The sequence below is a fragment of the Polypterus senegalus genome, chromosome 17 (genome assembly GCF_016835505.1).
Source record: "Polypterus senegalus isolate Bchr_013 chromosome 17, ASM1683550v1, whole genome shotgun sequence".
Lineage (NCBI taxonomy): Eukaryota > Metazoa > Chordata > Cladistia > Polypteriformes > Polypteridae > Polypterus > Polypterus senegalus.
Window position 1 is genome coordinate 59,728,358 of NC_053170.1, and position 121,896 is coordinate 59,850,253.

Consider the following 121,896-nt stretch of genomic DNA (forward strand, 5'->3'; position numbering starts at 1 on the left):
AATGTCATACATAAGTGGAGGCTGTCAGTTCTGCAATCCATATTTAAAGAGTTTGGAGCCAGAATGAGGAGCAGAACTAAAAAGTTAGTATTTTCTGAAGTTCTACATGTGCCACACACCAGTCCAGGTAAGACTGAGGAGATTAGATGGGTTAATATGTGGCTGAAATCTTGGTGCAGGATAGAAGGATGTAGGTTTATGTGGCAGTGGGACTCATTTTGTGGTAGATGGGACATGTTATTTTTCCGTAATTGGCGCCCCTTCAGTTCAAATGTAACCAATATGTTGGGGAGGCTTATGAGTAGGTTATTTAAGTATTGTTTAAACTAGTGAATGGGTGTTTTGTACAGTCCAGGTTTAAAACTGTACATAATGGAATAAATGATAGTATGTATATTTACTTTTAAACTAATGTAAATTGTAACCTAATGTTTAAATGGAAAATAAAATAACACGTTAAAAATATCCAGCTGTAAGTCTTGGAAGTTTCTGGAAATAAAACAAGTGAGTTGGAGTTGTATGTAGCTGAGCATAATTATGATGTTATAGAAATAACAGAAACCTGGCTAAATAACAAAGATGGGGATGTGTATGACATAGAGGGGTACACATTTTTAGGAAGGACAGACGGAACAGAAAAGGGGGGAGTGTTGCTGTTTATGTTAAGTCTTCTTCGCTTAGATGATGAGCTTCATCTTAATAAAGACATCTGGATAGATCTGGAAAACATTAGTGTTCTATAGTAATTTAGGTAGTAGATTTCAATATGCATCTTTTAATAAAATAAAAAAAAACATGTTTACAGGATGATATTATAGTCATTGGGGTCTTTAACTACCCGGATATTAATTCTTTTAGGGCGGATGTCGTAATTTGTCAACGGGAGGGATTGAGGACGCCCGTCAACAAAAATCAACATCCGGGGTAGAGTGCGATAATCAGCTGTAAAGGCGACAAAACTCACCGTTATGTTAAAGGTATTCCCTCTTTGCTTGGAGGAATGTTAGACTCATTGACTCGGCATCCAGTCCCTGTATGTGTGTGAGTTATAAAACAAACAAAGGCAACATGGCATCAACATTTCTCAAGGGAGTGAAGTGAGTGCAGAAAACAAAATACTCAGCAGTCAATGTTTTACATATTATTCTGCAAAGTTTTATTCATTTCTCTGATAACCAGAAGCAAATCCCAAGGGGTGAGCCAGGGTATAACCACATGTATAAAATTCAGCCCATGCTTGACATTGTGGAACCAACATATAAACAATTTTATCAGCCTGGCCGTGATTTATCCGTGAATGACAATAAAATACAAGTGACACCTTTTTTTTGCCAGTATATGCCAGACAGGCCCACAAAGTATGGTATAAAGGATTTTGTACTGGCAGAAGCAAACACTGGTTTCTGCCTGAAAGTAATAACATACACAGGAAACTATTCCTTTCATAGAGAGAACTGTCCCTTGACAAGTCAGGTTGTGATGGAGCAGGGATATGAACATTTGAGTTATGTTGTGTATATGGACAATTTCTATGTATCACCTGAATTGTTAATGGAGCTACAGAGCATGGGAATTGAAGTGTGTGGCACAGTGAGTGTGAAAAGGAGACGCATGCCTTCACAGCTGAAGCCAGACAGGCTGAAAATGAAAAGAGGTGACAATCCTGTTTGCATGCGGGCAGAAAACTCGCAAAAAATGGTGGCAGTGGCATGGCACGGCACGATGTCAAACGGGTGACTTGTCTCTCTACAGTACGCACCAATAACACATGATAAAGTTATTCGTCAAAGTGGAAATGCAGAAGGTAGAAAGCTGAATAAGCCAGTTGCACTGGAGGAATATAATTGTAAAATGGCCAGAGTTGATCGACTGGATCATATGCTGGGGTCATACGCTTATAGCTATAAATTTACCAAGTGGTACCACACTGTGTACCATCGCATGCATGAGATTGCACTCACAAATGGATATACAATGTTTAAGCAGGCAAACAGTGACAGCACCGTGGCTCTGACAGATTTCCGCAAGAAGGTGGTCGACAATTTTCTGTTAGAGTATGTTGCAGTGTCTTTTGCAAAGATAGGAAGGCTATCACAAAGAGCAGTGTCAGACAGGCTGACTGAGCACCACTTTCCTGCACCATACGAGGACAAAAAGTACAAACCTGACTGTGTTGTGTGCAGCAGCAGACAAATGAAAAGAAGAGGCACCAGTGCAACACATTTTGTAAGCAGTGCAATGTGGTAATGCATGCAATTACCTGCTTTTAATGTTATCATACTTTGCAGGATTTTGCTGCGTAACATGTATGTGAAATCATATAATATACAGGCTCATACAACATGCAAGACAGTAACATTTGTCAAAAATATATATTTTTTACCATACCATATTTATTTGTTGAGCGCTTAAAAACACAGCATTACAACTGACCGAAGCGCTGTACAGTTACAACAAGCAGGACTAAAAGCAAAATATTAAAAACAAACATTAAGAGAGAATTAAAACAGAGATACTAAAAACAGGTCAGGGGACCAAATAAAATTGATAAAATGGCAAAAGGCAAGTGGAAAATGAAACAGGTTCAGAATTAAAAGCCAATGTGAAGAAGTGCGTTTTTAGGCGAGATTTGAATGTGGCGACTGAAGCAGCTTGCCTAACCACTAAGGGCAGGGAGTTCCAGAGCCTGGGTGCACAGACGGAGAAAGCCCTTTCACCACGAACTTTAAAACGTGCCTTGGCAACGGTTAGGAGCAGCTGATCTGCGGATCTAAGAACACGAGGGGGATTGTGACAATGGAGCAAGACACTCAAATAGGCGGGGGCTAGACCATTTAATGCCTTATAGGTTAGGAGGAGAATCTTAAAATCGATTCTGAATCTAACCGGCAGCCAGTGTAGGGTTTTTAAAATCGGTGAAATGTGTTGGATTCTGCTACTTCCAGTTAGAAGCCTTGCAGCCGCATTTTGAGCCAGTTGGAGTCTAGAAAGAGTGGCTTTACTGATACCAAAAAGGCAGGAATTAGAGTAGTCAAGCCGGGGTGTAATGAATGCATGGATTACTGATTCCAGGAGGTGGTTAGACAGAATAGGCTTGAGGTTGGCGATTCGCCTTAGATGGAAAAAGCAGGATTTTACTGTGCTGTTGACTTGAGCATCCATTTTCAGGAACGTATCCATTTTGATTCCAAGATTGGAGACAGACTAAGTTACTGGAATGGGAAGAGAAACGAGGCCAAGGGGTGGAGCCTGTTTGCAGTCGGGATTAAAAACAATGACCTCGGTTTTTGAATCGTTCAGGTGAAGGAAGTTTACAGCCAGCCAGTCCTTAATGTCAGATAGGCAGTCGAGGAGAGGTTTGGTGGAGTCAGTTGACTTGAGGGAGAAATAAATTTGGCAGTCGTCAGCATATAGGTGATATGAAATTGCATGTTTTCTAAAAATTGCACCTAAAGCTAGATATAGATTGAAAAAAGTAGTGGATTTTTTGTTGATTTGATGTGTTAAACCATTGCTTTGTGTTATTTTTCTTTTAAACAAAGTGAATTTTTAGAAAAATATTCAGCCCTGGGAGAAAAGAAACAAAAAAAAAATTCATCCCTAAAAGAGTTAACTGGGTTGATTTTGCAAATAGCAAATTTAGCAATTTTAGATTCATCATTGACTGTTTTTTAACACAGTACATTAACGCACTAACACAATTGGTAAATTGGTCAGATCCAAGCAAATAATGACCAGTAAGCTTAACATTCATCACAGGTAAAATAATGAAAGGATTTAAGGAAAAGATTTATCAACATATGACAAAAATAGGAGTTTTCCTGAACAGTCAGCATTTGTTCAGAAGAGTGAGAATGTGTTTTAATAACATGCTGGAATTCTATGGTGAAGCAACAGAAGGAGACAATCAAAGTGGTGCATATAATATTATTTTTATTGACTCTTAGAAACATTTGATAAGGTACTACATTAGAGGTTGGGCATCAAACTAAAAGAAGTGGGAGTTCAGGGTGTAATGTGTAGATGGATGCAAAATTTGCTCAGACACAGTAAGCAGATATGGTAAGAGGAACCTTATCAGAATTGGGTGATGTTTAGAGTGGTGATGCTAGGACCATTGCTATTTTAATACATATAAATGATTTAGATAGGAATATAAATAACAAGCTAATCAAGTTTGTGGATAATACCAAGCTAGGTGTATTGGCAGATAATTTAGAATCCATTGAATCTTTACAGAGAGACTTGGACAATATACAAAATTTTGGAAGATTAGTGGCAGATGAAATTTAATGTAGTAAATGTAAAGTATTATATGTAGAAAGTAAAAATGGGAGGTCTGCAAATTAAAAGTTCGCCTAATGAGAGGGATTTAGGAGTTGTAGTGGAATTGTCACTATCAACTTCTAGACATTGCTCAGAAGCCATTAAGAAGGCTAACAGAATGTTAGGTTATATAGCATGATGTGTGGTGTACAAGTCCAATATGGTTATGCTCAAGATTTATAATGCACTGGTGAGGCCTCATCGGGAATACTGTGTGCAGTTTTTGTTCCCAGGCTATAAAAAAGACATAGCAGCTCTTGCAAAATGCCAGAGAAGAGTGACAAGGCCGATTCCAGGGCTACAGAGGGATGAGCTATGAATAAAGATTTTAAGAGCTACACATTTTCCATTTAAGCTAAAGGAGGCTAAAGGAAACATCATTGAAGTGTTCAAAATTATGAAGTGAATTAGTGTATGGGATTGAAACTGTTATTTTAAAATTAGTTCAATAAGAGCATGGGGACATGAAAACTTGTTAAGGGTAAATTTCGCACAAACCATTCCATCTAAACTAGTGTGGTGCTGAGGTATCACCCGTTGCAGCCATGTGGTGGGTGTGGTAATGCACTGTATCAGCGTTTGCCCCTAACCTCCAGTCTACTCCATTAGGATGTTTTTCTTCACTCAGAGAACAAAGAGATACATGAAATAAGTTACCAAGGAGTGTGGTAAATAGTAGATCTTTAGGGACCTTAAAAACTTAACTTGATGTTAACTTGGAAGAATTAAATAGATAGGACTAGTGAGCTGAAAGGCCTATTCTCGTCTAGGTTGTTCTAATTGTTCTAATGTATTTTTCTCCAGTTTCTACTTGGAGTATAAATCACATTACACTTTACAAATTGCATTGATTTTGTTAATTGTGTTACTCTCTGATTTGGATAAAAGCATAGTCCTCCTTATATGTCATACACAGCAGATAAAAAAATGGCCACAGGAACAACATCCAATCTTAAAAATATTTGCTCCAATAACCTCCTTCAGATGTAAAAAATGGGTTAGGTTTAGCATGTAGTATCTGAGGTTACACAAACCTGCTTACATGTCAGGTCAGGACATTCCTCTAAGCAGAGTTGAAGTAAGAACTCTGAGTAAGCCAGTCCAAAATTTTTAAGCCATTAAGTTGTAGATTTACCAGTGTGATTAAGATGATTGCTGTGTTACATTATTTCTACTTTATCTACTGAAAGTGTCATTATATTTTCTTCTAAAATATTCTGGTTTAAAGTTTGTGGCAGACTTAATTATTGTAAGATGTCCAAAACCTATGGCTGAACAGCAAACCCAAATTATTATTCTTCTTGAAATCCTCAGGTTATTTTTTTACTTCACTGAGACCAGGGTTGGCAAATGTTTTTCCCAAGTACTAGGAATAAAACTCAACTCACCTTTCCATCACAACACCATTAGTGAGATGTGTATGCTTGCTTCTCTGCTGCTAAGTCGCCAACATTTAGGGTTATTTTGGACACCGCAATCTACAGACTAGCATGCAGATGATCATCAGAAAGGCTGGATCTCAACCTTGACTTTGTAGTTCTCATCCACTATTATATGAATTACATGTGAGTCTTCCCTTTCCCTGTAGTCTGGAATTTAAGTCATTGATGTGTTCGGTGAGAAACGCCAACTTCCAAAGCCATTCTGAATTAGACATCTCTTTGACAGGCTTTCCTTTTCTGTTATGAATGTGCTGATTTCAGAGTGTAACTCAAAAAATCTCCTCAGCACTCTGCCTCTGCTCAGCCACTTCACTTCAGTATGATACGTTTGTTCCTGTACTGTGCATTGGTTGCCTCCAAAAAACTTAGAAATTGTTGGTGATTTAGGGCATGTCAACAAATTAAATTTACAGTAGATGTGATACCTGTCATTATGTCTTCAAACCAAGAGCTTTTCCTCAGAGCACTTGCTGATTGATAATGCGTTGTATAACAACTGGTTTCAGGATACCCATTGGCATTATTTTTTCTCCTCATTATGCCAATTGTATTTCCTGGTGTGTTCTTTCCACAATCGGTTGTAACACATTTTAAGTTCTCCTATTTGAAATTAAACTGCTCAAGTGTTTTAAACACACATAGGAATGTTTATTCTCCAATTACATTTCCTTTCAAACTATGAAGGGTGACTAGCTACTCAGTGATACAAAACGATTCATCTATACCCCGTAAAAATACCAGCAATTGTGCAGTAGCAACTACATCAGTACTGACGTCAAGGGGAATAGAATAATTAACGAATATTTGTACTTTGCTTTTGAGCTGCTGCAAGAGATTGTGTAGCATTTCTTCTACCTGTCTGGTAACTGTTTTGCTGAAAAACTCACCAACTGGAACAAGTTCCATTTCTCTGCACACATCTCCACAAACTATTGCATACTCAGCTTAATAAGTTCACCTTCAGTGAATGGTTTACGTGACGCAGCAAAAAGTTGCGATACTTGGTGGCCTTCTCTGACCGCCACCATTTGTTCTTCATGTCATCTTCTAAATAGGGTTTGCTGTTCTGAAAATGATTTTTTTAGTTGTTCAATTTTTTCCCTCCACCCAGCTTTGGCTCATCTCATAATGCCTTTTGATGTTGTATTGTTTAACTACTGCAGTAGTTTCTTGGCAAATCAGACAAATTACTTTTTCTGTCCTTGGAACACAAAAGTATTCTTCTGACCATTTGTCTTGAAATTTCTGACCCAGCCTATTAATCTTTTTTTCTATTACATGATAAAAATCTAGCTGTGTGCACTAGGTCTATAGTATCAATACAGATAAGCTATATTCGCTACATGAACAGTTCACCGTAAGGAGCCTTTTATGCGTAACTCATATATTACAGTGATAATGACCTCAAATAAATGCAGCAATGAAGGGAAAGAAATTGCAGTAGGTGACGTTGTGCTATTTAGGAGAAAGACGAGGAAGAAATTACATGAACGTGAGCCAATAAAAAAAATATATATATTTTTGGGCCACAGTTGGCCAGCCATAGTTTGCTGACCACTGCACTAGACAATTTAGCAGTCCTGTTAGTATTGGTTTCTTTTTTTAAAGAAAAACAATAGTACTTTGTTTTCTGTATTGATTATAGACAACTGAATAAAATAACTATTAAAAATAGTTATTCCCTCATTTCATCTCTTTTCAATCAAATCATAGCTTCAATGGTTTTTAGAAAGCTCGACTTCAGATGTGCCTATAATTTAACATGAATCAAGGAAGAGTATGAACACAGCATTCCTTACTACCAATGGACACTCTGAATATACGGTAATACCATGATGATTATTAGCAAATGCACCAGCAATTTTTCAATTTTTTGTAAATAGTATGGATGACTTGGGAATCTTTATATTGTTATATATAGATGACATCTTTAATTTTTTTAAGAAAGATGTTCAAGAGGTATTGCAAAGATTAAGTAATAGCAACTTTTATGCTAAATTGGAGCCATGAATTTTATTAATCATAAGTTACATTTTTGCAGTTTACTTGTTTGTGTGAAATTTACCCTTACCAAGTTTCCAACCATGTCCCCGTGTTCTTGATTAACTCATTTTGAGTTCATCACTATGTTGTGATGTGTGGTAAGTTGTCGAGGAGAACCTGTCAAAGGTATAAACCTCTACTCAAACATTTTCTGACCATAAATGTAAGCTTCCCTCAGAGTCCAGTATTGGGCAGAAGGTGTGTCTCGTAATAAAAGATAAACATGATGGCTCCATCCCTCAAACTTGCTTCATCTTTTACAGATTTATACACTGTAACTAAGAAACTCAGTCCAGTTACTAATAATTAGATTAGATAGGTAAACTTTATTAATTCCATTGGGACAATTCAAATGCATACAGCAGCAGAAACATAAAGAACAAGACTACAAACTCACAGGACACAATACAATCAATCAATCAATACATAAAAATAAACTTAATGACCACATCAAATGGAAGCATTGAATTGCCTGATAGCAGTGGGTAGACCACTAGAGGCACTATTTAGCATACCGTGGTGGAATGAGCCTGTAGCTAAAAGTTCTCCTAGAGAGCACCACCTGGAGGGGATGGAGGGTCTTTTTCATAATGGCATCCAATTTTACCATCATCCTATTTTCCACAAATGTTTCCAGTGTGTCCAGGTTTTGCACTGTGATATGGCAGGCTTTTTCAGGCATTGTACTTCTTTTGAGCTCAAGTTGCACCACACTGGCTACTGTGGACTGGTTGAATATTTCCAGTAACTTGCTGCAAACATGAAAAGATCTGAGTCTTATTTGCAAGGTCTGTTTGTTCTAGTTCTTCTTCTTCAGTACCACTGTGTTGTCAGACCAGTCCAGTTTGTTGTTTATGTGAACCCCCCAGGTACTTATTTATAATACCACATCTTTCTTTGAAAACTAACAGCATCAGATCGTGAGGGAGCGTGTATGTGACTGACAGAATAAAACAGATAAAAAAGCGAACTATTAAAAGCACTATAAAGTTACACTGGTTGTTATATATTCAAATCAAATGTATATTTTTATTATAAAATAGAAATACAAACATCACACTACTAAAAATAGTAATAGGAGGTCCTGAAAATCGAATCCACAACTCCTTTATTAGTAGACAGCGGTTCTTACCACTGCACCAACCAAGCAGACATACAGTATATACCTTTCACCCTAAGCCAGCTTCTTTTTCTCAGTTATATTCTTGAGTAAAAGCGTACTTGTTTTGTTATACTTGTAGTTTTTGTAAAAGTGTTTATTTGATATTTGGACTTCACACATTATACACTTCATGTCTACATTTTGTCAATTATTACTAAAAAATGGAAAACGTTTCTGTTTTAGCTATGTGTTCATCAATTCCTGCCTCGCCTTTCCTGTTATCAACAACAACAACAACATTTATTTATATAGCACATTTTCATACAAACAGTAGCTCAAAGTGCTTTTCAAGTTCCTACATTTACATAGATCGTTGTAGACACAGAATACACATGAAATGTATGTATTCCAAGTAATGATATATTATTTACCTTCTACAATTCCAGGCACCTCACACCCAGATAAACACACTTGAGGTCTGAGAATCTTCTGTGCAACTTGAGCTGTGTCACTGAGGGGATGGGATAGCAGGCTGCTTGTTGCTTGTGCTGATAGAAACATTTGCAACACAAAAGATACTAATGGGGAGATGCGAAGGAATTTAAGGTGGTCTTGGATTACAAGTTTTTTTGTAGGCTTTAGGGGATTCTAGTCTTAAGAGTACTAAAGAGAGACAGGAATCTTTTCCCTCAGTATAAAAGCTTATTCTGAAATGTTATTGGTTAAATCCTGCCAGGTTTTAGACAAGTTTTGCACATATCCTTTAAGTGAGAACTAGATTTTTTCCAATTTCAAATAGTATATAACATCAGTTACCCACTAACTTAAAAGAGGTAGGTTAAGATTCTTCCAGTCGAGCAAGGCAAGTCTACATGCTAGTAGTGAAGTAAAGGCAATTACAGTTTGTTTGTCCTTTATGCTCATTTGGGAGTACACCAAACACAGCTGTTAATGGATAAGGAGGGATTGTGACACTGAGGTTGTCTGATAGGCATTTAAAAATTTTCGTCCAGAATAATATTAATTTGGTACACGCCCAAACATTGTGGCCCAGTGAATCTGGGGCTCAATTGTAATGTTCGCAGGTGGATCTTCCCCTGGAAATATTTTGGACAATTTCAGAGGAGATAGATGTGCTCGATAAAAGATTTAAGTTAAATAATTGAATGTTTTGCACATATAGAGCTATAGAGGTCTGTGGAATGGTGAGGATGCAAGGAGTAGATTTGGCAAAGGTGGATGACTTTAAATAATTGGGATCAACAGTACAGTGTAATGGAGATTGTGGAAGATAGATACTTTATTAATCATAAGGGGAAATTCACATATTCTAGCAGAAGCATACTGATAAAAAACAATATTAAAGACTGATAAAAAAACAATATTAAATTAAAGACTGATAAAAATGCAAGTAAAACAGACAATAACTTTGTATAATGTTAACGTTTATCCCCCAGCCCCACCCCCACTAGGTGGAATTAGAGAGTCGCATAGTGTTGGGGGGACAATCTCCTCAGTCTGTCAGTGGAGCAGGACAGTGAAGAGAGGTGAAAAAGAGAGTGCAGACAGGGTGGAATGGGTGTAGAGGAGTTTCAGGAGTGATTTGTGACAGACAGATATCAGCAAGAGTGAAAGGTAAGGTCTACAGGATGGTAGTGAGACCGGCTATATTATATGGGTTGGAGATGGTTGCACTGACCAGAAAACAGGAGACAGAGCTGGAGGTATCAGAGTTAAAGATGCTAAGATTTGCATTGGGTGTGATAAGGATGGACAGGATTAGAAAAAAGTACATTAGAGGGTCAGCTCAAGTTGGACAAGGAGGCAAAGTCAGAAAGGCGAGATTGCGCTGGTTTGGACATGTGCAGAGGAGAGATGCTGAGTACATTGGGAGAAGGATGCTAAGTTTAGAGCTGCCAGGCAAGAGAAGAAAAAGGTCTAAGAGACGGTTTATGGATGTAGTGAGAGAGGACATGCAGGTGATTGGTGTGACAGAGCAAGATGCAGAGGACAGAAAGATATGGAAGAAGATGATCCGCTGTGTCGACCCCTAACGGGAGCAGCTGAAAGAAGAAGAAGTGAGTGCAGCCTCAGGTCATTGTAACAAGTTAACAACCAAAATAGATTTACAGACTTAACAAATTACTAGTTACACCAAACATACACATATAGATACACATTAATTTGAACACACTAATGTAATTGAATTATGGCAATATGTCCATAAACAAGTGTAATATGGAACTATAACAATTTTGCAAAATGTCTTGTAAGTAATATACAGAGATTCTTAATGCATTTCATGTTTCTTTATTCCCAGGGTATCAAAAGAAAATTATGCTTGCTGTAAAGAAGTTGAATGATATCCAAAAAATTATGAACCAGAGAGAACTGGAGAATAAAGCTTTGATGCACAAAATTCCAGGCGAGCTGGCAACTGTGACCATTGAAACAGAGAATGGAGGAGAGTGTTATTCTTCCCAAACTGCTAAAATGACAACATTTCAAGACATTGAACTTAGTCCAGAACTTCAGAGCACCATCTCTAGTAAATATAACAACCATCAGGATGGTTTAACAGTCAAGAGTCTGCTTTCTTTCTCCAGCAGCCAAGAAAGCATTGGAGGGCGTTCAAGAGGTTCAGGACACTCACAGGAGATCATAGTGGCACAAGCATCCCTACCTAAAGAACCCAGAAAAAGTTTAGATCATGCTGAGTGTTACATTGAGCATCCTAGGCCAGGAAACAGTGATGAAGATTACAGAAGGGGCGGGTATGTTGGTGTTGATGTTGATGGAATTAATGGAGGATTTGTAGACTGCCTTATGGATGAAAGAAACATTCCTGAAGGACAAGACCAATTCCAGTGTTGTGCACAAACTAAAACAATTAATTCAGACTTCCACTCATATCAAAATGACTCCAATGCTACCATAGAAGTAATTAAACTAATTTGTAAACCCCAACATATTCCAGACATTGCTAAACCTCAGACCCCCATATACCCAGAAAATTCAACCGCTACTAATAGTATCACTTTGTCAACAGTGCCAGTAGGCACATACAAGCCAGTTTTACAACAGATCGTCACAACCATGCCAGAGAAATATTCTACACAAAAAGAATCTAGGCATCTCTGTTCAGAATTGGAGATCACAAAGAAAGACCAAGATATTTTTGTCAAGAATGTACCAAGTGCTGTATCACTTCTTTCTAGCCAAGTGCCCAGTAAAAATGGAGAATTCAGGACAAAAAAGCGCTCCCAAAGTCTTACTCGATGTGCCATGTCTGATGAGGACCCAGAAGAAGATGGAAGATCACTGGAATCTTATGGTAGTCTTACCAGGCGCCCAGTTCGCAGGCAGCTGACAAGTACGCAGTGTGCAACTGAACATAATGTGACTCGCAGCCAATCTTTTGCTGTTCGAGCCCGCAAAAAGGGTCCGCCCCCTCCACCTCCTAAGAGACTCAGCTCAGTAACTAGTTTGCAATCCTCTAATTTCAAAATTAATTTAGATGCAGGTATAAATGAACTTTTGGAGCCTCAAGGAGTTTTCTCGAACATTACAGATCCAAATAGTGTTCGAGGCATAGCCACAATGTCGGAAGTGTCATGTGAAAGCCCAGCTAAGCTACAGACTCATAATGAAGTGTTCCCTTTAGAAAAACAAAAAGAAACATTCACTAAAATAGTTAATGAAGACTGCTCAACAATAGAAAATCTTGCACCTGTAGAAAAATCTGTTGGATACCATATTCTGAAAGATTGGTCCGAAAGACTTGAACAGATGGTATTCAGTGAGCCTAAAACTTGTGTATCTAACAGTATGGATCTAGGGAGAGATGAGGTTACACTAGTTACTGATGATGAATGTAAGACTAATACTAAAGGGTGCCTTGAAAGCTCGTCATCCTCTCAAAGCAGCTCCAGTGAATGCATTCCCTTTGCTGAAGAAGGAAATCTAACTATCAAACAAAGACCCAGGATACATAATCTTCTCACTGAGTCTTCCAGAGAAGTTGTCTCTAACATTTCCCTGTCAGAAGAAGGGATAAATGCAAAACATCTAGAAATACCACAGTTTAATCTTACTGAATCCGATACTGTTAAACGTAGACCCAAGCCAAGAGACGACAAGCAACAAAATACAAAAGGTACTTGTGGCATATCCTAATATAAGAATATGAAACAAAATACAAATGTTTGGATTGTTAAGTCTTTCAAACTTAAATTATTTTAGTTTAATTTTAAAATGTTGTAGCATATCCCTTACCCATTGTGTAGTAGAGGATAGTACATGATACTTTGAAATAAACAGTGTTGTGTGGTAAGCCAACAATGTTAAGGTGATTGTTCAGGAAGCCTGCTAACCCAAAATAAATTCACAGAAAACATGTGCATATGCTTACTGAGAACCTGAAAATATACAGTGGGGTACAACACACACAATTGTGAGGACGCTTACAAGTCCTAGAAACTATTGAAATCGTCAAAAAGAAAATTGTAATGTAGAGATGTCAGGTAATCGAAAGGAACTACTCTGGGTATCTGTCTCCTAGGAGGTTCTGTTTTGCCGACGTGCTCAACTCGCTTGTTAATTAGCAGCGGGAGCTATAGTAAAAGGGATACTGTTTTGCTGATGTGCTCGCCTCGCTTGTGTATTAGCGGCTAAGCGAGAGTCTCTTCGGAGGTTTTGTTTTGCCAACATGCTGGCCTCGCTTGTATATTAGCGGCAAAACGAGTTTCTGTTTTCTCGGAGGTGGAGCCCTTTCGCTTATGGGCCAGATAGATAGACAGACAGACAGACACACACACACTTCCAAGTGTAGACGTTTATATATAAGATGCTTGTCTGACTTGAAACATACAAGAAACTATATTGAAAATGAGTATATCATTATTATTATTTTCTGAACAGGAACATGGACAAGTTATATGTTTGCTCTTGAGTGTCTTGGTTGTTCGCTGTCACAACAGTTGGCAGCAGTAGGTCAGAGCAGCTTATGCCTTTTATCATTCAAATATTATGTACAATATCTCCATTTAAGCCTCTTTTTTCACTTTCATCATAAAGTCTGTCAATCTCTAGACTTCTAGACTAGCAGTTTCCCAGTCTTTTTCTGATTTAGGTCTGTATGTTTAGATTTCCAAAAGGCCTTGTTTTGAAGCTCATTTGTTGTTCCATATTCACAATTGTATATGTAAATGCTAACTAAATATTTGTGTGAAATTTAGGAAACAAATTGTGTTTGTTTGCATAATCAATTACAGAATATCTGTAACATAATAGTTTTAATTTTATTTCATGAACACTAGAGATCTACAGGGAGGATGAGAGTCTTTTTGTATTTTGAAGGCATCTTGTAACAAATTATTAGATAATTATTTAAATAATAAAATAATGCTTTTGCAGCAGGTTTACTACTCTTAGACTTGTTTGAATTATAGAAGCATTTCTTCTTTATACAAGTCTTTCCTTGCATGTGGATTATATGACCGTGCTGGAAGCTAAATACTAAATATTTCACTGAATTCTTAGACAGCACTTGGTTCAATTGGACCCTGACTATTTCCAGAATATCCTTTGAATATTCCAAGCCAGTCCAGCAGATTCTCCATCTGTCTGAGTCAGCCTAACACAAAGTTTTGATTGATTGACCATTTCTTTTTCACCAAATTACATATGGCCTTTTATCAGAATACAAAAATACAAGATTTAATTGTAGATTTTTGGCCCATTGTACCCTGATACCAAGTGAATTTATAAGCAAACTACTGTTGTAACATGTTGCTTGTTTAATATAATGACTAGAAAAGGAATCCAGTAACAATTCACCACACAGTTTCAAATCAGGCTGGTCTTTCTTCCAATTTGCATCTCTCCAACTATTGCTGTTATTGCTTAATGTAAGCATTCATTTCTCCCAGAACAATTACGGATTCAGGGGTAGTTCCTCTTTGATCACCAAATTTCTAAACAGGTTAAATATACAAGCTCCTATGATGGATGAGATCCATGGGAAATGCTGAAAACAGTGAGCATTGTGGGGGTGTCTAACACTATTTTATAGTTAACACTAAATAAACAATTTTAAACAAGTGGATATTGTAGTAATGGAGGACATTAACAAATGTTACATGGAAAAGCCTTACAGAGTGTAACACTGGAATTCATAGAGGTCATTTGTATTTTTTAACAAAGTATATTAAAACGTCAGTGATACCTGTGTAGATTTATTAAATATTAGTGGTATAGATAATCGAGCCACTAAAATTAGTTTTACAGTTTTTGCTTTAATTCTGCATTTAAATTTTATTCATTTATTAATTTTTGTGTTTAGTCATTTTTTAGTGAGTAGATATTTTTTCTTTGCCTGGAGAAATTGAGATTCCAATTTTGTATTCATTTTGCAGTTTGTTTTTTTTCCATATTGTTTATTTTTGTTGTCACATGATTGTGATTGTTGCAGATATTGAAGTCATTTACTTTTTTGATATAAATATTGTGGCACGTTCATTATCAATGTGTGCTGACTGCACAAGATGTAAGAAGCTTTCAATTGAAGATTGAATCAGGAGATGTCAAAATAAACAGCAAGCAAGGTATCAAAAGCAAAAAAAAATAATCAGGCAAACTAGATCAGGATGTGAAACTATGATCGTAACCATGATACAGTGCAGGAGATCAAAAATCAAAATATTGAAAAAGAAACATGTAACAAGAGCCAAGTTATTAAATATTAACCCTAGTCAAAAACCAGATCAATGGTTTTGACACCAGGGATTGGGTTAAAAAAATAAATGCAAGCAAGGGTCTTTTGGTGAATTTAATCGTGTGCAAATGGGAAGTGTTTTAAACTGCTCTTTTTAGCAATGACACAATGATGTAATTAATAAATAATAATTACATTTATATAGCGCCTTTGTAACTACTCAAAGTGCTTTACATAGAAAGTAGGGAGCCACTTTGATCACCACCGTTGTGTAGCATCTGCCTGGATGATGTTACAGCAGTCATTTTTGTTCCATTACACTCGCCTAACATTACAGGGCCAGAATGGGCAAGCCAAAGATTGTCAGTTTAGCCAGGACCTTGGGGTACACCCTGCACTTTTTAAAAGTTGTCCAGAGAGAGGTTCAGGGAGTCGGTATTTCAGTTTTATATCTCATCCAATGTACACACTATTTGTTTCATCACAGGGATCCCATCACTGCAATGCTGAATTAGGATCCATAAAGATCATGGGGTAAGCACCCCCTGCTGCTCTAACCAACACCTTCCTGCAGCAACCCAGACTATACCTGATTGGACTCCTACGCAAGTACTGGCGCTGGGCTTAGCTTAGCTTCAGATGGAATACCTGTTTTGAAGTTCAGATAGTATACCTGCTGGCCACATTACACACTTCCTCTTGACACTGGATAGAAACACCATGGCAACCAATCAAGAAAAATGCTAAACATGGTGGCACCTAGATAAAAAACATAATGTTGTCACAGGAGAGATGTTAACCTTAAATATTGTGTAAAGCGCCCCAGGCACAAAAACGATTGTGATTACAAAGTTCCTTGACCTTCAAAATCCCATTAAGCTTGCCAGGATTATTGTGATAAAGGTTCTCCAACAGAACATGGGCATATACATTGCCCTCCACTATTATTGGCACCCCTTGTAAAAATTAGTGAGAAGGGTTAGAAAAAAAAAACACTGCTGAAGAACTGTCATCTTACACTGAAAAAATGAGAAACATCTGACTTTTAATTGAAACAAGTTCATTCAAAGGAAAACAAAAACCCTCATCAAGAAATAGATATTTTAACAAAAACCCATGATTCCTGTTAACCGTATAATTGCTAAAGAACATAATACCACCAGTTATTCAAGCGAGATACTGACAGTGGAGAACTTTTTTAGCATGCTAGGAGTGAAATATGAAGAGTGTAATCATAGTCATAGGGGATAGTGAACTACAGAGGACGGTATTTGTAGAGTTTTAACCTAAATTTTCATGTGAGCCTATTTGAGAAATGCTTCTATTCTGAGTTAAATCAGTCTTTAGAAGAGAATTTAAAGATCTGAGTTGCAGCCCTGTTGCCAAGTTGATAATTTTATTTTATCTTAAAGTACTCCAGTCTTATTATTATTATTATTATCATTGTTACAGTTATTTTTGGATAATTATCTATGTTGTAGCCTATATTTTTTGATATTATAATGTTGGGATATTAGAATTTTCTTTTCTTATCAAACCATCTCCTTTATCTCCACACTAGCACACAAATTGTTTTTATTTTATTGTATTATATGTTGTAATGTAACCAACTTTTATAGAAATGGATATATTTGCTTTTGATTCTAATAGCAAATTCTGAGATTCTTAGATGTTTAACCTTTTATGTTGAGTGCCGTTTCAGCAAATAAGATGTTGTGTGCCGAGATATTTTTTTGTGCGCCAGAAACCCAAGTTAGTTTTCATAGAGATTTGTTGGACGAAATCTTATTGGTCATAATATGAACAAAATGAACACCACTGGTGTAGGCTTATGGGAGACAGCAGGGCCAAAAAATCTGTTTAAATATGAAATAGATACTTTTTTCAATGTAACTGAATGAAGGTCAAATATGTGGTTAGAATTTTAAAGTCATTAACTTTTTGGCTAGTATTTTTATTTTTTTTAATAGTAGTTGACTAATTCTATATTTTTGATCAATAACTTCAGCCATGTCAGTGACAGAACATAATCCTATTTTTATCATTAGATTAATAATTCCATTAGCAAAACTGGTGTATTGTAATATTCTGTGTTGTCCAGTTAATGAAGTTAAAGAATTTTTGATCAAGCCACCAGATATGGAGGTGATTAGAAGCTCCAGTCAGGTTCAGGAACACTAATGTACACCTGGTGTGTAGACTGCAAAGCTGGCAAATCAGATTGCTTAAATACACTGATCTACTGTATAAGCTTAATTGTGCATGAAAGGCATAAAAAAAAGCAGAAACAATTTAATTCGGCAGTGAAGTCATACTTTTGTGCATGCATTTAAATTGCTGAATTTTGGTTTGCATTATAAATATCTTTCAAAACTTGTGATAATGTAATTGCATTTACATGGAGACAGACAGTAAAAATAGAATAATTGATATCTTCTGGTTTAACAAGTTTCTATTTTTGCTATGTATGACAACTTTCTAACACAATTTATTCATATTACTGACACTATGCTTGGTAACTATTAAAAATACAGGTTGCTGTGTTTTTAATGATCTAATATTTGATATTTCCAAGCAGTTCGTGCCATTGCCAAAATGTAAACAACATTATAATGAAATTCAATAATTGTCATAACAGTGAAGTCCTTATTTATGTGATGATTAATTTTCCAATGAAACCCCTAGCGAATTTGTTTAAGGAGAAATTTGTATGTTAAGGGCTACCATATTACACCTTGTATTTATACTGAGGCACAGTTCAGTAAAAGCAATAATACACTAAATATCCTGTGTTTTTGGAGTAATGTCTTAAGCAAAATCAAGACTACTTCACTTTCTGCCTGCTTGCTAAAACTGATTAGTACAAATTGTTTAAAATTGGGGCAGCAGTGGTAGTGCTGCTGCCTTGCGACAAGAAGAACAGGGTTCACCTCCCAGGTGCCCCATGCATGGAGTTTCTTCATGTTTTCACCATGTTAGTGTGGGTTTCCTGCTGGTGCTTTAGTTTCGTCCCACAGTCCAAACTGCAAGTTATGTAAATTGTAGTTACTAATTTGGCCAATGTGTTTCTGTGAGTGTTTGTGTTCATCCTGCAATGGACAGGTGCCCTGTCCTGGCATTGCACCTGCCTTGCGCCCTTTGTTTGATGAAATAGGCAAAGTGTTGAAAAAGTGGTTTGGGAAATGGATGGATGTTTAAAACTGTGAAAGTCAAAAATATAGAAGAAATCATACACCAGGACAAGCCTCAATATATTGTATAACATGTATCTGTTTTCATTTTTTAACTTTAATCATGCACAGTATAATAGTATCTCAATTAACAATAATTCATTCTCTTTTTTATTTGTTTGTTTGTGTTTGATATCTGTTTAGTTGTACTTTACCATCATGTTTAACTGAATCTTTTCTTTTTTTTCTCTGCAGAAGAAAATCCCTTAATCTCATTTATAGACGTAGACTTCAGCAGAACTGCAAATGTGAGACAGATAAATGAAAACTTGAATCCTTTAGAGCAGACCTCTGGTTCTGTCCACGTTCAGCAAAGATTGGAACAGACTGCAACATCTCTTGAAGCAGCTCTTCAGGCTGTTGAAAGAAAGCTTAATTTTCAGAGTACAACATACAGGTTTGAAAATGTATTCTGTCTTCAGAATCTGTTTACTGTATAACTTATATGTATGTGGCATAATTAATTTTCTGTTTTGTATTATAGTGGATCCGACACAATAAAATCCACAAGAAACATCCTTGATGACATAGGTAATATGTTTGATGATCTTGCAGACCAGCTGGATGCCATGTTGGAATGACCAGAACTACGAACTGGGAAGCCACAGTTGAATTGTTTTATTCAAAAGGAGCAGACATTTGAAAATCTAAGGTTTCAAACAAACAGATATGATTTTCATTTGAAAAAATTGGACATTAAAAAAATCTCAGTGATCATCCACCTAGTTTTAGCAGTTGTACATTTAAAAAAATCAGAAAATTTCAAAGTAAAAAAAAGCCTACACTATTGGTCTTTTGTGAATAACATATTATTTTGCACCTTACTAGTATTTAGAAAGTTCAATGTATTGTACATTGCTTAAGTCATTTTATTATTTCACATCTTATTGTTTACCATAATCTGAGTTTTATGATGTGACATATATTTCATTTAAGACACTGGGAAGAACTGGGGCACACTTTCTATTGTCCAAAAATAAGGAATATGGCTTACATGGTTGAGATTTGTTCTGAAAATCTGAAGATTATAACTTCTAATTTATTCCTTAGCCATTATTTCATAAAATTCAAATACATTGTTTTGTGTCTGTGTTGATAAATTTAATGGACTGCTGTTACCATTGACTTCAACAGTATTCATTCTTATAGGTGTGGGTGAGCACCTACTAATGCCCCAGTTGTCTAGCCACTAAGCCTCTCCAATCATTTAAATTCTGAAAGAGCAAGTACTGACCTAGATACATGCCAGTACAGCCCCACTTAGTGGCTGTGGGTGAATGTGGATGTGTGTGCTTAGGTCAGCCCTATGATAGACTTACACACCACCCAGGATGATTTTTGCCTTGTGGCTTGTAATGTTGGAATTTACTGCCGCCCAGTGAGACCATGAATTTGCAGTACCAGCATATGAAACTCCACACCCAGATAAGTTGTGTTGAACATGATTTTCAGTTAAATTCAAACAATTTTATACAGCAATGAATTGTGGAAGTTCTTTTCAGCAGCCTTTATTTCATCTACTGTTAAATTTTTGTTTTTGTCACTTTTTCACTGTGCATAATGACATTTGTATTTGAAATATAAAGAAAAAATATATAATCAATTTAATTTAAAAAAAAAAAAACAGGTTTGCATACTTAAGTGTATGTTTTATGCAACTGACTGAACAAAAATATTTCTCAAAGAAAAGCACCTTATGAATAGAATGAGTTTTTTTTACTGTATGTCAAATTATTTGACAAAATTTAAAAGGAAAAACTCTGTTGGAATTTATTTTTTAACAGCATTACTGTACAAAATAAAGCAAACCTTGCACAAATCGTATGTTAATTGAATTGTTGTTAAATATGTTTCCATTGTAAGTTTTTAATCATAGATAATTATTAAACAAAAATATATATCTGGATTATTCAACACTTTATAGATAATAACACTTGTACACTGTTTTTTGAGCACCCTTTGTAAAAATTAGTAAGAAGACTTAGAAAAAAATCACTAATTGTTGAAGAACCATAATCTTAAACGGGAAAAAATGAGAAACATCTGACTTTTAATTGAAACAAGTTCATTCAAAGTAAAGCAAAGCCCTCAACAAGAAATAAGTATTTTTAACAAAAACAATTGTTGGCACCTCTGCATTTAATACTTTGTACAAACCTCCCTTTGCCAATATAACATTATGTAGTCTTCTCTTGTAACTTTTTATAAGATTGGAGAATACAGAGCATAGCATCTGAGACCATTCTTCTTTACATAATCTCTCCCAATCATCCAGGGTCCTAGGCCCTCTCTTGTTCAGCTCACTCCACGGGGTTTCAAGAGGGTTCAGGTCAGGGGACTGAGATGACCATGTCAGAACTTTGATTTTGTGGTCAGTTAACCATTTGGACATGTGTTTTGGATCATTATGCTGCTGGAAGATCCAGTTTTACTTTCCTGGCGGAGGCAGACAGATTTTTATTTAAAATATCCTGAGATTTCATGAAATCTATGATGCCATGTACCCTAACAATATTTCCAGGGTCTTTGGAAGATAAACAGACCAACAATATCACAGAACCTCCATCGTATTTCACAGCTGGGACAGGGTTCCTTTCATCAGGCCATAGAACATGGTTCCAGTCAAAGTTGTAGCAATGTTTTGCAAACTCCAGGCACTTAGGTTTGTAAATGACTGACAGAAAATACTTCTTTCTGGCATACCTCCAAATAATCTGTTGACATGGAGATTCTGTCTGGTGGTGGTTCTGGAGACTTGATAACCCCAGGATTTTACTTTTCCTTGCAATTCCGCAAAACAGTGATCCTTAGAGATATTATTGCCTCTCTTACCATCCTACTCACTGTACGTGGGGGTAAAACAAATTTGGGTCCTCTTCCAGGCAAGTTTGTCACAGTTCCTGTGACCTCTTTTTTTATTATTGCCTTAACTGTAGAAATGGGCATTTTCAGGCGAGTAGCTATTTTTTTATAATCATTCACTGAGTTATGAAGGGCAACACACTTTTCCCTCATTTGAATTGACTGTTCTCTTTTCTTTGTCATGATGATGGTTGGCTAAGGAAAATTGATTCTGTCTCCTAACATTTATATCCCGGTTAATCAGGAAGTCATTGATTTCAGCTGGAAAGTTCCTATATACTCCAATCAACTTAGCAATGTCCAATTTAAATGTGAAACATGCTTCAGTTACATTGTTTCACAGGGTGGCAACAATTGTGGCACATGTGTTTTTGTTAAAAAGTATTTATTTCTTGACTAGGGTTTTGTTTTTCTTTGAACTTTTCTCATTTTTTCAGGGCAAGATGACGGTTCTTCAGCAAACAGTGATTTTTTTCTAACCCTTCTTACTAATTTTTACAAGGGGTGCCAATAATAGTGGAGGTCTGTGTGTGTATGTATATATCTTCATTTGACTAATACTTTGACAGCAAAATGTTTAATTTAGAAATTGTTTTCTGAAAAATCAATTTGGACTATTGCATGTAATTTTGTATTCTTATATAAAACTGTTTTTGCATGATTTTTTTCCTTTGCAGCACTACACATTAAATATTCTTATTATCTTTTAGTAAATTTTGCAGAGTTTATGATATGTGTTTACACTACTTGTACTTTTTTAAATGTAATTGTATAATCTTAACTTAATTACAGTTTTAATGTCAAAGTGAAAATAAACTTATACACATCATTGCAAATTAATCATTTATTAAAAAAATCTTTAAAGTTAAAATATTGGTTGTGGTATCTTCAAATTTTAGAATAGGGGTCTACCAGCCTAGCATATAGGGTGGTCTAGATCTAATTATGCAATTTTCATTACGCTATAACTTAAGTTTATTACTTAGAAAATCACCTGAAAAATCCTGGACCATCGAGAAGTGTATGAACTGACGACATGAAGAATCATCTTCACGCCGAACTGGAATCATCCCTGCATAAATCAAAGTCATCCAGACGATCTGGATCTGCATAATTAGATCTGGACCACCCTGTCAATCGTCACTGCTGTTTTTGCCTGTTTGTACTTTACAAAGAACACACTCTTTAAAGTGAAATGGGCTTCATTGGCTGATTTCCTGACACATATTTTTGATTGTCTTGAAGTCCAGCATTTGACTGAACCACTCCAGAGTACTTTTTTTTCTGATTAAGCCAGCCCAACGTTACTTTGACTTTGTTGTGGATATTTACTCTGTGAGAATGTGCTTCCACCAACTCCTTAAAGAAAACAGCGAGTTACATTTATGCATTTCAATTTTTTTTTTGTTGCCTTCAGTTCTTGCCACATCTTTCAGACACAGAAAGTATGTCCAGAAAAATTAACTGTCAGTAACTTGCATTTAGTGTTGAACACAAAAACATGGTCTTCTACATTAACATTGCTAGCTTCTTTGAGCACTATTGATATCATCTTGCCTCTCTAGTGTAGGTGTATTCTTCCTAAACTCATTTAAAACATGTTATTTATACACAGCTGTGCTTAATGCTGTGCATTACAATGACATTGGCGACGCGCTTAGACACTGCGTCTGTGTGCTTTCCGACCCAGAGTTTGGTTTTTCCACCCTGCCTGGATAAATACACGTACAGCCGGCAGGATATTTTATCTATCGGCTTACAGAGCAAGTGTTGCTCGATATCCAAGTTTCTCCGTGTCCACAACATTCCGGACGACATCACGGACACTGCCAAGACAGCGTGCTAGCAAGGCTAAGGAAGCAGCTACATAAACCACCGCTTACAAGCATTTTCTCCTCAAATGTGAGGTCTCTGGCGTACAAACTGGACAAGTGGAAGCTGAGGAATTGGAACGGAAAAGATCATCAGGGACTGCTGCATCCCGCCGATCATGGGGACGTGGCTGAATTCACTCATACCAGACACGGCTATCGAGCTACACAGCACACCGGCAAGACAGGACAGAGAGCTCCAGTAAGAAAATATGAGAGGGGCTGTGCATTTATGTGAACAGTCGCTGGTGCATGAATTCCACCATAGTCACCAGACACTACTCTCCAGACGTGGAGTTTATTACATTTAAATGCAGACTCATATACCTCCCCTGTGAATTCAATACCATAATGCTATCTGCTGTGTACATAGCACCAGATGCTAATGGTAGCTCGGCTCTGGGGCTTTTGCATGACACCATCAGCAGTAAACAGAGCAAGTATCCTGAGGCTGTTCACATCATTTCTGGGGACTTTAATCATGCAGATCTGAAAGCAGTTCTCCCCAAATTCCATCAACATATAAAGTGTGCAACCAGGGGAGTAAAAACACTGGACAAGCTGTACACAAACATCAGACAGGCCTGTAGGGCTAAACCCCTAGCACACCTTGGCCAGTCTCATCATTCATCCCTGCTTCTGATTCCTGAATATACCCCCCTCAGGAAACAAGCAGCCACTATGACCAGGACTGTTACCATATGGCCCGAGGAGGCCTCCCAACAGTTGCAGGACTGCTGACTGGGAGGTGTTTGATCACCAAGACTTGGAGAACCACATTATGGCAGTCCTGGATTACATCAGGTTCTGCACGGACAACGTCACCAGGGACAGATGCATAAGAATTTATCCCAACAGGAAGCCCTGGATGACGAGGGAGATCCAGAGTCTGCTGAAAGCCAGGAATACTGCTTTCAGTTCTGGGGATGGAGCACTTTACAGTGTAGTCGGAGCGAACCTGAAGAGAGGCATCCGAAAGACCAAGGCAGCGTACAGAAGGTGGATAGAGGACCATCTGAGGAGCAACAACACCAAGCAGGTGTAGCAGGGTGTCCAGCACATCACCGGCTACAAATCCAGCAACTCCTCGGCCACTGAGGGAAACACTTCTCTGGCAGAGGAGCTGAACATCTTCTTTGCCCACTTTGAGACGACATCAACAGCAGCTCCATCATGGCAGCCTGTTCACAACAGCAACATACTCACGGTGGAGTGTGAGGTGAGGAAGGTGGTGGTGTGGCTGGAAAGGGTGCTGAAAGACTGTACGGATCAACTGGCTGGAATCTTCACTAGGATTTTCAACCAGTCCCTGTCCCAGGCCACTGCCCCATCCTGCATCAAGTCCTCCATCATTGTTCCGCTGCCGAATAAAATCCATCACGAACAGTCTGAATGATTTCTGCCCAGTGGCAGTCACATCTGTCATCATGAAGTGCTTTGAAAAACTGGTACGGAGTCATATCATCACCTGCCTGCCAGCAGACCTGGACCCATTTCAATTTGCTTACAAAGCAAAGAGATCCATGGAGGATGCTATGGCCACAGCCCTTCATGCTGCCCTGACCCACCTGGTGCAGCAGGGGAGTTACGCCAGACTGCTCTTTGTGGACCTCAGCTCAGCATTTAATACCATCCTCCCACAGCAACTGGTGTCCAAGCTGGCAGATCTGGGACTTCCATCACTCACCTGCAATTGGATACTGGACTTCCTGTCTGGTCGCTCCCAGAGGGTCAGGCTGGGTCCCCACACGTCCACTGCCCTCAGCCTCAATACCAGGATGCTGCAGAGTTGTGTGGTCAGCCCACTCTTCTACACATATAACTGTGTTCCCACTCACCATAGCAACAAGATCATAAAGTTCGCAGATGACACGATAGTGGTCGGACTTATCTATGGCAAGGAGGGTGAGCTGGCATACAGGGACGAGGTGGAGCGGCTGTCAGAGTGGTGCAGAGTCAATAACCTGCTCCTCAACACCACAAAAACGAAGGAGCTTGTTATTGACTTTAGAAAAAACAAGAAGGACATACAACCACTCATCATTGGTGGGGCCTGTGTGGAGAGGGTCTCGGTGTTCAGGTTTCTGGGCATTGAGCTGAAGGATGACCTGACCTGGAGCGCCAACACCAAGGAGCTGCTGAAGAAAGCGCAGCAGAGGCTGTATTTTCTGAGAATCCTCAGAAAGAACCATCTCCCCAAAAATCTGCTCCTTGCCTTTTATCACTGTTCCATTGAGAGAGTGCTCACGTACGGACTGTGTGTGGTATGGCAGCTGCACTTCCTCAGAAAGGAAAGCGCTCCACAGGGTTGTCCGGACAGCGGAGAGAACACTTGGTTGTACCCTCCCTACTCTGGGACAAATCTACACCTCCCGATGCCGCAAAAAAGTAATAAGACATTTCACAGGATTCATCACATCCCAGTCATTGACTCTTCCAGCTTTTGCCATTGGTCAAGAGATACACAGCAATGAAAACCAGGACAAGCCACCTTAACTGCTTTTATCCAAAAGCAATCATGGCCCTGAACTCAGAATAAAACTGCTCCATATCATTCTTTCAAAGTGCAATATAGACCTTAAGTCAGCCAGTGCAATATGTATATATAACAAGTGCAATTTGTATATTTTGTAAAGTACTTTTATTACTATTTGGTTTGTTATTACGCCTAACACTGAGTCGACTATACCTTCAATTTCGTTGTTCCTTTGTAAATGTAACAATGACAATAAATATCTATCTATCATTCTGGCTAATTAAGTGACTTCTAAAAACAATTTTACCACAACCTGTGGCCATATTGTTGCACAAAAATAGTCATTTAATTCATATCTATTCAGAAACAATGTTCCTTTGTTAAATTAGTTTAATTTGGATAGCATTCAATGTACAAATATGTAGTTTATACAAAGTGATGATAACATTGTCTATTGTAATCTTTGGCTTTACATGCTGTCAGTGTATGGCCCTTGTGTCTCTTGACACATGTTGTAATAAGTTCATTCTGTGTTTCACAACACTCTCAATGTAGTTCTTCAGTTCCTGGAGATCTGTGGGCTTTGGTGTCCTGTAGATAGTGTCTTTAATATATCCCCACAAAAGAAAATTGTGTAGTGTCAGGTTATAGGGATGTTCATGTTGAATAATAACTTGTTTTTCTTCTTCTTTGTCTTCATCCTTCCCAACTTCGATGTGGTGTTGATGACCATTCAGTTTGGTCCTGTACCTCAGTCAGAACCTTTTCAATCAAATCTTAATTCACTCTATTCTCCTACCTCTGCTTCGGTCTCCCCCACTTTCTTTTCCTCCATACTTCAATTCCCATCATTCTTTTGCCCACATATTCATGTTCTTTCCTCATCACATGTCCATACAACTTGAGTCTACTTTCCTGTTCTCTCTTAGATATCCCGCCTGCTTTTGATGTACCTCTGATTGTCTCATTTCGTCATTCACTCCACACATCCATCTCACGGTTTTGTGTTTTTTTTTGTTTTTTGTTTTTTTGCCTCATCCAACTTTTCCTGCTGTGCACCATTTACCGATCATGTCTCTGCTCCAAACATTATTGATGGTCTTATTGTTGTCTTTGAACAACACTGTATTTTCAGAATATTAGCAAGTAAAGATATAAAATGTACACTATTCCCTGCTTTCAAAGTATTAAAGAATTGATTTTAAAGTAATAAGTGACATCCACCCAAATTGTTTCCTTCATAATCTTCACCATTATTATTATGTCTCTTGTGTTGACTAATGCTGGCAAGATTACATTTCTTCATCATTTTCTCATTTCATACACAATGGACTCCTGGAATGAACTCTTCAGGGACTTTCTGTACTGCTGTTTTGTCTCACTTTATGTGGAGTCCGCTGTGCTTGGTATCTGAGATGTGGCCTCACAGTTGTATTGTCCAGCTAATGTGCAACCAGCATTAATCTTGTAATGCACACCATGCCATGAAATATTAAGTAATTTGCTTTTTAATTAAGCTTTTGTCTATTTATTATTATAGCTTGAAAGGAGCAGTGGTTACAACTTTGATCTCTATGAGACCTTCCTTATTTAAATAAACATTCTCAGCCCATCTCCACTAATTATTTAATGATTCATCTTCTATAGGCCACCCTATGAAAAGGATTTTGAAAGTCAAAGGAAATAATTATTCTGCATTTTATTATTATAATATTCTTTTGTTAGTTTCTCACATTCTGTCAGAATGAAGTGTGATTCTTTTTCTAAACCTATTTTTATTGCCTGCTAATGTGTTTAAATTGAATATATTTTTCTTTTTTTTTATTTTTATTTTAATTACAAGCAAATAACAATCCATACGATCAAATCAAACTTAACAAAACCAAAATTCAACCCCCACCCAAAAGAAAGAAAGAAAGAAAGAAAGAGAGGAGAGCCAGCCAACAAAGCAAATCTTTAAGATAGATAGATACTTTATTAATCCCAAGGGGAAATTCACAAAGCAGCAAGGAAGGAAAGGTATCCTTTTCCCTGAAATAGAAGATTTTGCTAAAATATTGATTTGATCCTACCAGGTTTTTAACTTGTTTTGAACAGATCCTCTGAATGAGAATATATTTTTCTCTTGTAAAATGACACAAAAAAACAGATAAAGATCTCGGGTGCCATCTGTGTAACCTCATATAATTTGGCAGTTTGAAAAGTGTAAACCTGCAGTTAACTGCAGCAATGCCTTTGCAGATACGTATCCAAACATAACCCAAGTAGGTAACTGGTCTGCCGGTGTATGAAGTAGGATGGTAGGAAGAGGAGGGTCCAGGAGGACGGAGAGCAAAGATGATGTCCGTGGTGGTAGGGCCGTCAATCACCTGGTTTTCAGTGGAAGAAAGAGAAGATCAGAGAACAGTGCCATTCCACGGCTCAGCAGATGATTACATTTAATAGCGCCCGTAAGCGGTCTCCCATGTACGCATATGCGTGTGACACACTGTACATCCATACTAGACCAATTGAAACTCTATGAAAAATGAAAGGTGTCGTTCAAAGTAACTTTATTTAAAAGGCTTATAGCTACTATAATTGGCCCAGTCAATTTTCTTTTGTTAGGTAATGGGATCGATTGTGTCTAACCTTCAGTGAGTTTTGTAAAAAGCTTATGCTAAAGGTATGTGCTTACGATGCAATTGCTAGTTTCGTTGAACACAAGAGTAAATGTTGTCTGGTCTTTTTCATATTTCCTTTTGTATTGAATAAGCAAGGTGGCACAGTTTCCTCATAGTCCAAAGACACGCAGGTTTGGTAGGTTGGTAACTCTAAACTGGTTGTGCTCCGTGATTGGGTTCAACTTGCTTTAGGTTAGCAACCTGTTCAAGCTTTGTTCCTGCCTTGTGCCCTATGCATGCTGGGATAGACTCCAACTTTCCTGTGACCCTGCCTTGGTTAAGTGGTTGATGGCTAAAATTGCAAAAATCCAAAATTTAGGAAAATGTATATTCAAGGACAAGCTTCGCTTTGCTTCTCTTCCTGTTGCTAAGTTACTGTAGTGTAGATTAGGTAGACTTTTAGTATCCCAGAGGGAAATTTGTGTGCAGGAGGATACAGTAATACAGAACATAAGGCACTTTTACACAGAAAACAAGAAAATAAGCCAAGACTCAAGATGTAACAGCTGCTGTTATAATCGAATAGACATTCAGGATTTGTACAAAGAAGAATAATTACCTCCAACAGTACACAAAATAATAAGTCATTTAGCAACATCCCTAAAAGTAACAGAATTCAAAGTGCTTGTAGGAATGAAAGTTCTTAAATTTGTTGCTCGTACCCTCGGGAATCGAAATCTATAGCCTGATGGCGAAAGCTGAAATATGGGAAAAGGGAATGTCTTCTGCCTGACAAAATCAACTTGGACTTCTTTCTACCCTGTTTGGCTGAGGTCTGCTATAAGCCAGTAATTTACTGCTAATTTTTATAGTGTTGTTAAGATAGTTTATGTTCTTAATGCTCACATTGCCAAACCAAAATATTAAAGCAAATGTAACAACACTTCAAAGTCATCATGGTTTTGTCCACTTTAGAACTATTTTCTTTATTAATAAAGATAAGCAGTGTCTGCCCCTTCTTAGAAATTAATTATGTGTTAAGATCAAAGTTTAGGCTGTTATTATCACAAATTGGGAATTCAAAGTACTAGAGAGCCCCAATAAATTCCAAAAATCCCCACTAGAGGGGGAAAACCCATCAAAACCCTGACAAGACTCGAAAAAGGGCCTTATAGAATCTTTAGAAAATTCAAGTTTAATATCACAAAAATGCTCTTAAATGGCACTGAAGTTCTGTAGAGTACAAAGGCAAAAAGAATTGGCTCTAAACAATAAGGTAATCCAAATTAACCAATAGCCCCATTACTGTAAGACAAAGTTTACAAAAAGCACATCAAGAAACACAAGAACTCAACAACTCCAAAGCACATTCACAACAGACTGCTAGGAACTGTAGGAGACCCTTCAGTTTATAGGCAGGGGGCCGTTTCTGGCGGGAGGACTTGCCTCTTGGGGGATCACCCACAACATACATAAAACATCACCTAGGCATTGAAATATAAACAGAATGAATAGCAAATAAGCATATTTAAAATGAATATGTACAGAAGAATAAAAGATGAACAAAGACAGCATAAAAGATGAATTAGAACCCCACCAGGGAGGAACAGGAATATAACAGTTATCAATGATTGTCCCTAGATAGTTGGAATTCTCGACCATCTCCACTGTCTCCCCGTTAGTTATAGTTGAGATAATTGAAGGAGGATGGCGTCTGAGATCTACAGACAGGTAATAGACATGACTACAGGCAAGAACGATTTAGTTAATTTACAGTCGGTGGAAAAGATACACAAACTGGAAGGCTAGTTTTGGCCTTGAGCGCTTTAGGACGAAGTGAAGATGCTTTAGGTCATTTGTTGAAGGCTGATTTGAACTCTGGCCTCTAGTGGCCCCTGTAATCAATGAATAGTCAAAATCGGCTACAGAATCAATTGGACCGCATAGTGAGGTGATAGTGTAAGGTGTCACATATTATAGGTCCTGCATTTAGATGACCATTTTAGAATCAGAAAATGTATTCAGCGCTCAGCAGCTCATCTGTTGATGCTGAAAATAAAGGACACATAATTTGTCCAGAACGTTACAATTCTCTGTTATGAAAATCCACTACGGCAACTTAAACATTTTAATTTAACAGGTATTCTGACACTGGAAATACATTAACTGAAACTTGCAGTGGTCGCAAGTTACTCAAGTTTTCGCTGTCTTGAAATACTGATTTGTTTATTCTGTTTGAAGGGATCCCAGGAATGCACCCAGCCTCAACTTCGCTTTCACACACACAGACACGTAATACAAAAGCTCGATGATAAAGAATGTATTGAATAATGAAAATAATAACTAATACTGCGCACGCAAAATCTCATCCAAGTAACCATGTTGGTGATAATGTATACAGTACATAATCCAAACCAGACAAATCACTAAGCAGCAAATCATTCCATAATAAACACAACAGAAGTCCAAACACAGTCCAGTACATCAAATGTAGAGAACGGGGAATAATGAAAGTGAACAGCTTCCTGAATGGTATGTAAAGTTTGGTCCTACCAGGATGCCAATGTCAATGGAGATTTGTAGAAGTTGAAAGGGCTCCCCAAACAACTTGGTTTTCCAACCAAGACAAAAATAAATCACAGAACCAAACAGGCAAAGGGCAAGAACATAAAGCCAAGGGAACTGTAATCTGAGGGTTGAATTGTAATTCAGTTGTGAGGTGAAGTTTTAAATTAAAGCGACACCAGACAATTGTGATTCTTCAGCTCATTTTTAAAAGCAGCACCCCTTGATGTTTGCCTAGTAGCCACCACAGCGTCTGCTGAAGCTGCCCAATGGCACAGGTAGTACCAGAGCTATTGGAAAACTGTATCTCTATTTTAAGTAGCTCTTCATCAAATACAATACAATACAATTTATTTTTTATTTATTTCTTATATTAGCAGGCAGACCACTCCACAGTTTAGGGGCCCTGTAACTAAAAGCTCGACCTCCCACTGTTATTTTATTAATCCTTGGTATCATAAGCAGACCAGCATCTTGAGATCTTAATGTGCGCTCAGGTTTGTAAGTCATGATATGTTCAGACAAGTAAGCCGGACCTTGGCCATTTAAGGGTTTCTATGTTTAATGGAGGATTTTGAAATCTGCCCTAAACTTAACCAGGAGCCAGTGTAAGGATTTAAGAACTGCAGTTATGTGTTCGTATTTTCTTGTTCTTGTGATAATTCTTGCAGCAGCATTTTAGATTAACTGAAAGCTGTATAAAGAACAGTTTGAACTTCCAGTGAACACCGAATTGCAGTAGTCAATCCTACTAGAAATAAATGCATGAATTAATTTCTCAGAACCCTTCTTATTTAGAAAGTGCCATAGTTTCCCAACATTTTTTTCAGATGAAAGAAACATGATTTAGACAACTTTGTAACATGTGCTTTAAATGACATGCTAGAGTCAAAGATAACTCTGTAAAATTAATGGTGATTCCAATTGAGTCAAATGATGACAAAATATTGTTGCAATCAGCGTCATTCCCTCCAACAATTAACGTCTTTGTTGTGTAAGTGTTTAAAGACAAGTAGTTCTCATCCATCCAGTCCTTTAATTCACTAACACAACTAATTAAAGACAACATCAGAGAAACTTCATTTGATCTAAATGAAAGGTATAACTGGGTGCCATCTGTGTACAAGTGAAAATTAACATTATGTTTCCTAATGATAGATCCCAGTGGAAGCATGTAAAGTGAAAACAGTAAAGGTCCCAGTACTGAGCCCTGTGGGACACCATATTGAACTTCTGTGTATAATGATGTAGTACTGTCAGCACATTTCTGTACATATTGGAATCGATTTGATAAATAAGAACTAAACCAAGTGAGCATGGTGCCTGTAAGCCCAACATCATTTTTTAGCCTGTGCAGTAAAATAGAATGGTCAATGGTGTCAAATGCTGCACTTAAGTCTAACAACATAATTACAGTGAAGTTTCCTTCATCAGAGGATATCAGAATGTCGTTTACAACCCACGTTAGTGCAGTTTCTGTACTATGACCACTGCAGAAACCAGAGTGGAATTTCTCAAATAAATTGTAATGCGAAAGGTGTGACTGAAGGTAATTGGTGACTACTTTTTCAAGTATTTTAGAGAGAAAGAGTAAATATGAAATAGGTCTGTAGTTATTAAGTATGTGTGGGTCTAGGCCTGACTTTTTAAATAATGGTTTAATGACTGACACTTTTAGTGCGTCAGGTAATATACCATGCAATAGTGAACTACTGATAATGTTAAGAATAAACTCTGCAAGAACATCCATTGTGGTTTTTTTTTTAAGTTCTAGGGTCTAGGGAACAAATAGCAGGTTTCATTTTATAAATTAAAGTCAAGACTTCCTGCTCAGTTATAGGATTAAAATTCCTAAAGTGTTGAATGGCAGGGTCTGCTGAGCTAGTGTGTGGTTTGCACTGTGATGCTAAGATTGGGGATCTTATATTTTTCATTTTTTTATTAAAGAAGTTCATAATGTCTGTACTACTAATATCTGTTGGTATTTTGCACTGTTCATTCATAAATTTGCTACCTTGATGCAGCTTGAGATCACAAATACATTCATTTTCAGAAATCAAAGCTATTAAACAAAAATCATAATCTGCAACTTGAAACAGTGGAACCAGACACCTAACTACGTAACACATTCAAATTTGCAGAATTAGTTTAATAGTAACATAAACAAATATAATAAAGTATAAATAATGTTTACTCTTTACTTAGACTTTATCACTTCTGCTTTCACATTCAAAGCAATGGCCTTTTGGTTTTTCTTAGACTTTTCCCCCACTAAACCCAGGAACACTTGGACCTGCTGATTCATTTTTAGACGGCGCCATTTCACGATGGCATCTACTTTGGCACATTGTGCTTGCACCGTACCCCTTATGGAGGAATATTTCGGAAAAAATAAAATAAATAAATGCACAAATAAATAAAAGTACTTTGAAATGTGAACATAAATAAATAAATGTGTCATGAAAGTGAAACTCTACAGTGGCAAAGTTGTTTGAAAAAGTAGCTGCGAATATGCACCTGACTTTATACTCGTAAAACAAGGGTCAAATACTCAGTTCAAAATATTAGTTGGCGCTGCTTTGGGCATTCCATGTCAAAGTACCTAAACTAATATGGCCGTTGCAGCTTACCGTATATCAAACTGGCTCATTCGCCTTGTGATCGTCTTCTCCGATACACCATATTGATGTGCAATCTGTCTGTTCTATTGACTCAACTGGAATGTCTAAGGATGGACGTCCAGAGCAGGGAACTGCGTCACCTGAACTGGAGTGTAGTCGCGTCCGTTCCACCAGTTCTTCCATATTTTCAAATCTATATCGGAGTCTTAAAGGGCCGCCAACATTGTAATTCTTCCGATAAATCTTCAATTCTGTCTTCTGAAATACGCAATATCTTCGGCAGAAGTAAGCATTTTTCTAATTAATTCCTGTGCTTTTGATTCACCAATCAGTAACTAGAGGGCGTGTTAGAGCCCACCCTCTCAACTTTGATGAGTGAAAGTGACAGTTTTATTTCAAGTCGTATTTCAGGATGGTTTGCAGGAACGTTACGGACAAAATTAAATAAATAAGCAACAAAAAACATATTTCGTGACACATTTATTTATTTATGCTCTCATTTCATGACATATTTATTTATGTTCACATTTTCAAAGTACTTTTATTTATTTGCGCATTTCTTTATTTATTTAATTTTATCCAAAATATTCCTCCATAACCCCTGTCCACTAAGTAGCCTAAATATTTGGCCTTTGTCAACCCAAGAAACATTTTTCGGGTTAATCCAAAGACCTGCTTTGCTTAGTGGAGCACCATGTGTACCTGCCCACACGTTTTCCTCCAAGGTTCCAGAATAGATGACAACATCATTGAGGTAGGTGGTGCTATAGGAATGGTGGGGATGCAACACTATATCCACCAGATGCTTGATGGTCACCGGTGCCTCGTGCAGTCCAGATGGAAAGACATAATACTGCCAATGGCCGCTAGAGGTGCTAAACGCAGTCTTCTCCTTTGTGGATTTGGTTAAAGGAATTTGTCAGTCCCCTTTTGTCATATCTAGAGTGCTCAGTTATTGAGCTTTACTGAGTCGCTTAAGGAGCTCATCCATTTTCAACATTAGGTAAGCATCAAATTGGGACACTTGATTAAGTTGGTGGAAGTCATTACAGAAGCACCAACTGCCACCCAGCTTTGAGAACAAGATGATGGGGCCAGGCCAGGGACTTAATCACACCAAGATCCAGCATTCTCCTGATCTCAAGTTCCATTTTGGCTCACTTAGCCTCTGGGAAGTGGTACAGACGTTCTTGGATGACAAGCCCTGGCTCTGTGATGATGTCATGCACAGAGAGGTTCTTCCGGGTTGTTCATTTGCCACTTCCGAGACAGGCAAGATGGCTGCTTCACGCTCTTGTCATTGTTTGGGTGTTAAATCCATGCCAAAATTAAGGATCATTTTATTAGCAAAGTAGGAGGCTGGCTGGAGGAAGGATCAGGGTCTCTATCCTTCCACGGTTTCAGCAAATTAAGTTGGTGTACTCATACTGCTGGTTGACGATTTTCTGGTTATTTTAAATAGTCGATCTCTGAGATTGAACTCATGAAGCATTGAGCCATAATCATAATAGCGAGCCTGTACTGCTTGCATATAGCTTCACGTTCTCTTTTAGAATAGGTCATATTTTTTTCAATGTAGCGTTTAACTGCACGATTTATTCCAGAATATAGAAGTGCCTCTTCTTCCTAACCCCCTTTTAGAATATCCAATAAAGCCCAGGGTTGTTATTCATGTGCAATAACTCAATGGGGCGAAGCCTGTGGAGGACTGGGGGACCTTCCGGTATACAAATAATACAAGGGGGAGTAGCTTATCCCAGTTCTCCTGGCCTCGATGACCACCTTGCACGGTATCTGTTTGAGCATTTGATTAAAGCACTCTATTTAAGCATAAGTTTGAGGATGATACGCTGAGGTTTTTAAATGCATAAGTGTGAGTAACTTGGTAACTTCCCTGGACATCTCCAAGGTGAAAGTCCTACTTTGACCCTTTAGTTTTTCAAGGATCCTGACATTTGCAAAGACACCTACAAGTTCAAGTGCAATATTTTTGAAATCGGCTTCTCTCAAGGAGAAAGTTTTTCAATACTATTTAGCGTAATTGATCATAACTAATACTGTATGTATTTATGGTCACAAGCTGAGGATTTTAGGGGTCCTACAATATCTACCCCTTTGTGCTGAAACAGGACGACAATGAGCAGGACAGGGACAAGAGGAGACCAGTCTTTCTGAGAAATCTGCCACAGTTGACATTCTTGCCTAGAAGCAAAAAAGTGGCAGACCTTCTCATTGATCTCCGGCCAATAAATTCAGAGCTTAATCTGACCTAATGTCTTCTCAGCTCCCAGATTATCAGCTAGGTGGTAGGCATGTGCTAATTTGCTCACCTGCCACTGGTAATTTTGCGGGACTAACAGCAGTGACCTCACCTCTCCCCCATGCTTAGCAGCATGATACAATAAATCATTATTAAGCACAAATTGCACACTTGTTGGAATTGGATATGACATTAGTTGTCTGTCAATCAGAACAACTGCTTTCCTGGTGAATTTCTCTGTTAAAAAAGGTCTGGGATGACCTCAGTTGGCAGAGTGGTGGCCTGTGATGACTTACCACCCGTCTCTGTATCTGTGCGAGTCTGTGTTACGTTGCCCACTTCATCCTGGGTAGCCCCGATCATCAGCCAGCTGACAACATGGCATAGAGACAGCCTGAGTTTGGTTCTCACCATCTATTAAAAGGCTCAGTGTTTCAGATGGAATGGTACATGCTTCTCCACATTTACTTTGTGGCCAGTCGTGCCCCAGAATTACAGTATAAAGTGGGCCGAGTAAGACAGCCACCCCAAGTTCGAGTTTCCCCAAAGATACAGATTAGACTGGTCATCTGGGTTTTCTTTGTTGTGGTAGCACGTAACTGCATGCAACAATGGAAATGTTTCTGCCAGAGTCTAGGAATGCTATACCTTGTGCCGATTTATAACCACCACCCGGTGTATGGAAGGGATAGGGGATTGGCAGTGAAACAATACCTCTCGCCTCATGACCAACTGCAGTCGATCGAAGCAAGTGCAAGTCGTGGTGGTACGGCTCACCTCCCCACACTTGGAACAGCAGGGAAGGGATGTGTGCTCCTCCTCTGTCTCTTCTGATGTTTCTCACTAATGGTGTTTAAGCTTAGGAATTGAGACACATCACATCCAGAACTTGTGGCAATCAACGGGCAGTTCCAAGTGCTCAACTTCCAAGGCCGCTCAGTGCTACTCAAGGGCTGTTATGAGTTTGTTGATTTTATATTCCAAGCCCTAGACTTCCTGGGTGAAGTAATCGCAGAGAGCATTCACGAGGAGGTTTTCATCTCGACCACCCTTTTTGGACTGTGGACCTCCGGCTGTAGCCAACGCTCGATTTTACCCCAGAATTCAAATACTTGGGTTGAACTCGAATCCCTACAAGCCTTTGCCTTCATGAATTTTGTTAGTTTTGGTCTCCATATTACAACAAATGACAAAGTAGCCCTAGAGAAAGTCCAGATGAGGAAGACTAGGCTGGTAGTGGGACTAAGAACATAAGCTTTGAGCAATGGTGTTGCTGGCCTGCCAAAGGCCCCTGTGCAGCGCTCTGAGGTGGGTCCCTCCTGTCTAACATAACCGGCATTCATTTATTTGCAACTAGATCCTAGGGGCAGTCTGGGCAGTGGTGTCCGCGACCACGTCCATATCATAATCCCACGCTGGTGACAAACAAACTGGCTCTCTAAATGGAATTTGTAATAACTTTTTTAATCGCTTTATTACAGCAGCTGTAAGTTATCAAAAATAAATAAATTGTGGGAACAGAGTGTTTGAGGTGTGGGTAGTAGTGTGACAATGCAGGTTCTCTCCGTGCTCCCAACGTCCTTACGGGAGCCTTAAACCCAACACCGTCGGTAATGTCACCGAGATGAGCTGACAAATCTCACATGAAGCCAGCATAAGTGCTTTCATTAAAACAATAATCGATGTCCAAAGTGCAGTGCATCAGGTTTCAATAAATATTCCATAAAACAAGTGTCCAGTGGGCATAAAAATCAAATAAACAAATCCTTTAAAATACGATGTTAAAATGCAGTCTCTATCTTCCCGATCTTGGCACACCCTTCTTTCTCCTCAGCTCACCCATTACTTCCGCAGCCGGCGGAGATCTCTACAGCCAAGAGCCCCTTCAGCCAACCTCCGTTTTGGCCTCCTTGCGGACGTCACTGCCAAACCGTCCAAGGTCGGCTTTCCTCCCTTCATCCTTCGCGCACCCGTAGTCGCTTCTCGGATCCCTCGGGAGGACACCTGGCTTGCTCACCCGAACATTCAGTGGGGCGAATTAGCCCCCAGAGCACAAACGACTAATGCTCCTCCGCGGGGCCCCAGCTCGTTCTGCTTCCTCATCCAGGTGGCCAGATCGTCCTGCCAAGCTGCCATTCACTTTCTTTAACCTCTATTAGATCGATCTCTCTCTCTCTCTCTCCTTCCATTTTTATCTCTCTCCTTTTCCTCCCTGGGCGCAGCGCTTTACTCCCACCGGAAGCCAATGAGGCGCGACTCGCTCCAACCACCTCATTAACTCTCCGCGGTCGTGCAATCGCACCCATGGAGAGCGGCAAGGCTATACGGATTTAAAACCCGGCCTTTTTTAATTGGAAGCCGCGGACCCGCTATACCACAAGTAGTAGTCGTATATAAACATATATAAGATGTGGATCCGCTTATTTTTCAAAGACAACTTTGTGAAGGAAGATGATTATAAACTGTTCTGTGCTATAGAATGAATCCATTTCAATTTGTATCAAATTTAAACAACACCGGCCAACAGGATACTGCTACACAATCGACCTGTTTTACTCAAATCCTGAGAAAATGGACATCATAAAATGAGGTGTTAATGGTTCCAAAAAATGGCCTTGTTGTCTTTAGTAGTTTGTCCATTTGAACGGATTTAGCCGATACAACGGCTTCAGATCGGGTGCGATCGCTATTTCCAGACCCGGTAGTTCCAACCATTTCACTTGCATTCTCGGTTACTACTGCTGGCCCTTGCTCAGTTTTGACAAAGGTTGAAATCTTGGTAAGCTAAGCGTTTTTCAATTCCTTTTGCAGGTGTGCCTTACGTTTAGCAGCACCACTCTTATAATGTTTGCCTGGTCCGCCGCCACTGGCCGACATGGCATTGTTTGGTGAGAGTATAAAAAGCGACAAATTGTTAAAATATTCGGCATTTGCCGACTAGCAGGGACCATATCTTAACAACAGAATTGCTATGATTTAACGTTAACGCCTTCGAACTTCAACAACTGTTGACATGAAATCAGAGTACAAAAGTAACAATTATTTATGATAATAATGTATATTTACACTATTCATGGGAGGTCCTTCAACAAAAGTGGACAGCCTCCAGGACACCCTTAGCCATTCAGACGACTTGCACACTATTAAGGGGTATTTTGGGAAAACATACGCTGGAGTACAATTTTACATTTTCTAGATAACCTATACTTAATCATAACCAACTTAATCCTTAACACTCTGGACAATGAAGTGTCCGATTTGACCATCTATGTGCCTGATGATGTTGGATGGCAAAGAATGATGCAATATTTTTTATAACAGTAGTGACTCCTGCACAGTGTCATTAACGCTTGCAGTCATTAGTGTGGCATTATAAAGGTAAGCAGTCCTCATGATCAGGTCAAGGATGTTAACTTCATTAGGGTGTCAAAAGTATGTGATATTTTGTACATTCCTTCACATTGCGGTTATTATTATTATTATTATTATTATTATTTTGTATTTGACTGACATGTTTTAAAGTAGGTTGTTAAACAGATGCCTGATAGAAAAAAATAATGCAGGGCGTTGCACTGAAGACAGCTCTGATGGCACTGAGGTATTACATTTTGTTTTGCTTTTTATTAATTTTTCTAATCAATGATTGCACTATAATTGCTGCCTAACACTGATCCTGGAATAGTTTTAATCGATTCAACTCAGATTTCTTAGACAATGGAGTTCCATTAATTACAAAGGCTTTGTGCTGAATATATTAAGAAATTGTAACAGTGCATTGTTATCACTGGATTTGTTAAAGTGAATATATTGTATTAAGTAAATATCACTTTATTTGTTCAGGATGTTTTTGTTTGATGTGTGATTCTGTCTATGCTGCTTTTCTTTTTTTTTTTTTTTTTTACCGTGTCCTGTTCGGCTGTGAAGCAATCAGAATTGATGTCTGAATGCTGGCGACTAGCCTTACAGTTTTTCTCTCAGGTGGAGCATTACAGCTTCTGCTGACGTCACGCCTGATACCAAAACTTTATTAAAAATATTTTCAGATGTTTTTAAGATTCGAACCGGACACGGAGACAAAAGTGAAAGAAAAGAAGAGAGAGAAGGAAGAGATGGAGGTAAAGGGGGAGGGGGGGTTTTCGTATAGAATAAACAATAAATGAACCAGAATCCGCTTCTAGACCTAAAACATTGCTGCATCAGCTACTTGAAGATATATAAAAGTAAAAATGTTTGCTGACAATCATACAGTAATTATTACTAAGACATTTAGGGACAACAACAACCTTAGGTCATGTGCTGAAGAAGTCCAAGTCATACTTATGAAAGCACCATGTGAGCACCTGTGTGTGTACATGCGCTTGTATGTGTAAGGTTTCTCTATAGGAGCGTCCAATAGTGAGTGTGAAGGGCCACAGACCTGCCCCCAAAAACGTGCGTAAGATGGAGGGGGTTCCAAACCCAGAGATCCAGAGGTCACCCCAGAGCGCGGAGACCCCAGGGAGGCCGTCACCAGAGAAGCCCCAACCCCACTCGAGGCGCAGAGGATCACCCGGGGCCACAACCAGCAGCCGGCAGAGTCCCGGGAGATATCAACGGCAAGCCCCCAGGCCCCCAGGTCGCTCACCCCCAAGTCGGCCGGGCCCGGAACCCAGCAGCCCGGGACCCAAGGGCGACCCACCCCGCCGAGGACCCAACAGAGCCCAGGGACCCAGATCTCACCAGGCAGCCACGGGAGTGACCAGACAGATGCTTAAGGCAGGGGGAGGGTAGGCAAAGATGTTGTAGCATTGCCAGATGTCCCAGGAGAGGGAGAGTCCAAAACCCCACCTGACATATACAGTCACACACAAACACAGTCATACACTCCCTCCCTCATGCTCTCACATACACATACAACCCAAGACTTACAAGGATGTACGCCAGACACCCATTCACACTCCCCATATACACCCTACTAACTCTGGTCCCGGTGCTGCCATACCTGAGGTACAACCATTCCTGGACGTCAGAGTTAGCCCCGTTCCGCAGGGGTAATAGTGAGCAGGCACCCCCGTCCAATGCAGAGCAAAGCAACCCACCACTCCAGACCACAGGCAGACGGCCAGCTCCCACTCCTAGCCTCCAGCCCCGGGCAGCTAACTGAGAACAGAAGTGTGATAAGACCTCTAGTCTCCCTCCGCCTCCTCTAATGTAGTGTTGGTGTGTGCTGATAAGGTGCATTTTGTGGTTGGGGGAGCGCGGCAGTGCTGGCATCATGTGGCCTACACCAGCTGATGCCAACACACAGCCCCACTTCCCCCCCAAAACTCTCCGTGACTAGGTGCAGTTTAAAATTGGAAGTGGACACCGGCACTCGGAGTGAGGCTGAAATTTCCCCCCACCGGATGCCGTTGAGTGTGCCCACTCCCAAGGCCCTAAGTGTGCATTTGTGTGGAATGTTGTTTGTGGAAGTGTTTAATGTGCAAATAAAATTGGGTGGTAGGCTGCCACAGGACTGCGGAAACGGGATCCATACCCGCACCCCCTGACTTACCCACACCCCAAGGCCCTATGTGCATGTTTGTGTGATGATGTGAAGGAGCAGGAGGAGGGAAATGTCTGTGGATGGGGAGGAACGGCTGAGGGGCCTGAGCCCTCCAGGGAGCCAGCTCCCCTACTGGCCCCAATAGGCACCTCCGTTCCCAAAATCCACCCGGGGCACGGAGGCCCCAGCCCATCTAGCCATGGCCCGAAGCAGCAGCATCACAGAGCCCCACGGAGTCTGAGGCCACCAACCCACACCACCCCAGCAGAATATTTACTCCCATCCCCACATTTACTCAACATTCAGATTAGGTAAGACATAAGACACCCAGGTAAAGCTGGATCCTCCCCCTCCCGGACATCCCCCTCCCCCATGGTGGCACTGCCCCATGTTCCGGCCCTCTTCCCGGCAGCGTACATGCCAGGACCCATTCACCCAGATCCCCATCCGGGGACGGCCCCCTCATACCCCAAGCCACCAGGCAAGGGGGCGATGCAGCGACTGTCCAGACCCCCCAAGGCCCCACACACAACTACCAGAAGTCCACCCCCCAAGGCAACCCAAGCACCACCAGAGTGGGGCAGCAGCCCCCCAGCCCAAGACTCCCCTAGTGAACCCACCCCCAGGGATCCTCCAGATACTCTAAGCTCAGACTCTCCACCACATCAACCACAGCATCCCGCAGGACAATCTATGCTGCTTTCTTCATTTGTAGGACGTTGTCCTGTAGGGTGATTTTGATGTTTCCAATGTGAGTACAGTACATAAAAAAATTGACCCTTATTACATTTTTTGAAAATATGTTAACATAACTTTGTTTAAACACTTCATTTATTCTTTTTTAACGGATCAGTTAGACATGACAATTATTATGCATTGGTTATGCATTTTTCACTGGACAATATTTTTGTTTTTTTTCCCTGAAATATTCAGTTAAAATGCAATTATCGTCAAGCTTATGCTTTCTAATATTTTTCTACATTTAGAAATCTAGCTAAGGATACAGGAAAGATGACACAGCAGACCAATAAAACAAGCACTACACTCAGTATTATTCTTATACAGTTTTGTACAGATTAAGATAATATATTCATATCATATCAAATATCCTATATTCCAGACAGAGATTTATACTATAATGATGAATTTCCAATTTAACTGTTTTAATATAATATTTAAGGACCTTGGGTTGTGCGTAGAATTCACACTAAAACATGGTGTATGCATAAAAAAAATCAGATGCACAAACTGTGCATCAGCCAACTTTCATGCACTTCAGCTCCATAAATTCTGGTCAGCGTGAAAAGTAACGCATGTGCACGGGCCTGCCGCCCTACCCCGACTTCTCCCAGAATTCGGCCCCTTTGAATAAGCAAATCAATATAAATACCATTATGTTCAGCACTTTGTGAAAAGACAATAGCAAAAGCACAAAATTACGAAGTGGAGACAAGAAAAAAGGTACTATTTGTTGACTGAAGCAGTGGTAAAAACAAGCGAAGGAAAGTGATGGAGTGATACAGAGTGGTGGAGACACTCGAATGTTCAAGTTCAGAAGGTCACACGGTTAGGGCTGCCAACCGTCCTCATTTTTAACTGTCCTGAAAGAATTTATAAAATTTTTAAAATGTCAGAAATTTTGGCTCCTAAAATTTGAAAATCTCCATATCCTTATCATTGGTAAAAACTGAAACTCAACCAGCTTTTGCAGAAGTAGTGCGCACACTTTTTTCCCCAGAATCTTCACTTCTATTCCGGAACTAAACAACGCAGACATTGACGAGAATAGCCAATGTTTGTCCAACTTGACTTTTTCACTTCATGTTTTGAATTCAACTTTATCTTCTTGGTAAGTAGACAGTTCATTGTAAATGTTGTTCCTTTCCTGAATTATTTGTAATCCTAATTCACTGTAAGTAAGTGAATTTATTCAAAATCGAAATTACAATTTCACATTTTCTATGTGAGATCTCATTTTCAATTCTTCTTTCAGCAGCTTGGTTAAACAAGAAATTTCATACATCCAGGTACAGTCCGTCATATTTAAGTGCAAGTGAGTACTGCTCTGTAATATTTTAATAGAAAATATTGTTATTACCACCCGTTGTTCTAAAATGGATTTATACATGTAAATGAATGAGTCAAATGTTAAAGTTTCAGTTAATTAAAAAAAAAAAAAGAATCACACATTTATTTTGTCATATAAATGCAATATCTTTTTAGTTATCAATTGATCAAATAATGTCACTTCTTCAAGTAATTTAATAATATTTTCATAATTCTTTCATTTACATAAATCCAGGAATACCAACCCAGCCACAGGGGATGCACAAACTAGTGTGTTTCTTCGTGCCGGTCCCAAGCCCAGATAAATGGGGAGGGTTACATCAGGAAGGGCATCCGGTGTAAAATTTTGCCAAATCAACATGCGGACAACAAAGCAAATTTCCATACCGGATCAGTCGAGCCCTGGGTTAACAATGACTGCCAGCAGTACTGTTAGCCAACAGGGTGCTGGCAGAAATTGGACTACTGTTGGCTGAAGGGGTGGGGTGGGGAGGGGGAGAGAGACGTGTCCGGAGGCAGGATGAGAGAAGGAAGGTCTAAGGGTAGGAACTTTGCATGTTGGCAGTATGACTGGTAAGGGGAGAGAGTTAGCAGATATGATGGAGAGAAGGAAGGTTGATATATAGTGCATGCAAGAGACTAAATGGAAGGGGAGTAAGGCCAGGTGGATTGGAGGTGGATTCAAATTGTTCTATTATGGTGTGGATGGGAGGAGAAATTGAGTAGGTGTTATTTCTGAAGGAACAGTATGTCAAGAGTGCTTTGGAGGTGAAAAGAGAGTCATACAGAGTAATGATTATGAAGCTGGAAATTGGGGATGTGATGATGAATGTTGTTAGTGCATATGCACCACAAGTTGGGTGTGCAATGGGTGAGAAAGAAGATTTTTGGAGTGAGTTGGATGAAGTGATGAACAGTGTACCCAAGGGTCAGAAAGTGGTGATTGGAGTGCATTTCAATGGACATGTTGGTGAAGGTAACAGAGGAGACAAGGAGGTGATGGGTAGGTATGGGGTCAAGGAGAGGAATGAAGAAGGTCAGAGAATAGTGGATTTTGCCAAAAGGATGGACATGACTGTGGTGAATACGTATTTTAAGAAGAGGGAGGAACATAGGGTTACGTACAAGAGTGGAGGAAGATGCACACAGGTAGAGTAAATCCAATGCAAAAGATTTGATCTGAAGGAGAAAGTGTAGTTAAGCAGCATAGGATGGTGGTATGTAGGATGACATTGGAGATCAAGAAGAGGAAGAGAGTGAGGGCAGAGCCAAGGATCAAATGGTGGAAGTTGAAAAAGGAAGACTGCAAGGTTGAGTTTAGGGAGAAGGTGAGACAGGCACTGGATGGTAGTGAAGAGTTACCAGACATTTGGGAAATTGCAGTAGATGACAGCAAGAAGGGTGCTTGGCGTGACATCTGGACAGAGGAAGGAGGAAAAGGAAACCTGGTGGTGGAATGGGGAAGCACAGGAGATTATATAGAGGAAGAGGATGGCAAAGAAGAAGTGGGATAGTCAGAGAGATACAGAAAGTAGACAAGATTACAAGGAGATATGGTCCAAGGTGAAGAGAGAGGTGGCATAGGCCAGAGACAAGGCATATGATGAGTTGTATAAGAGGTTGGACACTAAGGAGGGAGAAATGGACCTGTACCGAATGGCTAGACAGAGGAACCGAGCTGGTAAAGATGTACAGCAGGTTAGGGTAATAAAGGATAAAAATGGAAACGTACTCACAAGGGAGGAGAGTGTGTTGAGCAGATGGAAAGAGTACTTTGAGAGGCTGATGAATGAAGAGAACAAGAGAGAGAAGAGGTTAGATGATGTAGAGATAGTGAATCACGAAATGCAGCGGATTAGCAAGGAGGAAGTTAGGGCAACTATGAAGAGGATGAAGAATGGAAAAGCCGTTGGTCCAGATGACATACCTGTGGAAGTATGGAGGTGCTTAGGAGAGATGGCAGTGGAGTTGTTTAATGGAATCTTGGAAAGTGAGAGGATGCCTGAGGAGTGGAGAAGAAGTGTACTGGTGCTGATATTTAAGAATAAGGGGGATGTGCAGGACTGTAGTAACTACAGGGCCACAGCATGAAGTTATGGGAAAGAGTAGTGGAAGCTAGGTTAAGAAGTGAGGTGATGAATAGTGAGCAGCAGTATGGTTTCATGCCAAGAAAGAGCACTACAGATGCGGTGTTGATGGAACATCAAGTATAGAGAAGGTCAGAAGGAGATGCATTGCGCCTTTGTGGACCTGGAGAAAGCATATGACAGGGTGCCTCGAGAGGAGTTGTGGTATTGTATGAGGAAGTTGGGAGTGGCAGAGAAGTATGAAAGAGTTGTACAGGATATGTACAAGGGAAGAGTGACCGTGGTGAGGTCTGCGGTGGGAGTGACAGATGCATTCAAGGTGGAGGTTGGGTTACATTAGGGATTGGTTCTGAGCCCTTTCTTATTTGCAATGGTGATGGACAGGTTGACAGTCGAAATTAGACAGGAGTCCCCGTGGACTATGATGTTTGCTGATGACATTGTGATCTGTAGCGATAGTAGGGAGCAGGTTGAAGAGATCCTGGAGAAGTGCAGATATTCTCCAAAGAGAAGAAAGTGACAGACAAGCAGCCCTCAATGGATGTATCAAACGTGCTTCGCCATGTCACCCTGTTAGGGTGGGTCTCAAAAGGGTTCAGAACTCTCATATCCCCCACTTAGCTTTGTCCAGATATAGTGTCTTTGGAGCAGTTTATTTATACTCACTTAAAATTCTGATTTTTGTAAATGTGTTCATGCCAAACATTTATTAAGGATTCATTGTTTGTGTGGACATAAGTAATAATGTTTTAAGTTGTATGCACTATTTTACAGCTATCATGTATATTTACATATCATAAATATATGTAAAATTATATTGTTTCAAGGATATTAAAACATATGAGGTTGCATGGGGTAGTATTTAAACTATTTGCTCCAAATGTTGAATCAACAGTCATATTGATTTTTGTTCCGTTATTCAATAAAAGTTGTACATTTAAATAAACAAGATATCAAAAAGTACTTATCATATTATATTTACTATTTCAGGTATTTTGGGCACAACCGTTTAGATTTTGATCACTACCTATACCATGCATTCAGGATATCGCCTGTATTCTGGTATTGCTATTAAAGTTACCCCAAGAAGTCTGCTGTACTTGTTCTAAGTTTTCTTTTGAAGGGTATTTGGAGGTGTGCTGCAGCTCCGCACGTTTCCTGATTTCCCTCTTCTATGCAAGCTAAACAGGGAAGGTGGCCCTTTTTGTATTTGCCTGTATCCGTTGGATAGAAATCGACACTTAACCAGCCTATACTTCTTTCACTGTCCACTATGCACTGTTGGAAAAAAATTACAAGTACCTGGTGGGGCTGTGCTGTTAGGGGTTATGACGACTCTACCCTGGTATGGACATAGTACAGTATATGTACTCTTAAAAAAAGCTGTAAATTATTATAACTATTATAAAGGTACAAACATTTCAGCCATGCCAGTCGTACTGTTCTCATTCTCCCTGAGGGTACAAAGACAACTCACACCTTTACTTCTGGAAGTGTGTCAGTGCCATGCTTATCTAATACTTGATTTTCCAATAAAAGAAATGAAATTTTGAGTTTGTGAGTACATTTCTTAATGACACTGTGATATTTTCATACTTAGTAGCTACATACCACATTTGCATTTTTATGGAATGTAGAGCTTTAGCAAGTAGTGTCTGAGTTAGTTGGCTGTGTTACATGTAATTTCAGATTAATTAGATTTTAGCCTAAGTTAGCTATCCTAAATGAAAAACCAGCAGTACAAAATAAACCACCACAGGTCGATGTACAGCATGATTAGTGAAATCCCTCTGAATATTAGGTAAATTAAAAAAAATAATAAAAAACAATGATAATAATATAAAGCAGTATGTCTCTGGATGAATGAATAAATTAATGAATGAATCAAGTCAAGTCAAGTTGGGGAGCATGCACTGGTACAGTGCGTTGACGCACCCACTATACGACGAAACAACTCGGGATTCCAGTTATCAACCCCCAAGGCAGACACGCGGTCCAATGCCACCCACCGGAAATGCCCCTCTATCTACCTCAGCCAGGTGTTACGTGGGTGGCCCCTTAGCCTGGTCCAGCCACTCGTGTCCCCAACAATGAGGAACTTACGACCCGGATCACCTTTGGGGAAACGCGCCACATGGCAGTAGTGCCGTAACTGACGCGCCCGCACAATGCAGGTAATGTGCCTCATTTAGGACACAAAGTCAAACCAACGGTACCCAAGATTTTCCGGAGAGACACAGTACCAAAGGAGTTCAGTCTTCGTCTCAGGTCACTGGATAGCATCCATGTCTCGCAACCATATAGCAAGACAGGAAGCACCAGGACTCTAAAGACTTGGACCTTCGTCCTTTTGCATGGATATCGGGAGCGCCACACACAACCTTTCCAGTGACCTCATGACCCCCCATGATCTCTCAATCCGTCTACTGACTTCATTGGAAGAATCACCAGAGACGTGAGTGTCACTGCTAAGGTAAGTAAACCTCTCGACAGGTTAATGAATGAATAAATTAATAAAAAAAAAATAAACTTTTTTTTTTTAAATAATAACAGCACAGGACATCTGAAAAAAAGAGAAATTTCATGGTACTGTACTTTACTCTGCACTGGTAGGCAGAGTGGTGTATGGGATAAGACTTTGAACATTAATCCCTGGTGTTGCGAATTTAACATGCTGTGTGACCGCGAGCAAGTCACTTTACCTATCTGTACTTCAATTAGAAAAATGGAAATGCATTTTCTTGTGGATGAATTAAGATCATTTTCCACATGGGGGATTCAAAATGTTATTTTAAACGTTTATTTTAATTAATGTATTTATTTCATAGCCTGCCAGTAGGTCTGTATTATTATTATTATTATTATTATTATTATTATTATTATTTTATGTTCTGTGTATTAGACCATATTCTATATGCTGAAGAGATGTCGCATTATTATATGTACGTTTCATTCGAGAAAACTGAACATATTTGGTATTTATTTATCTGACTGCTACCTGCAGCTATTAATAACAAATGTTTCATAAATAATACACTTCGTGAATTGGAACATCTCTCCTTTCTTTCTTTTATATATATATATATATATATATATATATATATATATATATATATATATATATATATATATATATATATATATATAATCGACTGCGAACCGTTTTTAATATGCGAGCTGAGCATGTCTCCATAATTACGTATGAACGTACAATCAGATTTTAACCGCTGCATTATGGCGAGTGAATAGACGTATCGCCGTATGCGGCATCTATCTAGAATACAGTATATATTGTTGCGGGTCAAGTAATTTCGTTTACTTGCTTGGAAGGAGCGTTTTGATAGACCGCCATTAAATGGGCGTATTTCAATTGTATCCGGCTACAGGTCGCAGACTCAGCCTTCCACGCCCCCGGCCTTCCACGCCCCGCCCCCAGCATCCGCGTCCGTCCTCTGTCGCATCGCTTTCGTTTAAAAACTAGTAATGTTGGTTTACCATGTAACCCTAAAAGACGATATTAATATATGACTTCCTGCAATCACGAGGCAAGAATCCGAGTTTCTCTTTATGGTATTACTCTCGTATTTACTTTTAGAAACAAAAAACAGTTTTATAATTTCTGAGTCAGGATTCGATATACAGTACAGTAGTTAAAAGAAAGAGGGCATAACATACATTTTTAGATTAAGGAAACACCACACTAAATATGAATGTGGTTGCTCTAACTGCTATTATAGTGAATTCTATTATTCCAAATATTTGAAGTTATTTTGATAGTACTTTTGTACTAAACGGCATGTCTGACATTATTTCTGGAACCTCGTTCAATAAAGGGAAATTCCGTTAATGACATTAATTTATTATGTTACAAAATAAATGATGATCAATAACACAACACAACAATCAGCAGGCATGAAAATGAAGGTCTAAACTTTCGAGTTCTCAGTAAAAAAAACTTTTGAAATTTGTTTGTTTTTTAAATGATCCAGCTTACTATATACAGTTCATGGGTACCTTCATTTCCATTGTCTGTCTTGAATTGTGTTTTCTTAATTTTGTTCTACGCTGCTGCTATAATGTTGATAAATTTCAAGTGGAGTTATTAAACTTTCAAACGTTTACCTGGTTTTTAATTTTAATGTGTAATTGTTCTCCCTGGGACCCTAACTTATAAGTATGTGCTTATCAAAAAAAGTGAAGCAAATTTCTTAAATTGCTTAATAGATATTATATCGTTTGTTTTTTTAAATAAATGTAAAAATTTGCATTATTGAAAGTTGAAAGCACTTCCATAAACCGTCTTTTTTATTTATTTTGGAACTGAACTTTAAAAATGTTTTGTTTGGGTCGATGCAATAATTACAAGTCCATTTTTAGTGATTTTAAATCCTTTAATCGCCATATACCATTTCTTGTATTAGGAATTAGTCATTTGTCGCATACCCCAACTTACTCTCCAAACAGAGATATACTTTTTTGTAAATAAGATTACCATATTAGGTCATCGGTTTCACAGCTTGCTAAGGATTCATCTCCTCCCATAGTGTGTTCAGCTGTCTTTGACCACTTTGAGCTGCGTGTGTCATCGTCTCTGTTGTCTGATTTGGTGCAACGCGTGAATCCTACAAATTGCCCCCTGAACAGCAGTGTCCCCTCTTGATTAGTTAAGGGGTTTTTGATTCTGTCAGACCAAGTTTTGTTACCTTAATAAATGCTAGCTTGATTTCTGGTTGTGTTCCTGCTGCCTTGAAACACGCTGTGGTGCAGAAACGTATTAAAAAAAAAACCAAAATAAGGACCCTCCAATGTGTCAAGTTTCAGGCCAATTTCTAAACTGCCTTTTTTATCTGAAGGCTTAGAAAAAGTTGTCCTAACTCAAGTATTTCTAGATGAAACCAATATTCTGGAAAAATTCCAACCCAGATACAAATGTTCTTACAGCACTGAAACATCCTTGTTAAAGTTTAACAGTGACCTCTTCCCAATTACTAATGCTGGTGATTCTGCCATTCTTGTACTGCTAGATCTTACCTCAGCTTTTGTGCCGTGGAACTTATGATTCTGATATCCTGCCTTGAACAGTTTGTCGGCATCCAAGGTAATGCCCTTAAATAGTTTAAATCTTATCTAAGAAATAGGAGTGTTTCTATGCATTTGGGTGAGTTCTCATCCTCTGTAGCTCCTCTTACTTGTGGGGTTCCATCGTTGGACCATCTGTCTTTTTGATAGGCATGTTACCTTTAGGCTCCATTGTTAACAAGTATGGCTTCTCTATACTGATGATACTCAAATATATTTGCCACTAAAATCAAAGTGAGAAAATACAGACCCTCCATGTGTGCTTGAATGATATTAAAACTTGGATGGCAATGCATCTTCTTAAACTAAATGATAATAAATAAAACTGTGATCATGCATAGTGTCCAAAAGTTAAGAAAGTTTGAGTGTCTCTGATGTTGCTCTTGGACCCCTTGCCATATACAGTACAGTGTTTATCATAAAGCTTCAGTTAGCCCAGGTGTGATCTGTGAAAGCTCATTCAAACTCGACAAACAGATAAATTATAAAGTTAAATGAAGTTTTTTCCAGCAGTGACTTTAAGGTAAAGGCTTTTCTTTCTTTCAGTGATCTTGAAAAGGCCATCCAAGCTTTCACAACATCTCATTTGGACTATTGCTGTTCTTTGTATGTAGGTGTTGGTCAGGCCCTGTTATGACGCCTACAACTATTCCACAACTTTGCTGTTCGCTTATTGAGTGGCTCTTGTAAATGTGGCCATATTTCACCAATACTGACCTCGCTTCATTGACTTCTGGTCCGTTTCAGAGTTGATTTTAAAATTCTATTCCTTGTTTTCAAATGTTTGAATGGATCAGCCCCATCTTGCCTCTTGGAACCTCTTCACTTGTATGTGCCAACAAGAGCCCTGTGGTCTACTAGCCCGATGCTCTTAGTTGTGCCGAAGTCGAGGCTGAAGCAAAGGAGGAATCGGGTGTTTGCAGTGGCTGCTCGTTTTCTCTGGAATGGCTCCCTGATTATGTTAGGTCTGCTCCAGCACAGGCCATTTTTAAGTCATCATTAAAGTCTTATTTCTTCTTGCTGCCATTTGACCCTGCAAGAGGTTGACATTGTTTGTATATGTTGGCTCACGTACATTCATGATTAGAAATATGTATGTATGGGTATTTTAAGTTTATCTTTTATGTAATGGTTTGTTATTCTTGCAGTTTTGTGATGTGTACATACGGTATATTTGAACTGCTTCTATTACCCTTCCTTGTACAGCACTTTGGTTCAGTTCTGGCAGCTGTTGTAAATGTGGTTTATAAATACAAATTGCCTTGCACTGCTTTATACAACATTATTTTAATACATAACACTAAGAAGTGCAGATCTGAGACAATGGACTGTAAAGATGAAGTTGGTTCGCAACATTTATTACAAAAAAGCTAAAGAATATATAAAATATAGAACAAGAATTGTAGGTTGTAACTGAACAATAAGGGACATGTATGTTGGTTACATTTTCTCACAAAACAGTCATTTTCCTTTTTTCTCTCACATTATCTAAAAACAGCTGCATGTCTTCCATATGTGAAAAATGGATGACGAAGGGTCTAAAGACATATTCCCTCTCCTCTTCTTCTGGAAATTCAGCTAGCAAATCCAATTTCTGAAGGGCCTCCTCAATGTCGTCTTTGTCCTTTGACAGTAATGCAGGGAGTGAGACTCGCCCCCTGAACACAGAAATGTTCTCAGCCTCGGTAAAATGCTGAAGGATTCCCTGTTGCTGTAATACGTTTTACTAAAAAAAAAAAGAAGAAAGAATATTATTTTAAATGGTCATCATAAAGCTTATAGCCTTTTCCTCCACATTTACAAGGAATGTAAGGAAAGTAAAAAATAATGTAAGTATATTTAATTTGTTATACATTATTAACATTACTGCTTTTGATCACAGATTCTACAAGTCTTCAATGTTTCTTACCATACACTATTATTAACATATACAGCACACAATGCATTTCAAATGTTTTAAGGCCTTTAAGAGTTGTACTAGCACTCCAGTTTGTCAGAAGATGTAAAACAGGCTTTTAGTCTTTTGGGCTTTGACTCCTACTGCTTAACGATTAACAGTCGGCATCTGAGACAAGCATGAAGTCTTTTTATACATTTTATTCACTACACCATAGGCATTGTAAGCCAGCATCAACAAAATGTAATTCATCTTTCTTATGGAAGTTTCTAAAATGCTGTGCCTGTAGCTGCTCATCAGTGCCCTGTGCTGGATGTTGGCGAAGGGAGGCTGACGTTTCTTCTAAAAGATCTGAAACCTGCAGAACGCAGTGCTATGGAGCAGAATAGCAAGACATTTTTTTTTTCATTTCAGATGTAGTGCAAGTCTTTACTCTTTGTTAATACTTCAATAAAGTCTAAACCTGAAAACAGAGAAAATAATATTTACCTAAGGAAATGTTAAAAAAGAACCAAAGAATAAGCACAATAAATGACCCTGTCCTGGCTGTCCATTATTTCTGTACCTTCTAATTTTTTGTTTGGTTCTTGGCCTTCATTTAGGAGAGCGTTTGCTCGCTCAGTCCGATGTGAGCAGTTACTTCAGTGATTTCAAAAAGAAGCACTAAGTTTATAATGGGAAACATTTTGACTATTTGTCTTTGATTTATAATATGGCTAAGTATATTTGCCACATTACCACAGAAGTGAATAAAAGTTACTAAAGGAAATTTAAATGTCATTTACCCCTTGGTGCTGGAGTTCTCAAGTAACCTTCTACACCAACACTTCCTCAAAGCCGGCATGTCATTCTAAAGAGGACTGAGCAGAGTCACGTTGTTAAAAGGAGTTTAATGTTACAAAAATATGTATGCAAACCATTATAAGCATACATTTAAAATATCTGGATTATGAAAGGTAGGCATTTCTGGAACTTCAAAACCACTATGGACAGTATGCTGAAATAAAAAAAAAAACTAATATAATAAAATAAATTAAACATAACACAAATTGTAGAAGGTGACAAAAATAGGAACCAGTAACCAGATATAATCCTCCCTCTACAAATACTACAATGAAAGAAGAGAGGACTAAAGTTGAGACACACCTCGTTAAAACTGAAGGGAGCCTCGAGGATGAAATACAGAGATGGTCCTTTGGAAACCTGGACACAACATTAAATACAGACATACAAAAAAAGATAGTTACAAGATGAAATGGTCATACCATCAACATGGAAATTTCACAGTAATGGCTAATCATCTGACTTGGAAGGCCCTAATACATCCATCCATCCATCCATTATCCAACCCACTATATCATAACTGCAGGGTCACAGGGGTCTGCTGGAGCCAACCCCAGCCAACACAGGGTGCAAGGCAGGAAACAAACCCCGGGCAGGGGTACACACTAGGGAGGCCCTAATACATGGGGTAAAAAAAAAATAATCAAAGAAAAATATTAAATTACTTCTGTTACATCTGTAAACAGTAAAACCTGCCAAACAACGGAAAACGCTCATCTTTTTAAACTGTATTTAAAAAAGTTCCAGTTCAGAAATCTAAACGTCAGTATTGTTTGCAAGCGCACACTCCTGGCATACATACATACATACATACATACACTACCTGCATACTTGACAATGTGGCCTTCGTGACTCTGAGGGCAGGCAGCAGGATGCTGTAGTCTCTTTGCTTTTTACGAAGAGGGCACTTGGATTCATTTGGATATTTAATCGATGTAATCAAAGTTGTTTTTATATTCTCTGCCTTTATGGAGAAATGTGACTGTGGAAATCAAGACAAAAATAATATGTAATACTAATTTGGCAGAAAGCACTAATGCGCTTTTATAAATAACTACAGAAAAATCATGTTAATAAGATATTTAACAAACGTTAATGACGACGATAAACATAAATACCTTTCATATTGTACACTAACATTGCAGATTCTCTACATAACATCTCATAAATAAGTGAAAAAGTTAATACTGATGAAATAATATGGCAAATATTAAAAAGAAGTAATATAAGAGGTAGATTAAAACGATATGCTTAAAATAGGATAGGTCAGTAATGACGATAAACAGAGAACACTTGGATTCGCTATACAGTATATAATCGTACATCTCATTAATTTTGTTTAATGGATCTAAAGTTTCTTTAAATATACTGAGCCTTTTATTCTTTGAGTCCATATGTGGTTCTGCTGTGCCATTGTTCCGTGTCGGAAAACGTTTTCAGCTCCTTTTCTTTTTCGAACTAAAAAAACTGTACAGCAGTTCTTCTCCTTCTACGGACTGTGGGCGGTTGTGGGGCGGACTGTGCAAGGCAGGGGGCGTGGAAGGCCAAGTCTGCGACCTGCAGCCGGACCCTTGTCGCGTACAGTATTTGGATGCTATGGGCGGTATGTAAGTGACGTCGTAGATACCGTAGGCCGCTGTTACAGTCCTGTGGTGAGCTCATACCCTCAACACGGTGTTATTGTACGGCTCCTCGTTGCCGGTAGAGGTCTGTACTGAGTACATACAGATTTTTTTTTGTTTATTTCGAACGTGGAACCTTTTGAAGATCAGCACGCTTTGGTTCATTTTCTGGTATTGTACTTCTGCGGCAACGTTAAGAGATTTTTTCCTAATATGTATGTGGCAGCTGCGTTGATTATTTTAAAGCGGAGCAGCTAGAGAAACGTTGATGGATACACCCAGTTAGTGTGTATGCGTGTGTGTGTTTAATCGAAAAACCCATACAGAGTAACGAAGTTGAAAATAAACGTTTTTTTTTTAGGAATTTGTTTCTACCCACTTGAACTTACGTTTGCTAAGGACTGTTGGAGTATACGTTTGAGACAAAACCCTCGAAAGGACCTTCTCTTAAGATAAGCCTAACAATATCCTCCATTACATCGTGAAGACGGATAGGATGGAGGAATTACACATTGAAGAGGAGGAGCCCTGGCAAAATCACCGCGACCTGGAACGAGGTATTTTCTTGGTTTAATAAACTTATTCCCAAATCCGCGCACTGTTTATGACCTTAAAGCCACTATTTATAATATTAGACGTAACTAATATTACCCCAAACTCTTGTATTGTATATTAGTCGTCTGACACTAATTCGCCTTGGAGCAGTTGGCAGTTTGGTGGAATTTCCAGATGTCCTCCGTTTCAGCAGGCGTGGCTGTGTGGCGTTTAGCCAAGTCCTCGGACCTGAGGCCAGTAATGGCCTTTCACAAGGCGGCTCCTTTACCGAGGAATAGTTAGCTTGCTGTTCAAAATTCGCTTGACATTTGCACTTTGAACTTCTATATTTCTGAAACGCAAATTGTAATATTGTCATTGAGAGAAGCTGTAAATAAATTGATATCTTGCAATATTAAGCGTAAGTCTCAAGAGTTATTTTCGTCTGAAGGCGCCCTTAATTTTTATAATAATGAAAAGAGCCTTTCAATACGCAATCCTCTTCTTTGAGCAGCTCCCGTTAGGGGTTGCCGCAGCGGATCATCTTTTTCCGTATCTTCTTGTCCTTTATGTGCAAAATACACATAAAAAGTAACACCATTTTATACTACACAGTTTTTTACTAAATTGTATACCATAGGTTATTCACGGCCATTATCATTTTTGTGATCATTAGTAATTATTTTTATACGTTTAAAATACATTAAATATTAATACAGTAAATCAATTAAAAGTACAGTGAAGCAATGGCAGGATTGCTGCCTCGTTGTAAGGAGTTAGGGTTTCATACCACCATATACTGCATGCCAAGAGTTGATCCATGTGGGTTTGCACAAAGACAAGTGAAGCTAGGGCTGCCAACCATCCTAATTTTTAACGCACCATAGACTGTCCGTGAGGATTGTATACAATTTTGAAAATTTCCAGAATTTTGGCTAATATTTGAAAATTTTCATATCCTTATCATTGGTAAAAATTGAAAGCCAACCAGCATTTGCGAAAGTAGTGTGCCCACTCTTTCCCCAGAATCTTCACTTCTATTCCAGTAAGAAATAACGCCGATGTTCATGAGAAGAGTCAATGTCTGTCCAACTTGGCCTTTTCACTTCATCTTTTGAATTCCACTTAATCTTCTTGGCGAGTAGACAGTTCTTTATAAATGTTGTTCCTTTTCTTAATTATTTGTATTCCTAATTCACTGTAACTAAGTGAATTTATTCAAAATTGAAATTCCAGTTTCACATTTTCTATGTGAGATCTTATTTTCGATTCTTCTTTCAGCAGCTTGGTTAAACAAGAGCTTTCATACATCCAGGTACAGTCCGTCATATGTAAGTGTGAGTAAGTACTGCTCTGTAATATTTTATTGGAAAATATTATTACCACCCGTTGTTCCAAAATGGATGCAATTCCAGTAATATGCTGTGTAAAGATTTCTATACATATTTATCCAAGAACCCAGATTTACTGAGGAAAATAGCTTCAGCAGAAAAATATAAAAGAATGTAGAAAAATTCAGCCAGTCATTCACCAACCTGCAATATCCTAACACAGGGTCACGGGGATCTGCTGGAGCCAATCCCATTCTGCAAAGGGCGCAAGGCAGGAACAAACCCAGGGCAGGGCGCCAGCCCACCGCAGGTAGAAAAATACAAATAAACTAAATTAAAAAGTGTAAAATTATTTTTATTTTACTAGGAGTGAATTTACCATGTGTATCACTTTTTACAGGTTTTACGACAGTTAAGCTATCCAAATAAGAATGGAAGGAATGAAGTCTGTTAATTTAAGAGACATATTCAAAATATGTAATGGGTTATTAGTATGCCAGTGACTGTGATTGTGGCCGTAATATCATAATTATAGTGAGAAACTACTACTAAAGGTTTATATCATTTTAAAAATCCATAAGACAGTATAAAGGCTGTATTGTGGCAGTTGAATCGTTGATGTTAAATTGTCCCCTGGTGAATTTGCAGATGACCCTCTGATGGACTGGCACTCTATTCATTTCTTGCTAGGATAGTGTCTAAGTGGTCTTCAAGGTTTGGATCGATCAGGTACTAATTTAATCCGTCTTACTGAAAACAGCTCTCACTAGCATGCTACCAATTCTTAAAACAGATAGAGAAATACTGTTCACAGTTTCATTTATAGGTTACTTCTCTGTTTCATGTTTAGCTTAAAGAGGATTTTTTCAACTTGTTTTACGCACACACACAAAGGATTCTCCTGTCATCAAACAGATCATTAGTAGTTAGCACTGTAATTGAAACAGTAGTGTGTGTGGCTGAAGCTTATGCCTGCCTATTCTGACAGTGGTGTGGTGGTCCCAGCAACTCTCGATCACATGTCACACATAGCCCTGTTGCAAAATATTTATATAAAAAAGTGATCTATACCTGTTTGATGAGAGTCTCGTGGGGGCCGGATGTGATTCTCAAACGAGAATACTTATCTGGCAACAACCCGTTGAAAGGTGTGTCGTGAATAGCAGTGAAATCCTGCGCTGCAAATGCTACTCTCACGGGGCATCTTCCTAAAACACTCACCCCCAATTTCCCCAGTTTGTGCATTTACCGTAAACAGCTTTGGTTTTAGGGAGAGAGCAACAGACACTAAACAAAAGAGTTGACGCTGAGAGAAACTAAAACTGCTGTTGTCCATTCAAGCGCTCGGTCGCACAAGGTAACTGGAGCTGAATAAATAATTTGCATATTGTAATGAGTGCTCCGACAGAGAGACGCACAGATATAGACCACCGCAGCCACTTGGCTCCACGTGTTTGAGAAGTACCTCTGACTCCATTTTAACTATTGTATCACTGTATGAAATAACAACAACAAATAAGTTTACATAAGCATTGTGGTCTTTGGGGATATACAATGTGTTAAAATGCCTATGGCTATTACTGTATCCATCCATCCATTTTCTAACCCGCTGAATCCAAATACAGGGTCACGGGGGTCTGCTGGAGCCAATCCCAGCCAACACAGGGCACAAGGCAGGAACCAATCCTGGGCAGGGTGCCAACCCACCGCAGGACACACACAAACACACCCACACACCAAGCACACACTAGGGCCAATTTAGAATCGCCAATCCACCTAACCTGCATGTCTTTGGATTGTGGGAGGAAACCGGAGTGCCCAGAGGAAACCCACATAGACACGGGGAGAACATGCAAACTCCACGCAGGGAGGACCCGGGAAGCGAACCCGGGCCTCCTAACTGCGAGGCAGCAGCGCTACCACTGCGCCACCGTGCCGCCCGCTATTACTGTATGCCATTCCCAATTAGATAGTAATGTTAAATTTCTTCAGTTATTTGTTTTATGTTTTGCAGCCTTACTTGTGTATCTACTGGCGGTGTTAGGCAGAGTGTTTGATTTGGGTGTTTTGAGTACTTAAATCTGAATCTCTTGTGGCTGTTCAGTATCAGCTCTGTTAACGGCAGTCCTTTTGAATGGAGTGTGACACACCGTTTTTACTTCATATTCATATTTTGCAGTTTATACTTTCATAAATATAACTGCCTGTTGTTTCAAGCTTACATCGACTCCTGCACTATTGTCCTAACACTGAACAACAGAGAGCACGCTAAGCACCTCTGACAATATATCGTTTATCACTCACTCCACTGATTTCTTCGAATGTAAGTTTTTAATCTGATGATACAGAAAAGTTTTCCCCTTGTATAAGATTGTTTGTTTTTTAAAACACAGTGTGTGTATTTTTAAAATGTGCAGTGTGCTTTCTGCACACGCATGACACATATGTCTAATAGAGTTTTTTAGGAGACCTTTCAACTGAAGACAGTTCATCGTAAGTAGAAATTTGCACTTGTTGGACCAGGTTAACAAGAGCACCTCTGATCCTTGCATTTCAAAATCACTGCCCTTACTTTGAGTGCTGCCTTCACGAGGGGTTGGATTGGTTAAAAAATGAGACACTCGGTGAGCTATCTAGTTGTTCCCACCCAGTTTTAATCAAAATTCACTCATGGTCGTCTCCGGATATTGTATATATTATACTGCATGTCTGGCATCAGTGAGACTAGTTTAATGAAGCAAATAAATAACAGAAAATGCTCAAAATTTCAAATCAGTTACCCAGTATTATGCTATGTGTATTTCTTCTTTCTTCTTAAAATAAAAAAGTGCACAATTTAAATACATTGTCAAACAAACTTAAAAGCATGTTTTCTGTCATTCAAATATTGTTAATGGATTTTGTTGAAATTTTTTTTGTTATGATGACCGACTTATAAGCCAACTTTCAGTGCCCTCCATAATGTTCGGGACAAATACGCATTGTTCCTGTGTACATGGGGGACCACATACAAAAAGTTTGTATGGTGTGACTGAAATGGATGCAAATACCCTTAAGTGAAATCCTGGGATGTGCACTTTAATCACATCTAAATTGTTTCATTTGTAATTGTAAACTGTGTAACAGATGGGTAAATCAAGGAAAAATGTGTCTTTGTCCAAAATATTCTGGAGGGCACTGTAGCTCTCCTCTTGGACTCGTGTGCTGAATTGGAGCCTACAGAGACAGAAATGCAGAAATCATTCAGAATGGATGGATAATTAAACAGACATTAGAATGTTTCTTTAACATCTTTGAAATCTGCAACGAAACAAGATTTTCTGTTCACTTCATTGTCCTGCTGCTTCGATTCATTAAAATACCAACACCAAAAAAAGTGCATAAGATTTATGGATGGTCAAAACTTTTAAGCCAATTTTGTACTTTATAAATCCCGACTTTTGCCTTAGAAATGACTTGCACATGTTTCTGAGCATAATCGAGTGTCATACATGAGGTCTCTGATCTTCAATTAACAATCTTCATTTATTTAGTGAATGTTTTGTCTTTTTTTTTTAAACTTGTCAAATGTCACATGTCTGTACTTTCTTATCAAGGCACAGGGACTGTGATTTTAAGACATCATATTTATCCAGATGTTACATTTTATGCTAGTTCATTTTTATGAAGTTACTCTAGTGCCTACGTTTGAATTCACAGTCCGAAATAAATTGATGAAAGTTTTTATTTCATTTTAACACTAGTCAAAGTCTTCGTAACTGTTCTTTTTTTTGTGAAAAGTGAATACAGACTGAAGATTTAAAATGGAGTGAAGTTACTGAGAACAGATATATCATTCCATTTTCTTTTAAAATAATAACGTCAGTTCCAAAGCTTATAGTCACAGCCTGTATTTAATTTGTGAATCTTTTATTTCACTTTTCGCAACTTGTCAAAGGGCGACATAGTGGCAAAGTGGTTGCACTGCTGTCTTACAGTAAAGAGACCAGGATTTTTGTCTTGGGTCCTCCCTGCATGAATTTTGCATAAGCTATAAATAATGAAGTAAAAGATTCACAAATTAAGCACAGATTGTCAATTAAAACTCTGGCACAGAAGTTACTGTTTTAAAATTAATTAGCAGGTTAGGTGCGTTGGCGATCCTAAATTGTCCCTAGTGTGTGCTTGGTGTGTGTGTGTGTGTGTGCGCGTGCGCCCTGCCCGGGGTTTGTTTCCTGCCTTGCGCCCTATGTTGGCTGGGATTGGCTCCAGCAGACCCCTGTGACCCTGTAGTTGGGATATAGCAGGTTGGATAATGGATGGATGGATAGATAGAATTATATCTTTTTCTTTCTCAATTTAATTTAATTTTTTAAATCTTCTGCCTATTCCTTGTGAGGTATGTTTAAGAAAACTATATTTATGCAAATTAACAAACACATAAAGATCATTGCCTCAGCTATGGATGAGCTGGCATATATGTCTGTCACATGCGATGTCAGAATCTCAACTCACAGGCAGTCATGAATGCAAACTGTGCTGTAGTTGCAAGCATGTTACCCTGAAGAAAAGGGCTGGATGGGCGATTGGTCACACAGGTATGCTGAGCTCTGCATTCCACACACCCCTGGAACATTCAGTTTACACCTTACAAATCGGGAAGGTTCAAGAAGGCAGGCAGAAACTTTTGGGGGCATTCAATAAATAGAGCCTTTCAGAAGATAAGGGGGGAATCGCAGAGAGAGAGAGACATAACTTGCAACTCTGGAATGTGATCGGGAACAATGAAAGAGTGAGTGCAACTTCAGTAACAATGGTGAAATAACTATGGCAGGTTTCAGTAACTGTTGATTTACGAGGCATTTCCCTTGGCCATAATAGTGGGAGGGTGATTCTTCTGAAAATATGGCTGTGGATCGATCATTGTTTAATAAATATGCAAGTTATCAAGTTTAACTCGCAATCACCTTCAAGACACTGACCCGTCAGTCTGCCTTCCAGTACATAGATCTACCATTCTACATCAAGATTGGCAACAAGAGACTAGGGAACACATAATTCTTCCCATTCCAATGCTTCTCCCACTAGCCTCCTCTGCATTCAGCTGCCTACACAAGTGTGTCTTCTGTAATTAAAATCTCTGCATGGCAACCAAGGTTATAGTCTGTAACATGGTATTTATATCAACAGTCTTTTATGGATGCAAGTCCTGGACTCCCTACCACGAGCAAATCCACACACAAGAAGCATTCCACATCTGTTGCCTCCAGAAAATCCTGAGCGTCAGTTGGGAGGACAGGTGCCGTTCTGCTCAGCCGTGTCTTCCACTGGATGGGGCACGTTACCTGCATGGGTGAGTCTATAATTTCCCGGATGGTCCTGTATGGTGAACTTGCTGAAGGATCCCGACGTCAAGGTGGGCAGAAGAAATCCTGGAAGGACATCTGGGGATCACACGCTTTGAAGATGGACCATAATTGAAGGAGTCCATCACTTTGAACAACAATGGACCCATCAACAAGATGAGAAGTGAATGGCAAGACATCATCACCAAAACCAATCCACTGCGCCAGGAGGCAATTCCCTTGCTCATTGTTCCCTCAAGTCTGCCAAAATGTTGTTGTTCTAGTTCCACTTTGAATATTATTACTACTTTTACTTTTAGAATGTTTGTGGTGAAACCTCATCATTAGGAAAAGAAAACTACAAAATGAGTATTATTTTGCGGAAAGGGGTGCTATAAAATCGTGGTGTCATTCATTGTCAGATGTGGCCTCCTATTCCTTATTGAGAGGGCAAGTAGGATGCATTGTAACTTCTCATGTCCTACACTGAAGTCTGACAAATTATTTTCTTATTCAGACTTTAATACTAGAATCCCTGAAGCCTACGAAAAAAGTTGTAATCCAGGGCCACCTTAAATTTCTTAACACTTTTCTATCAGCATCTTTATTTTGCAAATGTGTCAATCAGCATGAGCTTCAAGCAGCCTGCTATCCCATCCCCCACTGATGCAGCTGATGTTCTCCCAGCTTATGTTTATGTTTATTGTGGTTGCGAGGACAAGACAAAACCTTTTGTTCTGCTGAAATCCAGGCACTTCCAGGCAGATGGCGCAAGTGCATTGAGAAATTACTTTATCAGTTTTGTTAAGGTTCGTTTTCTAACTGTAGCTTGATTCCCTTTCGTATTTTGTTTCATTCTTTAAATTTTGCTCATACAGTTGAGCCATTTCTAAATGGTCAGAAAACTGTATACCATATATATATATATATCATATTTACAAACTGTAAATGGATCTTTCAGTCCATGCTAGCAATGTGACTATTCCAAACACACGCTGATTTAATTAAAACACTGTATCTATACTAATAAAAGGCAAAGCCCTCACTGACTGACTGACTCACTGACTTACTCACTGACTGACTCACTGACTGACTGACTGACTCATTCATCACTAATTCTCTAACTCCCCGTGTAGGTGGAAGGCTATAATTTGGCAGGCTCATTCCTTACAGCTTACTTACAAAAGTTAAGCAGGTTACATTTCAAAATTCTACGCGTACCGGTCATAACTGGAACCTACTTTCGACCATATATAAGGCCATAGCCTGCAGCTCGGTCGCCGTGTGAGGCAGAGTTGTGTCCCGCATCATCACACCTCCCATGTAATTGAGTGCCTGCCCATATAAGGTAAATATTCGCAAGATCACACAAGAGAGCGGCTCACGTGAACTGACTGTGAACGCAGTACGTAGAGAACAAGGAAGAGCTCCAAAGAGCTCTGAACAAAAAACACATTAAACAATTGAGAAGGCGGCAAAAGAATATGAAGATAGTGACGCATACAAGCATATTCATAAGTGCAGCTACTGCAGAAACAAAGCACGGTGTAAACCGTAAGTTTAAATTAAGTTTATAGACGTGCTGCCGCTGGCATTTTTAAAATAGCTGGACAAGGACTGTGCTTATGCAAACGAAAATGAGATGGTCAGGGATAGAATAGTGTTTGGCAAAAACTCAGTAAAAGTGTGACAGAAACTTTTAAGTGCCAGGTCTGAGCTAACATTAAATAATTGCTGGTGAAGGACTGTGCTTATGCAAACGAATAGAAAGCAAATGTTACGTTATTTTTAAAATGTTTCCTTTTCTTTTTCATAACTTCTTTAATACACTTCTTCTCCGCTGTGAAGCGCGGGTATTTTGCTAGTTATAGATATACTGTAGTTAAGGAAGTTCTATCTCATATTAACTTACAGGAGGTGAAAGGCTGTACTATAATCTATAGCTATGAAATAAATTTATATTCTATACAAATTAAGCAAACTCTAATATGAGTTTAACATAAAGCTTTATCTTTCTAAGATTAGCTCTTTCATTTCTGACCTGTAATTGTTTAGATAGATAGATATGCAGGAGCAGAGACGATTGCTATATTTTACTTCAACAAGAGCCACAAACTTTACTTTTACTCTCACTTGTTTTCAAATCACTAGCAATAAAAATGTCTTATTTCAAACATTGGCTGAACCTGTCGCTAACTGTTACTGTAGGAAAAGTTCTATTTTCAGTTATACTAGTTTTTGTCAGTTGCCATCTCTTCTCCATGTAAACCACTCACACGAACTTAGTTGTGCATGTGAACTAAAAGAAAACGTGGTTCATCAGACCAGGCCACCTTCATCAATTGTTCCATAGTCCAGTTCTGGCACTCACTTGCCTATTGTAGGTGCTTTTTGTAGTGGACGGGGGTTAGCATGGATACTCTGACTGTCAACAACTGTCAGTCCCATACACGGGAAGATGCAAAGCACTGTGTGCTTCAACACATTTCTTTAATGGCTAGCATTAACACTAGAATTACCAGAGCCTACGAAAAAACTCGTAATTCCGTCTCACCTTAAATCGCTTCTTAAATCCCTTCACACCTCTCCGCCAGCGTCCTTTGTCTTCTAAATGTGCTGATAAAGAGAAGCTAGACACAGCCGGCTGTTCCATCCCCCCACCAATTTAGAATGTGCACGAACTTCTCCAAGCCCATGCCTTGATTGAGTATCTGGGAGTGAAGTGGAGTTTTAGAGTGGAAATAATAGATCGTTATTTGGAACACACGCATTTCATGTCTGTTCCGTTTCTATAGTAATCTGTGTAAACACATTGTTAAAACAAACGTTTTTTATATTCTAGTAGTAGATGACAAAATATAGGCATAAACTATATAATGTATGAAGCCTGAAGTCCAAATATCAAAGAAATATTTTCACAAAAGGTACAAATATAAGACAACAATTGCGCTTTTATTCAAAAATATAGCTGCAGAAAAAAAAGCCGTCTTAACATGTGACATTGACACCCACTGCGACTCAAGCTCCATATGCGCAAAGCATACAATTATTCAACTTAAAATTATGTATTGAACACATCTGTCTTGTTTAAAATTGTTCAAAATGTTTCCAGGGCAAGATCCAACCTGCGTACGCTGCAATCAAGTTCTAGCCTCATTGGGCTATAAGTTTTGGGCCTGCACCAAATTAACATAATTTTGGACCAAAATCTTTAAATGCCTTTCAGACAGCCTTGGTGACACTAGCTCTCCTAATCCACTAACAGCTGTGTTTGGTGTACTTCCAGATGGGCTTAAAGTGGAGAAGGACAAACAAACTGTAATTGCCTTCACTACACTATTGACACACAGACTTATCTTGGTCAACTGGAAAAATCCTAACTCACTTCTTTTAAATCAGTGGGTAACTGATGTTCTATATTATCTAAAATTGGATAAAAAATCAAATTCTCACCTAGAAGATCTGTACAAAACTTTTTCAAAACTTGGCAGGATCTGATCAATAACATTTTAGAATAAGCATTTAAATTGAGGAAGCGGATTCTCTCCCCTCTTTTTTTTATTCTGTTTATTTTGATTTATTTATTTATATATTTTTACTATTATTAAAGTTTTACTCTGCTGGCCTAGCTCTCAAACTCATGGGTGGGGGTTGATTTGAACCTAGTTTAGTTAAACTTGACTTGCTTGTATGGAATGTTATTTGATTTTAATAAAATTAATAAAATGTTTATAAAAACAGAATACAACTCGTGCAATGTGCTGTTCAAAAACTGAAAAATCAGGGAAGAAAATCAGTAAAGAGACACACTACTGTTGTCCTGACTGTGACATTGGATTGTGTCTTTCACCGTGCTTTAAAATTTACCACACAAAGGACTCATTTTGAGATTATATACTGTTTTGACATAATTAGTTGTATTATTATTACTGTTGCTATTATTTGTGTTATTATTGTTCATTACATATTATTTTTATTCATTACTATTATTATTTGTATCGTTTATTGTACTTTTCAGATTTAATAAAAATGTAATTTTTTCATGACAAAAATAAATGCAAGGCTGTTTGCATGTTTTTTTGGAATAAAATGCAGTGCTAAGGAGGTTAAATCATTGCGCATGCTTTTGGCAAATGTGGCACCATACAGTAACACTGGGTCATCCATCGCAGTGTAAATTTCAGATCAGTGTCTTAATGGATCTAACTTCTACTTCCAGCCATTGAAAGTTTTGAAGATATTGCTGCCTACCCTAATATGTTGCAGTTTGAGTACTTTATTGGTTTAATTTTACTGCAGCCTGACCAGTAGCTGAATCTTGTTTTTCTTGGTATTGGCAACTGCAGTGATTTTTGTTTTCTATTCATAACTGGGTTGCAAAGCCCAAATGAAGATGGTTCTTAGAATAGCTAATGTCTTGTGCATGAGTAAAGATATGTAGAGCACCAAGTACCTGAAACATCCAGTTTTATTTGGGTGTATATAATCAAGGTGGTTTTGAAATTGAGTGCCAGCTTAAACATAAATAATAGTGGCAAAAAACTGATCACATTTGTCAGATGTATTCTTCAGCAGCAATGCTGTTTGTAGAGGAAATAGTAGCTGGGTAAATGTGAAAGTAGTAGACCTTCACATTATTTTTTCTTTATCCAAGCTGGGGTCATTAGTCAAGTCAAGTTAAGTTGGGGAGCCTGCACTGGTAAAGTGCGTTGTCGCACCCACTACTCAACGAAACAACTCAGGATCCCAGTTGGCATCCCCACAGGCAGATACGCGGTCCAGTCCCACCATCCGGAAATGACCCTCCATCTACCGCAGCCAGGTGTTACATGGGCAACCCCTTGGCCTGGTCCAGCCACTTGGGTCCCCAACAATGAGGATCTTACGAGCCGGATCACCCTCAGGAAAACACGCCACACAGCCATAGTACCGTAACTGATGCTCCTTCACAATGCAGGTAATGTGCCTCATTTGGGACTCCATGAGCAACCACTCATTCGACACAAAGTCAAACCAACGGTACCCACGGATTTTCCTGAGAGATACAGTACCAAAGAAGTCCGGTTTTTGTCTCAGGTCAAAGGATAGCGTCCATGTCTCGCAACCATATAGCAAGACAGGAAACACCAGGACTGTAAAGACTTGGACCTTCGTCCTTTTGCATAGATATCGGAAGCACCACACACCCGGTTCCAGCAACCTATGCCCCCATGCTCTCCCAATCCGTCTACTCATTTCATAGGAAGAGTCACCAGAGACATGAATGTCACTGCAGAGGTAAGTAAACCTCTCGACAAAGTCAACACTCTCTCCGTAGACAGAAACACTGCTGATGGCTGTGCCCAAGAGGTCATTAAAGGCCTGGATCTTGGTTTTTATCCAGGACATTCGCAAGCCCAGACACTCAGACTCCTCGCTCAGTCTCGAGCGCCCCGATCGGAGCCTCCATTGACTCTGCAAGGATCACAGCATCGTCAGCAAAGTCAAGATCCGTGAATCTTTCTTCACCAACAGGTGCTCCACAGCCGCTGGACCCCACGACCTTGCCCAACACCCAGTCCATACAAGCACTGAACAGAGTAGGAGCAAGAACACACCCCTGACGAACCCCAGAATCAACTGGGAAAAACACAGAGGTTCTGCCTCCACTCTGCACAGCGCTCGCAGTACCATTGTATAGACCAGGCCACGATATCCAGGAACCTCGAAGGGATTCCGCGAACCCTCAAGATGTCCCAAAGGGCAGCTCTATCAACTGAGTCGAACACTTTATGAAAATCGACAAAGGCTGCAAAGAAACTCTGCCGATATTCGTGTTTGTGCTCCATGAGAACCCTCAATACCAGGATGCGGTTGATGGTAGACTTCTTAGGCGTAAAACTAGACTGTTCTGGTCGCTGGTATGTGAGCAAGTGATCACGGATCCTGTTGTGGATGATCCTAGCAACTACCCTACCCGGCACAGAGAGCAGTGTTATCCCCCTGTAGTTGCTGCAATCCAGGCGATCACCCTTCCCTTTCCAGATAGGAACAACAAGTCCCGTTTTCCAGTCAGTTGGGATGATGCCAGTCTCCCAAATGGAAGCAAAAATCACTTGCAATGCCAGGAGGGCAGTCTTACCACCAGCCTGGAGAAGTTCACCCGGGATACCACCTGTGCAATCTCTGTGAGATTTGGTGGTTCACATCTAATTGGAGGATCAGCCCCAAGAATCGTGGACCCAGAGATATCCAATGTCCTAGCCAGAGGATCAGCTTTGAACAATTGCTCAAATTAGCCAGCCCAGTGGGTTTTGTTGTGGTCATTAATAACAGCAGGTAATATCTTCAGTACCTGCTGCAGCAGAAAAGCAAGGAACATTTATAAAAATTCAACCCACCCCAGCCATGGCATTTTTACACCTCTGCCCTCTGGCAGGTGCTTCAGAGCCCTAAATGCACACACTACCAGGCTGAAGAACAGCTTTTACCCCAAAGCAATCAGCCTTTTAAATGCACAGCTATCACTGCCCCTTCCTATATGAGAAACAACCACTGATTGAAGTGAACATCTGCATCATCCACACATAGTCACACACTTATACATGACCCATGTGGAACTCGTAACCATTACATTGACTGTAATCTTCACTGTGACTTCATTTATTTGTCTATGTATAATTGTATATCTGTTTATGCTTACATGTTTACCTTTACTTTTACTCTCTGTATATTTGGAACTGTTAATAGTAACTGCGTTTCTTATAATTTAATGTCTACTTACTTTATTGTCTACTCTTATATACTTTTATCTAAGGCATCTATAGGCTTGCTCCAAATGATACTTAATTCTGTTGTACAGTGACAATAAAGGTGTCTTGTATTTTGCATCTTGTGGGTGCGGTTGTTTCACTTAAAAGATGAATTTCAGACATAACTGTAAAAAAAATAAAATGCAGTTGGGAACGGATTTAAAATATACATTCATGTTATTCAACAAATTGAAACAATCTTAACTAAATATTTATTTTTAAAATTGGGTAGAATTTGGTTTTCACTTTTCTTGAATTTTCTGTAGGTGTGTGCATGTTTAATTTTAATGTACATAATGTAAGTATTGATTAGTACAGTAATTAGTAATCATATTACTCACCAATCATGATGCCGAGGGTAGTGGTGTATAGCATCTGGATTAGTACATGCAGGTTTCACTGCACTCTGTATATGTGACAGTAATGGCCCTATAAACCTACAGTGTTCACAGTAAATGTTAATTGTGTGTACAGTACAGTATACAGTAGATGCTAATTGTATATACTGTGCCAGCAGTGTTTCATTAGACACCTCCCTAAAAATTCACCAGCCACAATTGATTTTTATATTTATCTGTTACAAATCAGATTTTGTGCCTTACATTTCTGAAGTAATGTTTTTTAAAATAATGTTAATAGTAATCATCAGTATAGAGAAAGTCTGACAGATGTATGGATCCAAACATAGATATCTAGTGCATTACTTTACCCTGGTTGTACAGAACACATTTACAACGCATCTACACTGTGTGAAATGAAACACTAATATTTTATAAAGTTCAGGTTATTTACTTTTGGTTGGATATTTGCATTTTGATCAGTGCTATATGCAAAATGCTGTGCACTAGCACTTTTTAATAACAAGTAAAAGTTTCACATTTTCTGTTTTTGATCTGATTGAGGGAAGTTGATTTTCTGTGTGCCTTTCACAACATGCAAGTAGCTGGTTTACTGTTGGGAGGAGATTTCTGGAAGCATATCATAAGTGTTTCTGTTTTTTGCTTTGGTGCTGTGTGCTCTTTATGCATTGGATAGATATTAAAATGTTTACTTTGATATTAATACCATCTTTTACACCTCAACACCAGTACCAAAACAATACAGGAGAAAATAACAGATAACTTAGGGGGAGAGGCAGATCTTCATTTCAAAAGTGCATTATGAGAGTGCATTTATGTGAGCTAATAATTCTGGAGGTATCTATTTAAGAATATTTCTGCAAATAATGCATGTGTTTTGCACATTTGCAGCATACTTGACAAGAGTCAGTCTAGAGATCATAACATGCATGTCTCTGGGATGTGGCTGAAAATCGCAGTATATGCAGTATATGGACAAGTTGCTTTTGAACACTGAAATCTACAAGTGGTCAGTTGCTGTGTGACTGCAGTGATAAACACTGTGACACCATCTTAATCACAAAATCTACTCTCAAAGTAATATTCAATATTCATTCTCCATCAATAATAGGCATCAAGTCTAAATCATTAAGAAAAAATATCATCTGGAAAATAGATAATTCACACCATTTTAAGGAATAGAGTGGAAATGTCCTCCCGTTCTACAACAAAAAGTACAATGATAATAAATGTTTAATGTTTTGAAGTTCTGTTTAAAACTATATTTTTGTTAAAGATGCTCAAGCAAAATTAATCTATTAGAAAAGTGAGCATGAAAATGAAAGGGTGGTCAGTGCTGTTAACATTAAGAAGTCAGTTGCAAAAATATTCATTTTTAATTATGTTTTCAAGTAAGTTCCGTCTTTTTAAATTATTCATTCATAATGTGTAACCACATATTACTCTTTTTAATTAGATTTACATCTGGCTGCTGAACTTGGAAAGACGCTTCTCGAAAGAAACAAAGAACTTGAGGTTTCTTTGCACCAGATGTATGTGACCAATGAAGACCAAGTCCATGAAATTGAGGTAAGAAGATTCTGATAAACTTTTCAGATCTTTTTCTTTGACTATTAATGTATCTTACTAGTCTTAATTTTAGTCTGAAGAATTACCTTCAGTCTTTATTTTACACTACATAAAATAATGCACCGAATTTAAAAGCCTGAATATATCCATCATATATTGATATCTGTGGATTTAAACCCATAGCAAAAATAAAGAAAGAATGTCTTGTACAAAGATGCTTTGCTAAATGGATTATTTTATGTTGTGGATAATTTTATGTTGTGGCCTTTGCTAATTAAAAGGCAACACAAGGTGAGATTACTCAAACACAGGAAAAAATAACACATATTGATATTCAGTCGATACTATTTTAACTTCTGAAAATAAACATCTGTAATGGCACTGAAAAATAAGGAGCCTTTGAAATCCCTAAAAGTTTTTTTTAAACTAGTGGGGGAAAAAGTTATTATTTTGTGCATACAAAATATTGTCTAGTTCAAGCATAATCCATATAGTATGTGCAAAACGTACTAGCATGTGGGTATAAGAGACACAGGTTGTGTTGTGTGAACAAAATCAGTATCTTGTGAACTGAAGTTAACATGAGCATACAAGATACTGAAGGCATAAATCATCAGACACAGGATTAGCAGTGGCAGGAAGCATTGAAGTGGATGATATCAATCAATCAATGAACATTGCAATCACAAGGTACAAATTGCACGGAGTGCTTTAGTGTAAGAGCATTTATGCATTTATATACAGAATGTACCTAAACAAACACTTTTATATTTACTTTCTGTGTATGATCTATGAAGTTGTTCAGTCATAAAACAGACCTGAAGTAGCACCTGTTCAAGCTATTGCATTTCATGTGGTTTAAATTGATCTATTTTTTGCCTCCAGCCACTGGAGGTTTTTGAAGATATTATACCAATGCCAATGATAACTTGATTTAGTTTGTTTGTGTATTTTGATAACTGCTTTTTCCTCATCCTATCTGGGCTGCAAAACTTGCATGAAGCTCGATCTTGTTTTTTTTTTTTCTTTTGTTTTACAACAGCAGTGTTCTGGACATTACTGAAAATACCTACAGAAAAAGCTGAAATTATTTATAGCTTGTAGGTGAAGCATCCATTGTTACTAATGCATGTATATAATCAAAGTGGTTTTGAACTTGAGTGACAGATTTTAATGTAAATATAAAGAGGAATTACTAATCACTCCTGTCAATGGCATCAACCATTACAAATCAACTGATTCACACAAGTTAAATATGATCAATATAAATGGTATCAAAAACAATTTCTCAACTTAACGCAATTTAAAATTATTATTTATTATAAAAGATGCGGGCTTCCATTACAAAATGTAATTCAATAGTGGTGTTTAGTTGTTGTTGGTTTTTTTTTTCTTCCCTCACTACTGACTAGAGCTGTAGTCAAATCCACCATTTCGAGCCCCTGACAGCAGTCTCTATTATCCACTTTAACACTAGAATTACCAGAACCTACGAAAAAACTCGTAAATCCGTCCCACCTTAAATCGCTTCTTAAAATCGTTCACAGCTCTCCACCAGCGTCTTTTGTCATCTAAATGTGCTAATAAAAATCAGGCTGCAGAGCAGCCAGCTATTCCATCCCCCCACCGACTTAGAACGTGCACAAACTTCTCCCAACTCATGTCTTGATTGATTTTCTGGGAGTGAAGTGGAGTTTTAGAGTGGAAATAATAGATCGTTGTTTGGAACACACGCATTTCATATCTGTTCCGTTTCTACAGTAATCTGTGTAAACACATTGTTAAAACAGAAACATTTTTTATATTCTACTAGTAGATGACAAAATGTAGGCATAAACTATATAATGTATGAAGCCTGTAACAGAGGTCAACTCAGCTCCCTTCTACATCGGAGCAAGAATGCACATACCATTGCTTGCATACTAAAGTGTCAGCAGGCACTTTTCGTGGCATTACACACATTTTTGCACATGCCCTCTGCACACTACTTGTGACTTTAGGCTTTAGGAAGTAAGTAAATAAATAAAGGTAAATCGTGTCATAAAATGATTTCTTCAAAACGTCGAATGTTATTTATTTGGCACGGACATGTCTGCATGCACTTTTTGTGGCATTACACATGTATTTTTTGAGCATGTCCGTGCCAAATAAATAACGCTGTTTGTTTTCAAATAATATTGCATTTCTCTCTATGCTGTGGTTTTTATTACACACCTGAAAGAAAGAGACAATATATGTGAAAACATCATCGCACAAATGCAATATTATTTAAAAACAAACAGCGTCCGATCAGCTGTAAAAGTATGACATTTCTAAATGTTTGCTTTTTTTCAGTCTGATTCTCTCAGTCAGACTGTATATTTGTCTCTTATTCAGTGCGCTTATTCAGTGCGTGCAAGAACATGCAGGTAGCCAGATGCTGTATGCTACAACATGCTGGCGGTGATCAACACACATTTTAAAAAAAGAAAGAGACAAATATATGTGACATTTTGAAAAAATCATTTTATGACACGATTTACCTTTATTTATTTAATTACTTCCTAAAGTCACAAGTAGTGTGCAGAGGGCATGTGCAAAAATGTGTGTAATGCCACGAAAAGTATCTGCTGACACTTTAGTATGCAAGCAATGGTATGTGCATTCTTGCTCTGATGTAGAAGGGAGCTGAGTTTACCTCTGTTATAGCGCGTCTATGTGAAAACAGCAGTATCAGATGCGGGGGCGGGGTGTGTTTGGGCTCGTGAATGAGGCCGAGATAATAAAACTGACTAAAAAGAAAAAACAAAGCTAACCTTTACAAGTATCATAAATTACACCGGCTGTTACAGACTGAAATCAAATGTATGTTTTTATTCTAAAATAGTAAGACTAAGAGCAGTTTACTTCTCAAAACGGAGAGATGCAGGATCGAACTTGCGACCTTTTGATTCCCAGTCTACAGCTGAGTCTATTGCGCCACGGAGCCAGTCATAATAAATAAGTGTCTATGTCGCATGTTAAGGCGGCTTTTTGTTTCTGCAGTTATATTTTTGAATAAAAGCGCAATTGTTGTGTTAGATTTGTACCTTCTGTGAAAATATTTCTTTTGATATTTGGACTTCAGGCTTCATACATTATATAGTTTATGCCTACATATTGTCTTCTACTAGTAGAATATAAAAAACGCTTCCGTTTTAACAATGTGTTTGCACAGATTACTGTAGAAACGGAACAGACATGAAATGCGTGTGTTCCAAACAACGATCTGTTATTTCCAATCTAAAACTCCACTTCACTCCCAGATAATCAATCAAGGCATGAGCTGAGAGAAGTTTGTGGATGTTCTAAATTGGTGGGGGGATGGAATAGCCGGCTACTTGCAGGTTTTCTTTTATCAGCACATTTAGATTACAAAAAACGCTGGCGGAGAGGTGAGAACGGTTTTAAGAAGCGATTTAAGGTGGGACGGATTTACGAGTTTTTTTGTAGGCTCTGGTAATTCTAGTGTTAAGTGCATAGATATTTATCAGAAAAATCCTTTAGTTTTAAGTAGATTACCAATCACCACGGCATAACACCCAACAGGATCAGATACTACGTCTGATGTTACAAAATAGATTGTGTTGTGTATTAAGATTCTCACACCTCTTGTTTTATTTGTATAGTAAGAGTGAAAGATTTTGCCAATCACTTTACAATTTAAATTGGTCCTTACTTAGTAAGCGAGTCTCTAGTAAAAGTACAATCTATGCATTTAGACTAGGGAATCCATTCCCGGACGCGTTTATCCATTCCCGGGCTCCCGGGGATGACACAGTACACGGGCATCTCACATGTTAATGGTTTTAGAACGACCGACACTTATTTTTAATAAAACTACTGCAATATGTTGACACGTATGTGACACATGTTGTCATATAAGTACATGTGTCTAGTTCAGGGGTGCCCACACTTTTTCGGCTTGCGAGCTACTTTTAAAATGAGCAGGTCGAAATGATCTATCTACATTAAAAAGCCATCAAGCTGCCTCCCCCTATTGGCCATTCCACAGCTGAGACAGTGCTGGGCCAGCCAGCCTGATGAAAGGACCCCTCTACCCGACGATTCCTGCAATCCTCCATCAGAGATGACTTTAACTTAGGCAGGCAAAACAACTTGGCAGTAGGGCAGTGGCATCAAGTGCCACATTTGATTACCGAGAAGAAAAACAGAATAGCTGAGGGTTAGTAACAAATTATAACTAAATAAATTATCATATTACTGTACTTATGTTTCTGTGCTAATTACTAACAGCAGAGATGCAGCATGCACAGTTAATCAGCAGCTTTCGTCAGGATATGCTAAACGTATGTAGTGAGCCTTGAAAGCTGAGACCAAAGGGTCAACTCTTATAATAGCAGGCAGACAATTTCACTGTTTAGGGGCCTGTAACTAAAAGCATGACCTCCCACTGTTTTTTCATTAATCCTTAGAATCATAAGCAGACTGGGATCTTGAGATATTCTGGTTCTGGTTTGTAAGTCATGATAAGTTCAGATAAGTAAGCTGGACCTTGGCCATTTAAGGCTTTATATGTTAAAAGGAGGATTTTGAAATCTGCTCTAAACTTAACCGGGAGCCAGTGTAAGAATTTAAGAACTGGAGTTCTGTGTTTGTAACTTCTTGTTCTTGTAAAAATTTTTGCAGCAGCATTTTGGATTAACTGGAAGATGTATAAAGAAGAGTTTGTACATCCATTGCAATAGTCAGTCCTAGTAGAAATAAATGCATTAATTAATTTCTCTGAATACCGCTTATTTAGAAAACTCCTTTCCCAACATTTATAAGATGAAAGAAACATGAACAACTTTGTAATGTGCTCTTTAAATGACATACTACTGTAGAATCAAAGATAACCCCTAGATTGTGGTCTGATTCAGCAAAATTAATGGTGATTCCAACTGGGTTAAATGATGACAAAATATTATTGCGATCAGCATCATTCCCTCCAATAATTAACATCTCTGTTTTATCTGTGTTTAAAGACAAGTAGTTCTCATCCATCCATTCCTTTAATTCACTAACACAACTAATTAAATGCAACATTGGTGAAACTTCATTTGGTCTAAAAGAAAGGTATAACTGGGTGTAATCTGCGTCCGAGTGAAAATTTAACATTATGTTTTCTAATGATAGATCCCAGTGGAAGCATGTAAAGTGAAACAGTAAAGGTCCCAGTACTGAGCTTTGTGGGACACCAAATCTCGTTTCTGTGTATAATGATGGAGTACTTAAGCACACCTAGGAAATAATAAGTAGGTTTTATTTTACAAATTAAAGTCAAGACTTCCTACTCTGTTATAGGATTAAAGATTCTAGAGTGTGGAATGCAATGAGAGACAGGGTCTGCCAAGCTAGTATGCGGTTTGCACTGTGATGTTGAGATCTGGGATCTTATGTTTTTAATTTTCTCATTAAAGAAGTTCATAAAGTCTGTGCTGCTAATGTCTGTTATTATTTTGCACTGCAAATCTGAATTCTCTTTTGATAAATTAGCCACTGTTCTAAGTAGTACCCGAGGATTATTATTATTTTGTGGAAGATCAGCCTGTACATGGACAAGAGGCGCAGACTCACAAGTCCCAAAGCACAAGTTTATTGCTCCAAAGTCTTTTTGCACAACACACAACACCAATCAAATGCTCACAGTCCTTTTCTTTCTTTTCTTCTCCTTTCTTTTCTGCCGCCTCCAGTCCTCTCCCGCAAGCTCTGTCCTCTGTCTCCTGACTGTGGCTCCTTGAATGTGGTGTGAGTGAGGCGGTCCCTTTTATGTTGCACCCAGAGGTGTTCCAGGTGCTCCCTGACAATATTCCTGAAGTATTTCCTGGTGTGGCGGAAGTGCTGCAGTCCAGGATTCTGGTATTGTCCAGATGCCCCCGGTGGTGGCCACGGGCCCCCACAGGGTTGAGCTTCTAAGCTCTGCTCCCGTGGCCCTAATGCCAACCAAGGAGACTGCCCTCTCGTGCCCCAGGGGAGATATTGTTTCTGTCCCGATCCTACCACTCTCCAGATGTTCCGGCTAGGCAAGGGTCCCAGCCATCCACAGCAATTGTTATTTATTATTTTAAAATAGTAGTCTGAGCAAGCTTTATAGAGAGCTTTTTTATATTTTTAACACTCTCTGTCCATGCAATTTGAAAGACCTGCAGCTTTGCTGTTTTCCATCTGTGCTTCAGCTTTTGACACTCTAATTTAAGAGCTTGTGAGCTCATTAAACCAGGGAGAGTTTCTATGTGCTTTAATCACTTTTGTTTTAAGGGGAGCTGCTGTGTCCAGAACAATTCTCTCGAGGTCACATTATAATGTGATTTAGCTGATCTAAATTGTTTTCCGCATTTATATTTGATGTTAATCAAATCATTAAATGGTTTTCCAAAATTACACTCGACTTACAAAGCAGAATTACAGTCTAGATGACGCACTGTCTTTGTTTTAAAATTTGTGAGTGAATTGGTAAGGGCAGAACCAACTCAAATGTAATTAAGTAGTGATCGGGGGGGAAAAAAAACTTAATTTAATGGAGTAATATTTAAATTTTGAATTTCAACTTAATGTAAGTTATAATTAAATCTAATGTGTGGTTATAATTATGAGTTGGACCTTTGACGATCTGACAAAATCCTACTGAATTTAACAGATAAGTAAAACATTTGCTATAAGTGTCAGTTTCCACATCAGTGTATATATTAAAATCCCCCATCAGCACTATGTGATCATAATTTATAGCCAAATCAGATAAAAGGTTGCCAAATTCAGTCATGAACAAAGATTATGGCCCTGGTGGTCTATAAACTATCACTACAGTTGTCTTGGAATCTTTTTTTAATGTTTAAAATGAATGCCTCAAAGGATGTGAAGTCTCGTAAATTTTTAGAAGCTATTTGCATTTTGTCACAATGAATTAGTCCAAGGCCTCCTTCTCGACCAAAATCTCAACATTTATGAAGGAATGAGTATCCATCTGGTGACGCCTAAACTAGGTTGAACAGTGTCACATTTACTAGGCCAGGTTTCAGTGAGAAGACACAGATCAGATTTAGTACTTAATATAATATAATTTATCAAAATGGCTTTACTGCCAAGAGTCAGAATGTTCAATAAGCAGCATTTAAAACTGCATACTTCTTTCTGAACTGCTGACATATTTTTTGTTTTAATTTGAACTATGTTTCTGTTACAGGTGCCCCTGGTAGAGGGTCTGGTTTTATCTCTTGTTCTAACACCTTACTTTTTGGTTATCAAGTAATTTAGGGTCTGTATTATAACTAAATTTAATGGATTCCCCACAGCAGGTTAGGGTTAGGGTTAGAAAGTTAGGTTATACCATAGAATGCCGGCTATTGGCAAGTCCACATCTGGCGCCCTGTGCTTTTCACAGATGAGAGCAGGTTTACCCTGAGCACATGTGACAGACGTGAAATGGTCTGGAGAAGCCAGGGATAACATTATGCTGCCTGTAACATCGTTCAGCATTACAGATTTGGTGGTGGGTCAGTGATGGTCTGGTGAGGCATATCCATGGAGGGACGTACAGACCTCTACAGGCTAGACAACGGCACCTTGACTGCCATTAGGTATCAGGATGAGATCCTTGGACCCATTGTCAGACCGTATGCTGGTGCAGTGGGTCCTGGGTCCCTCCTAGTGCACGACAATGCCTGGCCTCATGTGGTGAGAGTATGCAGGCAGTTCCTGGAGGATGAAAGAATTGATTACCATTGACTGGCCCCCACACTCTCCTGACCTAAACCCAGTAGAACACCTCTGGGATATTATGTTTCGGTCCATCTGACGCCACCAGGTTGCACCACACACTGTCCAGGAGCTCAGTGATGCCCTGGTCCAGATCTGGGAGGAGATCCTCCAGAACACCATCCATTGCCTCATTAGGAGACTGCCCCGATGTTGTCAGGCACGCATACAAACTACTGAGTACGATTTTGAATTGCTGGAATATAATTTCGGCAATGTTGACTAGCCTGCCACATCATTTTTTCACTTTGATTTTTGGGGTGTCTTTGAATTCATCCCTCTCTATGTAGGCTGATAATTTTAATTTCCATCAAATGATGTGTCATGCTTTCGTTCCTAACAAATTACCCAGTCCATATTAGTATAGATATCCAGCACGATTTTTTTACCCATTGAGATCTGATGTGTTTTAAAGTGTTCCTTTAATTTTTTTTGAGCAGTTTACAATGGGAGGTCTGAAACTTGAAAGTACCCCTTATGAGAAAGACCTAGGAGCCATAGTAAACTCAGCACTGTCTGCATCCGGACAGTGTTCAGAAGCCATTAAGAAGTCAAATAGAACGTTAAGTTATATGACACTATATGTGCAAGTCAAAAGATTTTATGCTTAACCTTTATATTGCATTAATGAGGCTGGACTAATTCATGCAGTGTTTGGTTTCCAGGTTATAAGAAAGACATAGCAGCGCTAGAAAAAGTCCAGAGAAGAGTGACTGGGCTTATTTTGGGACTGCAGCGTATGCATTGTGAGGAAAAAATGAAGGAGTTGAACCTTTTCAGTGATTAAGAGTTAACATGAAAGGAAGTAGTACAGTGAGACAACACTTAATTGAAAATGAGTTCAACAAGAACCCAGTAGCACAGTTATAATATTGTTAAGGGTAAATTTCACACAAATGTTACAAAGTTTTTCTTCACACACAGAGCTATGAACACATGAGCAAGTTACCAAATAGTGTGGTGGACACTAGGGCTCTAGGGACTTTCAGTACCCAACTTGATGTTGTTTTGGAGAAAGTTTTTGGATGGGGTTGTTGAACATTATTATTTTGCGAATGCCATGTTGTCTAAAGTTTTTCTAATTTTCTAATGTTTGTTTTCCATATATTCATGCAAAACTCTGACATTTTGACAAATTGCATTCCCTGTGCTTCTTTTTATGTATCAAAATTAATAACATTGAACACTGCAGTAAAACAACTTTAGCTTCTGTGTAACAGCAATATGATTAAACTCTTTGAAGTAAGGATACCATTTGTTAAGATGTTATAGTATTTAACAACCTGTTTCTTTTTGAAAAAGGGATTTTCAGTCTGCACTAAGACATTGTGTGTCCAGCTCCCTGAATATTTTCTGATTAAAATATAAAATTGGTGCAAAAGGCCCATCCAGCATAATCGCTTCCTTTAAAGAATCTAAAAAAATTCCTAATTTATAGGGATTTAACATACCTCTTGGCAGAATCTTGTTCAAGATGATTCAAGCAAAAAATCTTTGCTGTTACATTTTGGTAACAGACTTGTAACTAATTCTGACTCTTTTGGCTTTTTGCTTATTTGTTTTTAGTACTTGTCCAAACAGTTAGATATGCTGCGGCAAATGAATGAGCAACATGCTAAGGTATATGAACAACTGGATGAAACTTCCCGAGATCTGGAAATGACAAACCAAAAGCTAGTTTTGTTTTTTTTTTTTTTATTTATTAATTTTATTACAATCAATACATAGCAATCAAGTTTTACAAAAAAAAAAATTATGCTAAGAACAGATCGATCCCCACCCTTGAGAGAGAGAGCAAGCCAAGCGGTGTAAAATTTAAGGCTTTTAAAAATACCTAAATCAACAAATTCTCTGTGCTTTATAAAATCATTTCAAAATATTACTGATTAGATCCTGCCATGTTTTGAAAAAGTCTGCACAGATCCTCTAACTGAGTATTTGATTTTTCCAATTTTAAATAATATAACACATCAGTTTCCCACTGACTTAAAGAGGAGAGTTTGGGTTCTTCCAGTTTATCAGAATAAGTCTGCGTGCCAACAGTGTAGTGAATGCAATCACAATTTGTTTGTCTTTCTCCACTTTAAGACCCTCTGGAAGAACCCCAAACACAGCTGTTAATGGGTTAGGAGGGATTGTGAGTCCAAGACTGTCTGAGAGGTAATTAAAATTTTTGTCCAGAATAATGTTAATTTGGAGCAGGCCCAGAACATGTGACCTAGTGAGGCTGGGGCTTGGTTGCAGCGTTCGCAGGTTGGATCATGCCCTGGAAACATTTTGGAGAGTTTTAGTCGAGACAGATGTGCTCGATATATAATTTTGAGTTGTATAATTGTATGCTTTGCATATGGAGCTTGAGTGAATTCTCTGCATTGCTACTTTCCACTCCTTTTCTGATATATTAATTGAGAGGTCATTTTCCCAGTGTCCTCTTGGATCTTTGAAAGGAAGGGATTGTAAAAGGATTTTATATATTGTAGAGATGGAGTCTAACTCCTTGAAATTGAGCAATAATTTTTCCAGCGTGGATGAGGGTGCAAGATGAGGAAAATCTGGAAGGTTCTGTTTAACAAAGTTCCTGATTTGAAGATAGTGAAAGAAATTTGTAGCTGGAATGTTAAATTTGGAATGTAATTGTTCATAGGATGCAAAGGCGTTGTCTATATAAAGATCTCTAAGCAAGTTAATTCCAAATTTTTCCAGATATTAAAAACTGCATATGTTTGTGAGGGTTGAAAGAGGTGGTTCTTTTGCAGGGTGCCACAGAAAGAAGCTTCTCCGTCTTAAAATGCTTTCTACATTGGTTCCAGATTCTAAGTGAGTGGAGCACAATTGGGTTATTAGTGTATTGCCGATAGCGTGTGTTTATTGGAGCACAAAGCAAGGAATACAAAGAAGTACTGCAGGATTTTACTTCTATTGCGGTCCATGCCTGTGTATGTTCTTCTATTTGTGTCCAGGTTCTTATCGACTGTATATTTGCCCAGTAATAAAACTGGAAGTTAGGTAGAGCCATGCCGCCTTCTGCCTTTTGTCTTTGTAGGGTCGCTCTTTTGATGCGTGGATGTTTAGAATTCCAAATAAATGAGGTTATTGTTGAATCTAATTGCTTAAAGAACGATTTATTAATGTATATTGGTATGTTTTGAAATAAAAAGGAGCTTAGGAAGAATATTCATCTTAACAGTGTTAATTCTTCCAGCTAGTGTGAGATGAAGGGTTGACCATCTATGCAAGTCTTGTTTAATTTTTTCCATACAGACGACGAAATTTTGTTGATAAAGAGCTTTATGTTTACTTGTGATGTTTACCCGAGGTATTTAAACTGTTCTGCAATGATAAAAGGAAGGGTGTCTAATCTAATATTATATGCTTGCGAATTCACGGAAAGAGTACACTTTTATTCAGATTAATTCTGAGACCAGAGAGCTTTTGAAATTCTGTGAGTGCTGCTAAGACTGCAGGCACAGAATTTTCTGGGTCCGATATATACAGTACCATGTCATCTGCATATAATGAGATTTTCTGTTCCAGTCCTTCTCTGCTAATCCCCTTTATCTGATCAGTATTTCGACAATGTATTGCCAGTGGTTCAATGGCAATTGCAAACAGCAGTGGTGACAAAGGGCATCCTTGTCTTGTGCCACGTTCTAGTTTAAAGTAGTCTGAGCAAATGTTATTGATGCAAACTGAAGCTTCTGGGTTAGTATACAGTAATTTAATCCATGCACAAATGTTGGGCCAAACCCAAACTTCTCCAAAATAGTAAAAGGTATTTCCATTCAATCATGTCGAATGCTTTTCTGCATCCAATGATAATAATATTTCTGGGGTGTTTGATTTAGTTGGTGAGTATATTACATTAAACAGGCGTCGAAGATTTGAAGATAAGTGTCGGCCCCTAATAAATCCAGTTTGGTCTTGTGATATTACTGAGGGAGCACTTTCTCCATCCTTCTAGCTATGATTTTAGAGAGTATTTTAACGTCGTTATTCAGAAGTGAAATTGGTCTGTATGATGCACATTGTAATAAGTCCTTATTTTGTTTTGGAAAGACAGTGATTAGTGCTTGGCGAAAGGTTTGTGGAAGAGATTGGTTATCTCTGGCTTCTGTAAATGTTGCTAATAGGAGGTGAGCTAGCTGAGCGGAGAATTTCTTGTAAAACTCTGCAGGGTAGCCATCAGGGCCTGCTGCTTTTCCACCTTGGAGTGACTTTATAGCATCCAGTAATTCTGATAATGACAGAGGTTTATCGAGCTCCTCCACACTAATAGCGTCAATTTGTGGTATCTGTAATTTATCCAGAAATGCATTAGATTGTATATTGTCTTCTTTAAACTCAGTAGTATATAGGGATTTATAGTAGTCTCTAAAAGTGTACATTATATTTTTGTGTTCGATGATTTTATCTCCATTCGTGTTAGTAATTAACGAGATTGCGTTGCGTACATCTTGCTTGTGAATTTGTTGCGCTAAAAGCTTATTAGCTTTCTCTCCATGTTCATAATAATGATGTCTGGATTTGTAAATTAGTTGTTCGGTTTCTTTAGTTGTCAAGAGGTTTAATTCTGAATGTAGAGCCTGCCTCCTCTTATGTAGAGTCTCGCTTGGTAGTCTGGCATGTTCTTCATCTATTTTAGTAATTTCGCTTTTTATCTCTGCTACTTTCTTGCGGATATATTTCTGTGGGAAAGATATGAGATAATCTGTCCTCTTAAGAAGGCCTTAAGAGTTTCCCAGAGTATTCCTGCAGAGATCTCAGGGGATGTATTTGTCTCTAGAAAGAATTCAATTTGTTTGGATATAAATTCAGTACAATTCTCGTCAGCTAATAGAAGCGGATTGAGGCGCCATCTCTGGGGTGAGTGTATGGGGCTTAGTAATTTCAGCTCCAAGATCATCGGAGCATGGTCTGAAATAACAATAGCATCGTATTTACAAGATTTAATCTTAGGCAAGAAGTTATTATCTATAAAGAAGTAATCAATCCTTGAGTAGCAATGATGTACTGGTGAGTAGAAAGAATATGTTCTTGAATTTGGGTTTAAAACCTCCAGGGATCTGATAAGTTGTGATCAGTTATAAACTTTGTAATTATCTTTGCGGTGTTAGTTGCGTTCCCCTGTGGAGGAAGTCTTATCTAAAAGTGGATTTAGAACACAATTAAAGTCCCCAGCCATTATAAGTTTATGAGTGTTCAGATTGGGAATGGATGCAAATAAATTTTGTATAAATTCCTTATCATCAACATTAGGTGCATAAACATTTATCAAAATCATTTTACAGTTAGATAAGTCTCCCATGACCATCACATATCTCCCTTCAGGATCCAATACTACATCTGATGCTACAAATGGTACTGTTCTATGTATGAGAATTCCCACCCCTCTAGTTTTCTTTGTAAAACTAGAATGGAACATTTGGCCAGTCCAGTCTTTTTGCAGCCGAACTGATCCTTACTTAGTAAGTGGGTTTCCTGTAAAAATACTATTTTAGCATTTAGACCTGTTAGGTGAGAAAGTACTTTCTTTCTCTTTAATTCGTGATTCAGGCCTTTAACATTCCAGCTTACGAAGTTAACTGTCCCATCATGGAGACACTGATTCTGAGTTTTTGGTGTCATATTATAGTCTTAACTGGAAGTGAAATAGTTTAGGTCTTAATTTCCTATTCCCCCAAGAGTTGTTGCCATGCAGCTTATTATTACGTTGATAGTTATAATTATAAAGATTGAGATGATAGATTAGATATAGATCAAGCCTGCTCTCTTTCTCTTCCCCTTAACCCCCACCCTCCCTTTTTGCCTCCCCAGGTGAGGCTAAAACCCACTTCATGCAGTCCCAGTCCTCTGACATACCCAGAGACAGAGCACGTCCAAAGCACATCAAGCCCCCATGCAGTGGCGCTTTAAGGTTAAAAGATAGAGATATCTGTTACCAATATAGTCTTTAAAAGAGGAAAAAAAAAAAAAAAAGAATTTTGCAATAATATATATATATATATATATATATATATATATATATATATATATATATATATATATATATATATATATATATATATATATATACATATAATCTTCACCAATTTTAGTGCATTAAGATGATATCCCCAGATAATAAACCCAGGTGATGGTGTTAAAGATGTGTCCAAAACAAGCATAACAAGTCTTAATGCAGTAATAGCAATAACAGCAAACCAAGGGTATGATATTGAACAGTCTCATTTAGGGTACACATGAAATAATTAGAAAAGAAAAAAGAGGAGGAAAACGTAATTAAGCACAATAAAACATAAACATTTAGCCCTAGTAATACTAAGTAATGATAAGTAATAAGTAAGTAATAATAATATAAGAATATGAGAATATATGCTGATAAAAACCCGTATTTTAAAACAAATAGATCAGACAGTAGATTATTAATCCTAGCTTTATCATTTACCGCCATGACTCACAATTATGTATCAGAATAGTCCCGGGATCAGCTTTCTTAACTCATTTTCTGCCTCCTCCTTGCTAGCGAAAACATAGAAATGACCCTGCCATTCCACTTTCAGTTTTGCGGATACAGGAGGCCGTATTTGACATTGGCTTGCCGTAGCAGCTGTTTAATATTATAGAAGGCGGCGTTTGATAGCTGTTGCTGGAGAGAAGTCAGGGAAGACGCGAATGTGGCAATCTTCATATATAATATCTTCCTTTTTTCCTGAGGAGTTCCATCACCTCTAACTTAAATGATAATCGTTCAAAGCGAACTATAAAAGATCTTGGTCGGGGTCTGACGGTGTTTGATCGCGACGCTGTAAGCGCTGCTATCTCAGATTCTGCTTTAAAGTCGCCCCGATTATTTTAGAAAAAGTTCAGTTGCGAATTTCACGGGTTTAAAACTTTCTCGATTCTCCGGCAGGCCTTCAATTCTGACATTATACCTTCTATTCCCATCTTCTAAAGCAGCCAGTCTGTCTCCAAGTTTTTCTCCGAGTTTTTACATTCGAACTGACATTTACTGCTCTTTCCTCGGCACTGGCAGCTAGATGTTCGGCTATTTCGATCCGATTCGTGAATGTCTCACTAAGATGCTCCAATCGATCAGCAAGCGTGCTCAGTTTAGCGAGTTTTTCTCAATGCGCTCTTCAATTTTACCCAGCACCTGTCGAAGTTCAAGTTGTACCTCTTGACGCAGCCTTTCATTTGCCTGTTGGAATTCCTGTCGCAGCCTTTCATTTGCCTGTTGGATTTCCTGTCGCAGACATTCATTGGCCTGTTTCATCTCCTGTTTTAATTCCTGTTTCAGTCTCTCAAGTGCCTTTGCCGTTGCTTTCTCATTAGCCTTCTCGCTTTTCTTTATATCTTGCGTGAGCTCAGCGAGCAACACTTTCAGTTCAGATAGCTCAAATGTGCCTTCTTGTACCGTAGATGAAGCAGCAGACTCTGCTGAAAGCGGTGTCCCGCTGCTCCAGTCCCGCGTAATTGCGTAACTGAAGCCGCGGACCTCCCGCCTTTTCCAGTTTCAGGTAATCCTCTCCAATCGGCGAGCTATCCACATCTGCACTCACAATCGCACCTTCGCTCCCCTTTTCGCTCTCAGCCGGCGACGATGTAGCGGACCGTGGTCCCGAGGAGTCTGTACTTTCGCCCATCTGATCCAGGTCTGTCTCTGAGAGGCCGTATCTCGAACTAGGGCTTGCTGATCGCAGCTTGGATGTAGCTTTAGTCTTCGATTCTTTCGGACCCCCCTTCTTGTTGGCCATGTTTATATGTGTTTACATATACTGTAGCGGTCCCTCTCGGGTTGAATAAATACAGGATATCTCAGAATAATAAGCAAATAATATGAAAAATAGCACCACTGCTAGCGGAGCTCCACTTCAGACGTCCATCTCTCAAACAGTGCTGCTCCTATTATACTCTTAAACTAATTAAGTGGCCTACTTTGGCAGTCAGAAACACAATTCAGTGTGAAATTTTTGTTTATTCTGTTGAGTTTCATTTTCTTTTTTTATTTCCCTTTTTTGTAGAGTTTGAACTATCATTCGGATCCAAATAATGACAACTGAAAAACAGATGGCATAGGCACTAAATATTAATGAGAAACACTTAATTCAAAAGCATTTCACCCTGTGAAATTGGCATACCATATCCCACTGCAAAATCTTTTGACCTGGAGAATGTAATTGTGTTTTTAAATTTATTGTAGCCGCCGAAGCGTAAGGCAAAGTCAAGCATGGGTAAAACGCATGTCGAAAGAAATCTCTCAGTCCAAAAGTTTGTTTTAAAAATACTTAGTGAAAGTTAAAAGCAAATAATCCACACAAGAATAAAAGAAAGAATAGTTACACACGTAGAATAAAAGGCAAAAAAAAAAGAAACATGTACCTTGTCTAAACTTAGCTTTTCTTGAGGAATTTTAGTTGTTTCTATACTTAAAGGTTCTTCTTCTGTACACTATAAGTGTACGGCTTTGTGCTTAAATGAGCACGTTATCTTCATGTGTTACTTCACACACACTCAAAGAGCCCATAGGCTATCAAGCACAGTCACGTGCACGAGCACAGTTTAAAACCGTATGCCTCTACACCTTACTCATGGCAAGGCTGTCACTAACTGAAGCTGTTAGAAATGGCAAGAATATACCAATACAATTTTACTTATGGGGGGTTTTATGAACCTCCTATAGATTATGCATTGTCATCTAGTAAAATATTCATGAATCTCATAGAACTAGGAAAATGGCTCTTACACATCCGGCCCCTAATTGTTTATGCTAGGGCAGAAATCAATTACTTTAACATTACTCAATAAGAGCCTTTAATACTTTACTTAACTTAAACCAAACTTAAGAAATTTAAAACTTAAATTATACTGTAAAAGCACAAACACTAAACTTAAGAAACTTAAAACTTAAATTCTACTGTAAAAACACAAACACAATTAAAATTAGGCATGCAAATAGAAAAATTAATAATTTCAATCATTTGCTGCTTCCTGGAGCAGGCACAGTTTGTTCACAGGTCTGTTCAGTGTGCTGGTCTTGGTCTGCCCACAAACTCACCTGACTGCCCCTTTTGCATCTGGCATTGTCTTGATGACTTGATCCTTTATCCAGGAGTTACAGGGTGTAGCATCTTCTAATTACGCCCACAATGTCCAATTTCTTTATGAGCTTGTTGCATAATGACAGTAGCAATATGTGAATTCTTCTGAATGATTGCAGGGTGTTTTGCCTCTTCTGGCATAGCTGATTTGCTGAGTCTTCCTCCAACTCTCAATATTCTTTCTGGCAGGATTGGGTCCAGTTTGTTGATTTTAACTTTCTTTACAAGCTGATCTTTGTGCAAGGCTTTAACCTCCTCTGGGTAAGCTTGTAGTTAACTGAGGCGAATAAGTTCATCTTCTGCTTTAGAAGAGTCATTTAGAGACAATGGCTTTTGTCTCATTGTTGATTTATATTTCTTCATATGTTCTGAGATTAGTGTCTTTTGTCTTTCTGGGCTGTGTCCAGATTGGCTGGCTGTATATTGAATTGCCTTTCTCTCTTCTTTCAGATACAGTAGCACTTCTTTGAACCTAAGGAACCAAGCTATTGCTTTGTTTTAAATTAAACCATTCTGAGTAGTACTCCACAAGTCTTTTAACTGGTTCAGTTTTTTCTTTTACACTTGCAAAATTTACTACACACCTTTTGATTTCCAGATCGTCGCTAGTAGACAGGTCCACTTTGTCCGGTCTCTTAGGCCATTCATGCTCTGTTTATAGCAGGAAGTTTGGGCTTTGTATCCAAGTCTTACTTTTAATTAAACTTTCTATTGTCGAACCTCTTGATTCCTGATCCGCAGGATTTTGTGCAGATGTGACGTACCTCCATTGCGAGGGTTGTGTGCGCTCTCTTCTCACTGCGATTCTGTTGGCAACAAAAGTTTTGTAGCATGTGCTTTCATTTGCAATGTATCTTAGTACTGTAGTGCTGTCAGTCCAAAAGATTGATTTTTGCAGGGGAATCTGTAGTTCTTGTTTAAACATTTTGTCCATTTTGGCTGCAACCACTGCTGCTTTAAGTTCTAACCTTGGTATAGTGACAGATTTTAGTGGTGCCACTCTTGATTTCCCCATTATAAATGAAAAATGTCCCTCATTTAGACGCTACTAATGCTCTCGGTTGTTTGTTTACAATCGCAAGCGGATACACGTGACCGCATCCGTTTCGTAACGCAAGATGTTGATTGTAAATCAAAACAAAAAATTTCATTTTAAACTTCCCAATAATTTATTATAAATTTTATTAATAAAATCAACAACTAAAACACTTTTTTGAATAAATTCTTTATTTAATTTAAAGTACCGGCATGCAAAGTTACTTCTTCAACTGAAAGATGGCACTGTGGTTTCGTCATTATTTACTTCCGTATTCATCGGCAAAACCGGCATTGCGCTGGAAATCTTGAATCTGAAACGATACTCGTTGTATAAACCGACCCCAAACTCCAAGCCAAAAATCTAGGACGAAATTCTCGGCTTATATAACGGGATCTACGGTATGTATATACACACACACACACATAAACATATATACATAAACATATATACATATACATATAAACATATCTACATATACACATATCTACACATACACATATCTATATACAGTATATATAAATATACATATCTACATATATATACATTGTGACAGTTTTTGGGTTTCCTCGCACCATTGTACCCTCAGACCACACGTCAGACACCAGATAAAAGTCCAAATAATTATTTATTATATTAATAAAGTGCACAAAGCACGCTCCTCTCCACAATTCTCAATAAACAATACAATAATTCAATAAACCAATCCTCCACTCCCAGACGCTTAGCCACCCTGCCTCCCAACTCAGCTCGTCCGTCTGGGATTTCCCACAGTCCTTTATACTGCTTATCCCGGAAGTGTTTCACCCTCTCTGTCCATGTGACCTGGAACACTTCCGGGTCAGATAAAAATTCCTTTTTTCTTCACCCAGGAAGCACATTGTTCTCTTTGTCCATGTGACTATGACGTACTTCCTGGGCGTAAGGTAAATAGTCTCTGGGCCTCCCTGTAGCGACTCCTGGCTGCCCCCATGGTATCCAGCAGGGCTGTGAATAAAGATTCCAATGTCCATAATGCCCTGCTGGTCTTCGGGGCACCTCCATAATGCAGGGAGGGCTCCACCTGGCGGCGTGGGGGTATTAGCTGGAATGAACAGCTGGCCATACATCACAACATATATACACATATCAACATATATATACACATACATATACATACATACACATACATACACACACATATATATATACACACAGACATATATACATATATATACAGATCTACATATACAGTATATACTGTACATATCTACATATATACATATCCACATATATATATACTGTATATAGCAAAATCCTCGCGCTTCACAGCGACGAAGAACTTCTTGTAAATTTTTATTAAGAAGAAAAGAAAACTTTTTTAAATTGAGGGAAAATATACCAATAACTATCTGTTAAGGATCTCTTTGTATACCACGTTATCAGTTCAGCAGTCCGGTTGTAATATGACCAAGCTGTGCACTGAGATTACTTTTGAGAATGCAACGTATAGTTTTGTCCACGGAGGAAAGCAATGTTGCCTGAAATCAATGGCAACCTTTTGTAGGGTCTGTCCCTGAGACTTATTAATTGTCATCGCGAAGCAGAGCCTTACTGGAAATTTGAGGCATTTGAATTGAAATGGGAGATCAGAGGGTATAACAGTGATGTGAGGAATACATTCAGAGTGTGGCGCTCTGCTGTTTTTTTGTGTAGCTGCCTTCATACAGCTTCTCTGCTGCTTTATAAACGAACGCCATATAAGGCCGTCGTTTCTCCTTGCTTCGCGGTTCTGTACTGTTTTATTGTTCCTTTATTACGATTCTTATAGTTATTGTGTAGCTATTTGAGACTTACTTTACTGTTCAGGTATCCATTTCCTTTATTTAATCCGCGGCTTGTACGCTATTTTTTGTTCGTTTATTACGATTATAGATATTTATTGATTCCCTTCTTTAGCTGACTGCCTGCTCATATAAGGCGCTCCGCTGGTTTTTTGTGAAGCAGCCTTTACACAGCTTCTCCACTGTTTTATAAACGAACGACATATAAAGACATCCTTTTTCCTTGCTTTGCCAAGGAAGCTGCCTTTTTATTTAATCCACGGGTTCTCCACTGTTTTATTGTTCGCTTATTACGATTATTATAGTTCTCTTTATATATCACGTTGTCATTTCAGCACTCTGGTTGTAATATGACGAAGCTGCGCGAGCTCACTCTTGAGAATGCAACGTATAGTTGTCCAGGAGAAAAGCAATCTTGCCTGAAATCAATGGCAACCTTTTGTTGGGTCTGTCCCTGAGACTTCTTACTTGTCATCGCGAAGCAGAGTCTTACTGGAAATTGGAGGCATCTGAATTGAAATGGGAGATCAGAGGGTATGAAGGGGATGCGAGGAATACATTGAGTGTGGAGAAACTCTAGAGACAGCGTGTGTATTAACTTGTGGATTTTTCTGTGAGTATTTGGTAGCAGCGTGACGAAGTTGCTTCCGCAAGACCACGTTAGCTGTGGAGCTCAACTCGGAGCATATTCTTTTCCTACCTTGTCAATTGTGTAATGCGTTTTTTGAACAGGTTTGATGCATGGAAGTGATCACTCGTACTGCATTCAGTCAGTTCACATGAGCTGCTCTCTTGTGTGATGTTGCGATGTCCACGGCTTTATTTAATGTTAGCTAAGACTCGGCACTTAAAAGTTTCTCGCTATAGCAATTTTTACTCCGTTACAAAGTGATCCAAAGTCTCGTTTATACCTCGTGTCTTCTCATTAACTCTTTTAGGGCTAATTTTTTTTTTGTTTCTTATCTCCCAGGGCTGAATATTTTTCCAAAAACTAACATTTTTTAAAAAAGAACACAAACCAATTGTTTAACATATCAAATCAAAAAAAAATATTTACTTTTGACAAATGTTACTGTCTTGCATGTTGTATTAGCCTGCATACTCTATGATTTCACATACATATCACATACATTTTACACAGCAAAGTCCTGCAAAATCTGATCTCGCTCAAAGCAGCCAATTTCAGTCATTGCCACATTGCACTGCTTACAATACGTGTTGCTTTGGTGCCTACTTTTCAATTGTCTGTTGCTGCACTTTCTCACATATATTGTTAGTGTGTACTGTAGAGGGACAAGTCACCCTTTTCCCATCATGCCATTCCACTGCCACCAAGTTTTCTGCCCACATGAAAACCGTATTGTCACCTCTTTTCATCTTCTGAAACTTTATGAACTTTATGCATGGCATTATAGCCTGGCTCACCCCATGGGATTTGCTTCTGTTTATTACAGAAGTGAATAAAACTTTGCAGCAGCACGTACCTATCACCATGCTGTATAACCTGTCCAAAGACAAAGCACGTTTGGACCAATGCTCCCTGAAGTTATATCACCAGTTCTGTCCCATCTCTATTTGTAATACCACAGCACACTTCATCTCATCTTTTGTTGTGGGTTTACACTTTGAAAAACGAGAATGCGATGCAAACGCATCTCTGTCTGCCTGTTTGTCTCGTCTGACGGTAGCTGAAAAACAGCATCAGGAGAGAGCAGCCTGAAGTACAGCAGCTGGTGATCTGTCGTGTCCAACAGCAAGCCATGCCGTCTTGTGAAGTCCGGTAGCCAGATCGGCTCTCAACGGATTAATGTCTGTGTATTTATCCCACGCGAACCTTGCCGTAGATGCATTGGCTGCGCGAAGGCGCTCAACTGGCAGCAGATCGCTGGCGCGCATCGGCTGGTGTTTGATCAGCTGATGCCGGCTTCTCACTCTCTTGCTCAATCTCCTGATCACTGTCAATAAAATCCGATTCTGAAAAATCAGAGTCCAACTCCGCGATAATGCGCAAAACATTGTCTGCCGAGTGTTTTCTTTTCTGCACTTGCTTCGCTCCCTTGTCACATGCTGATGCCATCTTGCCATTGTTTACATTTCGCAACTCATGCACACACAAGGATTAGTTGCCGAGTCAACGAGTCTAGCATTCCTTCAAGCACAGAGGGAATGCCTGTGATGTGACAGTGAGATTTGTCGCCATTAACAGCTGATTATCGCCCTCTATCCCTGGATGTCGACTTTAGTCGACATGCGCCCTCAACTCCTCCTGTCGACAAAAGTCGACATCCGCCCTAAAAGAGTTAAACTTGTATCTCGCGAATGAAGTATTCGCATTTTTCTTCAGCGCCTTTCGGAGCTCTTCCTTCTTTTCTACGTACTGTGAATGATGTCACACGCAGCTCCGCCCCCCCACGGCCATCGAGCTAACGTCCATTACAGTATATGGAGAAAAATAGGTTCCGGTTATGACCATTATGCGTAGAATTTCGAAATGAAACCTGCCCAACTTTTGTAAGTAAGCTGTAAGGAATGAGCCTGCCAAATTTCAGCCTTCTACCTACACGGGAAGTTGGAGAATTAGTGATGAGTCAGTGAGTGAGTGAGGGCTTTGCCTTTTATTAGTATAGATATAACAACCAAAGTAAAAAAAAAAATCATTCAATGTCCATATTGCTGTCAAGCTCAAATCTCAACCGACAGAAAGTTTGCGGGTTCAAGTCCAGGTGCTTCTCGTTTTGAGTAGTGAGCTGCTATTATTATTACTATAATATAATAAAAATATACATTTTGATTTGAGTCCATAACACCCAGTGTAAATTTTGACTACTTGTAAAATATATCACTGAACAGATAAAAACAGACACACAAACACTGGTGAATCATGTCTTCTTAGTATCTTGTTGTCATTTGAATTTTTTGTTGTTCAGTTTAATTCTTGAATAAAAGCACACTTGATTCATTATACCTTTGTGAAAGTGTTTATTTTATATTCCAGTAACCACTTAAATGAGATCAAATCTATCTCTGCCTCTGCCGTGCATACACACACACAAATACATACTTGAAAACGTCACTGTTTGAAAATGCTATGCTATTTGAACATATATATATAATTTTTTTTTTTTCCCTCAATCTTTCTCATACTCCACTTTATGGTGCATGGTACTAAGAATGCAGACAGGCTTCTTCTTTTTACATAGCGCATACACTATAAGCATGGCACTGCCGAATCTAAACACTAGTGTGGAGAATGCTTATGTACTAAAGTAACTTTAGCTGCAGGTGGACGTTCCTGTCCCATTGTACTTATGGTGCCAAGCAGAGTTGTGTTGTTGGTGCAGCAGTCTATTAGCCAGTGAAAGCGATGTGAAGAAGCTGTTGTTACAGTTCTGCCTTTGTCCAGCAACGGTTCTATAGGCTTTATGACCACAGTCTCACAAAGTCTTTCTCCTTTGTATTGACTAGGATCTTTTCCTAAATAAGGAGTGGCATTGCACACTTTGTCTCCAAATTTGCCCTGGTCCAAAGCGTTCTGCCAAATTTGTCAGGATTGGTTGAGATGTATTGCAATGCAAAAAGTTCAACGGACCTTCGTTGGAAACAGTTGCTCATCAACAGTAGTATGTTACCCTGGGTTGTAACTCAAAACACAGTTCTCAACAAAATGTTGTCAAAGTGCAAATGCCATATGATAGTCTGATAGAAGTCACAGGGTGTCGTATCTTTGATTGATGTTACAAGTAGTTCTGAGCAGGCATCAACCACAGCACCAACTGAGGTAATTCCTGCTCTTATGAAAAGAATGGAGATAAAGGCCATCAACTCGGAGAGGGAGAGGCAAGTTTGTTGTACCAGGTGAACATCACTGACAAAACAAAATTGAATAATAACAAAAGCACTAATTTTTATAAGTAGCCAAAATTTACACTGGGGGTTACATACTCAAATCAAAATATATGTTTTTATTATATTATAGTAATAATAATAGCAGCTCACTACTCAAAATGAGAAGCACCTGCAGTCGAACCTGCAACCTTTTGGTTATAAGTCAGCAGTTCTTACCACTGCAGCAGCCATATTAACTTTCTGTCGATTGACATATGAGCTTGGGTTTTTAACTTATTGACGGCAACATGTACATTGAATATTTTTTTTTTCTTTGCTTATATTCTTGAATAAAAGCCTACGTTTATTTGATATTTGAACTAAACTGTTCACACATTATACACTTCACGTCATTATTACTATAACATGGAAAAAGTTTGTTTTAGGTATGTATTCCTACATTTACCCAGATCATTATAGACACAGATTACACAAATGAAAAGTATGTACTGTATTCCAAATAACAATAAATTATTTACCCTACACAACTCCAGACACCTCACACCCTGATAAATAGACTTGAGCTGGGAGAACTTCAGCTGCATTGGTGGGCGTGATGGGATAGCTGGCTGCTTGCCAGCTAGTGATAATTGACACTTTTGCAAAATAAAGATGCTGATATGAAGGTATGAAGGAATTTAAGGTGGCCCAGCATTACGACTTTTTTCATAGGCTTCAGGCATTCTAGTGTTAAGAGTAAATTTTGCACAATTTTAGGAAGTTTTTCCTCACGCTGAGACTTATAGACACATGGACTCAGTTACTAAGTAGTGTGGTGGACAGCTGGACTTTGAAAAATAGGATATAATATTATTTTGAAAGAATTAAATGGATAGTACTGGTGATTTTTGTTGGACTGAATGGCCTGTTCATGTCTAGATTGTTCTAATAATGTCATTTTTTTTTTCTTCATAAGGTTTTACTTGATTACTGTCTTATGTAGCCCACTTAACAAAATGTTTATCCCAGGAAATACAAGCCAGAAAGTGTAAAAATTTTTTTTTTTTCCAATAAGAACATTTAATCAGAGCATTTAACAGAAATATGTAGATACCAAAATGCTAACTGCTGAACTGATGCAGATTTAGTACACATGCTTTACTGTATGTGATATGTTTTGAAGCAGTCACCAAGACGCTGCCTGATATTGCATTCGGGACAATAGAAGCCTCATGTTTTTCTTGTATTTTATTCTGCTGCTCGAGTGGAATGTCAGTGCCTGACCTACACGGTTGATGTTTCCTTTATGTCATTGCAGGTTATCACAACGCATGATTTACTGACATCCACATTTCCACTGACACAAGTGACGATAGTTACATTGTGATCAGTGCTTAGGGGGCTAATGTCTTGATTGTCCTTTCACTTGATCGCAGTCATTTTGCTTATTTGTCAAGTGGCTATTATTGCACCACAGTGAAGCTTCACATAACCAAATTCACCATGCATATCATGTAGGTTCAGTCAAATAGTGCCATATCATGCATCAGTTTCACCTTCCTTATTAACATCTGCTTAACATCTCATCATCACTATTGCTTGATTTGAGCAATAGTTCAGTTTCAGTTCATTCAACAATTGCCTTTGCAATTGTTTCCTTTGTGTTTTTCATTTAATGGCTCTGCCCCACTCCTGAATGTACATCAGTTTTATTTATTTTTACAGCCTAATGTTGTTTCATCCCCTGGATGGCAGGTGAATACTGTAATCGAGAGTTATTGGGGCTTAACACTGTAAAGCATATCATTACACATCACCCCAAGCCTGACTCTGGGCTAGCTATTATTGCATAGAATTCTCAGCCTGAATCACGTTCTGGGTTAACGCCAAAAGGTTAACAAAAGAAATGGTTAATTTTCAATATACAGTGCCTTCAGACACCTTTATGTTTTACATGTTTTTTTAATGTTGCAGTTTTAGGCTAGAATCATTTATGTTTACTTTTCCCCCTATTTAAGCAACACTGAATATCCCAGAGTGACAAAATAAAAACAAGATTTTAAAAATTTCTGCAAATGCATTAAAAATACAAAACTTTGTTTCACACTGACACAAATATTTAGACCCTTTAACTAGTACTTCATTGAAGCACCGTTGGTAGTAATTACAGCCTGGAGTCTTCTTCGGTATGATGTGGCAAGCATTGCGCCCCTTGATTTGGGCATTTTCTGCCATTCTTCTCTGCATATCCTTTCACGCTCTGTCAGAATGGATGTAGACCATAAGTTAACAGCTATTTTAGGTCTTTCCAGAAATGTACCATCTGGTTCAAGTTTGATCTCTGTCTGGACCACTCAAGAACATTCCTAGAGTTGACCCTAAGGCACTCCTGTTTTTTCTTTGTACTTCGGGTCATTGTCCTGTTGGAAAGTGAATCTTCAGCCCAGTCTTAGGTCCAGAGCATTAGGAGCAGGTTTTCATTAAGGTTGTCTCTGTACTTTGCTCCGTTCAGCTTTCTCTCAGTCCCGACTAGTCTTGCGGTCACAGCATGATGCTACCACCACCATGCTTCTCCTTTGGAATGGTATTACACAGGTGATGAGCAGTGTCTGGTTTCCTCCAGACACACTTTGAATTAAGACCATGTAGTTCAATCTTGGTTTTTAACAGACCAGAGATTTTTGTTTTCTCATAGTCTAGGAGTCCTTTAGGTACCCTTTTGAGAAGTCCAGGTATGCTTTAATATGTTGTCCAGTGTGACAGCAGGGGTCGCTGTCGCTCCGTGAAATCCACAGACAACACGTCCAGACACCTGGTAAAATAAAGAAATGAATTTAATATTTCTAATAATGTGCACAAAGCACCTCCACTATACTCAATAAACACTACAAATAACGATAATCAATGATACAATAATAATACTCCTCTCCACCCAGCAGCTCTGTCACACTTTCTCCCAACTCCGGCTCAATCTGCTGGGGTTTCCCAGAGTCCTTTTATATTCCTCAACCCGGAAGTGCTTCTGTCCCTCAGTCCAAGTGATTTCATAGCACTTCCAGGTCAGATGGAAGCTCTCCTTTTTCTTCAGCCCGGAAGTACTTTAGTTCTTCCATCCCGTGATTTGTAAGTACTTCTGGGCTATAATAGAAACAATGTTCATGTCACCCTGCAGCATCCCCTGGTGGCCCCCACGGTATCCAGCAGGGCTGTGAAGCCGAACTCCATTGTCCACGATGCCCTGCTAGAATTTGGGGCCCCTTCATGTTGCAGGGAGGACTCCATCTAGCGGTGTAGGGGTGTTGGCCAGGATAAACTGCCGGCCATATCTCACACCAGCCACTCTGCCGTAAACCCAGTTTAGTAGAGTGTTTGCAGTGGTGGATGTTCTTCTGGACGTTTCTCCGATTTACACACAGGTTCTCTTACCAAGGCCCTTCTCCCCTAATTGCTCAGTTTGCCTGGACAGCCAGTTATAGGAAGAGTTTGTTTCATATTTCTTCCATTCATGGATTATAGAGGCCTGTCATCTTGAGAAACTTAAGTGATACAGAAATGTTTTGCAGCCTTCCCCAGATTTGTGCTTCAGCATAGTCCAGTCTCTGAATTCTGAAGGTAACTCCTTTTGACTTCATGACTTGTTTTTTTTTTATTGTCAGCTAGGGGACCTTATATAGACAGGTGTGCACCTTTCTTAATCATTTGCAATCAACTGATTTGACCAAAGCTGCACTCTAAACAAGGTGTAGGAACATGATAATGTATCATAGAATAGGGTCTGAATATTTGTGTCAATGTGATATTTTGCTTTTTTGTTGTTAACAGTGTAAAAATTCTTAAGTTCTGTTTTCACTTTATCATACTGGGGTATTGAATGTTGTTGTTGAGGGAAAAGTAAATTTAAATGATTTTAGCATAAGACTGCATATTAATAAATGTTTTTTCAATTTTTTTTCTGAAAACTGTATGAAGGCACTGTATAAACTCAAAATAGTCAGAACCTACACTACAGAATGTTTTTCTAAAATGACTTAGTAGCTTTAAAATTCTCTATTAAATTAGTTTAAATGTGTACAGTAAGAGATTGATTCAGTTAATCTCATCACTAACAAATAATGCATCCTACAGTAGTTTGCATGTGAAATACTCTGCACAGAGGTCACACCACAGATTTTCCATGGTTGTATCTGTATGTTGGTTGCTGAGAGAAAGAGTTTCTGTTTATTAATAGACTTGAGACTTGACTAGGCCATTTAGATTTGCAAATATTCTACTTGTCATGAAGACTGACACTATCCTCACACATCAGCAGATTCTGAAGAAAAAAGCAGAGAGGATAGAAAATGAGATTAGTGACCATCACAGAAGAAGCAGCATTTGATCACATTTTAATAACATAAACAAAATAAGGGCACCAATATTCATATATCCTAATATTGGAAAATTATATTGCAATTTAAAAAGGTATTTGTCCTGAATAAAAGCGGTGGTGTCAACAAGTTAGGCTTTTGCACATAAACTGAGCAAAATAGCCTTCATTCACTGAAAAGAGTCAATTATTCTGCTTGTATAAATTTCATTAGCTCCACAAGCCCAAACAGAGGACTCACATAACTGGTTTGACAGCTTTTCTCAGCTTATAAATGGCTACTAGGGAAAAAGCAGATGTGAAAGGCGCTATATAGCGCCCGACCCGATTGCACCTCGGGTGGGGCTGAAAGCTCGTCCAGCCGGGCTGTGGGAAGCAGGCAGCTCCCCCTAGCGGCCACGCCGGGCCCCAACCAAGCTGTGGAGGACTCCATCTCCCATGGAGCCCTGCGGGTGATTGGGGAGTCACTGACGGCCAGGGAGGCTGCCACCAAGCGTCCCGGGGGAGGTATTGGACTTCCCATGGCGGCTCCCCCGGAGCATAAGCAATAGAGGCGTCCCTACCGGGCATGGGACCCGGCTGTCCTTCACACAGTATACAAAAGGTGTGGGAAACACTAAAAACAATAAAAATATTAGGACTCTTTACTGTTTCTGTTTGAGATACTGAGATTTCCGTGGACAGAGAGTGAAACCTGCTGAAATTCCCTGCAGGATGTTGGATCAGTATGGAAGTTAAAACAGCACAACTCCTGTAAAATGTTTATGAAGGGGTAGATAGGCTTAAAGGAGAAGGAAAAAATGTAAGTAACGAAACTTGATTTGGCTGACCACTAGCATCACACACACAAGCACACATTGATAAGGTGAATGTCTTCATCAGAGAAGACTGAATTTCAGCAGGTTTGACTGCCTCTGGCCAAAGAAATGTCACTACAGTATGGGATATTGCTCAACAGTAGTGCAATACCAGAGCGGAACGTCCATGTTCATTTGACTTTGGCTTCAATTAGACAAATGGCAGAGCACTGCACTGTGCATGTTCAAAGTGCCCATAAGACATCACGCGTGTGTTGTAACATTGCATCAGCTTATATCTCTTGTGGTCACAGTGTGATTTTCAAATGGCATTTACTTTCTGATTTACTCTCATATATTTTATTGAGTTTGGTGATTGCAAAATTATATTTGACTGTTTCATTCAATCTTCATGTTTCCCTAAAATCCTTGATAGTTTGAAACTCTGTCCTGTAAGCAGAAAACCTCCTCCCTTTTTAAATAAACACATGCAATTAAAACTTAAGAGATATTTAACTGACACATTAGTAACATTCCAAAAATTAACAAAATGTAAGAAAATGACTTAAACAAATATTTACACAACTTCTGGAAAAGCAAGCTTCCCAGCATCAGAATTGCCTTTGCAACTACCCACTCTGTGCCTCATCCTCAGAGCCCATCTGTGGAATGGCAGGTCCATGGCTGGGAAATTACTGGGCTATTTTTAAATAAATAAATAATTTAATGGCAGCCTTGAGCTCCCTGGTGTGCCCTGTGTGTTTCTTTTTTTTTTACCTCATTTTTATTGGATTACTTATTTATGGACATTTGAACACTGTACTGTTTTGGACACTGTTTGGTTTTGATTGCTTTACTTATCCCTTGCTATGTTTGTGTGTTGTGTCCTCATCCACTGGCTCATCCCTCGGGTACATTATCAGCAGTAGCGGGTTCAAGTGGCTCCCTAGAGCCGCCGGGAGTGTGGAGCAATAGCTGTAGCACAGAATTTTCAAAAAGGGAGCTCGGCATCAAAAATAAGCCAAATCCAGATCAGGGGCTCTTGTTTATAAAACTCTGTATATTCAAGCGTGAAAATTTGTGTATTGTAGGTAATCAAGATGAACCTGTATGTGAGGGTGCGGCCTGTTTTAGTTGCTTCATCAGCTCAAAACAAAATCTGATTTATAAACGCTTGCTTATGCACATTTGTGCAATTTATTTTTAGAAATCACAGTCTTCTTGTAAATGTTTATATGTGAACATGCCTCCTAGTTGCCATCCTGAAGAAACTATATAATGGGCTATGCTAAATAACATTATATATATATATATATATATATGCAATCACAATGCTGCAAATCTTCATTGGCTGGGACAGAAGTCTTCCACATGATGCATCGAGGCACCCCTACCTTACATCTATGTTGTGCTTAGCGTGGCATTGAAGTGTGTGTTTAGAGAAAGGTGTAACCTCCAGTGTTGAATATGGATGGCTTGGAGTTGCCATTAATATGTACGTTTTTCTCTCTACTTTGCATGTAAAATTGCAATTAAAAAATAGAATAATAGGAAAATTAATAGATTTAATAAATAGAAAACAATATTTTTTATGAATATTGTTTGGTCATAGTTTTGAATATTTTTCACATTTATGTGAAAATTCAAGTCATCCATGAACAATATTTTTGTACTAAAGGGGAAAGATCATTAACCTCAGCTAAGAATGAGGATTATGATCTAACAGATTGGTAAACTTGCAATACGGTATAAGTTTATTTGATTAGTTTTAATGTAACATTTGCAGGGTGGGAATCACAAATAGTTTTAAGACAGACTAAATTGCTCAGTGTTCATTTTTTGTGACAGTACTGTATCTTGTTTTTCATATCCCAGTCTTACAGGTTCAATTGAGACTATGCTGTCTCAGGTAGATGTACTACAGACTCAAATGGAGAGACTGCACAGTTTGGCCAATATTAGGAGAAAAAGAAGGGAACGACGCAAGACCATCCATACCTTTCCCTGCCTGAAGGAAATCTCATCTTTTAGGTACAGCTAACATTGTCTTTGTAAAACATGTTATGTAATATATTAACAATTACTGATTTGCTACACCATACTGTAGTAATGATTTCTGCCTAATGTGGAAAAGCACATTTTTAACATTTGCAAAAAAAATTCCCTTAGCATAAAATTGTGAATTTTAATTGTAAGATTTTTTTTGTGTTCTTTATTGATTTTTTCATTTGCTCAGAATGACTATAATTATCTGCTTCAGTATCTGTTAGCTTATATTCCAATAACTCTGATTTTATTCTTTTTTGTTATATCTTACGTGTAAATGCACTATTCAAATTAAAAATGAAAACTATACTGTTTGAACAAGTTTGCTTTGCTACACAGAGTATGCATTTCACACAAAGGGGATGGAAACACTAACTTTATCAAGACTTTTTGATGCATTTTGTGGTGGTGCACTTTATGAATATTTGTACAGTTTACATTTCTGTTTGTAAATAAGATTTTATTGTCAGGAATGATCTACTAAAGGTGTGTTGCCAAAAGCATGTGATTGTATTTCCAGACTAGGAGGAGGAGAAAAAAAATATCATGGACTGTAATCAGTTTACAGAAGACAGATTTCTATAATGGGCCTGTAGCTTGGTATGTTACAGAAGGCCAGACAAGGCTGCACCTGGAATTGGTAGTGTTATACTTAGTAGTCTGAGAATGCAGTTTTTAAAATCACTGCCTGGTTGTGGACATGTTGGAGATGTTAAACTATACTCCACAAAGTGTAATTTCATTATTTCTCATACCTTTCTCTGTATAATACAATTAAGCCATGTCTGACCAGGAATGTTTGCTTGTGCAAATCAGTAAGCTGTTTGGTGCCCATCTTGCGCAAACTTTACATTACACCAAGTCATCATAGCTGATACAAAATATGCAGCAACAGTGGACAATAATCTGTCTGTCTTCTCTGTTGAAGGCATTTGCCATGTCAGTGTAGGCTTGTGTGTACAATTCTTAATGTTCGGCCAGATCAAGCTTCATTGGTTACTACTTCTTCTGTTATAAACCTTTCTACCCATTCATAAACTTTTCATTGAGTCACGCTATTTTTCACTCCAGTGAACTTGAGCAGGTTTCAGTCCCTCTGCCCAAAGAAATCTCACTACGGTGCGTTTTTCAACAGTGGTGCAATTTCACAGAGGAACGTCCATATTTATTTCACCTTTGCTTCAGCTGAATTAACAACAGAACGCTGTGCATGTTCAAACTACTCATAAGCCATCACAAACTTGTTATATTGTGTCATATATTATATTGCAGTTACCGTGTAATTTTGAAATTGCCTTTACTTTTGGATTTACCCCCTTGTAATTTCCCTTAGGACTGAACAGTGCATATCTTGGGAGTAATTAATATCCATGATTTGTTTATCATAATGCATACTATTTTGAGGGTCATTTTTTCTATTTTTATTTTGTATTTGAGACAACCTACTAGTTGAAGATGCAGTAATATTGTCCAATGGTATTTTATTATTGTAAATTTTAGGACAAGAAAATGTTATTTTAAAGAGAATGTATCCATGTGTAGACAAGGGAAATAATGTACTGAAAGGTTTAGCCTGCCCCTTTATGATTGCTACCGAGTGGGAAATTTGAATCCTGAATTAATTTTGATATTAGTACAAACATTTGAAAAGACACTGCATCTCCGATTATGTATATGTTTTCTTTTTGTATAAATACACCTGTTTTATATTCTTTAATCCTATATGTGTGATGGTTTACTTTCTGGGACTTTAAAAATGTGAATATTTCATTTAGGGGTTTGATACTCATTTTCCTAATCTTCAAAAAATAAATCTTAATCACTCCTGGTAGTTGATTACATGAATCTGGGATTTCAAGGATTTAGAAGTTCTTTGGTGGGTTATAATTGTTTACATACATTACTGTTCAGGCACAGATGAGTTAAGTTACTTGGGTATCATCACAAAGAATGTCTAGTATGGATATTGAACTGGCACCCTTCTGGTTTAAAGGCTTTATACACTAGACCACATATGCTATTTACAGTATTTCAATAAACAAACTAAATTATGTAAGAACAACATGAAAGAATTGACCTTGGAACAATATTTAAACAGGAAAGAAAAGGGGAAACCTGGTGCTGCTGATACAATTAAAGCAGGAAACAATATACTTTTTAATAATGGTGAGTAAACTAAAGAGAGAGACAGAAACAAGACACCAGACTAGGGTGAAAAAATTCCATTAAGCTGTTAAAATGCAGTGGTAGTTAGAAACATGCGTGCAATGGTACTTAAATATATACGTAATTCTCACTGGGATGGATAGTATAAGAAAGAACTACTGACAAAGGCTGTTTAAGGAGAAAAGGTTAAATTTGAACCAATTCATTTTAGGAGCATGTATTGCCTCATGACAAGTAGAACATTCAGGACAAGGGGTTGAATCTGAGTGAGTCAATTCCCAAATGAAGAAGTAATTTTCTATACTTAAAATATAAGTAATTATCCATCCATCTATTTTCCAACCTGCTGAATCTGAACACAGGGTCACGGGAGCCAATCCCAGCCAACACAGGGCACAAGGCAGGAACCAATCCCGGGCAGGGTGCCAACCCACCTCAGGACACTGTGGACGAAGGTTCAAACAAATAGCAGGCAGACACCAATTCTAATAAGCAGAATCTTTTATTTCTGACTTCTTGGTGAGCAGAGCGGCTTTTCCTTACAGAGAGAAAATGCAAGGAAGGCCCCCGACAAAGGGGGGTTCAGCTGCATTTATAACAAAATCTTCAAAGAGAATGGTTAGAAAAAAATAAATCAGTTTCACTCCAAGGCCACAACACATTCTTTACAAAATTTGTTGATTACAACGGAAAGCATACATTCTAGTAATGAAGCTTATCAGAAAACTTGTCATACACTGCTGAAGCAGCTGGGAATAGTCAAAAACTGCATTCCACAGCTGGAAGTACACTTCTGTTAATAATAATAATACCTAGCCACACAGAGAACATGCAGATTTTCATACAGGAGCTAGCAATAGATTTTAAATTCCATTCCACAACACACACCAAGCAGACACTAGGGCCAATTTAGAATCGCTACTCCACCTAACCGGCATGTCTTTGGACTGTGGGAGGAAACCGGAGCGCCCGGAGGAAACCCACGCAGACACAGGGAGAACATGCAAACTCCACGCAGGGAGGACCCGGAAAGCGAACCTGGGTCTCCTAACTCCGAGGCAGCAGCGCTACCACTGCACCACCGTGCCGCCCATAAGTAATTGTTCCCTTTTTAATTTGAAAACAGTAGATTTAAACTAAGACAAATATATATATATTTTTTAATTCTGTATTGAATCTCCTCTAATTAATGTTATCATTGGCAGGTAGTCTTGTTGTAGAGTCTACTGAACTAGATAAGCCACAATACATTATTTTATTGCATTATCTTTTATTATACTGATTTTTAAATGAAACATTGTCATTGGATTGTTCTTTGGAATGCCAGAAACTCTCATTTGAGCGCTCCAATCCCAGATTTAGTATTATGCCTTTCAGTGTACATCCTCTGTCTGATCAGTAGTTGAATTGCTCATCTTGCTAGCCCACAGTCATTGCTACTTTTGAATTTACATTTGTTTCTGCCTTTTCCCTTTCTGCTTTCTCCCTAATCCCTCTCAATGTAAAATTTCAAATTCCTTGCCTTGGTCTGCACTTGTCACATATGATTCTGGAATTTGGCATTATATTTAAGGACACTTGGACACTTGTCTTATTTGGCAAGCTCACACTCCAGTCTTCCACAATATAGCCATTTGAATCAGTGATCACTCTATCTTCTTTCAGTCTTTTGCTCATGTGTGTATTAAAACTTTGGGCTTCAGTTGTTCTAGTCACTTTCTCAGATGTCTCAGTTGCTAAGTTTGAGGTTTTCAATCTCAAAGGCTTCTTCTTTTTGGGCGCATACACCATCAGCATGATACTGCCAGATCTAAACATTAGCGTGGCGAATTTCTTGCATACTAAAGTGACTTTAGCTACAGGTGTAAGTCCAATTTTACTTTATGGTGCCAAGCAGAGTTGCGTTGCAGTGCAGTAGTCTATTAGCCAGCAAAAGTGCTGTTAAGAAGCTATCTGTGGTTACAATTCTGCCTTTGTCCAGTCTGATAGTTATGAGCAGGCATCAATCACAGTACCAACTGTGGTCATCACTGTTCTTGTGAAAAGAATGGAGATAAACAGCACCAACTCAAGAGAGGTAGAGGCAAGTTTGTTGTACCACGTGAATGTCACTGAGAGAATAAAACTGATTAATAAAAAAATAGCGCTAACTTTTACAAATAGCCAAAATTTACATCGGGTGTTACAGACTCAAATCAAATGTATGTTTTTATAGTAATAAAAATAATAGCATCTCACTACTCAAAACAAGGAGTACCGGGACTCGAACCTGAAACCTTTCAGTTATAAGGCCGCAGCTCATACCTCTGCACCATCCAGGAATACATATTAGCTTTTTGTTGATTGACATTTGAGCTTGGGTTTGTAACTCATTGACAGCAACATGTAAATTGAATGATTTTTTTTTTTTACTTTGGTAATATTCTTCAATCAAAGCTCACGTGTTTATTTGATATTTGCACTAAAATCTTGACAAATTATACACTTCACATTATTATTTGTATAACATGGAGAAAGTTTCTGCTTTAGGTATGTGTTCAGCATTTCCTGCCTCCCATTTCGTTTCATCCTACTTTTACCCAGATCGTTGTAGACATGGAACACACAAATGAAAAGTATGTATTCCAAATAACAATATATTATTTACTCTACACAACTCCAAGTGCTTGCTGCTTGTGCTGATCGACACGTATACAAAACAAATGATGCGAATGGAGAGGTGCAAAGGAATTGAAGGTGGCCTGGGATTATGGGTTTTTTCGTAGGTTTTAGGCATTCTAGTGTTAAACAAAACTAGTGTGGTCTTTATAAGCACAATGCATTCACAAAAAAACACTCATAAGGCATTTCTCATAATTTGAGTTCTACTCACTGTTAGCTTTACTAAGGTGAAAAAAATGTCATTCCTTAGTCCCATAATTATTGTCCATTTTTTCCCAAAATAATAACTAATGCTATTAAACTGAAGTTATTGTGAACACAGTAACTCAGTTAGTTAATAATAATTAATTAAACATACTCTAAAGAGACATTTTCCCTTCATTATAAACTCAATAAAACAACTGTTTCTTGGCTTCCTGTAACTATGCTGCTCAAAACATTAAGCGAGCACTTAATCATCACAGTCACATTAAGTCAGGTAAGCTTCAGGGATACCAATCTGTCCAGTTAGGAAGCATAAGTGATTGTGAATGAACGTCCCTTGCTTTGGTTCAAATGAAAGTGAGAACAGGTGCATGGGGAGCAAGACAACCCCCCAAAAGGGTACTGGTGTTGGCCACAGACAATTGCTGTCGTCTTATTCTTTGTGACTGATTCTTCTCTAGTTTTGCATTTTGCTACTGTCCTTGTCACTACTGGTATTATAAGGCAGTTACTGCAGCCGATTCAGGTTGCACAGGTAATCTAGCTCCTCTAGGATGGCACATCCATACGTGCCATTGATGTTGGAATGAAATCCTCAGAGCCATTGTCAGACCTTACACTGGTGCAGTGGGCACTGGGTTCCTTTTGGTGAAGGATAGTGCCCGATCTCATATGGCTAGAATGTGCAGGCAGTTCCTGGATGACAAAGGCATTGACGCCATTAACTGGCCTGCACATTCCTATGAATCCAATTGAGAACCTCTGGAAAGTTATGCATTGGTGCATCTGACACTGCAAGTAGTGCCACAGACTGCCGTAGAGCTCACTGATGCCCTTAAGCACTTTGAGCTACATTATTTGTATAAAATGCGCTATATAAATAAATGTTGTTGTTGTTGTTATCCAGGAGATGTCCCAGGACACCATTTGCCGTCTCATCCAGGAACATGTCTAGATGTTGTCAGGAGTGAAACAGGCACATAGGGGGGATACACACTACTGGGTCACATTATGAGTTGATTTAATGAAATTCACATAATTTGGATAAGCCTGTGATTTGAATTTTAGATTTAAACTTTCGATATAATGACGAATCCAGTCCTCAATGTGTTGGTTATTTTGGTTTCCATTGACCATTGTTACATCATTTTTTCTCAGTGAATTACACAGTATTACTCAGCAAAGGGTTTTCACTTGAGTATTTTGTTCATCAAGATCCGGTTTGTGATTTAAGTGTTCCCTTAATTTTTTGAGCAATGTAGTTTGTGTAAGTATAACACTACATTCATTTATATTTGTATCTTATTCTAGCAAACTGCTGCTGGAGAAGGAATAGATTGAAATGAATAGGAGGAGTCTTTTGTGTCTTCCTGTTCCATTGTAGTTGTTTGATGAGAGAAGCCAGTAGTGGTTGTATTGCCCAAATGAGATATCAGTGGTGGCAAAATGATAATGGCATACAGTATAGTATACAATATGTACAGTATGCAATATACTGAATGAGAATGGAGGTGCACTGCATGCAAAACAGAATAATGATGTGCAAATATGCCATATTGATATTTTCCGAATTCCAAAAAAGCTGACTCATAACATTAACAATACCGATAGCAATAACCGAAACATGGCTAAATAACAAAGATAGTGATGAATATAACATAGATGGTTATGCATTTTTAGGAAGGATAGACATAACATGAAAGGAGTAGGAGTTGCTATTTATATCAAACAGAATTTAAATGGAAGTCTTCTTCTGTTGGATGAGCCACATCTTGGCAAGAACATCTGGATTGGTCTGGAAAGCATTAGGACAGCAATTGTGGCAGATACAATTTAATGTGAGTAAATGTAAAGCATTACATGTAGGAAACAAGAATGTTAGGGTTGAATAGACAATGGGGGAGTCTTAAAATTAAAAGCACACCTTAAGAGAAAGATTTTGGAGTCAAAATGGACTCGTTACTATCCTCTTACATAAGCCGTTAAGAAGGCTAACAGTGTAGCCGCCGAAGTATAACGGGTAAAACGTGTGCCAAAAGAAATCTCTCAGTCCAAAAGTTCATTTTAAAAATATTTAGTGAAAATTAAAAGCAAATAATCCACACAAGAATAAAGAGAAAAGTAGTTACGCACGTAGAATAAAAGGCAATAATAAAGGAAAAATGTATCTTCTCTAAACTTAGCTTTTCTTGAGAAACTTTAGTTAATTCTATACTTAAAAGTTCTTAATTTCTTCTTCTGTACGCCTTAAGTGTACGGCACTGCTTAAATAAGCACGTTTTCTTACAAGTCACTTCACACACTCAAAAAACCCGTAGGCACAGTTTAAAACCATATGCCCTCTACACCTTACACATGGCAAGGCTGGTCACTAACTGAAGAATAAGGTTTAGTCAAAGCAGATTGAAATTGCTAGAATATACCAATTTTGCTCAACTTATGGGAGTTATAGGAACCTCCCATAGATTATGCATTGTCATCTAGTAAAATATTTATAAATCTTGTGTAACTAGAAAATGGCTCTTACAAACAGAATTGACTTTAGCTGCAGGTGGAAGCTCCCACAACTGTTGTTACGGTTCTGCCTTTGTCCAGAAACAGTTTCATAAGCTTTATGAACGTAGTCTTGGAAATTCTTTCTCCCTTGGGGCGACTGGGATCTTTTCCTGAATAAGATCAAACACAGTTGAGTAGGGTATGACAGGAGCTTCCACCTAGAGCTAAAGTCACTTCAGTACACATGTACTTTGTCAGCATGCCAGTGTCGATCAGACAAAGGAAGCTGTAGTTTACTTGTGACTTTATACTGTAGGAAGGTAAGTAAATAAATCAAGGTAAATAACATTTGATCTGGCTTTTATATAAGCAACATATAATTGTTTTTAAATAAAGACCATCACAAAAAACATAACAGACTGGGCTTTGCACGATACCTTGGCGAGCTCTGTAAGCTGTACTTTTTCTTTGAAGGACAAGTGTGGGGCAGACTGACTGACAGTATTACGCCAAACCCATTGCTGCATCCAAATGGTGCCATCTTTCGCCTTTATGAATGGTGCAGCTGTGTTGTTCTTATGTGTGATTGGACATTTTTTGTGGGGAGGTCTTCTGTTCTCTTTCTCCAATGTAGAACCCTCAGCCTCATCTGAGTTCACCTCTGTTATAGTACGTCCTTATTTGAAAACAGCAGTGTCAGATCGGGGCAAACGTGAACATGACTGGCCACAACCCTGCCTGATTGCTATGTCTATGTATTGGAGAGTGGTAGATCCCGCTACAATAAATAACCATGCTGTTTCCGTTCCTGTTTTGAGCTGACTAAAAGCTGATTTCCTAAAGTACCGAGACTCAGTCTCGTGTTTTGGGGTGCAAGACAGGGACTCACATGTCGCAATATATATCAGTGATATGGTTTTCATATTTATAGCTGGAAATCCACAAAAGGAGCAAATGAATCACGTATCTTAAAATAGTTTTTTATTCCTAAGCTTTTGATTCCCACCAGAAATCATCATCAGAGGAAAATGATTAGACTTACAGGAACCCAAGGCAATATATAGCAAATAAGCAGGGGAGGATAGGTGGACCTTGTCAATCCCAACCCCCACATATAAATAAATAAATAAATAAAACAATCTGGGCAAGAATGTGATCAATAAGCTGGTAAAGTTGGCAGATGATGCCAAAGTAGGCAGAATGGCAGATCATATAGAATCAGCTAAATTGTCACATGATAGTTACGACAAATCTTAGGAAAAATCACTAGTGAAAGGTAAACCTTATTAGAGTGACAGACCATTATGGATATTGGGTGCTTGTGGTAAATTATAGGATGACCTCATCTGATGGTAAATTATAGGATGACCTCATCTGATGGTAAATTATAGGATGACCTCATTTTCAGAGTCCCAAATTAGGACACAAGCCCATTCCTATTTGTTTAATGGCTGCTTTATCTTATCATCAACACTCTGGGTTCAGGGCAGTGGCAAAATTTAAAAAAGACACTTTCATGAATGAACATGTATGATTCCACACAGTGCTTTAAGTGGAAACAAAACAATGACAGCATTGTCTGCTTTTTGGTCATCTTGGCAATGCTGTTCAAATTTAACACAAGTTCTTAATTAAGCTTTCCCCATTGAGTTTTGACTACACAGATGGGCAGCCTGTTAATGCAGGAATATTTTGATATTCTTCAGTTATTTATCTGGACATGTATCCTGAAAATAAGGACTGTCCCTGTCTCCTGGATGTCTGTCCACCCTAGTAAATTATAAATACTGAATCATTATAATTTATACGTAATAGTGCTGTGAGCTTGGTTTAGTGTAAGGTAAATAGTATTGATTAAATGTTTATTTGCTCTGTGCACAACAGCTTGTAGATAACCCTTTGTTTTCCTTGCCTGCATTTTATACTTTTACGGTTAGTAAGATTATTTAACTTACCTTTTACTAATTAAAGCACTGGAAGAAGGAAGATACATGCAGCAGTGAGAGCTTCTTCCTGCCTGCATACGCAGTCTTCTGTTTTTTCATTAACTTGTTTTGAGGTCTTGTTTGCTGTATTTAGTATTTATTGGAGGTGAAAAAAATTATAATATACAAGTTGGTGTAACCACTCTGAAGGTTAAACTGAAACTGTGCATTAATTCATAGTTGCACAAAATGTTTCTTTGTTTTAAGAAAGAGAAGCTTGCAAATTTGCCAGTGCTTTTCAATGGGAGATTTTGAAATTTTAAACTGTATAATGCAATCTGTTCAAAATATCTCAAGAAAAATTGAATTGTCTCAACAAACCTCCATTAAAAATAAGTGTGGCGCATTTAATAAAATCGGTCCATGGGGGGCCAAGTTGTTTCATGTAGACAGAGAGACAGAAAGACAGACATAACCATCTTTATATATTATTATATGTGAATGCACATAAAAAGACATAGCAGAGGAATAGAAAGTCCAGAGAACAGTGACTAGGCTGACCAAGACTGAGAGTTATGAGCTTTTGAGGTATTTTTGAATGAGGTGAACCTTTTCAGTTTAAGTAGACATAATTTAAGCAACGATATGATAGCCTTTTTAAACTCATGGAGGGTATTACTACAGTGAATCCCAGCTGACACTTTAACATTTTGCACACGTTAGAAAGTTTCTTGTTTTTGTTTTCTTTTTCAAGTAAAAACCATTGTGGCATGGTTAGTGTGGTAGAGACTGGTATTTTAGAAACCTTAAGAACACAATTTGATGTTATTTTGGAGAAATTAGGTGAATAGGATTGTTGTTTTTTTGGGTGAATGGCCTGTTCTCAATAAATTTGTTACAATCTCTAATGTTCTAATGTGTCCTTAATGCCTAAGTCTGTTGTAATGAAGTTATGAAGCAAATTTGCAAGACAGATGTAAGTTACAACACAAAATGCTTTCTGTGTCATATATCAAATTATTCATGTTATTTAAAGAAAAATAATGCATTGTTTGATTTTCAGATACCAGCATGATTTTGTTATGGACACATTGATGACAAAGTTGACCACGCAGTCCCTGGAAAAGGAGAACAGCAGCTTAAATGAGACAGTGAATTCACTGCGCTTACAAATCCAGCAGGAGCGCCAGCACAAAGAAGTGGCCAAGCATAAATATGCCTCAGTACTCAACAAATATTCAGAATTGGAGCAGCGCCTCCAGCAGGCAGTGGGCTATGAGTCAAGTATCCATGAACTGGAAGCAGAGCTTCTGGAGCTGCAACAAATGAAGTATAACAGTAACTTCCAACAAGTTAGACAGAATAAGCAGAGAGAAAACATCCTAAAGCCTTTAAATAACATTTCAGAGTCCAACAGTATCAAGCAGCCTGAGATGAGTGAAAGACAGAAAATTAAACAAGCTCCAGACACATCTAGCTCAGTCTGGAAAAGCTCCAGTGATACTGCACTCAACATTATTGTTGGTGTATGTCCCAAGTCAAATTACATGCTTCACGCGGGCAGTGTTCATAAACATGGCATGTCTATTTTAAGGGAGGTAGATGAACAATACCATGGCTTATTAGAAAAATATGAGGAGCTTCTGACCAAATGTCGCAGTCATGAAAAAAGTCAGAGACACATGGGAGTTCAGACATCACAACCTGTCTCTCGAGACACCTCTGTTTGTGACTTCCGTCTTACTGATATTAGCCAGGAGAAGGAAGAATGTGATGTCGCAGATAAAATTAGCAGGCAGGTGGAAGCAGTAGACAAAAGGCTTAGTCACAGCACTCCAGAGTATAAGGCTCTTTTCAAGGAAATCTTTGCACGTATTCAAAAGACCAAGGCTATTGTTAATACTAATAAAGCAAATTAATAAAAAAAAAAAATAGCTTTTCATTTTTTCCAGCATCAAGATAAAGAAATTAAAATGGCAAAAATATAACAATGTGGCTTTTTATCATCTAAGTTCTACTTTATTTTAGATCTGCATAAAATTTCTTTAAGCTTCCGTAGCAATTAGTCCATCAGTTCTTCTGAGCCTAGTTTTACCATTGACGAGTTATAGGAATGAGAAAACGTTTTATGGCAACATTATGTTAAAGGAAGGAATCAACTATAAGTTGGGACTATTCTATCCATACTCTCTAATACATTTTGAATTTAGAGTCACCTACCACTGTGTCGAGGAGAAAATAAAAAGATACTTTCAGAAAACCTGTATAGATAAGCGTGAACCATTCAGACTCCACCCAAGTAGTGCAGTAAGCGTAACAACACTCTAAAACCTTTCTTAATCTAAGTTGTGTACTATTAAATAATAATAGTAGTGAATTGACAAAAAGGCTTGTATATTCTTAATGACATATTTAGCTTTTATTCAAAATAATGAATGGGTCAATAACCATATAGATCGCTTAATTTCATCCATCATAATTCACAATTGTGTAAAAAACGTACAGTCGTGTGAGTATCTATTACGCCTCTTTCACTTCATTCTTCATCGCAATATCATGTGTCACATTTTCTGATTTCAGTGGGAATAATCTTGTTAAATGTATATTTAGAAAATAAAAATGTATATCTTGCAATACATTCAAACTGACATTCTTAAGTGGCACTATAAAATATTAGTAAAAACACTAAATAGTAAGTAAACTATAAGTATGTTAAGGTAAGAAAACCTAGAAACTGAGTATGGTAAAAAACAGTGCAAGTCTACCAAGTTCCACAGAAAGTAGACTTCATTTTTTTAAAACGTATTTGTCCTTCTTCATCCAGTTTCAACACAGCCTTTCTCTTTAGTATCCTTTGTTTTACACTGCAGGTTAACGCTGATAATTTTCATGAAATATGTCAAAGCTTTGTCATTAAACCTGTTAGTGGTGTTGCTGTTTTACATCCACTTTAACCACTTATGCATGAGGACACTGCCATATTTCAAAGCTGTTTGTGTAAATCAATCACAAGTCAATCCAAAGCAGTGATGGTATTTATAAATACCCACAGATTTCTTCTTTGAAACAAATCATAGGTTCCCATGTTGTCTGCGCTCTTTTTCATTATTAAAATTAATGATTTACAGAGTAAGTGCAATAACTTGCTTGATTAAAGTCACCAGCATTGATATGAACAGTGTGTGAAATAAGATGGATGGAAAACAAGATGAGCCATCATCACAAAAGAAGTGTCATTTGAATACTTTTTAATAATCTGAACAACATAAGGGCGCCAATTAAAAGTCATTATATTGGAACATTTTTTTGAAATTTAAAAATGCTATTTGTAGTGAATACAAAGCTGTTTTTGAGCTCCGCCAATAAGCTGGTTCACTGCAAAGAGCTGGCATGTCCATCTGTGGCTTTAACTTTGTTTTTTTACTTTTGCTGTTGTCTATAAATTTCATTAACCATAAAACATTTAGGCAGACAAGTCACTTAACTGGTTTGACAGCATATAGAGGTCCAGTAAGGAACATCTCATACACAAAGGGTGTAACTTTAAGAACTGTGTCTTTTTCTCACAAGAGCTCTGTGTAAATCATCCCTGCTTTGTAAGGGTGTGTATAATATTAAGAATTCTTTGATGTGAGCTTAAACTTCTTCTTATTTTTTAAGAATGTGTATGTCACTCGTGTTGTTGCTGTGTCACTCTGTTCAAGAAGTAGGCTGTTTTCTTTGGCAGCAATAGAAATTTTAAGCTTTGGATCAAGCATATTACATATAAAAATGAAATAAACGTTAGGGCTTGACTGATGGCAGACTTTGAAATTGATGGATTTGTTTGTGTACGTCTAGACAGAAACTCATCTTCTGGTAAGCAGTTGGGAGTCGCGTCTTCCTCTCACTGTGAGAGGTCATATCTACACATTGAATATTGAATTGACTTTGTCCAGTTTTTCAACTGTGCATTTAATCAGGTCTTTGTGACAGCAATTTATGTGCTGCAGCATGCTGATGTGGGAGCTGCAGTTGAAATGATTATTGAAACTGTTACTGAAACAGGAAACCAAATCTCCTGGCTCTTTGAAACTCATGCTGGGTGATTTCAATTTATTTTAACTGGAATAAGTATTGCCAAACTACCATTAGTACGTGAATAGTAACATTAGAGGGGACAACACACTGGACAAGTGTTATGGGAAAATCTCTGGTGCCTACATATCCTATTGTAGGGTGCATCTGACCACGTCGTTATTTATTTACTACCAGGATCGTCTTAACAGAATTATATTCCCCCGGGTAAAGCAGTGCACTGGGCTCCCTACCTACAGTACACAAGATACGTAGATTGGCATGGGGCCCTCAGGCAACTGCTTAGCGTGCCCATGCATTAAGATGGCCCTGTTTACTACCCAAGTACAAATGGAAACTGAAACAAGAAAAAGCAGTCATATAGAAAACGCAAAATAGGAGGATTTCTCCTGAAATGATGGGATTTGCTGACATCCTTAGTAACACTGAATAAGGCCACTTACACAGTCAGTCTTCTTCTTTCGGCTGCTCCCGTTAAGGGTTGCCATAGCGGGTCATCTTCTTCCATATCTTTCTGTTCTCTGCATCTTGTTCTGTTACACCCATCACCTGCATGTCCTCTCTCACCACATCCATAAACCTTTTCTTAGGCCTTCCTCTTCTCCTCTTGCCTGGCAGCTCCATCCTTAGCATCCGTTTCCCAGTATACCCAGCATGTCTCCTCTGCACACGTCCAGAGCAACGTAATCTCGCCTCTCTGACTTTGTCTTCAAACTGTCCAACCTGAGAGGCAGTGAATATATGAAATTCTGAGAGTCTATGATCATTGAGGAGAGAACAGTGAAGATACAGGATACCCAAATAGTAAACTATGGATCACTAAAGAGAATAAAGCACAACTTTTGAATAAACAACATGCTTTGCAGAAATACCAGAAATATTGCTGGGGTAGAGTTACGTTTCACTGAAGTGGAGAAAGGGAGCAGGGCAGTGGGACCAGATGGCATATCACGTCTTCTCCTAAAGTCCGGTTTTAAGCAGCTGCTTTTTAACTGGTCCCAGACCTGTGGTGTTGTACCTGAGGTGTGGAAATAGTCATTCATTACACCAGTTCCTATGGTCTCCAAGCCAAAGCAGTCTGAATGGTTACAGACCTGTAACACTCGCCTCAATGCTTTGGAGTGATTGAAAAATATTTTAATAGCAGAGGCGCATTCATTTCAAGATAACCACCAACGTGCTTTGTGTAGAATATGCTCTTCGGGTTATCTTACATCAAATATGCACTTTTCTTGATTAGTCTGTTTCATATTTCTGGATGTTTCTTCAGTGTTCAATAACATCCAGCCTAAAATACTGATTGAGAAACTGAACATTTTGAAAATTAAGCTATTTATTACATTATGGATTCAAGACTTACAGGACACTTTTTCATAAATCGTTCATTCAAACGGATTTGTCTTATCTCCTTTACTTTTTACTCTGAACTCGAGATATCTGAGACCTAACAATGACCGCTATTCTATTATCAAGTATGCTGATGACACTTTGCTGATGCATATCTGGAAAGGATGAAAGCCATTACTGAAATGAAGTGGACTGTTTTGACAAATAAGTGCATTAAGAACCATCTTAATCTGAATATCAAAAACACTAAAGAAATGACATTTCACTTTAAGAGACAGAAATCTGCATGTTCACTTACCTTTGTTCTGGAAGAGGAGGTGGAAATAGTGACTGAATATTAATACTTAGGAACAACCATAGATAACAATCTTAACAGGGATGCAAATACAAAAAATAAAATCTTTAAATACAGTCAGTGGTTATTTCTCCTCCATAAACTCAAGTTGTTTAAAGTGGACAAGGACCTCATGTTGTCCTTTTACCGTAGTGTGATTCAGTCAGTCATCACTTTCAGCTTCATTGCCTGCTTTAGTTGTCTGACGAACCAAAATTTAAAAAAGCTTAACAACTGAATTTATTTCTATAGCACATCTTCATACAAGTGATGTAGCTCAAAGTGCTTTACATAATGCCGAAAAAGACAAAATAAATAAGAAAATAGAATGAGGGAACACTAATTAACGTAGAATAAAAGTAAGGTCTGACGGACGAGACCGCCCGGCCCCCTAGGCATTCTACCTAACATCAGGGACCTCAATCAGACCTCATTGCATGCAGGGTTCACATGGAAGAACTTGATGATGGCAGTCATGTGGACTTCTGGCCTTTAATTCATCAATGTAGGGACATCATGGTGCTTTGGTCGGGTGGTGATGGTGCAGATCGCCACCACAGAAAACCAGAAAAAGAACAGAGAAAGTAGGGGTTAGTATGGATTATGGAGCCACCAGGAATAATAATGATAATTAAATGCATATACAGAGTATTAGGACTAAACTAAAATAAAGCTATGAGAAAGCCATGTTAAAATAATGCGTTTTTAGCAGTTTTTCAAAGTGCTCCACCGTATTAGCCTGGCAGATTCCTATTGGTAAGCTTAAGAAGCTGACCAAACATGCAGCTAAAGTGATTTGGGCCGATGTAGGCGATTCGGTAAGTGTGTGTCAGAGGAGAATGTTTTAAAAAACTGGATATCATCTCATCTGGTGATAGACATCCATTACATGCAGAACTTAACTTCAGTAAATCAGGAAGGATAGTCGCCTTGAAAACCTTCACAAATCGCTTCAGAAATAATCTGCCGTGCCATATTATGTCAATTTCATAAAATTTTTAAAAATCCAGAGGTATAGAGTTTTTTTCTTATGTATCATGTTTGCATTTTATGTAAAATGTACTATCAAATTGAAGTAGGATTTAACAAAACAAATCTGTTTTCTTTTTTTCAAATGTTGCAAACAATTTATCGGTGTAAGATTTAAACTTGTCTTCGTTTTCTTTCTTTCAATTATTGGATGCAACTGAGAAGGCAAGTTGCATGTGTTTTTTGTTTAAACATGACTAAATTAAAAAAAAAAAGATCCTTCCGCTAAAGTGGTCTGGTCCTGGACCTTTTCATTTTCTAAAACTGTTCTTTTGATCAAAAACAAATTCTCCCTTATCCAGAACCATCAGATTCAAGGTTTGCACTTACTCAGTAAAATTAAACTTCTTAAATCTCAAGGAGCCGTCAATAAACCCATTAGCTAAGTCAGAGCTGAAGCCAGAGACCCTTCCATGGTTGTTATTTTTTTGACTGGTAATGGCCGGCAAGTTTTTAATGCCTGACCACACCAAACTCAAATTTGGTGTGGAAAACTTCTGTTCAATGGTTTTGTCACAATTTAAGTTTAGATTTTTTAATGTGAAGTTCTAATGCTGTCTGTGCACTCCATTCCTCATTAGTACTGCCTTGTGTAAAGCGAAATCAATTGTGAAAAATGTTAACATCTTTCATATCCGGTATACAGTACTCCGAGTTTATCAGTGGGAGGTGAGTTATATAAAAATACATTGAGGTTACAATTGTTTCTAATAGAAAATATATTGTCAGGTTTCTTTCACTAAGTTTAATTTAATAAGGCTTCTGAAAGATGGTTCATGTACACCGAGCTACACTCTCATTACTGTTACTCATTTAAAGTTATTATATTCTGATAATAAAATGTAATTTTATTCATTATGTATATCATGCAGTGTTTACTGGATACGTAATTTTAATTATATATTTAGAGGCAGAAAATAAGCCTTATTTAATTGTAAAGGATTAGTTTTACTTTGTCTTGTTTAAGGTATTGCCTTAAAATAGTGTTGTTTTTTTTAAATAATCTTTCCTTATCGAATGGCTTTGCTTTGCAATAATGATTATAAACAACTAGAACATTTATTGTATACTGTGTGGTGTTTTCAATAATTAAATATTTGTTAACTGAAGTCATGTTATTGTAATTGGGTGTATTTACATTAATACTATACACAAATATGGCAATGCTGTACGTGAAAAGTTTGAATATTTATTGTAAAAAATTAGTAAATTGTATTAAAATAAGCCATATGATGACTTTAATATCATATCATTTTATAATATTGAACTGTGAATTAAACAATATATATAATAAAACTTGGACTGCAAATGCAAGTCAAAATGTGAGCTGTGTGTACCGATTAACCTGCCAGCAATAAGGACGAGGCAGCCGTTTGAAAACCTGTAGCTTTTGCTGCCATCCTTATTGTTTAAATACTGGATTCTAAATCCCATTTTAGACACACTCTTGTGTACATTTTAATGACTGCTATAACCGGATTTTAAATTCCGTATCTTTACTGACTTGAACCTTGTATCTTTTATATCATTCATTTACAATTGTAAAAATACAGCAGATTGTTACGGATACTTTTTGTCATTTTTTTAAACCCTGGTTAGTTAGGATTTGAATGGGCATACAGCCTGAGAAAGTCCAACGCTTATTGATTATTCTTGTAATCCTTGACGTTTGGGGTACACGCTGGCAAATCAGGAAGGCAGAGCAGACCTGGAGAGAGAAAAGCGAGGAGAACAGAGAAGGGAACGACAAAAGAAAAAAGAACCCAAAGGAAGTTAGCAAGACTTCTCCAGACTGAACTACAACCTGCAGCAGCTCTGCACCCAGACTTTAAAAGACTCGTCTTCTATTACCTTTATTTATTTTTTATTTCTTTTAGTCGGATTCTTTTTCAAATACATTTCCTAACTCTAAGATTCTTTTCACGTATATTTCCTAGTTTTGCTACCATCAATTTTTCCTGTACTTTTATTAATGTTGCTTTATAATAACATTCATTTTATGCTGTTTGATTGGGGCGCAGTATATTGTTAAGTGCACCTGCTGTGGACGATTGCGAATTGGGAAGAGATGTCGTCAAAAGAAACAGCACGGTGAGCAGGCGCCTACTTTGGTGGTTGGCACAGGTAAGTCTGAGAAAGCTCGACTGTTAGGTCTGATTGTGCAGAGGCCAGTAAGTCTCTCTGCTTGAGGTAGCTGTCCTCAGGGATACTATAAAGCAGTTCTATCGAACACCATTATGAACTATATAGTTAACATTAAGTATACCATAGGCAAACCAATAAAACAATAATAGAGTATATTCAAGGTACAGTGATGAGAGCACTTGTTGTGGGCGATTGCCATATTCCCACAAGGGTTAGAGGCTGAGCGGGAATGTCTCCAGTAATAAAAGACGTGCAGTGTGTGGCTGTCTGCTTTGGTATGTGGCTCAGGCGTAGCTTAACCATTCGGTCTGTTCATGCTGAGCTAATAAGTCTCTTTGTTTAAAGCAGCTGTCAATGTGCAGAGTAGACGGCACACGTGGCGTGATGTAAATAAATATATATTAAGACAAAATTCAACAAGGCCGTGAAAGTGTGTTCTTGGTTTTGCCTTCATTCCAACTCACATGAATTGTTTTATTTGTTTGGTACAGTTCACTGAGTCCATGCTGAGAACAATTACATACACTCAGCAAGCACATTCTTAGGAATAATACATTAGAACAATCTACACGAGAACAGGCCACTCAGACCAGTTCAGCTTGACGGCCCGATCCTTTTAATTCAAGTCTAGTTTTGAAAGTCCTACTGTCTACCACACTATTTGGTAACTTATTCCATGTTTCTGTGGTTTTCTGCGTGAAGAAAAACTTCTTAATGTTTGTGTAGAATTTACCCTTAAAAAAGTTTCCAACTGCTTCTGCGTGTTCTTGATGAACTCATTTTAAAATAACAGTCTTGATCCACTTTACTATTTCCCTTCAGTCATGTCAACTCTTAATCTTCTTTACTGAAACTGAAAATTTCATTTCATTTTTCTCATAATTCATCCCCTGTAGCAGGACTTTTTCCCAGTGCTACTACCGTATGTCCTTTTTGTAGCCTTGAGATCAAAAATGTGCACAGTACTACAGAAGAGGCCTCACCAGTATGTTGTAAAGCTTCACCATAACCTCCTTGGATTTGTACTCTACACATTGTGCTGTATAACTTAAGGTTCTTGTAGTCTTATTAATGGCTTCCAAACACTGCCTGGCCGTTGATAGTGTCAAGTCCACTGAGGAGATCGTTCCTCCCGCACACTACGCGACTCTTCAATTCCACCCGGGGGGTTAAACGTTAATATTATACAGAATTATTGTCTTTCTGTTATACCTTCATTGTTATCACTCTTTAATTTAATATTGTTCTTTATCCGTATTCTGCTGCTGGAGTATGTGAATTTCCCCTTGGGATTAATAAAGTATCATCTATCTAAGGTGTACGTTCAATCTTCAAACCACCCATTAAGTATTCAAACCTAACATTTTTACTTCCTGCATGTAATACTTTACATTTACTGACATGAAATGTCATCTGCCCAAGTCCCTCTGTAATGATTCAACAGATTCCAGATTATCAGCCAATCCTCTTGGCTTGGTATGATCTGCAGGCTTAACCAGCTTGTTACTTACAGTATATTCCTATTCCTCTGCCGCTCACATTGTGAAGAGGGGAGCTGAACGCACCCCAAGGAGTCTCGGTCTCTCCTCCAAAACCACCTCTTAA

The 121,896-nt window shown here is 38.4% G+C and overlaps 2 protein-coding genes and 1 long non-coding RNA gene across 3 annotated transcripts in view; 2 read left to right on the forward strand and 1 right to left on the reverse strand.

Annotated features, from left to right (window-relative positions):
• Positions 1-20,424, forward strand: part of LOC120517964 (caskin-2-like) — a 268,762-nt gene extending 248,338 nt beyond the window's left edge. Inside the window, exons 19-21 of the mRNA XM_039740508.1 lie at positions 11,234-13,069; positions 19,054-19,255; positions 19,343-20,424. Of these exons, the coding sequence (XP_039596442.1) occupies positions 11,234-13,069; positions 19,054-19,255; positions 19,343-19,439 (2,135 nt within the window). The 3' untranslated portion in view covers positions 19,440-20,424. The remainder of the gene's footprint in view (positions 1-11,233; positions 13,070-19,053; positions 19,256-19,342) is intronic.
• Positions 20,425-52,224: 31,800 nt separating this feature from the next.
• LOC120517585 lies at positions 52,225-55,245 on the reverse strand. Its single transcript, XR_005631060.1, has 4 exons — positions 54,437-55,245; positions 53,917-53,973; positions 53,556-53,630; positions 52,225-52,599 (listed from the first exon to the last, which is right to left on the reverse strand). It is a non-coding gene; the product is annotated as an uncharacterized LOC120517585 (long non-coding RNA).
• An 81-nt stretch (positions 55,246-55,326) lies between these two features.
• On the forward strand, positions 55,327-113,311 carry cdr2l (cerebellar degeneration-related protein 2-like). The gene is made up of 7 exons (XM_039739988.1): positions 55,327-55,792; positions 71,031-71,143; positions 80,483-80,598; positions 84,788-84,817; positions 100,791-100,793; positions 101,737-101,892; positions 112,423-113,311. The coding sequence occupies exons 1-7, from the start codon at positions 55,732-55,734 to the stop codon at positions 113,276-113,278; spliced, it is 1,335 nt and encodes a 444-aa protein (XP_039595922.1). The 5' UTR covers positions 55,327-55,731; the 3' UTR covers positions 113,279-113,311.
• The last annotated feature ends 8,585 nt before the right edge of the window (positions 113,312-121,896 follow it).

Bases quoted from the DNA above. Each gene is read 5' to 3' on its own strand.
- cdr2l (XM_039739988.1), top strand. From the start codon at position 55,732: ATGGAGGAATTACACATTGAAGAGGAGGAGCCCTGGCAAAATCACCGC. The intron at 71,144-80,482 runs GTAAGAAGATTC...ATTTGTTTTTAG, and splicing joins ACCAAGTCCATGAAATTGAG to TACTTGTCCAAACAGTTAGA. The intron at 80,599-84,787 runs GTTTTTTTTTTT...CCAGAGACAGAG, and splicing joins ACAAACCAAAAGCTAGTTTT to CACGTCCAAAGCACATCAAG.